Below are 114,614 nucleotides of genomic sequence, written 5' to 3'. Positions count from 1 at the left end.
GCAATGACCTGTGTTGAATGTCTCATTCGGCTGCATTTCCCCTGAACTAAAGCAGCAGGAAACGAAAATGTAAGGCGTGTCTCAAAGTGAATGAAATAGGTAACCGATACAACACTCTTTCTGAAAGAGTAAAGAGATCACTCACCTTTTTTCTCAAAAAAAAAAAAAACTTCTTAAAGCTATATGATATCTTCATCAGTGAGACAGTAAGTTGAACTCGAGAATCAGTCAGATTTGTGAGAATCACTCAGACTGCTTTTGTGAACTGAATCAACTGATTCATTGACAAGACAAGCTCAAAAAACAATTTAAAATAGTTTTTAGAAGAACTAGATGTTTTGTGAATACTTAAATTAAGCTATTCAATTGCTTCAGAAGACTTAAAATATCGTTTTTTCACCCCACACCAAAAAGAGTCCAACTGGGGAGGAAGGACGGGCACCCTGGAGTGATGGAAGGTAACAGGCAGGTGTCCAGGTTGGTGCCGGCAGGCTAGGAAGCCTCCAGGGTGATACCGGCGATACAGGAGCCAGAGATGTGACTGTAGCTCAAGGAGCCAGAGGGGGCGCCCCCTCCAAAATTTTCTTGGGAGGATCTATGGGGGTTGTGAACCAGAGCGGACTCTGGAGCAGGCTCTGGACTTTCAGTCTCTGGAACGGACTCAGGGATTTCCTTCATTGAAACCATCTCTAAGATTTCACTCACTGGAACGGACTCAGGAATTTCACTAACTGGAACGGACCTGGGAATTTCTCTCACTGGAACGGACTCAGGAATTTCACTAACTGGAACGGACCTGGGAATTTCTCTCACTGGAACGGACTCAGGAATTTCACTAACTGGAACGGACCTGGGAATTTCCCTCACTGGAACGGACTCGGGAATTTATTATTTATAAATTGTTATGCTCTCAGGATGGGACTGGATTGAGCGTGTGTAGTGTCATCTTTAACTTAATCACGAAATCAGAACCATTTTGCCCAAGGATGTAGTTAATATAATTACCTAAATAACATTTAGCTGGAGCAAGAAACTGAAATAAATCATCCAGTTCCATCCAAAAGCAAGCATTGAGCGTAGAATTGCTCCAGCTCACCAGATGGGAATACTCCAAAAAGTCCTCCACATACCGCTCTAGAGGCTGACCGTTCTGGCAGATGGTGTACAGGAGATGGTTCTCAGCCCTCTTTCTAGCCTCAGTAAGATCCATGCTTGAGTTTTTAGCCCTATTCAGACAGGACTTGTTTTCCAGGGGGTTGTTAGAGAAATTCATGTTTCACAGACGTACTTTGCGATTTTAATCCCATCTGAATCTGCCAACTCTGTGTTTTTCCTCACACAACCTCTGTAAAAATTCCAGAGCAAATTACCTACTGTTTTTTGGCAAACTCAACGGTCCTCTGAGAAATCTAATCCCGTCCGAATGCGAATGTCTGTGATTGCTGATGTTGTATTATTCTAACGCTTCTCCTCATGCGTTTTTGACCTACCGTTTGTGCACCAATCTTCCGCATGCTATCAGATGAAAAAAACAACAACATTATAAAATTAATAACTAGAGTCAAATCGTGGAAACTGCAAAGACTACCCATTTTAATATCAGTGTCAGGTAAGAGTAAGAGACTTCTCTAGATTTCTCTGCTTGCTTATGTGGGTTTATTATAAACAGCCTCTTCTATGAACTCGAGAAATGTACTTAAATAGGCCTATACGAAGGAGCAGTTGAATGCTTGAATTGGATTGGTTGACACACATGCAATTATTTGCAGGGAAATGTTATATGAACAAATAATAAATGAAAAGACATATGTCATATTCACACAAGCACAGCAGATGACCTTCTGTAACACCCATATATATAGAAAACATTCACCTCTGTAATAAGCACGGAGATGTCAGTCCTGCCTGAATCAGTACATGAAATGTCACAGACGTCGAGTGATATTTGTAACTCAAACGTCCTTTAAAAAAACTAGTCTCGTCCGAATAAGGTATTTGTTGGGTCCTGGATTCTGTCACGGTGGGTGGCTGTAATGAAGGTGCATGACAATGTAGTAAATTAAAAGTGAACACAATGAAAACAAAGACAAAACAAAACCCTGACAAGTAATACCCCCTTGTGATTTTTTTTTAAAAGATTTTTGCTTGTGTTGAAAAGGGCGTTTGCTAACAAGTGGCTAAATGGGACTACAGTAGTCTGGCTATCACCAGACCAAGCTCAATCTTTTAAGATTGAGCATTAGTCTAGGAAGTCTGCTCTGTATTTTCTACTGCACAAGAGGCATGATCAAGGGGCATAGTTCAAATTACTCTATACGCAATTGGATAGTCCTTCAACCAATCAGACCAACGATACAGGTGGCATACTATGGAATTGGATTGGATTGTGTCATGCGACCGTGGTGTTCGTTTAGCTTTTTACTTCTGCCGATTGTATTTAGGCGTCAAAATTCATAAAAGTTGTGTTCATTTGTGATTATTGATTAATAAAATGTCTAAGAATCATAATCTTTTGTTGGTCACAGAGCTTATTTTCTGCAATAATCCAAAAGCCAATGTGAAATTATATTGGGTTTTTTGTCAAAGGAGCCAGGGTGATATTAACTTCCAGGTTGACCTATACACTGCAGCACTCTATTGGAAATTCGCCTTTTGTGTTCCGCAGTGGAAATAAAGTCATAAAGGTTTGGAATGGCGTGAAGGTAAAAAGAAAATGAAAAAAATTACCGAATTAAAATTTTTTGGGTGAACCATTGCTTTAAATGTTAAAACTTGGCTGTGTCCTAAATCGCATACTCTCTTGATTAGGTACTTATTTTGATTAACTAATTACTTCATGACCACTAAAAAAGTATGTTCTATATAGTATGAATGTGTATAGTATGAATGTAATCTGGACGTACTACATTCGCTATGCTGTCATTATCAGATGACCTACCAGAATCAGTTCAAATCCTCTCCCGTGGCCTCATGGGATAGTAAAGTGTCCATCGCATGCACACTTCAGAATCTCTCTGGACGTAGTAGGTCATCCGGGTACTTTTGCCTACTCTTTTACGGGTACCGTGAATTCGGACATACTTCTTTCGTCACATACTGGTTTTTGCCTATATATAGTAGGGAAGTGTGCGATTTTGGGGGCAGCCCTTATCATTTAAAAAAAAAGATACACTGCCATCTACAGGACGACATGAGAAGTTATTGTGCATCGCTAGCCAATGGACAGCATAATCGTGGGACAGCTGGAAGTCCATTTGCTTTTTGTCAGAGAGGTGAGGAGAGCTTGACCAGAACTCAAGATTGCTCTTGTAGCAGGTGGCTTTGAGTAATTGACCATGCTTTGACCCAGTGAATAGAGATTTGGTCCATTTGGCAGACTCTAAATTGTGTGGTTTAAACCTGGTTCTTTATATTATTCTCAAGGTCTTTTGAACTGATCTTGACATGGTCTTAAAAGTGAATGATGTTTCATTCCTTCTAGCGTGTAAAATTATACATGGGATTGTCAGCATGACTTACACATTTTATAAAAGGGCAAAGATGGACCTCCAAGAGGTGACTGCCCTTCTACAATAACAAGTGATCAATACGGTAATGGAGGGTTAAATAAAAAAAAGTCAGTGGATGTTAAGGTTATTTGAAATTGTTGTTATTTGTAGGCAATGATGTGAAACAATTGAGTGTGTTTAAGGATGATTTAATATTGAAAAAAGATAAACGAGAAAAAGCAGACAATGCTTAATCGGTATCCATCAAGTGATGATGCTGTCTTATAAATAAATAAATAAGCATTTAAAATACATATAATTTTTAGCTCTTCTTGTAGGTTAAATATTGTGAGCTCATATAGATGAACAGTTATAAATAGTTTTGAGGTCTACAGCACCACTGCCGCTTTAAATTGTCATGGTAACAGCTAAATTTTATGTTGAGCAGAATGAACACAGTCAGAAATGCTGTTTGTCTCAGAGAAAGACTAAATATCCTGTTCATTCACAATTAGTAATTGTAATTTTTTAGTCGGAAACCTGAGAAAAAGGGGAGATTTAAAGCAATGTTTCTCAAACCAGTGGTCTGGGCCATCCAAAGAGGGCCGAAAGATGACTTAAATATTGAATTATTAAAATATTACAATAATTGAATGTAATTCAAATAGCTAAACACCGAAGTGTACAAAATGTAGATACCATATTACTTATTTTAATTAAAAACATGCAGTTTTTGAACCTTCTGGTTACACCATATTAGGTATAATTATTTGAATTGATTGATACGTCTAGTATTACAAAAGTTTGAAAACCAATTTTAGAGATTTAATATTTACCAGTGCTTTGATAACTGCACAAATAACTGGTAAATAATAAAATTAATTGAGGTACATGTGGCTTGTTTAATATGATAAAAAAAAAAAAAAAAATCTATTATTTAAATGAAGATGGGCATGATTCATTAGAAGTAAATTGCAAATCACAAGCAATTGTTATATAAATGCATACAATTTAGTTGTTTTTTATAGATCTGTTTATGTTTGACTTGTCAAAGGACAGTAATCACAGGGTCATTTATTCAGAAAATTGCTAAGCGCAGGGAACAAGGGGAATATGTTTTGTGTAGTGAACCATCAGAGTGCATTTTCAAACACATCCGTCACACTATCACTTAATTACAAGGATGCAGAGTTGACTTTGTATCGGAACAGATGGGGATGTATTTAGTTTGCTTCTCATAAAAACCTTTATAGCCCTCATATTCACATGGGAACTTTGTCACACTGACACTTTGCAAGCATTCACAATTCACATCAAGCTATACTTATTTCATCCAGGGTAAGATTCATTGTCGCTTTAATTTGGTTATTTTGAGATGACTTGTTTGCTGAAAGCACTGAATGTTCTCTTTGGTCTGAAGTTCACGTAGTCAATTTATAACTTGTATAACTACAACTAACTTATATAATAATACCAAAATCTGATTCACATTTTTTGCTGGTGAACTGTACAATGGAAGGTGAACAGAACTTGTGGAGCAACAAGGGAACAAGCACAATTTAATATTAGAAAAAAACAACAAGAAGACCAAACACTGACTGCTCGAATAAAGCAGCATTCAGAAATTTTGAGGAAAGAGTGTTGTGCCAATATTGCATTGTGTTGTATTTAACGAACACAGGCATCATGTGGTGCAATGTGAGATAAGTGTTGCTCATTATTATTAATTGGCTCAGATATCATGCTGACACAGCGTGAGGAGGAGCAATTGGCATCTGAGTGAGATTTCCTACATGTCACAGTTGGCCTGTATGAAGACATACAAATTTATTGCCCCTCTTATAGTTTAAATGTCAATAGTCAGTTATCTTAAACTTACACCATTTATCTTTCTCAGTGTGTAAATGTTGTTTGCTGAAATATATGAGATTACATGGTTGTTTGCCTCGAGTCATAGTGGTGAAGTTTAAATTAGTACCTTTGGCACCAAATATGAGCTTCAGTAATTCTCACAGCCATCATCAAGCAATCAAAGGAAATGGACTATTACCTGATATACATATTACAGTTTTTAATTATTTGTGGACTGGATAGTGAAAGTTGAAATCTTACGTTGGAAAAATGGAATCAAGAATCGCTCATAAAGACGGCGATCATCTTTTCCTCCTGCACTGATCAGTGTTTTGAACCATGATGCAAATATTCACTCATTCACTGGTTTTGTTCCTGAATAAATCAGGATTTTTTATCTAATTAAAATTGACTAATAATTGAGTGATTGACTCATAAAGACAGTGGTCAATAGTTTTCTTCTTGAATGAATCAGCGTTTTGTATGAATCGTTTGAACAATTTTTTAAAGATTTTAATGAGTCGTTCAAAGAATGGGTGTTTCTCAAACGGAAGTCTGCGTCCTTCCTAGTGCAGTCCTTCGGAAGCTTGTAGGCTCGTGTCCTCAATATTAAATGCTAGAATGAGACGTTCTAGTAAGTGGTCACGACGCAAAAATATTATTAAAATGATTAATGAAACTACTATTAAAATGATTGGAGGATGTGAAGGATACACTTAATATATAATTCAATGGGATCATCGGATGCCCATTTTCCACAAATTGGTATGATTCTTTAGGGTCTTCATGTAAAGTTTGTAACTTAAAATTCCCTCCATCACTATGAGACCCTCCATCCCTCCACTGGCCCTTATTGTCTCAGATTGTGAAGCAAAGCGTAGCAAGCAACAACCTCAGGCACAAAGGCATGACTCACCTCTGGCCATGAAGAAAATAGAACACCAGCTTGTTTTCAGCATGTTAAAGGAGAACTCCGGTCAATTTTAACATTGAGCTCATTTTTTTTGTGCATTTGGAGTGCTGTCAATACAGAGAACAACGACAAAAATCGGTGTTGCCTACACCGAGTTTTTCTATTTTTTAAATTTGCACCCTGTTGACTTCAATGGGGCAATGTTTAAACCTGCTTTTAGCCTCTTAACATCCTTGATGTGTCATTACAAGTGCACAGAAAATGTGAGTGATTCCTTCAGAGTGAACACGGTGAATCTGACTGCAGTAGATGTGAAAGATATTAATAAAAATTAAGTTAATTCAGCCAGCGCTCATACCTGTATTTACTTCCTGTTTTTGGTCAAAGTCCATATAGTCGATTGTCGAGTTCACGCGCGTGATCATAGGTAACTAAGCAACAGTGGAGAACTCGACAATCGACTAATTAAGACTTTAAATTGGGCTTTACGGGTTTGGATTTACATGAAGGTGAGTAATTAATGACAGAAATTTCATTTTTGGGTGAACTAACCCTTTAAATTTTAAGGCCTATATTTCTGATAAGTATAAAAAGTAGACTGAAAATACTTGCTTATTTTTAGTTTAAAAGAAGTATACAAATAGCACACTATTTTTGTGAGGGTTGCCATCTTTGTGGGGACATTTTGTCAGGCCTATACCTGAACCACACACACACTGAAAGCCCACACAGTGCCCAAGGATGTGCAAAGATAGATATAAAATCACATGGAGCAAGTAGAAGAAAGCAATGTGCTGTGGTCTATGGTGACCACCCGTCCCGCGTAGCGCGTGCGCGCACAGCGTTTGAAGCCCAATTCACGCGTCACGCAAATTGAGACCGTGTCACGCATAATCTATGCTTGCTCAAAAAAAAGTTGGTCGCTCTATATACTCGAGCCCCAAGCAGACAAACGAACATTACTTGACATTTCAGCACGCTATTGTTGCCACACAAACCCCTCAGTTGAACTGCTGACTAGGTTGTCAACTTTTTCGTTGTTGTCATGACAGCGCACGCACGCGCATACCAGACACACTGGGAAGGAAGGAACTTTTAGATGCGCGCTTTCCAATTCGAAAAATTCGAGAAAGAGACTGTCTGAGAGGCAATTGACGCCATCATCAATTAAAAAGAGAAGGTGTGAGTAAAAGAAACAAGAATGGGGAAATGAATATTTGTGGCTGAAAGGTGTTGAGGGGGATACGAAGAGGGCTTTTTGTGACCTTTGCAAAACGTCCTTCTCAATCGGACATGGAGGGAGGGGAATACGAGGTCAATCGTATTTATTTTTTGAAATACTTTTTTTTAATTGTTCCTGTGGTGTTGAGCAACTACAATTCCTGTTAATCCTATACATTTATATTATAATTTATTAATTTATTTAAAGTAAATAAATTGTAATGAAAAATAAATAAAATTAAATAGTAAATCTTAAGTGGAAGTACATCTGTCAATTCATTGAATGTTCAAAATATTATGAGTCTTTATTTAGAAAAAAAAAACACACATTGGTTGGCCTATTCATGAGCATACATCAAAAATTACACGTTTAGGAGAATAGGGCATTATTAATACTATGCAAGGTGGTATGTGCTAGAAATGGGTAAACCACTATCAGTGAGTCTGCCAGTGGGGCACCGCCGTGCCAGGCAGTGTCCCACATTGTCCCTCAGAAACATACCCATTGTCCCCCCTTGGGCTTATTAGCAGGTGGTCACCCTAGCTGTGGTCACTAATTCCCATGGGCCACTAAGCACTCACTGACCCAACAACCCACATCTATCAGGCATTATTGTATTGTAACCTCACCAGAAAATGAACATTCTCTCCAGCATCCTCACAAATGCTTTGATCTCAGCTCTGTAGGTGCAAATACTAATTATCCTGTTGATGGAAGAGAGAAAAGGAAGGATCTTTTAGTTCAATATGGATGTGTGGGGGTGATGTGTGTTTCTAAAGGTTACATGGATGTTGTCTCTTTTCTTCATTCTAACCTATTTCAAACACATTTGTCTTTTTGTCTAGAATGGATGATGAATTCTTCCCTACAGATCAAAGGCAGTGGTTTATTCACCATCCTAACCCCTGCTGAACCTGAAGCTCACTTGGATGTAAATAACAGTAGGGAAGATGTTCCCTAACAAGACTCTCAATAGTCATTTTTATTGTTGTCTTTCATTTTTAACAAGCTTTCTTTTAACAAAACTTCTTATCTCCTCCAACCAGGATAAATACATGAAATATTTTTTTAAATACTGCACTGCATTTGTCCAGGTTCTTTCATGTTATTATTTGATTTTATGTTGCTTTTATATGCGCTGCTCACCCCCGTCGATGCACAGATAGAACATTATGCAGCAGTATCACTAAAGCTGAAATGTGTTCAGTAAGACAGAGGCAGTGTGATCTGAATTTTAAGCATTTTTTTTAATTTAAAACTTTTTTTTTTTCTTGTAATGTGACAAGCATTTAAAGTAATCAGGTGCTGTTTAAAATGTCTTCAGTGGTCTACACTGACCCATTGAACTGTCCTTTGTTGGCTGGGTCACATAAGCACCGACCCAACAGACACCAGTAAACACTATTGTATTGTGTTTTTGGTGTTTGCTGGGGTATAGTGTCAAAACAGACTGAATTTTTCTCCAATAATGATAACAAAAATCTTTAAAAGATAGTGAATTTACATTATTTATACAAATTTATGAACCACATTTACATTTTCCACCCCCCTTTTCAAAAACTTTCTTAATTAGAAAACCATATTCAAAGCAAATTCTATAGAAACACTTAAAATAAAGGACTGAAATAAATTGAAATCAAGAGCGGGACTGTGAATTGGCACAATCTTTGATCCCTGCGTAATGTCTTGTTAACTGTACAGACAAGATCTTGAAGAATATTAAACACTCTTGCATAATTTCTGAACAGTGGACTGCATGAAACATCACAAATGCCAAACTCACTTGAACATTTGCCTTACATTCGGCGGAAAGAATGATATTGATGTTGGCATCTCTTTGAACCTGGGGAGAATGTAATGACAGGCGGGTCAATCTCAAATTAAGCTATGCATAAAACACCATCCTATCTTCATATGCAAATTGATAAAAACAGCATGAGTGTATACTTAATCTTAATGTTGCATGAAAATTCAAACAAATGATAAAAACTTGCAGATAGTTGTTCAATGATACGAATGTGACTTGAAATAATTATACAGTTTACGGTTATATATTTTCATATATTACAGCATATTCATTAAATTTGCATTTTATTCACACCAAATTTGTCCATTTTAAGGCATCATGTTGCTGTTAAGTAGTTATGAATTGTTATAGTGACTCATTGTCTCAACATGCTTCCACTTTATTCTTTATAAAGTAAGTACAGTATTACAAATCAAACGGCAGGTGCACAACGTGAGTGAATGAATTCATCAAAGCCTAAATAATATTCTGTGGCATTTTCTCTTAAGCCACTAATGTAAATTTCTTTCATACTCAAGCAAAGTAAGATCTCCTGCGACTTTAAAATCAATCGAAGGAACTGCGCAACTTTTGATGGAAAATACATAAATGAGAAAGGCCAGAGGTTATTTATACAGCAGACTTCCAGAATAGTTGCTGAAATCTTGCTGCTGGGAGGAAGTTCTATCATGCAGCATATTTTCAGCTAAAAGCTCTCTGATATTTGAGCATGATCTGGGAAGATAAAACGAACATAAAGCCTCAAGGGCCCTCTGTTCAAATAAAGTTTCTTTTGAGTAAATTATACAGCTCAATAAAAATGTTCAGATTCCTTATCAGGGAATGGTTACGGTTTATGAAAGTAGCTGACCCCTCCTCACAGGTCTTCTGGAGCGTCTGCTTTACCGATTACACATGAACTCAAGACAACCAGACTGAATTTATAAATGTCAGCTACACACTGTTTCTGAATTACAACACTGGCAGATTCCGATCTCCAGATGATTGCAAAATGTTCTTATTTCAATTGTGTTCATATTGTAATTTTAACTGTAAAAAGACTGTAAATATGCAACAGTAAATTTCCAGGCTATAGGTGGTTAAACTGTACCCTAATTGATCCAACCTTAAAGGCCCACTTAAAGGTTGTATCAGTGATTTCAGGCCCCCCCCAAAAAAAGATCACATTCATCTAATCTTTCCTAACGATCCGCTAGCTGCCCACCCCATAAGCATGCCGTCAAAAACACGTCTCTGTAGGCAGCCTAGGCTCTGAGATCTACACACAAAAACAATTGGTTTCACCAACACTCAAAACCAAAACAAATAGTGTTCCAACCAATCACCGACAGGGGGTGGGTGTTGTGAGGTTTTGTGCTCCTGCACGGCTGCACGCGAAGTCAGAGCTGAAGAAGAAGCTGGCTCAAAACCTCACAACACCCTCCCCCTGTCAGTGATTGGTTGGAACACTATTTGTTTTGGTTTTGAGTGGTTGGTGAAACCAATTGTATTTGTGTGCAGATTTCAGAGCCTAGGCTGCCTACAGAGACACGTTTTTTTGACGGCATACTTATGGCGCGGGCAGCTAGCAGATCGTTAGGAAAGATTAGATGAATGTGATAAAAAAAAAAAAAATTGTGCATGAAATCACTGATACAACCTTTAAGTGCCTAACACGTAGATTTGTATGATGCGTGACGTAATTTCTACTGAAACAGGATGCTAAGGCGGGACATTTTGAATGGCTCCTCCGCCTTTTCAAATAACCAGTATATATAGCGTTTAGTTTACCTCACAGACTACAGGCTTGTTCGACTTGGACAGGTGTCGTGCCGTGACAAATTTAGTGACAACGGTAGTGATGTCTGTGAACAAATCGTTCTTTTGAACCGGTTCTTTTTTTGTGAACCGGTCGAACCAGTTCACCAAATCGAAATGAATTGTTCAAAACAGAATCAGCACTGATCTAGATTTCTGAAGTTAGCCTACTCGCTTTCGGACGTGCCTGACAGTCACTCCGACTCGAAATAAACAATATCTCGACAGTTAACTGATGGAACTGATGAGCACGAGCTGCTGACACTGAGCATGTGTTTTACTGCCGAACGTAGGCCTACAGTCAGGGTCACCTTGGCCAGGTGGTATTTACCATAGATATCATATAATAAAGGCCTTTATTATATGATATCTATGGTATTTACTGCATAGGGGGCGGAACGCTTCAGATTCTAGAGTGCATTTGATTGGACAGAATATGTGACGAGAAGCTGGATTCAGAGCAAACATACCTATAGATTTAAATGTCAAACTTAATAAACTGAAGATGGGCGATGCAGTATTTGAATGTTAATGGATTACATTGAAAATGTCACTCCTTGTTGTGGAAAAGAACACTTTTTATTGTTTTTCTTTATCCTTGCTGTATTACGTGACCAAGTGCTCTGTTCCAAAAAAAACTATAAACCTTATTCACAGCAGTGCCATCTTTAATTTTTAATGGGAATGAAAGCGATGCTGTGAATAGACATGCATCTCTTAATAGGTTATACTGTTATTTAATGTTTTTTGGGTTGGTCTGCTGATGAAACACACATATTTAACGTTTCAGTTAACTATAGACCCGATATAGTCCGGCTATGAGTAACCCTCTTCTACATTTACATTTACATTTATTCATTTTAGCTGACGCTTTTATCCAAAGCGACTTACAATTGCTATATATGTCAGAGGTCGCACGCCTCTGGAGCAACTAGGGGTTAAGTGTCTTGCTCAGGGACACATTGGTGTCTCACAGTGGATTCGAACCCGGGTCTCTCACACCAAAGGCATGTGTCTTATCCATTGCGCCCCCCCCCCTTCTAGCCAAAATAACCTTGAATGTCGTTTTTGCCAAAATAACTTGCGAGATGTATTATATTCCATCATGTAAGCAATGTCAACAGTGATTACAAGGTGTTTGGTTTCATTTCTTTGACATGTTATCTAAATGATGACTAGTCTATGTTTTGGGCTATGGTTTAGACGACTATTACATTTTCACTGACAGCCCACATTTTTCCTTGTTTTAGCTAGACATCTTTTAAATACAAAATTGCTTGCCGGGAATTCATTCTGTCCATGAAACATCAGAAATGTCACACATAAACAGATGCGTTTTGCGCCAAGCTGAAGCCATTGAATTTACCAACTCAAATAAGATTTACATCTGTAAAATGACTGCTGGAGTCTCTTCTGTCCTCAAAGAGAGGGCACTTCCCGCTTTCATCAGTTGATTAGGCAGCGTCAAGTCATGTCAGCTCCCTTTCATCTGAAGCGCAATCAAATTTCTTCTTTCATGAACCGGCAAGAAATTATAAGCAAAACTATAGACTTCTCAGTGAGAAGAAGATTTTAATTGCCTTGACACTGTTGGGAGTCTGACAATGAATTCAAAATGACTCTGCAAAGTTACTATCATGTTGCTTTGGCTGTGTTGATTTGAAACTTTATGCATGAAGACGGGAGGTGTTAATTGAGACAATGCCGAATCATGATGATATCATTCAAGTGCAGAAACACTTCAGACAGGATGATCCAAATAACATCTCTAATTTGATATATGAATGGCAAACACACTAAATGCCAATATGCCATATCACTATATGAAAGTGTCATGACTACATTTGGACTGTTTAGCTGAGAGACAAAGCCAAGTGTTTTCATGTTTGTAGGTTTTGTACAGGGCTTTTAATCACAGAATAAGCCCTGTAAATCTATTTCATATATTAGACCAATAATATTTTCCAAATGTTTTCCAACTAGCATTACAGAGTTGTCTGGACGTGGCATTTCACTGTATGCTGCCGATTGACTCTCTAATTGATAACTATAAGGAAAAGAAAAGGAAAGCAGTCCTAAACTAAGTCAAAGGGATTTATGTATCTCAAGGTCTTCTAAATGAACATTGAGGAAAGTGCCACTGAGCGTGTCAGTTGAGACTGACCTTGCTGCTGAGTGCATGTTTACCCACAATACAGCAGTCACATCTTTACAATTGTAATCCTTGAACTAAAGCTTATTATTCAATAATATTGGAAATACAGGAAATTTACTAAATATCTTCATGGAACATGATCTTTACTTAATATCCTAATGATTTTTGACATAAAAGAAAAATCAATAATTTTTACCCATACAATGTTTTGTTGGCTATTGCCACAAATATACCTGTGCTACTTGTGACTGGTTTTGTGATCCAGGGTCACATATGTGCTGCATGTGTTCCTGATTTCCTACATACTTGAATTGATACTGAATGCATAAATGTAGCAGTGTTGAGACACAAATTTGCAGTGATATCTCCAAACATTTTTCTGTCTTACAAGTATCGTTTATATATAAAATATTGAATGTGTCTTAAATCTGATCCCATTTGTTACTTATTTAGCCAATTTGAATTATTCATCCTTGACTGCACTAGAATATTTGGGAAGGCACAAGCGTGACATATTTTTGAGGGATCAATCCTTCATTTTCAGAGTCAAATTAAAGCATTCTGTACCCCTATGTATACTGCCCAATTGTGGCGTCGCTATAGCAGCACGCAGAAATTCAATGTATATAATGATGGAATGAATGAGGCTGCTGCTTAAGGTACCACGATGGAGCAGTGCAAGCCAAATGTTTATCAGTGTTGGCATGCCCACCTGCTCTGCTGTGCTGTGCAATAGCATGTGTGTATGTATACATGGATGTATGTGTGGGTTATCTGACTCTGTAAATGGTATAATTTTAACACTGACGAACATGCCTTCATATTCCTCTAGTAGTGTAGCCTAACCAAATTTCACAATGGTATATATATATATTTTTTAATTGTATTGAATGATTTATTTTGAACCTATATTTATCAGTATATTACGCCATCCCTTACACTCTAAAAACTGCTGGGTTGTGTTAACCCAATTTTGGGTCAAATATGGTCTCACCCAACGTTGGTTTAAAAAATGCAATTTAAAAATGGACAAATTGCATTTTGGACAAAATCAAAAATGGACAAAAATGCAATTTAAAAATGGACAAATTGCATTGGTTACATTAAAAATGTAAACCAACGGCTGGGTTTGTCCATTTTTAAATTGAATTTTTAACCCAACGTTGGGTGAGACCATATTTGACCCAAAATTGGGTTAACACAACCCAGCAGTTTTTAGAGTGTATGCTACTTTGTCAGTTATACAGGCCTACAGTATATATTTGAGAGAGAGAGAGAGAGAGAGAGAGAGAGAGAGAGAGAGAGAGAGAGAGAGAGAGAGAGAGAGAGAGAGAGAGAGAGAGAGAGAGAGAGAGAGAGAGAGAGAGAGAGAGACATTGTGATACACAGTCATGCTAATAAAGCTCATTTGAAAAATTGAAATTGAGAGACTTCAACAACTACAACGTCCATAATCCTATGCGCACGCACACGTCATAAAGACGCGCCGGGCAGTTTGGTTCGAAGTGCAAATTTTAAACGGTATGTTGTATGCAGTTTATTTCAAAGTCATAATTACTAGTGTTTTGTCTGATGCTTTTTACGAAAAGGTGGTTTGAACAGAAAACACACATAACGAAATGTTGTTATTTAGCGCTATTGCCAGTTTAGCAGTTTGATAATAAGTTGGGAATAGACAACTGGAGTGAACTGTGACCCAAATAACAACTGTCATTTGCACGGTGCTTTTTGATATGATTTCTTTTTTCGTACATGGTATATTGTGCATTACATTGTACATATATATATTTTAGAGTGTTTCAACAACTCCCAGACTGCATAATTATGTGAATATATTTATTTCACGTGTAACATTATTATTATTATTTATATATATAAACAGGATCCATTATGGCTCTGACAGGACTGCGTGTAATTGAGCTGGCAGGACTAGCCCCTGCACCCTTTTGCGGGATGATACTTGCGGACTTCGGCGCAAGGGTGATCCGGGTAGATCGGACAAAGGTGTCAATGACTGTAGATACTCAAGCTCGAGGCAAACAATCAGTGGCCTTGAATCTGAAGAGTCCCAAAGCTGTCGCTGTTTTGAAAAGACTGTGTGTCCAGTCAGATGTGGTTCTGGAGCCTTACCGTAAAGGTCAGTGCCTTAATTAAAAGAAGCAAACATGGTTCCACATTTCTTGACACTGTCTGTGATATTTATTTATTTATTTATTTATTTATTTTTGTGCCAATTGATCCTTTTCTAGCGAGATGACCGTGTGTATTTTATTTCTTGAATGTAGTATCTTCCTGATCCTGACACAACAAGATGTATAATAGCACAGAGAGCATGTATAGCATAGAGCATGTCTTTACCTATATTCCTATAATGTAATATAACAAATGAAAAAAAAAAAAAATATATATATATATATATAGGCCCATTTGTTTTTATTTAGGTTTCTTTCTTTTTTATAATTTAGCAGCTTTTTATTTTTTGTAAATTTTGTAATCTTAATTATTATGACAGCTCTGATAAACTGTAATTACACAAATAAACGTAATAATAATGGTTAAACACATCTACAAATAAATTCTAAAAATAAACTTTGTGTAAATAATTACAGCTGTTTTAAAGAAAGAATTGTTGAAAAAATATGTTCTTGATTTAAATGCGTGATTGCCATTTCTTTCCTGATTTTAAATCCAAACTAGAATAGTTTGCTCTCTAAATCCACATTTATTTACCTTCAAGGTTTTTTCCTTCCGTGCCTCATTATTAAATCTCTCTGGTATAATTAAGGAGTTATGGAGAAGATGGGATTAGGTCCTGAAGACTTGCTAAAAGAGAATCCGCGCCTGATCTACGCTCGACTCACCGGCTATGGTCAGAGCGGATCCTACGCCAAGGCTGCTGGGCATGATATCAACTACCTGGCCTTGTCAGGTAAAGATCACTGTTTAACAGGTGCAAAGGAGTCTGGCTAATAAGCATTCCCAGAATGCCCTAGGCACAGTGGTTTTGAAGTTGAGGAGATTAGAGAGATGGAGCTTTGTGTAGTCCAAAATGTCTTAGTTGGAAACTTGTACAAGAAGAGTTTAACTTTTGTTTCCTCCACATTCTGGTTGCAGACTGAAGCCATGGAACAGTTTGGGTAGAGCTGCCATACTATGGAATCACAATTGTTTTTGATCACTATTGTAATCGATATAATTTAACACAATTAGGAGTGGGTGATATGATCAAAATCTTATGTAATTGTTTTATTACCAATTTCAATACCATGACAAAAACTCATACTAGGCTAATAAAGTCCTCAAACAATTATTGAAGACAAGTAAACAGTCAGTAATACAATATAAACAAAGAATAAAAGTATAACCAATTGGAAAAATGTAGTCACAAGCGGCAATTATCCGGGTCTAAGCACCAATGGCCCATTAGCGATCCAATTCGAAACTATTTTATGATTGGGGTTTTATAGCAAAGTCCATCTTGAATAGGGTTTGATTAAATGGGTTACAGCAACACAGGTGTCAAAAGGGGCAACTGCCTTTCAAAAGAAATCTTATTGTTACATTGAAGTGCCCCAATTATGCTATTTTAAAGGTTCCTAATTTTGTTTTGGAGGTTTCCTACAATGGAGTCAAAGGTCAAAAAACGCTTTAATCTTTTCTAAATATACACGTCACATCACCTCATTTCTCAAAGAGTCTAAAAATGGTTCATTTGAAGATTTAGTCTCTGAAAAACCCTCCCTTTCGCGAGCCTACTCTGCTCTGATTGGTCAGATGATCCAGTCTGTTGTGATTTACAGTGTTTGTGGGCGGGTCAAAAAAGTAGACGATGATCGCGGGCGGCCAGTGAAGACCATAGGGTTTGGGTCATTGTCAAAAGAATGACAATGGCAATTATGCTGTTAATCCTTTTAAAGATTTTTTTAATATGAATTCTCCCTTTCAATATTTTACCATTTACTTATCTCCTTATTTTAAAAAGGAATATTTTATATAAAATGTTTATATTTTATATTATTTTATTTATGATTTTTACCTATTCACAGCTTTTATTCTTTTAACATTTAAATAAGACAGTAGAATTTAAAGTTCTAAAAGTTCCCCGTTATTACAGGACTTATTTCTTGTGAATTGTTCATGCTATCTTTCTTTAAATAAAGGACACTTGAATTGGTATATTATTACTGTAGACTAGAGCATGGCGCTAGCAACACCAAAGGCATGGATTTGTTTCACAGGGAATGCATGAACTGATAAAATGTAATTGAATTTAATTCGTCACTTTGTATCAAAGTGTCTGCCAAATGCATAAAATGTTACATTAAAGCATTAATGTAATATCATCCTGGCAGCTGCATTTCAATGTTGCGTCTTTGTCATGCAAAACAACAGTGCCAGATTTAGATGGTGTCTTGAACCATTGATGTATCAAACAACTTTTTTTTTTACATCTGAGCATTGCCACACAGTAATTAGAAACATATTATGCATTTATATTGTGTTGTTTTATTTAAATTTTTTTTATCAACACCAAACACTGTACATTGCCATGGCACAGCTGTGTTCTTTTCATTCAGGTGCTGTTAATAGGTTGTGAAAGTCGAGAATGATGCAATTGACAGAAAGCACAAAGACCAATTTACTGCATAATGCACATGCTTGATTACATTTTTACAGGCCTCGGCTGTCTGTGCTGTGACCTTAACTATGCTAACAGACAGTACAATACACATTTGTAAGCTATCTGTAATTACAATGCTTTTCTTGGAAACTGGCCTTCGGTAAGTGTATGCGTGTTAAAAACATGCTATTACTTAATGCCTATAAAGAACAATAATGCCTAATGTTCTTTAAAGCAAAGAATGTCATAGAAGTGCTGCACAGGGTGTAACATCTCGGTGCTCTTTGGTTGTTTGGGATAATTAAGCTCTAAGAACATAGGAACTCCAAGGCATTCGAATTATGTTGAAAAAAGTTAAAAAGCCTTTATTTTAATCATGGCTTAAACATTAAAATTGGTGACAAGTACACCTACGCGTTGCCGCTTTACATGCCTTCGTCAGGGTGTGTGTAACAAACACGTCTCAGGTTCATTTTTAACAGCAGTTAATTAGTCAAATTACAAACACCTGGTCGCTCTGTGTAAGGAGACCTAGAGAGAGAAAAAAAAAAAAAAAAAATTGATTTGTGCATTTTGACCTGTATACTTTTACTAATATTTATGATATTGGTTTAGTTTTTTTTTGTGTGTATTGTTTGACTCAACTATATATCGTGTTAGATATGCTATTTGTATTTTTTTTCTCTCTCTCTTTAGGTCTCCTTACAGGGAGCGACCAGGTGTTTGTAATTTGACTAATTAACATGACATAAAAATGAACCTGAGACGTTGTTACACACACCCTGACGAAGGCATGTAAAGCCGCAACGCGTAGGTGTGCTTGTCACCAATTTTAATGTTTAAGCCATGATTAAAATAAAGGCTTTTTAACTTTTTTCAACATAATTCGAGTGCCTTGGAGTTCCTATGTTCTTAATGCCTAATGTTCTTTTATTATATAACAATTTTCTTAACAACACTGTACAGGCTTAAATAATAAATCTAGTTTGAAAGCTCATGGGGCAGAAACAAATGCTTTCTTGTGATGCAAGAGGCTTAATTGGTGACATTTTAGCTGACCTTCAACTGTGATTTAAAAATAACTTTTACAGTAAGTATTTAGCCATTCTTCTATTCTCAGCATGTCTCTGTCCTTCTCTCTCTGTAATAGGGTTACTGTCCATGCTGGGCCGTAGCTCAGAGAAACCATACGCTCCATTGAATTTAGTCGCAGACTTTGCTGGAGGAGGTCTCATGTGTGCATTTGGGATTGTGCTGGCTCTCCTGGAGAGGAGCCGGTCGGGACAAGGCCAGATCATTGATGCCAGCATGGTGAGATACTGCACTTCATCTTAAAATTGGTTTCTACTGATTTTTTTTAAATGAACTTCTCTTAAAAAAAAACAGTAGAACAATTTCCTGTTTCCTACAATCTCTTTTGAATGTGATTGTTTCCAGGGCCGGCTTGATAAGATGTGTGATACTCATTTTAAAGCTAACTAACTATTGGAAAAAGAAGCACTTGTGCTGGCTTGCTTTCATTTCAGTCGTGTATTGTTTTTTCCTTTACCTTTTCCTCTACCTGTTTTGACCAATCACTACATGGAATGAGGCAATTTCTAAACCTTGCTTATCTTAGCACGATCAACCCATTTTCTGACCAGCCTGTCAATAGTTTTCTGCAATCTGGAATTTCCAATAATTGCTTGGTTTTCTTTTCAAGTTGCTTATACTGGCACTATCTGTTTTCATTAACACAGCTATGTGTGAATACTGTAAACACCGGGTAACTTTTTGAGCAATGTTGCTGGGCAATCTTTCTGAGCGATTGTTGCTCGGGCACTTTCCCATTGAAAATGGGCTATACATTTCTATCTGGATAATTTAGATCGGTCGTCGGCCCTGTGTCTCATCTGGTTGCCCATTGATGGCAACATTACCCAGCAACATTGCTCAAAAAGTTGCCCTGTATCATCACCTTAAGAGTGGTTATTTTCCAAGTAAGGACCCAGTAAGTAAGGATATCATGGTCTTACCCATTCTCCATTGGGTAAGACCACTTTAGAGCCTAAATGTTCCTCCAAATCTGTGTACTGTAAATAAATATAATTTTCTAGCTACTTATTCACTGATAATGCTAAAAAACATTTATTGGGTCAATATAAACTTAGGTGGTTTGTTAATATCATGTATCAGTTTAGCAGACACAATGAATGTGTTCGGCAGCAATTACAAATTGTGCTCTTATGAATACAATATATTCATAATATTACAATATAAGACTGTTTTGTTTGTCAATCCAAAGTTGGTTCTGAATCCTTTGCAGAATCACTTCGCAAGCAAAATAATAAAGGAGTATTGTAATATTTATTACATTCCACTTTACGTTTACATTTTATTAGCAGACATTTTTATCCAAAGTGACTTATTGCATTCAAGGTATACAATTGAATCAATTTTATCGAACCCATGAACTTGGTGTTGCTACCGCCATGCTCTACTGTTTTATCAGAAGGGCTGTAATACTACAATATTTTATTAATATTTATTAATAGTTACTCTATAACAATAATAATATATTAATAATAATAATAAAGGTGTGTTCTCATATTATCACCTGTCTTGGTTTTTCGTGTTGAATAGACTAGTACAAATTAAATTTGGACCAGTTGGTGTTAGTTGGAGCAGTTGGACCAAAAATATTTTAAGGTTTGCTGCACATTGTTCATTAAAGTGCCCTGTTTTGTTCACACTGTACTAGGTTTTCTCTGCTGGAAGATAATGACAATTAGCAACTGCTACTCTTCTTGTTAATTAAATATGACATTTCACTTAGCCCTGAGTACATTTTTATGCATTAGAAGACCTCAACTAGACAATGGGGCTCTGATTCGACTGAGGTTATGTTATTTGCTCTGACAGTCTGATCTCTGCCACTTTAAGCCCTTAAGGAAATAAACAGTGTAAATATAAAGCTTAATATCTGACAATCCAATATTAAAGAACATTTCGCATTAGACATTCAGACCTGGAGCAAAGCTGCAGAGCTAGTGAAGAGGTTCTCATGGTAGCCGTGTGTGCGGCGTGTATGTCAATGTGGGAGCTGTGGTAATGATGATTAGATGTTTGCCTGTTAGGCAGTAAAGATATCTCATGCTCCTGAGTGTCACCTTGCCACTCTTTGATAAGACCTGCCGTTTGATACTGACAGCAGCTTTTGGCAACGTTAGTGTAATTAACCTGTAAGGCAGGCAAATAGTGTTTCTTAGAGACTTAATTGCCAGTTTGGATGTATTATACCCTGCAAACTTTCAACGTTTTTTTTATTTAAATACTTATTGGAAATTTAAGAGTGTGTTTCATTAGCACTTCAGAATTGTGGTATGCATTTGGTTTGGGGCTATGAACTGTACGCTGTCGTTTAAAATCCCAAATAGTGTTTGACCACTATAATCTTTTCATTGACATCCAGTAAACAAGTGAGTCGAAGAATGAGAACGCATTAACTCATTATTGTTTTACAAAACCAGAGCTACATATTCCACATGAATATTTCTCTGAACCATATGAAAGGAAGAGGTGTGAAGAAATCCCTTTTTGAGTCATAACATCAGTACTAGGCCATGCGGCAGTGATCTTCTGGGAGTGTGACTTCTTGCTGGTCAGGCCAATAATGTGCTCAAATAGAAACCCAGATTGTCAACATCTCTTTGAAGGCTGGGTTCACTGGGAAATATATGAAGTATATCCATTGAAGTAAATCTTGCAAGGTCACAGTCTTTGAAATGCATGTATGTATATTTTATGCATCATTTGGGAGGATTTGACCTATAAAAACGTTCCTTTTCATCTGTAAAAATGTTTTTTTTTTAGAATACTTGCTACACACCCTTTAACTTCAGCCTGGATGCCAACTTTTGTCGATCAGAAGTAATTTATTTTAAGATCTGAGTGCTATAATTCTTTAAAGGGGTCATATCATACATATTTAACTTATTATTATTTGTCAGACAGCCATATTCTAGTTTTTCATGGCCATTTTCACCCTTTCTCTTGGAGTAAACAGCCTGCTTTTTTTTTACTGCTGCCCCTTGAGAAAGGTCACCATTGCATGTGAAATTATTAACAGCATGATTTGCTTTCTTTGCCATTGTTCGCACAACCCTTTTTTGTTGTCAGATATGTTTACCTGCTCCATCCTTTAATAACAGCCTTTGTGAAGACTGTACTACATTGTAACTGCTTCACAAATTCAGTGCTGAAATGTGCCACACTAACTCTTTAAATCAGACTGAAAAGCTCAGGGACCTTGTTAAAAATATTTTTTTTTTCTCTCCCTAATCGTTAAGAGTCGTGTTTGATGAATTCTGTATAGTGTCACAAAATTAACTACATTTTTGTAAATGCTTTTTTTGAACTGAGAAGGAAATATCTGAATGTTAAATTATGTTTTAATTGGACGTCAAGCTTTATTATGCATAAAAGGTCAAATACCATTTTATTACTGATGATATGGCCCCTTTAGACCCCTGCTGTGCAATAATGTGGAACTCTACTGAAAACCTCTATAGAATGGTAGGCTGTTTCACTGTGGCGTGCTTGTTACCAAGCTGTTTAAATCTTCCCCTGTCGAATCATATTTCCATCTTGCATTCATGCATGTAAATATGTGATTATCTACACAGATTTCTGCATATCAATTTATTGTAAACTAAATTACGCAACCTAATGAATATGAATAACTCCTGCATCTCAGCATTCTGTAGCCCTTTGTAATGTGTCCTACTCAAGGACCTATTTGCTTTATGCCAAACATTCTGTTCAGTATGAAAGAATTATGACAAATAATTATGAAAACACCTCTGTGTGCAGGTGGAAGGTGCAGCATATGTCGGCTCCTTCATGTGGAAGTCCCGTAGCCTTGGCCTGTGGAATCGTCCTCGTGGGGAAAACATGCTGGATAGTGGCGCTCCGTTCTATGATACGTACCGTACTTCTGACGGAAAGTTCGTGGCAGTGGGGGCGATTGAGCCTCAGTTCTATGAACAGCTTATTCTGGGTTAGTGTCTTATATTTCCTCTCAGTATGGTCCTATAGTAGCCTGGTAATACCAGACTCTGCTACTTCACTTTGCTTCGTAGAAAGAGTCTGGAAGGGCATAATTGAAAAGTGTTTTCTTTCTCGCGGGGGGGCACTTGTCTGAAGTTTAAAATCATTGGTTACCCGTAAGCCAATCACATAACGTTTGGTTATGGCGTGTGTTATGCGCATGCTCAGCCGCATCTAACTTCCACCAGAGAATGTCTACTTCCACTGTAAACGCATGTATGATGCAAAAACTAAACCATCGAGCGAAATACCGGAGTGAACATGGCTGTGAACGACTTTTGCAGATTATGTGAAGTAAATCTACGCATCCACCACGGTACAATCAGCGTCTACGTCACGGCTCTCAGCCCGCCCTCTGTTCGTTGATTGGCCGGCCGTCTGAAGGCCGGTGGAAAACTGAAAGATAGGCTGCTATCTCAGACTGACTACAGGAGCGAAATGAAATTAGCGGAAGTAGGAAGTCTGACGTAGTCAGGCTAGTCCTATAGGCCTACCAGAGAATGTCTAATAAGGCGAGAAGTTTCACTCTCAGTACACTTCCGGCTTCTGAACTGGTTGCAGTTCCACTCTGATTCCATATGAGGGCGCTCACAGGACGAGTGCAGAATGAATGGAGGTCTATGGCGCTATATAGTAATTAGTAACTATATAGTAATTTGAATGTTGTATTCGAAAGGAGATGCAAAGAAATTACACACTGCTGGGTGTTAGATTTTTTAGAGTCACTTATTTGCTTTAAAAAGTATTTTAAAGTGTCAATGACGTCATACGACCAGAGATACTGCTTTACGGCAATCCTTCAGTCACTCTGGTGCTTTCGCGCTCTGCACTTTGTTTTCTCTCGAGGCATCGACAACACAGCTGACACAGGTAAATACACGTGCTAGACGAGTTTTTGTTTTGTTTGTTTCTGGTCCCGCTTCGGATGCCACGATGCCATCAAGCGGTATCTCTGGTCGTAATCAGTCCTTCACTGACCCATCAGCGTTCATTAGCAGAATGCTAGCGTGTTATGGGCAACAACAACTCAACCTGTAAGAAATCGAAAGGACATAAGTACTCGTTCATTCAACTTTCGACCTATAACCCATGTTGAACTTGCAAAATCTACACTCAAATGTGAGATTTCTCAACGGCAATCGGGTGAAAGAGACACATTTAGCCGTCTAGCCCCATAGACTCCCATTCATTTTGCACTCATGGCGAGCGCCCCCAGTGGACCTCTGGTGGAACTACAACCAAAATTCGGTACAATAGGACTTAATAGGGAGTGGGCAGGCTCTCTGTAGACGGGCTCTGGGCCTACTGTCATTTTCTGGATATGATTGTTCTGATGCTCTGAAATGCGATGTAAATGCATGCTGTCTAATTCAGAATAGATGATGTAATTTTAGTAGTTTTGTTCATTGAAAAATCTAAGTATTAACCATGTAAGCCTGCTGGCATCTAAACTTGCTAAATAATCTAGCGCTCTTTTTTTTTTTTTTTTTTTTTTTTTTTTTTCATTCGGAAATGTATTTTGGGTAGAGCCATTGACTGTAAAAAAAGAGCTGCACGATTAATCGTTAAAAGATCGCGATCTCGATTCAACCACCCACGCGATCTTAATCCTGCATTTCTATGATTCAGCCAATGATATTCAACGAGATAAGGCACTAGGGGTGGAACCGATCGATCGATTCGGTTCGGCACGCATGTGATTCTCGGATTAACTGCTAAATTTAACCATCATGGAGTGAAAGTTTATAATTTGGACGTGTATTTTGTCTTACCAATTTACATATTCAAACACACATTACACTCGCTGTGCCCACAGCCCCCAGCAGCCACACACACTCGAAGCAGAGAGAGAGAGAGAGAGAGAGAGACAGACGCCTGTCAGACAGCGCTCGAATGCAGAATCGTTTCCTTGCCGTTGAACGGACACATAAACACACAATTGTCTAAATGACCGTATCGACAAGTATTCTCTCGTTTATGTCATATGTGAACAGCTGAGAAAGAAACGGATGTTTGTCAGTTTTTTTTCGGTCCGTGCAGTCGGTCTTAAAGTGACAGCACACACTTAATATTATATAGGTACTGTATATAGTAGGCTATATACTGTTTTCTGTCATTTATATAAATAAAACAATAAAATACAGCTTTAACAAAGATTAAACTATATTTAATTTACAGTGAACAAATAGTGTTATTTTACATTTAGGCTTAATTAACCTGAATATACTGTTAGACTTTGTAAACTTTATTTAGTATTCATCTCTGCTTGTAATTTGTCTATTTGTTCTTATTTTATTACTGACTGTTCACTTGTTTTAAATAATGTGTGAACTTTATCAGTTAGGCTAGTAGTTTTTAATATAGTAGCTATCGAAAAACTTCAAGTGAGCTTTAAGTAATAAATGAAAAGCAAAGTTATTATAAAACTTCTCAATTAAAAACTTATCTTAAACTACAGTATGAGATGGTTAAAAACAAAACTGCTCAACCACAAAGCACCAGCGGCCAGACGAAACAAACTTCTAAGCAACGCTATTCAACGCAACACCATACCCAAAAATGTTGATAGGCTAGTGTTTATTGCTAAGAATCTTTAATAGGTCAGCCTGGCATAATACCTTTGAATGTTGTCAATGTTTAATTGTCATTTTTTATTTATTTAAATATTACTTTCTTTTTGTTTACTGCATTTATTTAAATTGGACTAAAGCAAGAGTATTATGTCTTATTTTGTTTCTATCTTGTTTGGTAACATAATGTTCAGGATTTGTAGATCTTTAAAATAATAAAAAGCTTTACAATCGTGAGAGAATCGTGAATCATTTTAGCCAGAATCGTGCAGCTCTACTTTTGGGTCACCACAGATGTCTTAATAGCGACTGGCATATTTGTAGACAACCTTAGGAAGAGCTTTTGACATCTTATTGGATATTGTGCCATGTGGTGTTTAATTCATGCTGCCTGACATGCACCTGGCCACTTTAGTGGCTGGAGTGCAAAACACACTTAAAATTTCCAAAAGAACTGCACATTATATGTTCATCATAACAATTATGTGCAAATAGATCTAATTAAGATCTTTTCCCCAGGCATTAGTTTAGTTTTTACTACTTATTCTACTTATTTTTATTAATTATTTTTTAATTTGAAAAATTATTATTATTATTTTAGATTTTTTCATCTTCTTTTAAATTTTATTTATTATCTTTTCATTTAATACTTATATTGTCTTGTCTTGTTTTTGCATTTTATTTTCAATTAGAAATATTCTGTTATTTTTGCATTTTATGGTCTTATTTCTATTATCTCTGTATATCTCTATTGCATTTTATGCATTTTTTAATTTGTATATATTCTTTTATTTTCCTATTTCTGTTCTTTATTTTTTGCATTTGATCATTTTCTTTTTTTTCTTTTTTCTTTTTTTCCTCTAGCTGCTTTCAATTCACCTGAAATAAATCTGTAACCTGAAGGATGTCTGAGTACAATTGACACATGTTTAACCACAAGATTCCCAGGGTCACATTGGTCTGGCTACATGGTTGTCAATTTTGCCCAGGCATACAAAGGTTAGGGAGAAGCCACAGGAGGCTTTATTAGTATGTGCACAGGGATTCACCCCACATCTTGATGACCCAAGTGCAAACGTAGCGTACTCAATCTTGCTTTGAAACCACATGACTCTTGCTATTCATGTTGACCCTCAAAAGAAGAACATTTCTTTAAAAGTCACCTCCTGTGGCCATTGTTGTGTTTAATGGATTCTGGATTCATAGTCCTTCATGATGTCTTTGGACCTTGTCCTTTATTGATTTCTTTCCTCTTTTTTTAATCTCCTTTTTATCTCCTTAATTCTTTCACTGCAGGTTTGGGCTTGGACGATGCTGACCTGCCCTCACAAATGAGTGTATCTGATTGGCCGCAGCTCAGGCAGACGTTCACCCAGGTGTTTGCCACCAAAACGCAGGCTGAGTGGGGTCGGATCTTCGATGGGACAGATGCCTGTGTCACCCCTGTGCTGTCACTGGATGAGGTACTCTCTCACCCCCACAACCAGGCAAGGGGATCGTTCTTCAAGGATTCTCAGGGGGAAATTAGCCCCCGACCTGCACCCGTTCTGTCCCGCTCCCCTGCGGAGGCCTGCCGCACCCGTGACCCCTTTATTGGAGAGCACACTCGCACTGTGCTGAAGGAGTACGGGTTTGAGCAAGCGCAAATAGAACAGCTCCTGTCTGGCGGTATCATAGAGTGTAACGAAGCTAAAGCACGCTTATAAACCAAAGAGTCTGACTGGAGAATCATTAAACTTTGTGGCCAATGATGCAGCACGGGAATCTGAGCACTTGAACTCCATTTCTGTCTTACTGAGTGAGTGTGGGGGGCTTTTCAGGAAAAAAATTACCCTCTCCCTTGTGAATCACTGGGTGCTTCAGTCGAGGTGGACTAATTGATTCTGGGTTTTTAAGTTGATATGTCCAACGCATTCAACTCTCATTTGTAATTGCTGCAGGGAAAGTCAAGTGGGATTTAATTAACGTCTATTGCATTAAAGACTTATTTTTTAAGACTGTTTTGACTTATTAACTCAAGTATTGGTGAGGGCATTTTAGTTGTAGTTGATTAAAGTGTACCACTTTTGTTTGTGAATTGAAATCCTTGACTAATAAGTGCCTTTAGTAAGAATAGCTGAGTGTTTCATAGACTACTTAACTGACTGAAATATTTGCCTTTGAATCTTCCGTTATCAAAATGTTAGGCATTGTTGGTGACCTAAGAATAGATAATGGTATTGAGAAAAAAACAATTAATGACTTGGTTTAAGATGAAAATGATCTGTTGTCATTATTACATTACTACTATTATGTTACTTGTATAAAAATTTGGGATAGATAAGATATTTAAAATGTTTTTGAAATAAATATTATAGACTGTAAAAACAGTAATATTGTGAAATATTATTACAATTTAAAATAACTGTATTCTATTGTAGTACATTTTACAGTGTAATTAATTTCTGCGATGGTAAAGCTGAATTTTCAGCAACATTACTCCAGTCTTCAATGATTCTTCAGAAATTATGCTAATATGATGATTTTGGTGCTCCAGAAACATTTCTGATTGTTATCAATGCTGAAAACAATTGTGCTGCTTAATGTGTTTGTGGAAACCATGATGCATTTTTTTTTCAGGATTCTTTGATGAATAGAAAGTTCAAAACAACAGCATTTATTTGAAATAGAAGTCTTTTGTACAATTATAAAAGTCTTTACTCTCACTTTCGATCCATTTAATGCATCCTTGCTGAATAAAAGTATTGATTTATTTAAAAAAAAAATCTTCCTGACCCCAAACTTTTGAATGGTTGTGTATTTTCAAAACCAGAACAGAAATCTTACAGATTAAGGAATGTTTTCTTATGCTTGAAGATTGTAATGAAATCATAATCAATGTGTAAAACAATTATTAAGGCGAGACACCCCAAAAAAACTAATAAATATCACCATACTTAACCAGTTGATTGATTACATTAATAATAGCAAACATTTGTTGTAACTTGTATTACAAGTTTTCTGAAATTTTATGTTTAAATATGCTAAAGAGGCGTTGTCTAATTAAATATGCACTAATTTGAATACATTTCTAGAATAAAAATCTGAACCATGGATGAAGTCAGGTTAAAAAATATTGTTTCATTTATTTGATATATTAGAGCCAAAGGTTTTTACAGAGGGGATTTTGGATATCTCAACAGCCAAAATAATTACATTTTCACCATTTTTTTTTTTTTAGGAATAAAATGTTGTATAAAATCTGGAAAATGATATATGAACAAACCCCTTCGTAAAAACCTTCAAAATATAGATGTTTGGTGTATGTAAATGTTACTGAAGTGGAGATTTCTGGCTCAATGTAGGAGGAAAAACTCATTTTGAGAAAACGGCCACTTTAATTGAAATCTACAGATGCAAATAGATAAAGTGCTCTAAAATATACAGTTAAAAGTGTATTTTGGATGTTTTCTGTCCACTAATCTGAAAAAACACTTTATGAGAAGCCAAAAAGCCCAAAATCTCAAAATTAACAGATGCATGAAAAAACTGTTTTTGCCTGTAATGTCTCCCATTAAAACTTTAAAACAGTGTCTGGCTTCAAACAAAGCATATTCTCTTGATAACATTCTGCGTCATCTTTTCTCGAGGCAAATCCTATTAGTAAACCAGAGGAATGAGTTACATAAAAATCTTTCCTACCTACTCTAGCCTGAAATCGATTCTCATTCACATAGAGATATGTGTGGAATGTGGCATTTTATGCATGTGGCACCATCTGACCGGCTGCTTGTGATCCACAGCTCGACCTCTATAGATTAAGTCCAAGAGAGAATGGAGGATATTCCGTGAAAAGCTCACATGATTGTTGAACAGACTCTGTGAATGTCTCATGACAAATTTGAGTCAGCAACAGAGGTTAGTCGTGTGAATGGAGAGGGAACATTGCGTAGGGTGGTAAGCTTTGACTCGTTGACTATAAATACGCTGCCTTCTTTTTCCAACCCCATTGAAGCCGTCTGCAGAGCAATCACATGGTATGTCACTTGATTTACCTATGGGCAATCCCGGCATGCAATTTTTCATAACCTTTATATTTCCACAAACACTCTAATGTTCCCTTTATCTGATGTTACGTTAACTATGTTTTGTTGGTTCTGTCTTGCACTTAACTTCTAACCTCTTGTAACCCAGGAGGAAGAGAAGAACATGTACAGCTCATAATCTTTGTCACGTGCTTACAACCGACTCCACCAGTGGCCTTTGGCCACAAAGATTGGGGAAAAAAAGCAAGGCTTACTTCCTTCATCCCAACAAGACCACCACATTCTTTTCTTCTCCGCTCAACTCACGTTGTGAATACTAGTCTTGAGCTTTATCGCTCAGCTATGCAGTAGGAATTAAGATTTTCAACACCAAGAACCATGACTCTCCTAACCGAGGACCAGCCTTGCCGGTTCTCAGCACCGGAAAGCCCGTCCACATCAATGGAGCACTACCCGGTGGACTCGGGACAGAAAGAGGACTATTTGGACAGTATGGAACCGGCTGTGTTTGGAGCGGTGGAGCCTCCGAAGCGCACAAGAGGAAGGCTTATCATGCATGGCATGGTCATGTTCGGAAGGGAATTCTGTTACGCTGTTGAGGCGGCGTTTGTCACGCCTGTGTTGCTGAGCGTTGGACTTCCCAAACGCCTGTACAGCCTGGTGTGGTTCATCAGCCCTATTTTGGGTTTTATCCTACAGCCTGTAATTGGCTCGGCAAGCGACTACTGTAGGTCCCCGTGGGGCCGAAGGCGACCGTACATACTCTTAATGGGGATTATGATGTTAGTGGGCCTGACTTTATTTCTAAATGGAGATGCTGTTACATCAGGTAGGTGTTGCTGAAGTAAAAGTGATGGATCTGTCTAGATGATCAAATCGGGAGCTACTTGTGTCTAGGCTGGTAGTTACAATTTGCTGTAATATTATACAAAGTGGCAATGTAATTTTAAAAACGGTAAGCAAAGTTTATCTGTTTTCGCTTGTTTCGAACCGTTGAATATGTTGTTAGGTTGGGATTTAAAAAGATGAGAATGAACAAGGACAGAAGAGAAGCAGATACAGGAACTGCAAATGATTACAAAATTAAAGTGATTAAAGTGATTGAAGTTAAGATTAAAGTGCACTTGTTAATATTACCAAGCACACACATTTAAAACGATGAAGAAAACACCCGTTTTCATTACTGCAATTGGGTGTCCTTTAGCTATATATGAAATTTTTAAAAATTTTATGCATTAATTCATGCACTGCAAAAGACTAAAAGAATAGGAACATGACTGGAAAAAATCAGTTCTTTTTTATTGATTTCTTAAGCGTCATAATTTTTTAATTATACGTTAACTCGTTTTTACCTTCTGATCTATGTCCTGTTTCAAAATGTATAAGAAGTCATATTCAATTCATTACCATTGAATGTATAATGAGCTTTTGATAAAACTAAGATTGATGTTTTTTTCTCTCCTCCAGCTGTACTGGATAGAAATGTTAAAAGGACATGGGCCATCGTGGTGGTTATGTTTGGAGTGGTGATGTTTGACTTTGCTGCGGACTTCATTGACGGACCCATTAAAGCCTATTTGTTTGATGTGTGTTCTCATCGGGATAAGGAGCGAGGTCTTCATTATCATGCTTTACTCACAGGTAAAGAGTTACAATAAATGGTTTGCTTGGCCTTGCTTTGTATGATAAAAATATATATAAAACTTAATTGAAGTTTTTTTTTTTTTTTTTGCACAAGAAAAATACATTTGTCTCATTAAAAGCTGATGACATAAAAAAAACACACTGTAAAAAAAAATTACATCCCCAAGTCAAAATTTTGTAGTGACTGGTCACATCTAAATTTTTCAATTAGTCTGACGTATTATTTCTCATTGAGCCAATGTTAACAGACTATTGTTACAAGAATTGCACTTGGGCCAATTAAAAAATTTAGATGTGATCAGTCACTAGAAAATTTTGACTTGGAGAGGCTAGAAATTTTTTTACGGTGCATGACAATTCCATAAAAAACATTGCAATATACCTTACTCTTCTGTTGAGATGTTCTGAAGCATTATGAATCATGACATTATGCCAGTTTGAAGTATTATAGCACTTTTTTTAATTAAGCGAGTGCTGTTGTGAAGGACTACTGTGTTTATTTGTAGGTTGACTTTCATTTGTGACTTCCCTTGGTGCCATGGTTATTTTCATTATAGATTGCAGTAATATGGTGTCATCCACTGTAATGGAATTCATACATTTTTAAGTACTTTTTATGGCCACTGTGCATCTGAAACATATTTTTGCTTTATACCATTTTGATCCCGTCACTTCTTCAAGAAAAATGTTATTTTCTTGATGAGAAATTAAGATGTGCGTGCTTTTCTGCAAATTACGCTGCAGAAACTGATACATTACGGATCGTTCTATAACATGAAGCTGACTGAAAGCATTTTTAATAGGAGCATTCTTGAAAGCAGATACTTGTGTGAAATTGGCTAGCACTGTATGGCAACAGCCTGTTTCCTCTTTCGTCATCTTCAACATGGTCGATTGGGTGCTTTGGTGCCGCTTTACTGATGTAACTAGACAACTTGTTTACTGTTTGGCAGCAGTATGCATGTGTCTTCTAAACTTTCAGTAAAATCTGTTGTTTACTGGTCGAAATCTTAAAATCTTTGGAGGAATTTGTTTCTGCGCGTTTCTTTGCTGCATGAACTTGCACAATCTGAAAAGGAAAAAGCCTTTGATAACACTACATATCTCTTAAGAAAAAAAAGGGAAACAACATATTAGTCAGGCTACTAAAGACACGTGTGCTTTTAGTCTTGTGTGGAGTACATCTACAAGACAAAAGATATTTTCACTCACTGATTTTTTAGGAAGTGTGGAATGTAGTGCACACTAAATAATGAATCAAACCATGTTATTTAATTACCCAGTTGCTGTTGTCTGTATAATCGATTTTATGTTTTCTTATACACTAAACCATCACAGAAAAATTGCACAGCAAAAATAAATCAAATGCTCAAACGTCATGAGGTCTGTTATCCAGTTATAGTAAAGCCTGGTTGTGTCGGTCAGGCTCCGAGGGGTCTGTGCGCACTCAGGGTATCCTAATCCAAACAGGCTCAGTCATGTGCTGAGATCATGGGTTGGAGCTGAGAGCTTCAGAGCCACATGACTGGGTCGTTTCTTGGGCTCGAGTGTTTGTAATTGCACATAACCCTGGGTGTTTTTTTTCTTTTCTTTTTTTTCTTTGTGATCTGCTTTTACTGATTTTGGAGACAAAATGGCACAAAATATGACCTGCAATGTAACATGACTTTGATTACAAAATGGAACTTTGCTATTGTTTTAAATAACTAGAATGCTCTTTTAAATGCAATAGATAATTAGCTTTTCTCTGTATTTTACTAAAATTGTGTCATTTCATTATCACTCATTACCACTAAAACCACCTGCCTTTAGTCTATAACTCAATACTTCACGTTAATTTGAAATATCTAATATAATATCTATTTATATTTTTGTTACAGTAGTGTAAAAATCTATTATACTGTTATGTAAAAATCCAAATACTGTAAATGCTGTCCTTTTGAACTTTATATTCATCAGAGATTTATGTTAAGTTGAATTATCTATTATAATATCTGTTTATATTTTTGTTATTGTAAGGCTCCAGTTTGTAATGACTCCCCCTGCCTCTAGTGGCACTGAGCTGCAACGACTCTCCCAGCCACTAGATGGCCCCAACTTCTGTAAAATTCATTGTTGCCATTAGTATTTGATTTCTCCCACCTGTGGGGTTCATTAGCTTGTTTGTGTTGGCCTGTTTAAGCATAGACATAATAAATACATAGACGCCCTATTGGCCGCTTGGATCATACGTCAACGGCACCGCCATATTGCGGAGGGCAACTTACCCATAACTTTCATAATGGGAATTGAGAAAAATGCCTGCGTTTTCTGCCTGGATTTCATTCACATTTCATTTTATGTGAAAATTTCACATAATCTCAGTATGGGGGGCTTCACAATTCTTATCCAAGAATAAAAAGCCAAATACATGACAAGCATGAGCTATCGATATAACTATCGAGATTTTAAATAACTAGAAATGGAACTTTTTGTACACCACGTACAAACCACTGAAATCGGTTGATAAATGTAAACGTTTTTTTTTGTTTTTATCCAGAAAAACCACAGCTCACCCGTTTACTTGCGTTTGTTTACAGCGCAGTCTTGCCCTCAGCAATATGGCGGACGCGTTGACGTATCGCAGCAACGTTCCAAAGCGCCCAATAGGGCGTCTATGTATTTATTATGTCTATGTGTTTAAGCATGCCTCTTTCTTTCAGTTGTGTTCAGTCTTGAGCCTACTATGCTTGTATTTTCCTTGCCAAGAAAGCTAAGTCTGTTGTATTTTTGGATTTGCCTTTTGCTCACCTTTTGATTTTTTTTCTCTGGAAGCACGGCTTCCTTTTTGTTGTACTTTTAAAGGGATAGTTCACCCAAAAATGAAAATTCTGTGATCATTTACTCTCCCTCAAGTTGTTCCAAACCTGTATGACTTTCTTTCTTCTGCTATACACAAAAGAAGATATTTTGAAGAAAGTCGGTAACCAAATGTCTGATGGACCCCATTGACTTCCATAGTAGGAAAAAAAAATACTATGGAAGTCAATGGGGACCAGCAACTGTTTAATTACCAACCTTCTTTAAAATATCTTCTTTTGTGTATAGCAGAAGAAAGAAAGTCATACAGGTTTGGAACAACTTGAGGGAGAGTAAATTATCACAGAATTTTCATTTTTGGGTGAACTATCCCTTTAAACTTGGAGTCTTCAGTAAAAACAGCTTTTGTTCAGTCACCTAAGTCTGCAAGTTATTCTTCTGCCCTTGGGTCCATCTGCTGTTTGTCATCCACAATAGCTCAGTGGTAAAGACGCAGTTCAGTTGATTTGAAGACCAGAGTTCAATCCCAGCCTCAGACACCCATCACAGTTATATAGTACATAAAAATTCAAATACTGTAAACGGTGCCCTTTTGAACTTTCTATTCATCAGAGAATCCTGAAAAAAAAAAAGTCATGCTTTCCTCAAAAACATCAAGCAGCACAATCATTTTTAACATTGATAATAGAAATGTTTCTTGAGCAGCAAATTAGAATGATCTCTGAAGGATCATGTGACTGGAGATTGGAGTAACGATGCTAAAAATTAAGCTTTGCCATCACATGCATTAAACTCTAAAAGTATTGCACAATATTACTGTTTTTACTGTATTTCTGATCAAATAAATGCAGCCATGGTGAGCATAAGAGACCCCCAAAATTTGAGTAACCAGTGTAACTTTTGGTAGTGTATCTTTTAAAAGAAAATGCCTGCTACGTCCTGGCACAAGGAAGAGGTTAATTTTGAAAAATAAACATACTTTAAACGGTTTACAGCTGTGTATTTTTTGTTAGTATCGTCAGATATTTCTAAAATATTTCTAAAATAAGGACATTTCAAAGTCAGTCTTTATTGTGATGGTTTTCCTTGCATGTTTACCTGCTAAACAACGTCTCATAGGTTCAGATAAATATATATATTTTTTTTTTAAATGGCACAGTCATGTCATATCAACCCTGTCACCCCATAGATGCTACTAGCAGCCCCCCCAGAACAACACAATGGCTCTTGTTTGTGCAAATGGTTATATTAGTAACAGGGGTCAGATTCCCTGTTGATTGAAAACGAAGCTTTTTGTTGCTTACTTGCTCAGAAAATCAATTGTGATTTTTTTTCAATGTAATATGCTCTGCTTCCTTGCAGGTCTAGGTGGAGCCTTTGGATACCTGATTGGAGCCATGGACTGGGGTCACTCTGCTCTTGGATTTGCACTGGGTTCAGAGTACCAAGTTATCTATTTTTTCTCATCTCTAACCTGGGGCATTTTTCTCACCATGCACCTTTTCAGCATCCCAGAGAAACCATTGATTAAAGATCACAGTTTGGACTCTTGTCCAACCACCTCACTAGTCCTGGAAGGCCCGCGTCATAATGGCTATGGCGCGGTCTCCAAAGAACTGCCACCTCTGCCTGAAATGAGGCAGCGCTCGTTCTCTGCCCTGAGTGAAGCCAATGCAGTCACTCCTAGTGCCAAGCAGCCTAACAGTGAGGTTGGTGATTTGTTTTACTTTGAATCCTTTTCATGTGGCTTTTTATTCTTGGCTTGAGTCTGCACCCGATTTCCCCTCACATTTTAATGACCTGTTTCAAACCTCGGAGCAACAGCCTATGTGAGCTGTAATTAGGTTGGGTATTGTTCATGCGCCTCACAGAAACAGTTCCTTGTTTAGTTGATAATGAAAATCAGCACATGCTGATTTATTAAAAATACAACTAATAATGGCTTATTCAGAGGTCTTTGTAGTGATGTTTTGTATTCATTATGGCCATATGTGTGACTTGATTGTGAAGGTCAAAGATTCCCCAGTGGAAAAAAAATTACACACTTTTCAAAGTTCTCACTATATTTTATTAGTTCATTAAGTGTTTAAACCATTAAACCAGTCTCAGGTTTACCATTTAAAATTGTTACATAATATAGCAGGGATTTTAAACATCTGAGTCTCATTATACGGTGAGGTCCAAAATCATGAGACCACTATAATGCTAATACAAGTAAAAGATGATACTTCTTTTTTGCATTTGTATTAGTAAAAAATATATATATATTTTCAGCATAATAATTTCAGCAAAATGTTGAACATTGATTAATCATCTAAAATAGTGCAGAATCTTACATATTTCTTGTTTATTTGATCTAATGACGCTTGTCTCTTTACATTTATTTTTATCCGTAAACTTTAGTTATGGATGGTAAACCACATATTTTTTGTTTGGTCTCAGGGTTTTGGACACAGATTTCGGATGATCATTAAAGTGTCTTAAATCCTGTTTCAGATCGTCATTAGCATGCTCATTCTGAATCATAAAAATTGGGCATGCTCTTTGTACAACCTCCGCATGTGAAACTTAACCTCGACTGAAATTTGTCATGCCAGTGAGTCACACTCACATCAAGTGATGCTTTAATGCAGCTTATTTTTACATCTGTAAAATGCTTCCCCAGATTTCTACTATGCACTTTACCACCCAAATGCTTTACTAATGGTATATGTCTGTATAATCAGAATAGGGTAAAAAATATTTACACTGTGTTGTAGTTTTATTCCCATAACAGCAAAACTCTTTACTTTACTTTTAAAACACCTCAGACCCTAGAGGGTTAATGTTCATATCAAATTATTAATGACACTAAGGTAAAAGGAACTGTAAATCTCACTAAGACTCTAACTCAGAGTCTTGCAATCATTAACCTGCTACAAACCTCACATAATGTCCATGCCTAAAAATGTCCTGTAAATTAAATATGTTAAAATATACACGTGTGTGTGTTCATAATAATAATAATAATAATGTATTCCATGCATGTGAATAGTGATGAGTTGCTGATTTTAGCTGATTTTAGCCCCTCAGTCTTCATATTCATTACAAGACCAAATCAACAACTCTATTCATATGAGGAATCATATAGTTGTTTCACCCCATTGCCCAACCAATATATTTTTCCATCAGCAATTGAGTTTTGGCATCAAAAGGAATATGTCATGACTAGAGATATCACATTAATGAGCAACCCTTTGTGGTTATGGAAATCTTTACTACATTCTTAATAACATTGTCTTGAGCAAGTCACACTGATATAAGGGTTTCTTCAGCCCATGTTGTCAAATAATTGGTTAGATTATCTTTCGAAGTGTGTCAATTGAATTATTTTAGTAAAGTACATTCTCATCCCAGTATAATGTGCAGAAATGAATATAAGATCTTCGTACTGCATAAAGTTGATATGTTTCTGAAATGTTGTCTGCATGGTAAGTGTTCATGGCTTTGAGCTTTTGAACCTTTCAGAAGACATTATTGACCTGTGTGCATAACTGTGTTTCAGGGACAGAAGAGGTTGAGCCTGAAATCTCTGCTGTCAGCTATGATCAGCATGCCCAGCCATTACCGCTGTTTATGTGTGACTCATCTGTTGGGATGGACAGCCTTCCTGTGCAACATGCTTTTCTTCACTGACTTTATGGGGCAGGTGAGGGGATTTTTTTTTTTGATGGAATTTGACTTTAATTTTGCACATCCCTATCTTTAAAGAGCGGAATCAGAACAGCCATAAAATACATATGCTGACACTCCTAATGTTAGTGGATTACAGTCAAGCTTTCGAATGAAATCCCTGACCTACTGAATGCAGTAAAGCATAAAACTGCTAGACAGTAGACACATAGGTGGAGTTTCACTTTTGTGCTTGGTGGGGCACCTACCGGCAGACGGGGGGTTATTACTTAATAAATAATAATAATAAAGGAATTAAATAATTAAAGGATTAAAAGGGATTTAAGGGAATAAATAAATAAGAATGGTAAAAGAAGTTCTTTGTCTAATTGTGGTTATGCAATTTAATCTATTTGCAAATAATATTTTATTTTAAAATGTGCACACATTCACTTTTATGCGAAGGCTATGTCTAATATGTCGAAACCGCAAACGTTTCTTGTCTCGTCACATTTATTTATGAATTACATGCATGTTTTCAATAAAAAAAACAGCAACATTTCATATAAAGTTTAATTTGCATCACTATTACTGTAGGCCGCTTGATATTTCTATCATAAAACAGTTGTTTGCTACTTGCATCCACTTACATCTTTCCACGAACTCTCGTTGCGTTGTGACAGTAAGGCTTTGATTCTTTGATTTGAATGGCCATCTTGATCTCGATTTTGACATTGACGAGTGCTGTTAGACTACTGAGGTAGAGCAGCCTAAAATGTACTCAGCCTAAAAATTGTATAAAAAAAAAAGAGAAAAAAATTTGTCCTCCTAAAAACAAACAGCTTTACTCATTCTACGCCTAAATGCTAATGTGAAAAATGAGAAAATATGAATTGTATTATAAAAAAAAAAGAGTAGCCTATTCATAGCTCAGACAAAATCATTGGCTCTGGTAAAACTACCACTGCTTGATACATTCTTGGATGTCAAGTTATTTTGGTTTTGTTTTAAAATCACTGATATTCTTGAATTTTTTGTTTGATTTTTGTTTGTTTTCACAATTTAAAGAGTAGCTATATACTAGTTCAAAAGTTTGGGGTTGGTAAGATGTAATGTTTTTAAAATAAGTATCTTATGCTCACCAAGACTGCATTTATTTGAGTAAAAATACAGTAAAAACAGTAATATTGTGAAATATTACAACTTAATAAATCTGGTTATGTAATGTATTCGTGATGTGATGGACAAAGCTGAATTTTCAGCATCATTTCTCCAGTCTTCAGTGTCACATGATTATTCAGAAATCATTTTAATACGCTGATCTGCCACTCAAGACACATTTCTAATCATTATCAATGTTGAAAACTGTTGTTTCAAATGTTTGTGGAAACCATGATACATTTTTCTTCAGGATTCTTTGTTAAATAACTAAAAGAACAGCATTCTTTTACAAAAGAAATCTTTTGTAATGTTTTACAGCTGAGTGTGCTGACCAAAAATGTGTTGGAATGTGTGTCCGAATGAATTAATTCACTAAAACGATTCAGTTTATGAAAAGAAATGCTGGAAATAATCGGACAGTTATTTTATTAATAGATATTAGTTCTTTTAAATTGTTTTGCCGTATAGGACTATATTAAATGCTACAAAAATTAAGTAGCTAAGTAGGTTGTCAAAAGTATAGCTTAGCAAAAAAACAACAACAACAACAAACTCATATTTCCTGAGCGTTATCATCAAATCTCTAACCAAGTGCATAGCCATCATTTCAGGTGTTAGGGGGACAGAAATGTCAAGTGTAATACCAGTTTGACCTTTGTCTAATTGACAGGTTTTATTTAACTGGATAAGAAATCAAGATACATGGCTGAACAATAACCAATATCTTTTATTCTATAATATATATTTTTTGTTCCTATATTGTCCTAATGACAATTTTATGATTGGTCTGTGTACTACAAACACTTATGCATTAAGTCATCATGGATTTTATGTAAAATAATAATATAATAAGGCAGAAAATATATTTTATAGTTTATGTACCGTAATAAACATTGTGTTTATTGTCTTCACGTTTCATCAGTCAAAACGTGTCTGGGTTTTATTCAGCGATAGCTGGATACCTTTGTCCATATAAGGGATTGCCTGGAACGTCATAAATACCGTCCGTCTTGGACTTTCTGTGCATGCGAGGAAATTTAAGGTTGAATAAAAAAACATTACATGAGAGTATTTAACGCTCCATAATGTTCACAACGCCTTTTGGATAAGAATAAAACTTCAGGTCATGCATAGACTATCTTGTCTCTTTGAATTTAAACCACCTAGATTTCACATTGGCCCATGTGAACGCACTTTCCCGGACAAAGTGTTCTACGGCCTCTAACATTCATCTTTATTTATTTACCAAGCCATTTGATTTCAATTTAGCACTCCTGGAAGAGTAGCGCCCCACACTAAAAAATAGATCAATGATGCTTTGAATTGTGGTTAAAAGGTAGCAGTTTATTTTTCTTATTTTCCCTCGCTCAGCCAGCTTTATCAGTGTTGAATTGAGATAAATGAGTAAATCTCCTTGTAGGCGGCTGAAGTGTACAGAAAGCTGTTGACCTCAACAAAGTGGATAATGTTCAGGGTAATTACCTCTGATGCAGTGAATAGACATATTCTTAACAGGTATTGCATTGCACAGGTAACAGTATTGTTTAAGTGTTTAAGGTGAGCATTAGAACTCTTTCAGTAGCATTAACTAACCCACACAGATCTCAACAGAGCAGAGGATGATGTTCCCTTTTTTTTTGCCATGTCATGTCTAAATGGAAAAAGCCTTGTTGGTGTGCTTGTTCACTTAGGTATCATTATGAAAAAAGAGACACCTGTGGAAAGGTTCTCTAGCTCTGTATTTAAGTGTTTTTGCATTTGACCAATGGCTGATGGATCGCTTAAAATGTGATGGTGTCACATGCTTTATCTTATGTAACATCCCCGGGATCTGTGTATCCATCTTTAGATTGTATATAAGGGGAACCCATATGCCGAACACAATTCCACCTCTTATGCGACGTATGAGAGAGGGGTAGAAGTGGGCTGCTGGGGCCTGTGCATCAACGCTGTCTCCTCTGCACTCTATTCATGTGAGTAATATTAAACCATATCTCAACTGTTCATTCTTCTTGACTTTATTAGACCTGCAGTCTCTTAATGCATCCAGACAAAAGAAGACTGTTCAATTACATTCAAATAATACATGGCCCTACCAAGTCAGTCTGGGATTGAAATTGTACAATACACTTTTTCAGAGTGTATGAGAGAATATTTGATGAGAGAATCACAGTCTCTTTCAACATCCGGTCATTCTAATTAGTGCTGGAAGTCATGCTATTGAAAAGGCCATTTCAGAGGGATTTATCAGTCAAGACAATTTATCAGTGATATGAAAGAGTTAATCTGTCTTTGCTATTCATCCGATTCACCATTTGTTCTATATTAAAGGCAATTGTTGCAGCCTTTTTAAAAAGATTTCCATATGTGTCCATCCAGATGTGCAGAGGCTGCTCCTGCCATATATTGGCCTGAAGGGACTGTACTTCCTAGGCTACTTTGTGTTTGGTTTGGGAACCGGTTTGATCGGCCTATTTCCAAACATTGTAGCCACGCTGACGCTGTGTAGTGTGTTTGGAGTCATGTCCAGCACTCTCTACACCATCCCATTCAACCTCATCTCAGAGTACCACAAGGCGGAAGAGGTCAGTTTCAGAGTGTTACATCAGGTCAAAAACGAACAAATCAGCAGTTTTATAAATTCATAAACAAGAAAATATACACTCCGGGGGAAAACAAAATGGGCCCAAGCCAAAAATCCCCAAATATTTGGTGGTCTTTTAATGGTCTTAGATCACTAAAATAACATTATATTTGAAAAAAAAATCCTGTGAAAATAATTATTCATGCTTTATTTAGTATACGCGCATCCATGAATATGCATATTAGTTCATATTAGAGTGAATTATACAGGCTTGTCTTCAAGTCGATTTATTGGAATGTTAATGAGTTTTATGTTTTGCTCTCTGTCTGACAGTAATTGATATTATTAGCCTTTTGCTTGACTATGTAATCAAAAAGCTAACGTGTTGCTAATGTTACACAAACCATGTTCCCGTTCCCCACCTCAGAGTCGGACAGCTGCCTTATAAAAATCAGTATCTTTAGAAACGCTTTGGACAACTTAGAACAAGAAAGTCATATTCTCCGTCATAACATTGTAATATACATTATATACATAATTCTCCTGCTATATTGCTAAATGTACCCAATTTTTCATATCAGCAGAATAATATTTCTAAAGGATCAAATGTGACACTGAAGAATGGAGTAATGGCTGCTGGAAAGCTATTACAGGGATAGATTACTGTACAGTTTAAAATATATTTAAATAGACAATAGTTATTTTACATTGTAATACATTTGTGGTTGTGTCTTTTAAATTATAAAGTAATTTTTTATTTATTTTTTTATTCCATCTAATGCAAAGGCCTGTCAGTAAGGGCTAGTGTAAACTCAGACAGTCATGATCCCAAAATAAACCTGATTGTAATCAGGACACTTATGTGAAGAGGGTGGGTAATTTATTATCCTCAAGTGGTTTAGTTTGTGATTAAAAACCATCTTACTGGACATTATTCTCCTTATTACATGGCTACAAACAAGTAAATACATAAAACTGTAATGACTTAATTGATATTGATAAATATTGACTCAAATTGGAATTATTTTATTAGATTAAACATAAGATGAGCAGTCAGTTACTATACACAGCCTTGCCATAGACAACAAATGCTGCGATTTGACCAATAAGAATCAATACATTGTTCAGTAAATGTTAACGTAAGGCAGACTTTATCTGTCACTAGCACACACCAAACTGTGTTTTGTATCTAAAAAATGAAATGAAATAATTCAAGATCGAGTTCTTAGTTTAAAACATTGATTTTCACTTTCCAAATCATATATGGATTTGTTTAGCCTCTATCTAAAATCCCTGACATGTCTGAAGCATTAATGAAGCCACAAGGAAAATCAAATCCCTTCCTGGAACTCAGACTGAATTATAATCAAGATAATGATTAAACCCTGCTAAAATGCAACTTTGATTTTGTTTCTTGGATGTATCTTTCACTTGAATTGTTCTGTGTTTGTTCACAGAGCTCGGAATTGTGCATATGAACATGCTTTCTTAGAACCGTCAAAAAGCAAACACAATGCTCTCTGCAAGGCTTCATGATCTGAAGATCCACAGTGTTCTGCTCATTAAAATGACTTCAGATCTTTATGATCTTCATCCTTTTTGGAATGCTGTATAGACATTTTCTGATCTTTAATTAATGTCCGTGTGTAATATTTTGTTAACAATAGCCCTTCTCTCATGCAAAGCCTCTCTCTTGTCATAGGAGCGAAGAAAATTGATCAGTGATGAACCAGCTCTCGAGAGCCGTGGGACTGGCATGGACTGCGCAGCTCTTACCTGCATGGTGCAGCTGGCTCAGGTCATAGTGGGAGCTGGACTGGGAGCCCTGGTCAATCTAGCAGGCAGTGTGATTGTGGTGGTGATCTCTGCCTCAACGGTATCCCTAATTGGCTGCCTCTTTATTGCGCTCTTTATGTGATGTATAAGCCTCAAATAAATTACCTTTCTCTATGTCATGGTCCGTCTCCTCTAATCACTGAGAATGAGCAGGATACTGGGTACTGAGCCAGACTCAAGTCAAGTCTTTCTCTTTGCACTCCAATCTACATGCCACACTCTCAAATAACAGCCTTCATCAGTGAAGTTGAAGGAAAGATTAGATGTACTTGAATAAGAGTTGACAAAATTGTAAGATTTTGATGTCTTATGCAATTTCATTATTCGTTTAAGGTGAAATGTTTTCACCTTTAAAAACAAATGAGCATTATCATGTCCATTGTCAAACCCCATTAAATATTCACGTTTTATGCAAAACAATAACTGGTTTAAGAAATGCTAACATTTTAGATTATCAATTGACTTTATTTCTGCGATAATCAATTTACTGTTGGCAGAGAGTTTAACTATTTCAGCTTGTAATTATTTTATGTTTCCCTTTTTATATAGATTTAATTAGGACAAACATCTTTATGCATGTGGTGTCATTTTTTTTTTAATCTGAAGACAAAGTTGGACAAATCAATAAAATCAAATGCAAATAACTGACCAGATTTACACAGTCACAGTTATAATGATAACACAGCATTCACTGGATCTTTACTTTGCAAAAAAAAAACCCCATCAACCAGCCTAAGATAGTTAGCTGGTCTCAGCAGTCTTCTAACCTGGTCAGGCTAGTATATTGGCTGGTTATGGATGTTTGTTCAGAGGATTTTTTTTTCTTACCAGCAAACTCAACACATTACTGGTGTGGATGTAAGATGATTATCAGCAGGGTAATGGTTTGCTTGTTGTCCAAAAGTACATATTGTGCCATACTGTTAGGTAAATATAATTGTTGACACATTCATGGTGAAAAACAATGCAAATTCATATTTCTTTGTAAACCAACTGATACATTATTAAAGTATATGGATGCACATAGTGTGATCTGTAGATAGACTCATTCTTTTTAACAACACTTTTGCTCTCTAATTTGATTGTTTTCACAGTTCCAGAATAAATCCTTTAAAGGGGAAGTTAAAAATGAAAGGAAAGGTTTTCTCTTCTCTTAATAGTGAGAGGGGAGTGTGAAAACTCGAATTAAGGACCATTCAGGTCCTTTAATTAAGGACCATTCAAAATGGTCCTTAATTACAGGCTCTAAATCCAATCCGAATTTTAATCCAATCCGAGTAACTTCTCCTTATGTGCTGTTAGGCAGAAGGTCGTTTCTGCCGGTATAGATGGCCGTTCCCGGGGGATAGAAAATAAGCGCGGGCTCCGCGGGACTGCGAGGAACCAGCGCGGGACCATGTTCATCCTGCTCGGGCTTTGTGGTGGCGGTAAACGGTCTCATGTTCGTCACTGAAGGCGATGTAATTTGCCAAAACAGCTTTTTCAAAGCCTTTCTGAATTCCCTTCTCATCAAACAGTACAGAATAGGATTGAGACAGCTGTTTGAATGTGCCAAACAGACTGTGACTGGAAAGATATACACCTGTGTGGTGTAATACTCGTAACTGAAGTGCACTACATTGAGTTTTATTAAGATACCCCACGCGGTTAACGCCTGATTCGGCAGCCAGCACAGGAAAAAAGACAAAACGACAATAGTCACAGATTTGGTCACTTTGGATCGCCTCTTAGCGCTGGAGGTGTTCACATTTTTGTTAGTTATGAAGCGCAAGAGGAGCAGGTAACATATAGAGATTATTCCGAGCGGAATGAGGAACCCCAGAAGTACTTTTTGCGCGTGGTATAAACCTAGCCAAAATTGCGCGTCTCCGCTCCTGTCGGGAAATTTCACCAGACACAGTTCCTCGTTGGATACCGTGGCGGTCGTTGAAAATATCGCGTTTGGCAGAGCGGCACCGACCGCTGCTATCCAGATGATGATAGTCATCCATTGCGCGGAGAAACGCAACCGGCGCCTCCTACTTTTTAACGCCGAAGCCACGGAGCAATATCTCGCGACGCTCATAGCCGTGAGGAAAAACACGCTGGCGTACATGTTCGTAGCCGTGACATAAGACACTATCTTACACATAGCCTTCCCAAACAGCCAAGTGAAATCCATGGCGTTCTCCACAGCCCAAAAGGGAAGCGTCAAAACAAACTGAAAGTCAGTGACCGCCAAACTGGTCACAAAGAGGTTGATGCAGGACTTCTTCCATGCTTGTTTTGATTTCATGAGATAGAGGACAAGGATGTTTCCGATTAAACCCAGTGCGCACACAACCGAGTAAATGACAGAGATCATTATTCTAAGGACCGCGGATCCATCTCCCATATAGTCGGGTTTATCCAAATCGGTGAGATCCTGAAAGTCACTCCACGAAAGATTAGTCCTGTTGACCACGAAGGTCGCGTTGTATTCACTTAACGGGAGACTTCCAGACGCGTACTCTGTGCGCTCGTCTTGCATCTCGAGAGTCTTCTGCATTGCTGTTGTTTAGTGTACTTTTTCCATCCTTTTCGAGTTACTGATCCCTGAATCTTACCATTCCAACTTCTCCTCTCTCCACTGTCTTATGATTTTCCGTAGACAACGTCTTTGCGCACACATTGCAGCGGTGATATTTAAGACCACGGGGATCTAAAATCGATGTAAATAAATCGATCTTAGAGGGGGCATTTAACCGCATTTTAGAGATGTTTATCGGACAATTATGTTGTCTGTTCGTAGCTTCACGCGCACTGACAGCTCTCTGCGTTTTTATAGAGCCTAGTGTCAATGGATTGGATGGCGTGCGCTTTTACGCAGCACAGACAGTGGTGATCCCTGTGATGCGGTTCTCTGGATGGTTATAGTGAATAGCTAAATTGTCTTTTGAGAAAAAAAATCTGTTACACAAATGCTTGCTTCTCTAGCAGTTGTTTTGTGTGCTGGTTCAAATTCGTATTATTTGCCAGTTGCATAAACGTAGCCATTTTTTTGAGACTGTGTTTTAGTCTGATCAACTGGCAGCAAATTATACCAATCTACTTTGTTAATGTAAGTGACATAAAAAGTTATAACCAGTATGAAATATATTAGATGGCTAAGTCTAAGCAGTGTATACAGCAGCCACTGTTTTTGAAATTTTCAATACCATTTTTTATTATTTTTTTAAACAGCAGTTAGTAAAACAAGTGAATATCATTTGTTAAAACCACACTGGCATAAGTTCAGGAAAGTGTAAAGAGGGATTGTATAGGACAAAATTAGGACAAAGGTATTTTTTTCATAATTGTCATCATAATTTCATAATTTGTTTGGTGTAAGTTGTAATTTTTTGACATTGTAAATACAATTATTTAAATATATATATATATATTTATTTATGACTGTATCTAAATATCTGTTGCCCAAAACAATGCTTTTTATATTTGTGATTATTTGTGAATTGTGTTGTTTTACAAATTTCTATTTTAACAATTCAAATTTTGACAGTTGGAGAGGCTCATCAGACTTCATTAGCTTCCGCTCTATGTACTATTTCTAATCCATCCAGACTCATTTTCCATTCTATCTAATATTTCTAATCTATATATCTCATAACAACCACCCAGAACACAATGGCAACCACCTAGCAACCACCCAGAACACAATGGCAACCACCCAGAACACAATGGCAACCACCTAGCATCCACCCAGAACAATTATTTGATAATTTGATCGTTTTTCATGTGACGGCAAAATATTTTTAATTGTTATAAAAGGATCGAGAAAGACAAAATCAAGTAATAATGTAATACTTCAAACTTCTCGTCCAAACTTTTCCAAGCCAACTTAAAGTTTGTCTCTACGAACTTTCGCATCTAGTTTAATAATAGAATATGCCAGGTTCCCACTGTGACAGCCCCACTATGACAAAAAAAAAGTGTGTTGAACAAACTTGCATTCCCCTGGTGAATATTGTGAAAATATGTAATTTTTTTAAACCAAAAATTAAATGTATACATAAATTGACTTTCAAAAAAAATATTTACCCAGAGATATGTATATTTACTAAAATGTTACAGTTTACCACTAGCCCCTGTTTTTGTTTTTGAAATGATACCTTTTTTAGTGTGATATATAGAGGTCAGTTATCTTTTGATTGACAGGCTGAAAGTTCTTACTCATTTTCACACCTTTTTTTTTCTGGTGTAATTTATTTGATTAAACACAATTTTTATATTCTTCATTAATGGCATATTGATCATATTTGCATTGACAGATGAGAGCCCAGGCTAGCCAAATCATACCACGTTGACATCTGTGACAGTTCTAGTTTATTAGCATCAGGCTCCTTTAAACGTTTTATCATGTTGCCTTCTGCTATTAATGCTGGAGGGATGTTTCAGGTCAGCTGCTGTATCAGGTCAAATCTAATGAAGTCACCTCTGCTCCTCTCCAAATCCTCATTATCGGCTTGTGATGGTGCACGAAAACAGTTTAATGAAGCTCTGAGGTGCCTATGGGATTTATGATTTGATCTTGGAATAAATGCAGTAAATGTGTTTGGTTTTGGTTTTTACTTCCAGAAGTAAAATAATCTGTTTGAAGCTGCATATATACCAAGGTCTAGATTGTAAAATGCTGACCTGAGATGTTCCACTGCAGGGTTTTTTGTAATCTCTCATTGCTTATCAGAGTCACTGTCTTTAGACATTTTGTGCTCTAGTAATGGGACTCCAACAGCTTTCTAACGGCAGCTTACCTAGCAAAACAGTTTCTTGGCAACCATGTTACGTCAACTATTGTCACAACTTCAAAGGTCAGTTTGAACCAGTCTCTTCCTAACATAGAAGAGGCTCAATTTCTCGCTTTGGTTGCCAGTGGCAGAGCTTGCCTTTTCAGGGTGTAGTTGCAAGTGAGAAGTGTTTCTCCAGAAATTTGATAAAAGAAATTAAATTGGAACATGGCCCAATATTCTTCATTATATATTTATTTATCATAATAATATAATTAATAATATAATATAATATAATATAATTTGTTATATTTTTCATTAGTATTTGGGTATGGGACACTTATGGCACCAATTAAAGCTCCACTGTCGTAGGCATTCACATTTTTTTTCAGGCAGGTGCTGTAGTTTAGCAGCAAGGATTACTGGTATTTCAGTTATGCATTTGAAATAGTCTTGTACTAGAGGTTTGTAGGTTCAGTCGTTGTCCTGCTTCTACCCTCAAACAAGGTCAGCTAAAACATTTCTTTTTCTACCCTGAATCTGGAAACTATATATCTGGAAATAAGCGAAAGGTGGAAATAATATCTGACATTTCTAATTCTTCTGACATTCTAAAATCAATTCAAAATTGAGTCAAATGCTTATTATTAGGGGGGTTATTGACTCGAGCAGTACACAAACATTGCACTTGACTGGAATTCTATTAATCTGAGTGCATATCTAGAATGTAGATGGCCAGCGATCAATCAATTAAGTCTCCACAGCAGCTGGTTGTTTTGTTTTTTTTGTGCTCATGTAAATAATTAATCAGACCTCCAGACAATGGAACATGGACATCTAAGGGAGGAGCACAACATTCTTGCTCCCTCAGAGCATTCCCTCTGTCCTTTTACTGTACACACGGTCCCAGTTCATGTTTTCAAAGTGGAACAAGCCTATTTCTGTTGTGCTGTGGGTTCAAACCTAGGCCAGACATTTCAGGTGTGAGTCTTGGGAAGATTTCCTGATGTGACAGTTCAAGAAAGACCAAAACAAACATCTATTGATGAATATTTCATTAAACATGACACGCTCAGATGGAGTGAGAAGGAAACGAAATTTCATGCTGCATGAATGACAGAGTGTTATGCTTCAAAATGCTTCAAATGCAATATCATGTTCAGTTTTTTTTTTAATTAGCAGACTGTATATGGAGGAAAAGATGCATTAAATTAATTTTATGCATACAATTTTAGCTACCATATGTCAAACCGGCTGGTTCCAAGCAAAGTGTTGAAACTTATAAATACTGTTTCTCAGGTAGTCATGCACCTATTTTTTTCTTTTTCTCTCTCTTCTGGGGGGCAACAGTGATGGTCCTCTTAGTGCCCTAGGCAAGATAAGACATGACCAAACAAAAAGATCTCAAAAGTTTCAAGTGATTTGACGATTTTAGACACTTTTTATATACATGCACATTTAAAAAAAATCACGTTATGTTTTTGTCACATACAATTGTTCTGAATATTCCCTGTTCCACCTACAACAAAAAAAAACTTGCCGTTTTCAGTTCGACTTAACTTTAATCTTGTGCATTGTCTTAAGGAGTAGTTGGCTTTGTTTTTTTGATTCAGGCTGAGTGATGGATAAGTCACAAACTTGTAGCTGCTCCAGTCTGTGCCCCATGTACTTTTTCATTTAGTCGATTGATTCACCATTCTGCAATTTTATTTCCCAAAGGAAATCTATTCCCAGTTAAAGCAAACACGGTTTCTACTGGATCTACAGTGGTGGGTACATATTAGCACTCAGATTAGATCTCAGAATCTTTCCTTATCCAGATTTTATCCATATTGTTTTTTGAAAGTCTGCACAGCAAAAAAAAAAAATCCTCATGAAATCATATTTTTTTCAAATTCGATTCAAAACCCATTTGGAGGTGGTTAGAAATTTAATTCCAATCAGATTTTTACAAACACGTCTCAGTCTGGACACTCTGCCTGCTCAAATCGGATTTCAAATTGCCTTTTGCGTCACTCTTAATGCCACACACAATGATAACATCCAAACCTGTTACAGGAAATGCCGGAAGTATTCATACATATATACATATATACCAGTGTCTCTTCTATCGCTGAGTTTTTCTTGTGCGACTCGACAGGGCGCTTATTTGGAGAGCAATATGATGCACTTCCATTTTCCCTGCATCCATTTTGAAAGCCTTGTCACATGGGTGCTCCTATTGTTGCCAAAGCAACCCATGCATATAGGTTGGTTAGCCTATGTCTGGAGGACACACAAATCTTATTTGATCACTTGTGATTTATAATGTGGACAGTCTGCCTGAAAAGATCAGATTTGCCAGCAGTCTGAACATAGCCTAACTATTTGTTCAACAGGTGAGTAAATCAGATGAAACTCAGAATTTCTATGAAAATGTTTGCAGGTTAGACTGAAATTTATAAAAGAAGAAGTAATACATGCATAAAGAACTGTGAAAAATAAAAGTTAATGGAGGTGTTGTGTAAGTTATTGCTGTGTCATTGTGACATTAGCATTTCTTTCTTTCATTGCTAGAACAAAAAACAACTAATTCACTCTTCTTTCCCATACTGTTTTATTTCTGAGTAAACATGTCAGAAATCTAATCTATTCCCACATAGACAGAAATACTTAAAAAATGTCTCAGTGTTTTTTGTCCAGACATTCAAATCAACATTCGGTGCCTTTGACTTTCTTTGTGCGGATACAAAAAAATGATGAAACATTCAGTAAAATATTTTATTCTGTGTTCCACAGAAGGAAGAAAATCATGGAGGTTTGGAACGACATGAGGGTAACAGTCTTTTTATTTTTGTCTCAGGAGCCATGAAATGAAAACCTTTTTTTCTCTCTACTAAGGTCAGATCACTGTCACTATAGGCCATTTTCTCAAGCATCCTTTTAAAAAATCACTTTAGGTTCAGTAAATAATTATATAAACAAGTTATTTTTGAGAGATCTCATGGAATAAATAAAGGCTGTCATGCCAAAGACATGAATTAGATAAAGCCTCTCGGATTTTCACACCCATGAATAAATACGCTGAAGGTGCTTGGACTCTGTAATTATGCCTTCAAGCACAAGAAATCCTTGATGAAAATGACACATGGTTTGCATCAAGGGCATTTATTTGAAGCTGCCTGTTATGCAGACTTACTCTGCCAAGACGAGTTTGTCCATTCATATAGATATGAACAAGGAATCATGTTAACAACAGATCTTCCATTCTCAAGGATCTCTTTATGACTTCACGAGAGTTTATGAATGGAGAACTCACACAGACACATTTAAAAATAATGTTATATCTACTCAATAAAATTGTGGCAACAGATTACAAGCAATATTATTAATTAAATTCAACAACACGTAAGAATTTAGTCATTTATCCAATGAGCTCCTTACAAATCAACCATTCAAAATGAGTAACTGCAAATAGCACACATAGACTACAGCGTTTGACAGCTTTGAAGCATCAAGCTCCAAGAGAGTTTTTAATACCTCAAACGTATACTTTGGAGGCCCGGATAATGGAGATTCAGTGCATACAGTAAGTCAAACCAAAGAGGAGACAACACCATTTTGCCCTATAAGAACTTTCACCCCCTCTACAACTCTATTCCAGTGTCCAATGGGCTGTCACTTGTAAAGCTCCTTTCTTTGTTGTTGAAGCTCCGGTGCTACTCACAATTACTGCCATCACAAGCCATTCAATTCCTGTCTGTTCTTCATTGTCCTGCAACATTAAACAGCAGTGAGATTCAAAACCTAAGAAATATCGATCAAAAGAGAAAATATGAAACCCAGTTTGTTTGAGCAGTGTTACAGAGACATATAAAGTCAACGAAATGATGGCCTCTTGGGGGAGTAACCAACAATAATTTTGATTTAAATTCACACATTTGGTATATTGAAATTAAGATTGCATACGTTGAATTCTTTGATGAGGTCTCCTGCATGCGCCACAAGGAATTCTATTTGTCATTAAACACAGCTCATAATAAAATAAATACAACATGAATTAATTATATCTCCTCCTCGTAGAGGTTTCTTTAATTTAGTGGGGTAATATAGTGATACCTTGACGTGTGCAGGAGAGCAGTCCACGTTTTAAAGGAACATGGACAATCCAAATTAAGACATGCCACTGAGGTTCCAGTGTTGTAATCTGTAATGTTGTAAGAGGTCACCCCTCGTTGCGTTATACTTGCATACTTTAAAGCTCCACTTCATTGCAACTATTAAATAAGACACATGAGTACATATCACATTTTAACTGATATCAGAAAATATAATAGCTACATTATATACACATTTTAGAGTGGCCTTTTATTGTGGCCAGCCTAAGGCACACCTGTGCAATAATCATGCTGTCTAATCAGCATCTTGATATGCCACACCTGTGAGGTGGATGGATCATCTCAGCAAAGGAGAAGTGCTCACTAACACAGATTTAGACAGATTTGTGAACAGTATTTGAGAGAAATAGGCCTTTTGTGTACATAGAAAAAGTCTTAGATCTTTGAGTTCAGCTCATGAAAAATGGGGGCAAAAACAAAAGTGTTGTGTTTATAATTTTGTTCGGTGTATATATATATATATATATTTTTTTTAATATATATATATATATTATGTAAATCGTTTTACAATGCTTAAATTTACTTCTAGTTTAAAGTATTGAATATTTTTTTAATATCCACTTCAGCCATTAATCGGTGTAAAACACGATTTCCCATACTTTATGAACAACACCCAAGTTCAAATGAACGGAGCCAACACAACATGTGGATATACAGTAGGACACAAATTAAGAATCCATTAAAGAATAAGCCATTCATTTATCAGTCAAAAATTCACCAAAAAAATGGTTTTGTGGCACTGTTCTTTTTACCCAAATATTTTTTGTTAAAGTAACACACATATATTTCTTTTACCACCAAAACACTATTGTATTGCATTTAATTAACTTTACCTGTATAATTTTCCACTATACTTAATTGTCAATCGTTAAACTAATGTAAAGGGTTTGATTTTGCGATAAAAAAACCAAACGTATGCGACGATTTCCAACCTATTGGATGAAGACGGCGTGCGAAGAAGGTGGCAAGGTGCATGGCGTCAGAGAAAATATAAAGTTAATCTAAAGGCAAAGTCTTTTATTTCTGTTAGTATTTCGGAAAGTCTGTTCTGGAATGCTTTTAATATATCATCTGGGCAACACACTTTAGAAATCTGAAAGGCATTCATTGATTGTTAGCTTTCTCAACACGTAACCACATGGGAATTCTAGGAAAATCAAGTTCAAAACAATTAACAGTCAAAGGTCTATAGCGGGTGTTAATCAAGATCAATTCTGTTTCCATGAGATCAGAGTCCTATCGTTTGGCTCTAATAACCTTTCATCAGTGATGAAAGTTTTTGCAGCTTTTGAAATCCATCCCATCCGATGATGCCTTTGTAATAACTGTTGCCAGCAGAAACTTTATGACAGATGGGTAATGTGGCCTGAATAAAGTTTACAGCCCCTGAGGATCTCCTGTTAGTTTGGAGTTTTAATCATATCCACTATTGCTAGGAGCTTGTTAAATGAACAGTCTTATTCCTGTGTTGATAGGATTGGGGCAGGTGTTGCCTAATGGTTTGAGAGTCAGACTGGTAACCTGAAGGTTGTGAGTTCTATACCGGCAAGAAATGACTGAGGTGCCCTTGAGCAAGGCACCAATCACAAATGGCTGCCCACTCCTCCGTGTGTGTGTCCACAGTTTGCAGTGAGTGTGTGTTCTCTACTCACTCCTCCTATTGTGTGTGCACTATCTTGGATGGGTTAATGCAGAGGACAAATTCCAATTATGGGTTACCATACTTGGCCTTCACAAACACTTTCACTTTTCACTTGATATACAACATGCCCGAAAATAATGATAAACTCTAATTAAAATGTATTGATGTTTACATGTCTGTGTAATGTCACACATCTACTGAATTAACTGAAATTGACTCTTTTTTTGTACAATAATTTTTTTTTTTTTTTATAATTTATTGCAGTCTAACAATCTGTAGTTTGATTCCAAACCTTTTTAGTGCAACCCAAATACAGCTTACATGAAAAAAGAAAATGGGAAAATGTAAACCTCAAATTCTTTTCCATGGTCTTTTTGCTTGTCATGGTGGTATTTTGATGCATATTTTGCTCTTTATTGTGATCATCAGCAGATGTTCAAAAGGTATTCATAAATGGTCGCACATCTGGCCAGCATCGTCCAGAAGAATGTACCAGTGTGTGTTTGTTCCCAAGACCACAACATTTTAATATGTCAACAATATGTGCTTCGTTTCCTGTGCTAAAAAAAAGCTTAAATTTCCCAAAGTTCCACTTCAGGAGTTATGTATTGTTTTTTCTTCTTCCATATGAATGTATCTGTATTATAATCTAAATTATTGCATTATGATATTATAATGATAATGTGAACATCAATGAGAGTTAACCACAGCACAGTTTGTTTCTGTTTCAGTCGTCTTGAAATTCTTCACAACGTCAGTTTTTCCAAAAGCTCTGTCAAGTTAAAATATTCTCACTTGCAAGTAGAAGCCTATCTCATTTTATAAAACAGTTTCATTTTCCCTCCCAAGATCTGTTATATTCTCTCCTTGACATGAGGTTAAATAAAAACCTCTGTGTCTTCATTTGAATCTCCAGCTGTGATTCACACTTCTACAAGGTTGGCGCATCAGGAGACTGCAGCCGTGTGTTTTACTTTGAAGCTTCTGCTTTGCTGCTAAAGGTGTGAAAAAACGTTAGTCATTTTAGCTTCACATCAATCTTTCAGTGAGGACCACATGTACCCTGATGAGACTTTTACTTTCAAGACTCATGTCTGACAAAGAGCCCCCTCAGACGTATTTTAATAGGGGGAGGAATACAAAAGAATGTAAAAATGCTGTATCTGTTAACTTCAAATGGTGCCATAGTTGGACTCTTACAGACTTAAAGCACTGATTAATGCAGAAAATACAAGCTTGTGTTATAGTTTGTAAAATACAATATCTTAGTAAATAAGTCTTTAGGGATCCAAACAGTTGCTGTTCGTTGATTGTCCCATAGAGTTTTGTAAAGGCCTTTCTGTCAATGTAAATACTATAGGGTATGGGTTCAAATTATGTTCTGTTTTTTATTTTTATTTTTATTTTTATTTACAGTCGGGAGAGCTTTACTCTCTTTAAAGAGCTTTTACAACTCGCTCTTAGCTTTAACGCACTTTTTATTATTTTTTAAGTTCTGCTCTCTCATATAACAGCATTTACAGAAAGTGTTGACAGTAGATTATAAGGTATTGTTCAATAAGTGCATTTTTCTGTTGGTTTTGGATTCTTCAAACAGAGATGAACTAAAAGTCAACTTGTTAAAATTTGCAAAAACAGATGCATCACATTGCATGCAAACACTCCCACGTATACACACCTTTTGATTCTGCTCTGACCACAAAGCAACCAAACCGTGCATTGAAAAACAGTTATTTCCTCATTGCTCTCACACTTGACATTGTTGGATGTCTGAGGCAACACATTGACTTTTGGCTGAGAGAACGGTCGGCAAGATGGATGTTTGCAGATATTTGATTGTGTATCACTTCCTGGCGTTCACCTTTTTCAAAGTGGCAGGTAATGGTTATTTATCTGTCACAGAGTTTGATTAGAAAGTTTACCAAACTTGGTTGGTTTTTGTTAAATCTGTAAATGCCTTTAAAATTTCCATTCCAGCTTGTTCTGAGGGGTCCATTATTGGAGGCGAAGATGTCAAAAAACTTCCGCCGTGGATGGTGTCCATTCAGAAGGACGAGACCCATGTGTGTGGGGGAATCCTCATTAAAAACCAATGGGTTTTAACTGCAGCACAGTGCGAAGAGTAAGGCAACCACTTTGAGCATACAAATCAACTTGCAAAATCTATGTGAAGCTTAATATAATCTTTCTTTTTTCCTCATTTTTATAATAAAATAATTGTCCAAACCAAAGATACAATTATTATTTAATGAATGTGTATTTATTTATATTTATCGTTTTAAATTTGTAATTTTTTTTATTTATTGATCTATTTGGTCACTCTTAAAGTACACTTACATAAAAAAAAATGTTAGGTACAATGTACTTATTGTGTTCCTGTTGTAGTTCAAAACACTTTTGCTGCTATTGAAGTTGGATACAGGAATAGGGACAAGTTTCATGATATTGTTAGGTTTAAGGGTGAGTTAATAAGTAAGGAAATAATAAATTAATTGTAGCTGTAATTAAATGCAGGTGTAACCTTTGGCTGGGCCAAACTAGGGGATATTATCACCCAGGAAAAATAAGTATCGATACCAAATGAATGTGTACAAAATGGTCACAATAATATGAAGGACCCTGCCGATTCATTTTTGGATTGAAAGATAGAGATATGACTTCTTAAAACAATATAAAGATTTATTTCACAAAATCATCTTTGTTCCAGTAGAAAAAATCTAAAATAAATCACTTAAGAGTTTAAATACCCACAGTAAATAGACACCATTATAAATCCAGCTTTAACAGGAGGGAATGTTTTTACTTTATTTTGATGCATGGTCTCTTTAACACATTCTGTTGACTATAAGTAATGTTGCGCCTACATGTCTACTAACTCTCATTGGAGTGTGACTGGTAGGGTTAGAATAAGTTGACATGTAGTTGCAAAGTTAGCCTACTTATAGTTAGTAGAATGTCTGGGACCATCACAATAAAGAGTTAGCTTGACTTTCTTCTTGCGGACTACACAATCGGAATGCCGGAGAAATAAAGTTCTATAAAAAAATTTATTTGCTCTTAAAAAAGAAATATTAGGGACATTTGACCAGTCACAGTTATTATTATTTTTTAAATCTAAGTAAATGTAAAAGCAGGAATAAGCACAATAAGTGCATTGTATCAAATTATTAATATAAATGTTAGTACATAGTAAAGGCATAGTACATAGACAAAGACATAGTAAAGTGGGACCATTTATTTAATGCATGCATACATATACTACATAGTAGCAGGGCTTGGGGGAAAAAGGAAACCAAACACACAAGTTGTTAAACCCAGAGGGTGCGCTTTATTTCTTGTGCAATAGTGAGGATTGAAGGAGTATTAGTGCTCTTGTGCTTCAGTTGTGAGAGTGCTGGAGAAAGTGGAGTGAAGAACTTCATCCAGACAGCAGGGAGTTAGCTTGACCAGCAGAGAGTTCTATCAGGGCTTCCAGATTCCTTCTCATTAATCCCTCTCTGTAAGAGAAAAGGATAAACAGACATTAGTGAATGTGGGGAAGATCAAAACCGCAACTGGTCTTTCTTCACTGGTGTTTATATGGCCACAGTGATCAGTTGGTCGATGGCCGTCATGTGTGTGCGTTGATTGCTGGTCAGCTGCTCTGTGTGTGTTGCCAGGGGCGACTGATGTTTTTTTTTTTGCTAATTCACTTGACCAGGACACATACCCCAGTTTTGTATGCCAATCAAGCCAGCATCCCTCAATTTCTTAACTCAAGGTTCTCACTGTAAAGTATCTGCACCTATGCACATCTAAGTCAGTTTTCTATTTCAGATATCCCATTCAATCTGTGACAGTTCTCATAGGATCTCTGTCTCTGCGTACTCTGAGTAAAGGCGCTCAGCGTGTTGACATCGACAGTTATGAAAAACCTGAAACATATAATAAAAGGACTCTAAAAGATGATATCATGCTGATTAAGGTAAGGATGAATTGAAAGTGGTTGTTGTTTAGACACGATGACCGTATGATGTTTATCACAGTATGCATTTGAGTATTGATTTTTCTTTTGCAGCTAAAAAAAAAAGTGAAAGCAAAGCCCCAAAAAATCCCTACAAATGTAAAAGATGTTAAAAATGAAACAAAATGTGTTGTGAGAGGTTGGGGAAGTACTCATTTTAATCGCCGGAAACCTTCCGATAAACTGCAAAAGTTAGAGGTGACAGTTGTGGACAGAGAAAAGTGTAACCGCTTATACAAGAACGATCCTGTGATCACCAAAGATATGATGTGTGCAGGAAACAAGAAGATAGACAAATGTGCCTGTTCGGTATGTCATATTGTTGTCTTTGATTTATGGCTGTTGCAGGCTCTTTGAAATCATCCCTTTACCTGTCTAAAGGAAAAATAACCTTTTTTTTTTCTTTTTCAGGGAGATATCGGTGGACCTCTGGAATGTAAGAAAAACATAGTTGGATTGGTATTATGGTCGGAAGGATGCGGTAATCCCAATAAACCAACTGTGTACACATTTCTCTCCGAAAGACATATCTCCTGGATCAATAGCATACTGAAAAAGCAACTCAACAGCACGACTTTTTAAGAACAATTTCCAGCATATATACTATTGTTTGTTCAGGTTACTGTAACTTCAAAATGTTATGCTTTTGGAATTGGGGTTAATACTGTATATATTCACAAAGCAATATCAAACTTTCTTTTCATTTTTTTTGTTTATTATTTTTTTAACAAGTAAAACAGAGCTAAGTTAAAATCCTGTAAATGTATCTGATATGCATTAATACATGAAGAATTCCCACTGTACTTTGTTACTGATGGACACAAACATGGTTAAACAAACATTGGAAGATTATTCTATTGTCTGGTGAAATATGAAATGCATCATATTCCTTTTTGTGATTTGTTTGCAAAACTAAGCTAAAATAAATGTTATCCTCAATTTAATGATTACATTTTCTAAACTCCACTAGTTAATGACTGCGGATTTGTTTAATTATAATGGATTCTGTCTTGTTTTTCTTCCGTTACATTGAACGCATTTCACATTAACACCAAAGTGCATCAAGTAAACTCCCATTGCTTTATGATATTCTTTGTATTCAAAACACATTCAGACACTTCTTCTAAATAATTTAAAGTCTCAAACTAATTGATACATACTGGTGAGTACACAACAAATCTCATTCAAAATACTCTGAGTAGGTATTATTTTGAATAAGTACTAAAAAAAAGTACATTATATGCATGAATGTGTGTAGTATGAATGCAATTCAGATGTACAATATAAGAGGTGAAATGTATTCTGATGGATGGATAATTTGTTTGTCATCAGAGAGATGACACACCGTAGAAAGCCACAACACCTTTACATATTAAAACAATCATAGACATATTGAGAAAAGAAAAACAGATCATACAACAAATGCGAGAGCATGGATGACAAATCAATGGCTCATTTCTATACAAAACTAATACAGTAGGCACTTTCTGCCTACTATGGGTACTGTGAATTATGACATACTACTTTTGTCAAATACTGTTTTTCGCCTAGAAGGGAAATATGCGATTTTGGATGCAGCCAAGCTTTGAAAGTGCATCTGAAAATTTGTGCAACAGATATTAGATAGCCTATTTAAATTTAGATATTAAAAATATTTAAATGCAATGTTGTGTTTAGTTGCAGCTAAACCCCATGGAAATCAGTAAAAATATAGATTCACTGGCTAATATGAAATTCTTATGTCCTTCCATTAAACATAATGTAAAAAGACACCGTCTTTATGTAATTATGCAACAGCCTATATTTCTTGGGTTGCTAAAATTGTTTTGCTGTGGATGCTGTATTGTAAGGACTTTAATCAGTAGAAGTGGAGACACAAGTCACCTGTCAATATATTTAGAGTGCGTCGTGATATGTGCTTATGTGCCTGTGCTCACTGCCAGGTATGAGCTTAAAGTGGATAGCATTCAAAGGTCTTTCGTTGAAAGCGTATGATGAAAGACCCTCTTCAAATCTGCTCTTACCAGAATGATGAGCGGAGAGAGGATGCCAGAAGGTTTGAGTGAAATTGAGTGGTAGTTATAACAGAACAGTACTACCCCCTCCTGGACAGAGAACTTCAATTATCAAGCATGTACTTTAACTCGTTTTAGAGAAGATTCACTCTGAGAGATGAGTTTATTTAAATGCAGTGATCTTGCCTGACACCTATGATTTCTTTACACCTTTAATTCAGTACAGGAATCATCCACCAAACGTAATCCAAGCCGAGTGTGTTACTGATGACCTCATTTGTCTTTCAATGTTGTTGTCTTAACATCTCTCATTACAGTTATAATTCATTTTTAATTCTAAACTGTAATCAATGTAGGAGTGGTGCATGTACTTGAGTTTTTGGCATGCATCTAAAAATACTGATTTGCATATGTGTGCAATATATTATTCATGATGGGGGAAAGCATCGAGATTCATCATTACTGACATATTTACTACAACTAACTGCGTAACCAGTGGACACGTTGTCACCACCAATGGAAATCATAAGCCCATTGAAAGTAGTGGGACCCTTCATGAGATATTTTGAGCCGGAGAAATTTTATGATGAAAAGCTGAGCTTTATCCTATTTGGTTTGTGACATATAGCTGTTCCCGTACATTGCCAGCTCAGTGGAATCTTCCGTTATTGAAGTGAGGTTACGGGTGTCACCTCTAAGCCTACCTCCAATCCAAACCTTTATTTAGCCACTAAATGAGGAGATAAACCAGTATATTGGCCACAGGGATGAGTGTGGGGGAAACATGATAAACAGCCCTCTGCAGATTCTTGTTTCAATGAATATGCAGAAACACATGGCTTTGGTAAATGTTCCAATTATGCTGTACTGTGTTCCAATTATTCTACATTTGGTATCATTCTGTGTAAGGCTGTACAAATGTTCTTGTCCTTGGTTGTAGGTGACAATAAAGATAAATAAGCAGGAAATGCTGCACCTTTCAATATGTACTTAAAACCATCTTTATTATAATTCCATTTGCACTACTGTATACTGTACTGCACTGCTAACCACAAACTGTATATTACTTCTGCGAATTGTTTACTAATTCTCCGAAGAGGTGAATGCACTGTGGTTATTGCACTTTCTTTTTACCTAGAAGTCCTCATACTCTGTGTATAGTAGGTTGTATATTGTTTACTGCCTGTATACTGCAGTATTTGTGTCTCTACCTGTGTCTATTGTGTAGGTTATCCTATACTTGTTATCCATACTGTCATGTTGTGGAGATTGCACCAAAGAATTGTGAATAAAGTGATTTGATTTTATTGTAGGGCAAGTTGTCATGTCTTTTAAATGTTATTAAATTATAAAATGTAGTTACATTGTTTGTTGGATGAAAAAATGGTTTGATCTTTTTGTATGTTATAACATACTAATTTTTTTCATCAATTTCTGTTTCAGTGTGTTTTATATATATGTTTAGGTGTTATATATGTACCTTTCAAACAGGTTGGTAAGATGTTTTGTTTTTTGAAAGAAGTCTCTAATGCAGTAAAAAAAAAAAAAAAAACGGTAATATTATGAAATATACAATTTTACAATTTGGTGCACAAGAAATATTTCTTATTAGCACTGTTAAAAACAGTTGTGTTGCTTAATATTTTTGTGGAACCCATGATATATATTTTTCAGTATTATTTGAAATTTTAATAGACAGTTAAAAAAACTGAATTTATTTGAAACAGAAACCTTTTGCAACATTATACATTTTTTTTACTGTCACTTTTGAGCAATTTAATGGATCCTTGCTGAAAAATAAATAAATTAGCCTACTTTAAAAAAAAATCATTCTGATCCTAAACATGTGAACAATAGTGTAGCCTATATATTTAACTTGTATTTTATTTATTTTTTTCCCGAAAGGAAAATAAGCTAAACTTGTGTTGCAACTTTGTCTGTTTGCTGGGGCTGTGTTGCTTTTAATATGATCTTTTCATATTCTCATAATGAATGTTTTTTTCATGATATCATTTTTAGGTAACCTAAATAACCTGTTGTTTAAATGTACTGTTGTGTTTATTACTGTCACTTGTGGCAATGGACCACCAAGGCACAGACCCACCACTAACCAAAGAGACAAGCGTGGGATTGGTGTAATTTTTTTTGTTCTGGTGCTGCATTACCACAGATATATTGCAGTAGCTCTGAGGAAATTAAAGGGCGGGCTTCTTGTCAGTCTATTAGTCCTAGTGTCAACTTATATTCTACAGTGAAAGTCAAAACTACGCAATGAAGCATGAATGTGCTTGATGTTACAGCAGTGATTCTAATACAAGCTCTTTATTTGTACCAAGAGGTTTATTTGGAAAGAATCAAAAGCTCAATCTGTCAGCAGCAAATTCTCTTCCCCAATATGAGTCGACGGGCCACACAGTTCGGTTTGATGCCATGTTCTATAGGCTACTATAAACTATTATCTAACCACGATTTTGCATGGACTTGGTCTGATTTAGTATACGGTACAATGGTAGCATAGGTAGGTCTACTAAAATCGTTGGACGTGTCCACCTCGTGGCGCCCTTCCCCAGTTTAGCTGCTCCGGATAGGTCACTATCGAATCAGCACGTTTGGCTTCAGAGTTCAGACCCCGAGGACACTTTCATGGTCCCAGTGGAAAGTAGGCTATTGCATATCGCTCACAACTTCTAGCTTATTTATAGCCTATACATCATCATAAAGATATCTTACTGACGCTGGTTAAATTCTTTCCCCGCATAGAATAAAATTCTATTTGGCAATTGCTAGTTTGTTACAAAAATAAATAAATAAATAAATAAAATTCTTATACAAATGACCGTAGTTTATAGCTTTAAAAATTAGGAATAGCTATTTGGCCTATGCCCTTATCGATTTGAATTCACTCATACGCGTTAAATGTGTAATGGTAGGCTAGCCTACTAATGACCTTTGATGACATTTTTTTCAGTAGTTTAGGCTACTGAAGGATTTCCTAACGCAACAAATTTGTTTTGAATTAAAATGTTCAAATGCTGGCTGGTTTGATACTGACAATAAAGATAGGCTACTCAGAACATGATGTAAAAAAAAAATGTAAATTTAAAATGTAATTAGTTACATTAATTATAGAAACAATCTTTAATTAATACAATTAACCTTATTTTTTTATTTTTTTTTGTAAAACAAAAATTACATTTATTATAGAGAGAAATTGTAAAAGTCTGGGGACATCCTAGGGGACATATTTTTTATCTTATTAAACATTCACACATTTCTAGCATGGTAAACATTTTGTGAGGGGAATAAAACATGTCTCATGTAGTTACTGTAAGCATAGAGTCAAGCGCGGTAGTCACGAGGACACATCGGTGGTGACGTCACTCTATCTGCCCGGGGAACAATCAGAGGCAGCGCGAGCGCCACTTGAATGGATTGTTGTCGGTGAATAACTTTGCTCCTGGGTTTCTCCCCTTTAGCCCACCGCTCGTATTTTCCGCATTTTCCCCCTAATATTTACGAGTTCAAATTGCACTAAATGGTATATGAAGCACTTAACGCCACTCGGAAAAGTGTGTTAGCAACAAACCCCTGAGGTCTGTGTGTGCGGCTTAACTTTTGCAAAGTGGGTAAGTGCAGAAATCTAAACACTCTTTTCCCGTGTATTTTTTCCTTCCAATTTTATGCTATTCCAAATGGAACTCTGCTGAGATTTAGAACGAAACATTTCAGACTTCACGCTGCCGAATAAAATAGTTGTAATTTCGCTTCAATGTTACATGTACATGCCCGTGTTTACAATCATCATTCCTGTCAGCTATAGTGTTGAACACAATGTTGCCATTGTTCTTCAGTGAAGCGCGCGACCATTCCTGTTTGCTTTTCTTATCTTCTTGGAGTCTTTCTGAACACTCCATCTAAACTTTTCACTTTCCCGTGGAGACTCCTCAGGAAGATCCAAGAATATCAGTGACCCCAGTTTATGTGTATTTATGGAGTTTATAGAGTGTCTGGACGGAAGTGTCTGGAAGGAACTACAAAATTCTCTGACATTTTAAAATGTGCACAGTGAACATGCATTAGATTGAGTACTAATGCCACTGGAGCCACTGTAACTTGATCCACCCTGTTTTGCCTCCAAAAGCTTGGTCCTAGTTTTGCCATTAATAACAGAGCTGCTGCTGACCTGATCCTTAGTTTCCGCCGTATTAAGCAACACATTGCTTTGGAGTATGTGTGTATGACTAACTAAAGTCTGATTTTATTCAGGTGTCTTGGGATCTGTTAAAATCTGAATGGACTAATATGAAGAGCCTGAAGGCAAAGTTTAGGAAGAGTGATGTAAGTATGACCTAGTGTACTTTCAGCTGGTTTGGGAACTGAATGGTGTTGTGCTGGTCTTGAACGCTTGTATTGAGAACCATATAAACAGTCCCTCCATGAAATAAAAAGAAAATGTAACACCATATTCTCATGCACAACATTCATAGTTGTCTATATTTTCATTCATTTGGATTCTCAGAGGTAAAGTCAGCCTCTGTGAATGTTCTAGACTGCATGATGAGTGAATGACTCAGAATCAGACATGTCTGCAGCTTTATTATGATGACTGAGTCATAACTGGGAGTATAATTTTAAGGCAGAGAACTTATGCACTCCCGAAGAAAGAATGAAAAAACACTCCTCGGAGGAGCTTCCTGCCACCAGATGTGATTCAGCAATCATTTCTAAGCCTATAATAGAACAAAATCAGTCTCAGGCTGAAGTATAGGAATGTGCACGAATGAAACGCTATTGCTTATAATTTCATGTTTTGGCTTGCCAAACCATTGCCACTTGGGCTGAGTCAGCGGATAGAGATTACTGTGAAATTCTATGTGATCATCAAACCACAGAACTAAGCTGAGTTTTAATATACTTTCTGCCAGCACATGGTCACAGTGGCATTTTGAACATTTGCACGGAATGTTGTTAAGAGCAAGCTCGCCATAGCCACATTCACAGCTCATTATTGATTTTCTCCTTGTATGGAGGCTAAGTCACGCATTACTGTTTTTATCTTTTGTAATTGGTGGGTGTTTGCTTGCACAACAATGTGGTTGCCCAGAAACAATGCTTCGACATAATTTTATAGAGAAATCTACTCACTCAATTCATAGGTAGAACTTTGCATGTCTGTCTTTGTGCAAGATGCGGCATTGGAAATCATAGTATGGCATTATATAGTCTAGCCAGTTGGTTGTTACTCAATTTTTTATATAGAAAAATATTTTTATTAATAAAAAAGAAAAAGGGAACTTCCTCTTCAAGTTTTTGGTTTTGATTCCTTTCAGTTTTATTTTGTCATCACTTCTGCTTGTATCAGTTGTAACCTGTACATTCACCAATCAAAAGTCTTGTTTCAGTACTTTGCCATACAGGGTGTTTTCTGGAAAAAGAGGTAATCCAGAAAGAACAAGAGAAACAAAATATCCTCCTGGTTCTATTTGGGGTTTTGTGTGTCAGTCCAGAACTGTACAGGAATGTTCATGTAAGGCCAGGCTTTCATTCTTGTGCAAAACAGGAGACCAGAACTGCCAGGATAAATACTTTTACAAGAGTGTCTGATTGCCAAGTTCTTGTAATATGTGATGTTACTTTACCAGCACTTCATGTGTTTGTAGTCCCATTTGAACTATTCTGGTGTACCCATAACATTGCATAACAAAGAGCGAGAGATAGTGCTATTATTACATTTGTTGGTATTTGTGGCATGTTTGAGAGAATCATAAAAAGTTTTTTCTTGCTTCTTGCTCAGAGTTGCATGAAATTCCCCAGTCCTTATGTGCAAGGCACATGGCATTAAAAACGGCTTGTTGCAGACCAGGTTTATTGCATCTCAGTAGGATAGCGGCACTATTGACTTTTGTCGTTCACTTGCAAGAATAGACCTTTTGTGCACACAAATCAATAGCAGGCACATATCTAAATTTGCTATGTTTACATGATGAGAGTTGTCTTTTATCTGCTCATGGATTGCAGATTGCAGATGGATTGGGTCTGCTTAAGTCATTGAGAATTTGGAAAACTTCCACTCCTGCTTGGGGTTCTTTTCCCTTTTAAACATCTAGATGTAAGTTGATGTTTTGTAGGCTGCTGTGATAGTACTGTATAATCTCTTTATTTATTAGCTTGTCTCTAACAAGTATTTTAATCAATTAACATTATTATGCAATGTAGTTCATATGGTTCCTGGTTTTCTTATTTAATCTCATTTAGTTGTTAACTTTATTTCAGTGATGCAATGGAAAAATTGTATCCCAAATTGTTGGATAACATTTAAGCGCACATTGTGGGCTGAATGCCCTTTTAATTGCTTAACAGACAGTTTTGCAGATTGAAAATTGCAATCTGTTGATGTTTTATGGGCATTTATCTAGATTTAGGCCTATCTAGTTATCCAGAGTATTTTAGGTTAAGTTGACACATGAATAAACAGGAAATGGAAATGAAAATTGCCCAGATTATCCTTATTTAGCACGATTGTGTCATTTTCACTTTAGATCAGATGAACTTTCAAGTGTGGTTTTTCAACCCAGTCTCATGAAAAGTCATGATAATTTGTAGGAGACTGCAAAAGCATAAGAAATCAGAAAGAAACCGTACAAAAAGAAACTGCCCAAACCTAAACCAAACTCCACAACCCAGCCTTAAATATGTTCTGTGGATCTTTAAATTGAATATTTGGAGAGAGACAATATTAGTCACCAAAACTGGTTACTAACAATCTTCAAAACATCATATTTTGTGAAGAAAATACTGTGCGACAAGTAATAGGAGTTTCGGTTCATTTTTGTGACACGCTCCACAAAAAGTTCACAGAAAGGAAACCGAGACAGCAGAAAGCGCCATCTTGTTTGTTTTCTTTCTTTATAGTAAAACCCCTCTTTTAACTAAGTGTTAAAAGGACTAGATATCGCTGTGGACATTCAAACAGATTTTTAATTATGAATATAGGACTGACCTGAAGGAAAATGCTATATCTACTATAAATGCAGGTACACTCGCAAACTCAGTCTCTCGCAATACTCTACTCTATAAGCGTCAATGAACAATATCAGTGAGAACGTGTTTAAGTTGCTAAGAGTGGTTTCTAGGGGTGTTGTGTAGTGATACATAGAACCTTTGGGTGAAGCGGTCATAGCCGCTTTTCCACCTTGCTTTTAAATTGCTTATGAAAGCCCTGTGGCTATGTGCATTTTATATCGAATTAACAGCAATTCAGGGGCAGCAATTGCTTGAATGCTGGGTTCATTATTATTCTTATTGAAAACAACAACAAAAGAGTACAATGACAAACTCGCTTGTATTAAACAGAACTTTTATTAACAAAAAGAAGAAGACTGCTTTATTAACAAAACGAATAAGCATGGCATACACCATGCTATGCAGGGAACTGTTAGCATTGGGTTTAAATCCCAAATATTGCCAAATAGGCACTTTTACATTTTGCTTTGAAACCAAATCTTACGCCGGCATCTTGTCAGTGAGCTCTCCTCACTCTCGTCACGTGATAAATGAAATCTGACTCCTGCTGCTGATCTGTGTTGCGACTCTCGTTCAGCTCACGCTGAATTAAGCTGACGCGTTTTTAATTGTAATGTATGCTCTCTAACTTAAGTATAAAATCAAAACGACAGTGGGCAGGGGTGGGCAAGTGATTTAATCGGTGTGTGGCTAAACACTGTGTAACACCGACTATTGCAGCATGCCTAGTCACAAGACTGTATTGGGTTTTCTCTATGGTTAACGTTATGCTGGTTTAACTTCATCGACTCTATCTTTTTACTAAACATTATGTGTGGCTCACAATAACGATCAGGTCAAAATGTTAATTTAAAGCTAAACGTGTTTAGAAACATAATAGTTGTGTTAATTTATTTTTCTCTTCCAAGTCTTTTCCCTTAAGAATGTCAGTTCAAGACAAGACTCCTAGCAGACTGGATTTATCTCATCTGGAACATAGTCATGTCCACGGCTCTTAATTAGTGTCCTTACCCTTTTCCCCATTAACTACAACCTTCAACAGGATGAAACCCTCAGTAAAATCTATCCTGAACTGTCTGAGGAGATAAGAACTCATTTTACTCTTCCCATAAAGTCAACAGAAAAATGTGGATTAATGGCATCATAATGTTGTTAATGGTATTTTGGTTTCACCTTAGGTCAAAGCGTCCATTCTGAGAAGAATCCGATGTGTCCAGTGCCGAGGTTAAAGTGGTTGAGGAGGGAGGCAGGATTGTGATAAGGCTAGCTGTGCTTTTGTGGAATTACCTCATCAGTAAGATATGGCTGCCAGGGATTTAGAAACAGGGTCTCTGCCATGTGAGGGTAAAACACACAACCCTTCATTACATTGTATAACCTCAAATGGCAAAGACAAACGTCTCCTGTGCAATATTTATTTTGTGGGTTGAATGGGAGTCTACAATATTTCACAGGCCCTGTAAAAGTATTCGCAGTGAACACGCATGTAGCATCCCTTCCCCCTCTCTTCTCTGTGTTTAACTGTATTCGCTTGGCCGTAGCAGACTGCCCAGACGCTAATTCCTTTCTATCCTTTGTCATAGACCGACACCTTTCATACACGCAGTCGTTGCTGCTTAATTCCAACCTTAAAGGGAGTGGATCACGCTCTAGGCTGACCGAGTAACCATCCTGTAGCCTTTCCAAAAGTAGTTTGCCTTATAAATAGCACCTTCTATTGACAGTGCCAGGTGTGTATTAATTTCATATCTTTAGTCGTGCCAGCCAAACATTAAAATGGCTGCTAAAAACAACATCAGTAAAGGTGAGGTCTAGTCAAACAACTGACCCCCATACCATCTCTGTTTTCAGTTCAGATTTCAATGACCAATCAAATGTTTACAGATCTCATCCATTTGGTCCAGGACCAATCAGATAACCTCAGAAAAAGCCCCAGATGACCAATCTGGCAGCAGTGCTGTAAAGCGGATGAGAATGGGCACAGCAGGTATCCGCACTAAGAAGAGGGTTTCTGTATTAGCCCAGACCCAGCTGCCCGGCTCTCAGAGATTAACAAATCTAGCCCCAACACCCCCCTTCCCTTTAACCTCAGCCCCTTTAGTTCACATCCCTTCTGGTATACATATTACATCCTCCGGCCTAATGCATTTATCCCAGACTCCAATTTTCATTTGCCTTGTTTTCCCTGCATGTAATTGTGGTTTGATTAAGTGCAGTCCTGATAGTATAAGATGGCCCATCTGTATCTCCTCAGTGACTTAAGACATTCTGTGAGCTTCTGTAGGCATGAGTTATCTCAGTAACAGTTGTTGTGGTGAAGTAATGACAGGCTGTACAGGTTGAGAAATAAGCTGTCAGGATGAATCAAACATGCCTGGCTCCCTAAGGTGATTCTTATGGGGGGGAGTTACATTTTTTTTAGACATTTAAAAAAAAAAATACATTTACCTAAATGTTTGCTCACTTATTTATTGTTTTTCAATGGGGTAATTTTTTAAAAAGAGTTTACGCAACAAAAGGAAGCTTAATTTCAGTTTCTACAGTAGCACAAATAAATACATGAAATAAAGAAGACGCGGCAACGCTGAATCACTCATGCGGTTTGTGAAATTGCGTCTCACATAAAGTTTTAAAATGACTGATTTGATTTTATAATCTGTGTGAATCAATTTACAACCTATGTTAGAGTGAATGAATCTGTGTGGGAATTTCACACATTATAAACGCAAGACCTGCGGGAATTATTAAAATGATGCGCAATATCCGCAATCCCGCGACCAAAATTCGAGCCCTGCTACTAACTGTTAGTATTACTGCTTCAGGAAGCTCATCCCAGATAACGGTTTGTTTGTGTTGATTGCTTGCAGCCATGCCATTTATTTCAGATATGTTTTTATTTTATTTTTATATTATCTTAATAAGAATAGAATGTGGGTGTCACCTGGTGGAGAAAAAAAGTAGTGCTGATATTGTAATGTCATTAATTATTTAAAAACATCAATGCAATAAAACATTTGTGCAATTAATCATATCCACTGAACCATAAATTCGTAATGAAGAGTTATCCTACAACGGTATAACCTTCATGTTTTTCATCAGGACAGATTCCAGTGGCATTACTATAGGATGCCAGACTTGTAGGGAACTAAAGTCAAGAAGATAAAATGAAATTCAAATACAATTATGCTAGAAACATTTACCATTTTAAAATTGACAAAACACTACCTTCACCATGCAAAATTAATCACTCAAAATTGAAATCCAATTCACTCAAATACATACATAACTTGGAAAATGGATCTAGGGCTAGAGTTGCCCTCCCTTAGTCTAGAAGTTAACGTGCTGGGTTTGAATTCGATATAATGTGAAGTAACTTGTATAATATAAAAACTTTTATAATATAAATACTGCAGCTGTATGCCAGTCCAGACTTTCTGAACTTTTCAGAGTCCTCATGCCCTCTAAACTTTCACTTTCTGCAACATCTTCCAACCCATTGTTTAAGCTCTTTTCAAAGGCAAATTATCTAGAGTTCCTCCAAGAGATTTGGCACGGGACCCAATTCAAGTTCAAGGGATTAAAGCACATTCTTTTTGAGCAGATGAGTTTGGTGGAATGTGAAAATGAGTGTTCAAAGTTAGGTACAGAAGGTCTATTTTAAGTCTTGTTCGCAGAGTCTCAAACAAGTCATGTGGTTTCTGTCTTTTTAATCCTCATATCTATTCAGACTAATATAAACCCCACATTCTGCAATTGATTAAGCAGTTGCAGATGTAGTTTAGTAGAAAAGGTACATTGTTTTTCGGAAAAGGTTCATATGGTTGGCGTTAGAAAGTACTGGAAGTCATAACATCGCAATTATTTCACCGAGCTATAGATACTTGCCCCCCATATTACTCAGGTCTGCTTTAGATTGCACCTAGACAACATATCTGGGATTTATTTAGAGGTTAGTCCATAGATGGACCCCTTCTATAACAGTTTCTGGCAAAATAGATGCAGTTATTACTGAAATCTCTGGACTTCCATAGTACGTTCACTTCTGAACTTTGTTAAACAAAAGGAGGCATTTGTACACAGTGTAAAAGTTTCCCACAAAAAGACTCTTTGCTCTTTATGGAAGAGGCACTTGGTTACATGAGTAGACTATGCATGCTTTTAGTGAGTGGGGGGTTGGGGAACGGTTCAAAAAACCATATCTCAATATGTGTGAAAACAAGCTTTAGGGAATAACATTAACAGCTGTTGTTTATCTGCACAGACCATTTGCATGAATCTAAACCAAGGGGTTTCTCTCAGAGATCTCAGCTGTTCTATCTGGATGTCTTTTGTACAGATTTGCACTCAGACCATGCTAATGGTTAAGCCCTGAATGGATATCCAGAGCCTTCCGTTTCAACCCCTCAAGCTCTTCCTTATTCACTGGGGTTTTATCAATATGCCACATGGCTGAAAATCTAATAATGAGATTAAGAGGGAGATTATGTCTTTAGTGTACTTTCACCCTCCTGAACTGGTATCGCTGGTGCAGGCTGGCTGACTGGACAAATATTAAAAGCGTCATGTTTCATTCACATCATCTTTCAGATTTTAGATCAAGCAGCTTTAATGGTCTTTTTGGACTGTATAGGTAGTTTTGAGAAGAGACTTTTTTTTCCCCACCATATGACCTCTGTAGAAAAGGTGCTTTTTGTTCAGTCATTGATTAATATCTCAATATTCTAATAATGTTTTTTTTTTTTTTTTTTTTTTTTTTTTTGCAGCAAGTCAATAATATAATTTTTTATTGTCTCTGTACTTTTAAATGCAATCAATTTTATAATACCTTACAAAATTTGATTGTACAGTTTCAGTATGTAAAATAGATTTTCATTTCAAGAGTCAACAGATTTCATTAAATTATTAGTGCTTTTAATGATTAACTTTTGTTAACATACACTAACATGTACATTAGTAATTTACACTACCGTTTAAAAATTTGAGGTAAGTAAAAATCTCATAAGAAATAAACAGCCTACTTTTTATTCAGCAAGGATGTATTAAATTGATCAAAAGTGATATGACATTTATAATTTGATTTCCATTTCAAATAAATGCTGTTCTTTTGAACTTTCTATTCATCAATGAATCCTGAAAAAATGTATCATGGTTTCCACAAAAATATTAAGCAGCACAAATGTTTTCAACACTGATAATAAGAAATGTTTGAGCAGCAATTCTGCAAATTAGAATGATTTCTGAAGGATCATGTGACACTAAAGAGGAATGTCTGCTGAAAAATAAATTAAAACATTCAAATAGAAAGCAGTTATTTTGAATTGTAATAATATTTCACAATATTACTGTTTGAACTTTACTGTATTTTTGATCAAATAAATGCAGCCTTGGTGAGTATATGAGACTTCTTATCTTAAAACTTGGTACTGACCCCAGATGTTCCAACGGTAGTGTGTTGTGAGTCCCTAGACCTTTTCGGTGTCTGGGTGTGTAAGCCTGGGATAAGTGCAAACCTGCAACAAAGTGCAACAAACCCCTGCAAATAGGAAAATTGCCATATTGTATGACATTTATTTAGCTTTTTATTAAGTATTTGTGGACATTGAAGCTTTTTTGGATCATGTGATTATCCACAATGTAACAATAATAGTAAGTAATAGAGTGATTCTGAGGTTTAAACATTCTCACGCAGGAATGTGCTTTTCCGAGCATTCACCAAACCGCTCTGAGCTTATCATCTCAGGAATCCTAGAAAGAGAAGATGTCCAAATTTTAGCAGTGTGAGTGTAATCGGTCAAACTGAGAACACGCCTAGTGCCAGGCTTGAACAGAGACGAGTTTGATAAGAGGTCATAGTCCAGCCTGTTCTCAAGGTGCTCTGCTGCCGCATTTAAGAAACCATTAGTTTGAAAGTCTATGTCTGGTTCACATGGACTTGGTTTGTAGTGGTTGATCCATTTGACTTATGTACAGGCAGTATAGGCTGCAGTGCAGTATAAGTTCAAGTTTATATAGCACATTTAAAAACAACCATAGTTGACCAAAGTGCTTAACAATGTCAGGATAGATAAACAAAACAAACACAGTAAAAAACCCATTTAACACCAGGCCCGTTTTCTATTAATATTGTTGCGCTTCTTTTGCATGCAAACCAAAGTTTTGTCTCTAAAGTTTGATTTAGTATGAGTGCCCAGTGTGCTGAAAATATTCTGCATGACATGTCAAGTACAATAGTCACAACTTGGCCACACGCCTACATTGTTCTGCCAGTGGGAAAGAAAGTAAAATTATCTATATTGTTTATTTAACTTTCGGGAGGTATATCAGTGTATGAGATTATACAATGTGCTATAGAAATATGCTCTATGTCCATTGATTCTCAACGTCTGATTAATGAAATTGCCATGTTCTGTCCTACTTAGTTAGTTTATGAACAGATTACACAAATTCAACATGAAAACCGTTTGATCTGAACCACTTGTCTTGCCTCTGGTTCTAAATATTGCACGACTTAAGAGGACCTTTATCAGATAAAAGTTTAATGCTTACACTGAACGATGGGTGGAGGTAATGTTTGTGCTATGTGTCCCCGTTTTCCACTGGTTATTTAGTCCAACAGGCCCTTTTGAGATAATGTTAAGTGTTTCCTGTTTTTGCAAAGGCCCACCATGACAAAAAGGAGATCTCCAGCCTGGTTGCTGGATGTTTAAAGTTTATTTTGGAAGTTTGTGTAGATTTTCACATCTTTTTATAGCTGGAAAACCTTATGTTTGTTCTTTCATTCACAGTGTATTAAAAGCCTATTTATCATATTGGTTCTGGCATCAGACTGGCAGTGATGTTTGTTTTGTGCGGTCCTTTGCAATATTGGTAAAATGCCAGTCATGTAACATCCCTTTTTTGTTTTTTTTTGTGTTTGCTATTTTATTCTGCGTTATATTCTGATACATGCTATGCATTCTGTTCAAGCATTGGATTATTTATTTTTAAATTGTGCACCATTCTATTCTTCTCTCTCTCCAGAAGCTATTTTGTTCTCAGATTAAGGATATTAATCCAAAACATACAAATCATGTAGTCTCTCTACAATATCTCAGTAAGATTCTTACAGAAATATCATAGCCATATATAGCACACTGGTTGAGACCTGTAATATTTAACATTGTCGTGTGCTGCTTTTAGCTTATTTTTAACTTTATTTCAAAAAGCTTTACAACAAAAAGACACACACACACACACACACACACACACACACACACACACACACACACACACACACACACACACACACACACACACACACACACACAAAACAGTTTGTTCTGGTTGTTGAATCTGATTGGCTGAGAGCCTTTTCCAGCCATGCAATGTTCTACCACTATCACCACGTTTCACCGTTTGTATCACTCATTGTATTTCTCACAGCGAGTATCATGGCAGATGAGCAAACCCACCATCATTTTAGTTGTTGTGTCACGGAATGTAGTTTTCAGAGTTTTTTAGGTTAGAATGTAGTTATTTAGACCTCCAATATGCGACTTGTATATAAAAATAGCGCCTATTTGACAATTTGTTCAGACGTTTTCAGAGATGTGAGCTCTAGGCTGTCAGCGGCCGTTCAGCGATCATGTAGGCTACCCACCAAGAACAGCTTTATCTCAACCAGTCCTTTGGGAATTTGCCGCTGACTCTGATGTATGGTGTCATTCATATTCGGTATATCAAACGGGCAATCTTTGGTCTTATTAATCTTTTACTTGTTCCAGAGCAAATCGATTTGGCTAAGGGCAAAGTTAAGTTTAATAACTTGTACAGACGACTTATACTTTTATAATGGCTAATATTGTTTATTTAAATATTATTGTTCAATAAATAATATTTTATATAAATAACAATCGTGTAAGAGGAATTACGAGCCGAGCAGAGTGCATTACGAGCACCTCCCGATAATTTTCAAACATTTACAAAAATTCAGGGAGTCGGCTTGATTTTGACCAGTTTACAGGCTGTCCCCTATTGCAAAATCATACACAACCACGTCACATAGGCTAGGTCTATGAATATTATTATAGCCCAGTGGCTGCAACCCTTCAGAGTGCTCATACACTGAGACACACGCAAATACACTCTCTAGTTGTTTTGTTTTTCTAGTTGTACACTTCTATCTGAAGCTATAGCAGCAACATTGAAAGCTCCAGTCTCAGCATAAAAACTAGGGATTGCCGCAGACTCACCGTGCAGTACAGTTGTGCCGTGTACCAGGTGCTTTGGATCCGATTATCAGGTTAACTGACTCGTAACGTTTGCAATGGCGCACGACCTCCCGAGTGTCCGAACTCGCGCAGTGTACGTCCGGCTTTAGTGATTTTAAATTTAGTGAAAGAAAGTTAAATTATTGAGCCATTAGATTGCAGCAAAGACTGTCTTTATGAGTGAGTCAGTAGCAAAGACTTTCATAGGCTCCTGAGACCCGGCCATTCATTTTGGCAATATGCTCCACTGTCATATCGTCAGCCTGTGAGATAGGCATTACAAGATATTATCGTGTGTGAGCGGGGGGTGTGGGTCACGTCGCATAGAAATATTTCACCCAAAAGGTGAGCCCGTGGATATCACACAGGCAATTTGCAAATTTTGCGCAAGAGTTACGCCGGTGAAGTAGTCTCAAACCACGGTCAATGCACGTTTACATGCACACTAGTACGCTGAAAACTCACAAAAATTTGCTTATTGAAATAACCCATTGTCCCGGTTTACATGCAAACCAATAACCCGGCAACGCAAGTAAACCACGTTTACAAGACTTTATTAATAAATCAGGTTATTTCCCGGTAGTGAGGTCAACACATAGCATTTGTGCATTTGACTCCCAGTATTCCATTTATGATGGCTGTTGTGATGTTAAATAAAGCATTAAAAACCGATGAGTATTTCTGTCAGAGGGAAACTTACAGACATATAATATCCTCTCATGTCGTTACAGATGCAGCATTTTGACTGTACTCCTGCACAAGATGAGATTTTATCATTTGTTGGGTCAAGAAATGGCTCGCTCTGTCTGGATGTGCTTAAATGCACAGTAAGGACGCTTTACAGTCATATAGCATATGCGCACTCCAATAAGCCCAAAGAAAGCAGGTTAATGTGTTTACATTCCAGGAGGAATTGGGGTAAGGGGCAAAAATCTATTAGTTTATGACTTTACTTCATTTACATGTGAAAGTGAAAGCAAAAACTAGCTGAGCTTTTGGCATCTGATGCTGCATTAATAGTGCATTCTCTCAGAGACGAGAGATGAATCTACCTCAGCATAAAATAACGGTAGCCTATATCAGCTATCTTAATTTACTGGCTTAATATTTATTTTCTGGACCATACATTAATCGCAGTGGTTCCCAATTCCAGTCCTCGTGACCCACTGCTCTGCACATTTTGTAGGTCTCTCTTATCTGACACACTCAGTTCAGTTCATGGAGTCTCTCCTAATGAGCTGATGATCTGGTTCAGGTGTGTTAAATAAGGGAGACATACAAAATGTGCAGAGCAGTGGGTCACGAGGACTGGAATTGGGAACCACTGCATTAATGAGAATAATCAATATTTCTTGTTAAACTAGTTCTTTTTTAAGTTGGTGTTTGAAGCCGCTTTTGATTTTCACAGATGACTTATTTGTACTGTGTTCGGACCTAAAGACTGTTATTAGGCCTATATGATTTTGTGATATTATTATTAATAATAATAATAATTTGTAATTGTATTGTTATTAGTGTCATTAAATGTTTGTTAATGTGCTATGGAAAAAACAACAAAATGCTGACGAACACCGATGCCATTTCCATTTTGGTTTAAACAACAGCTGTATAAGAATGATGGGTCTCTTTTATAACAACCGCTCTTGACAGTTTGTAAATAGAATAGATCATCTTGAAATTCAATTTTGATGTGGGATGTAGTTTTGTAGTCCATGCTACAATCTCATACAGAGTGCTCAATCATCATACACGTGTGTTGGTGTCGCAAATGTGGTGATGTCATTATGAAATTAGGGAAGGCAAATTAATTGTAGGTCCTAATAATAATAATTTAATACATTAATGGGAAAATGAGCCAGTTATCATCTTGATATCTTCAAAGGCATCAGCCATCGGTGATATGCCTGACTATTGTCTACACACTATACCCCATTTACATACTTCATATACTCAGAGGTTGACCATGATCGAGAGCCTCCTCTGTGCCATCATCCTTTCTGGGCCAAAACCAACATGTAGGGTTTTTTAATCGGTGCAAAAATGATTAACTACAGAGAAAAGTTCCAGGAAATATCTTCTTTTTATTAATTTTTTTTTTTTTTTTTTACAAAATTAAACCATAAATAATTAAACACACATTCCCAGGATGAGCCAATGCAATTAGGTTCAGGCATTTTACAGCATAGCTTCAGCATTTTACAGCACTGACTGTGTGCTTTGTCTTTCTCCTAAGGTTCATGCCTGTATTGGAAGCGTGTGTGATTACACAAGATGAATCTGTATTGAGCCATAGAGACTGGAGCCAGTACTCCAGTACTTCCAGCAGTACATTGATGACAAGGTCATTCAGAATATATCAATGTAAAATTGTTCCCAATTCAGAACATTGAAGTCCAGTTGTCCGCTAGAGTGGACATGTTATAAAATTTTAATAATTTTAGATAGAAGATATTTCCTGGAACTTTTCTCTTAATCATTTTTGCACTGATTAAAAAACCCTACATGTTTTTTTTAAGTTATTTTATCATTATTATTCTTTGCAATGTGTTTGTTACCACCCCAACACAGTTGTTTGGGGTCAGTACTTCTATTTTTTTAAAGAAATTTTATTCAGCAAGGAAGGATGCTTTAAATGGATCATATAAAGACTTTTACATTCTGACAAAAAAATATCTTTCAAATAAATGCTGTTCTTGTGAACTTTCTATTTGTCAAAGATTCCTGAAAAAAATTCTAGGAAGGATCATGTGACACTGAAGGCTGGAGTAACAGTTCAAATTGCTCACTGTTCGGTTTGTATCATGGTTTTAGGGGCATGGGTTTCCGATACGGTTTGGTATGTGCTATGTTAAGGGGAAAAAATAACTACTGTTATAATACAGGAAAGGTACAAAGAAAAAAAAATGTTCAGGTAGGTCTTACTATAGTTTTCAGGTACAGAAATTGATCAAGGAATCAAATATAAAATAACACTGCATTTAATCTTCACTATATAAATTAAATAAAGATTAATTCTTATTCAAGTTACAAACATTACTCAGTCAGGAGCGGTGAGGGATTTCTTTGTTTTTAATTAGGGATGCACGGATACTTTTTTTTTTTTAGAACCGACCCGATACCAAAAATTCTGAGTATGACCGATATTGAACTGATAATCACTCTTTTGTGTGTTAAACACAATCTTCTTAATACAGACAACTTCATTTATAAAGAAAAACAACAAATCAAAAAAATATATGTTCATAATCTGACTATTATAACTGACTATTAAAATTCTCTTAAAAATTAGATAAATTGATAATTCAGCTGTAAAATTTAGTCTAGAAAAATCACGAGTGCACAATAATTGTATAAAATCTGACCATTTAGTGAAAAAAAAAATTTTTTTAGTGGGGAACAAATAAGAGACAATAAGTGTAGCACTAAATCTGGTAAAAAGTTACACATTGCTCTTTGAATTGTTGAGAAATACATTCATGAAAAACAAGATAACAAAAATCAAAAAGATTCATTATTTTATATATATTTCCTGACTGACCGGAAAGTCTCTTATGTTGGTTCTGACAAATATAAATGCTTGTGCTTCGTAATGTGTTAAGCCTACTATAAAATTAAGACATTTTTTAAATGTATAGCACAGCTGTTTAATGAGGCAGCAACAAATGATAGATAGGACAGAACAAGAAAGGCAGAATGATGCGCTTGAAGCAACATGGAGTCACAGCACGCAGCGCTTCGAGTCCGCATTGAAAAGTTCAAAGCACAAAGGAAAGACATATCGATGTATAGTGTATTATAAAGTATCTATCTATGCAATAGTTTATTGAGCCTTTTCTTTTAACAGTTTTACATTTCAGTTACTGTGCATATGAAGAACAATTATAGTGCTCTCCTGTGTTGTGATCTAACGGACACCCGGTAGAAAGTAACATGATTAAGGTACAGCAATACAGTCCAGCAAGATAGTCATTTTATGCGAAACCATAGACCTTTATCTACAGATCAAGTATAATAATAGTAACATTGAATCATCTTGGAGAGAGTGTCATTGTGTTGACTGTCGTAACCGAACGCGACATGCTGTTTGAATGCTGAATGGAGAATGATTGACAGCCGCAGCGGAGGGAAGAGATTACGTGAACTTGAATTTAATGACTTAAATATTCATTTCTGTCTCACATTATACTATATAATGGCTTCAGAACACTTATAATATAGTGCATGAAAACTTTATGGTGCTTTATAATGCTTTTGTGGGGCTTAACAACACAGAATAGTATACGCACAATATCGGATTTGGATCGGCCTCGTCTGACCGATACCCGATCCGGCCAAGAATGGCAGTATCGGATCGACGCATCCCTATTTTTAATGTTGATCAAACAACAAAAGACACAGACAGCAGCAGGAATATTAGGCTGCTGTCACTTAGACATAATGCTCTTTTTTGACTGTTTAAGTTCAATTAAGGCAACCGGCTATGTTTGCTGGATATACTCCATATCAGGAGTAGACAGGCAGGTTGACATATTTTTTGTGTAAATTTGTCTGTTTAAGCGCAAGAAGACTTGAAAGCAAACTCAATTTAGTGTTGTCTCGCTGTCTGAGAAGACTTTCCATGTGCGTGCTTCAGATGAGTGCGCACAGAAAACTTCTCACACAGCACGCACAAGTTCTCTTTCGGGTCTTCTTGTGCTTGAATATTTAAATTGGCAAGGCTTAACCACACGCAGATTATAAACTTTTATGACAAGATCAGGACACAGTGACCCTTTCGTCAACTGTTCCGAGCGTCCCGGGCCATTGGGCAGTCCTTATTGTCGGGCCCTGCCCAGCGCTTTCATTATTGTTTTGAGCCTGTCAGAATTCTCACTGAGTGCCTGTTTAAACGCAGAAGGCAGTGTGTGCTGTTCTGTGTGTTCGTTCTCACCTGCGCTCGCCGCTATCAACACCTGGGTGATGGCGGCGTAAATGACTGGTCATATCAGAACATGCGGCACTCGCATCGAACAAAGTTTACACATCGTTTTGTCCAACACATGAGGAACAATGATGTCAGCAACAGAATTACAAAATAACAGTTGATTGATTATAACTACTCACGTGAAACGCATTTCATCGATAGAAACATGCATTAGCGGAACTCTGTCTGTTTTACGCATTGTTTTTTCTTTTCTTCTACAAACCATATTATAGATGCAACATCAGATTTTAGATTAAGTGTGTGCCGAACTGTGGGAGGAGAACAGTACGGTTCGGTTAATGTTGTTTATTTTTTGTTTGTTTATAACCAAGAATTGTTACACCCCTAGTGTATATACATTACTTTTTTTTTGGTTAATTCAGTTTTAACTGAAAATGTCATGTGGTTCGACTCCCCAAAAACTTTGATTTGATTTGATAAACATTTTTTCAAAGCCATTTGAGACCAATATGAATACAAATAGTACATTATTAAGAACCCCACACATTTTTAACTAGATGTTCCTTTTTTTTTATTGTGAAAACACTCTTATATGACATTGAGTAACCCAGTAATCCAATACTCTGCATTGGTGTGGCAGTATAGATGCGATGTGTCATGTACACAGTTTTTTTTTTTTTTAATTGTTCGTTTATTTCTTTATTGTAAAAAACTGTTTGTTATTCAACTTTTTTCTGTTCACTTTGTTTTCAACTGCAGTGTCTGGTCTGGTTTTTCTGTAATTGTTCTTACTAAATAGAAAATAGAAGGACATGAACCTCAGAGTAAAATTATCCTGATTTTTCTCCAGCATCAGAGGGAATATTAAAGACCCATATTTTATTTTTATTTTTATGTAATATCAGTCAATGTGTTCTGGAGTACCTCTTTGTTAATGATGTTTGAGCACCCTGGGAAGGCCAGGAGGCTAATTCTTTCCAAATGTCTATTTCTTTTACAAAAGATGTTCATTTGTTTCATGGGTTGACTTTAAATAGCATCAGCTGATTGCAGATAGTAGGCCAAAGTCAAACAGCTCCCAAAATAGTGATGAGTTTACTGTGGCTCGTGTAATATTACACTGCGTTTTAAAAATAGTGACAGACTTAAGTAGTGGCCTCTGTGTTTCCCCGGCTGACCTCTGCGGTCTGCTTTCAGCTCACTGCCTAGATTACATTTAGAGCAATTGAATTTTGGTTTGTTCAGAACTCAACTTTTTAGTATCTGTGGACTTCTAAGATTGATTTATTTTCTTGCATTGATAATTTCAAAGGGGTCTTCAAACAATTGCTCTGTTTTGCAATGTTCAGCAATTGGGCATTTTTTCACTGTTATGCACAGTTGCAAAGACACATTTGAATCTCAGTTGTGAGTAAGCCCTTGTTAGGAAATCAGTTCCTGTGGTTTCTGAGCGGTTTCAGAAGAACTGGAGGGAAATAATGTGATTCATGCCACAGGCGGTTCATTTTTCCTTGAGATGCCTCTAAATTGCAGGTGAAATTCAAGTGACTTCATCCATTGTTTCATATGATTGCTTTACTTTTGCCTCGACTGATTTTGATGGAAATTGTTCCTTTGTATAGATCTGCAATTGTCAGCATATATAATAGGGAGAGGAAAAAAATAACAATCAGCACAACAATTCCACAATGCAATGAAATATAGAGTAAATGTCTGGTGCAAATTATTTCCAATGCATTTTTCTTGTTAGATTTTATGCATTGCCAGTCCTCATATGAATCAGATCTTCATTCAGGCACAAATACTGATCCTGTAGCTTGTGGTATCATTGCATCATTCATTTTTTTCATGTTCGCAGCAGGCGTTTCTTTTAGTCCTTTTAGTCCTTTTAGTTATTTTAGTTTCTTTTTCTTTTACTCCCCTTTTAGTCATACTAAGAGCAGCTTCTGTGATTGATCCAAAACCTCTTTTGACTTTCTCCGCTCAACCTCTCTTTGCATGCACTCTCATTTGTCCAAAGGCTAGTAACTCATGTTCTTTGAGTTTGAATTATAAGTATGCATTTTTCAAAGGTCATGGGTGAAGACAAATGGGGAAAGCTGATTGATTGCCATTATGGTATTCTAAGGAGAGAGAAAAATATGTTGTTAGCTGATATTAAAGGACAAGTTCGGTATTTTACACTTAAAGCCCTGTTTACAGATCGTTTCTGATGAAATAGAACGGTTAAGATAAAAATTTGGACACATGCTGCTGTCCCGAGAATTTTAGGTTTATTTCGCTTCGCCGATCTGTAAACAGGGCTTTAAGTGTAAAATACCGAACTTACCCTTTAATCCTGACCTTGGAATATTTGCTCTTATAAAAAATTCACAGTTACAATATTTGCTTCATCTATTAAAGTGAAAAAACAGTGGTGTTTTAACAGCTGTCATAAATCTTATTTGTGGTGTAAAGATATGGCTTTGTGAGAACGCTTACAAAGATGCAAATTTTAATTTTTTATTATTGTAAGTCCCTTGTTACCGTCATAGTTCGTCTTTATCATACAGGCTACATACAGTGGAGCCCAAAAGTCTGAGACCACCAGAAAAATGTTTGTTTTTAAAATGTCATCACATTTAATTTAGTTTTTTTCTCATTACAAATTATCAGGGCTGGGCTGACAATATCGATCTCTCCGTTTGAATGGATCTCTTAGAAGAACCGATACCATTTCTTAAGTCCCAAAAATGATCTTTTAGTCTGTGCTGTTTTGTGATCAACAATTTAGTAACTATAGAAATGAGAACTGAACTGAGTTGAAAGGAAACATAGGAACGTAAACAAAAACGCAACGAAACATAACATAACCCTGTATCGTTTACATTTGAGAAAAAATTTTTCCTTAAGAAAAATGTACATGTACTATAACTGATATATATATCCAAATGAATTGATATTGGAATCGAATCCAATCGAATCAAGAGCGAGTGAATCCGAATAAATGCCCAGCCCTACAAATTATTTTATTAGCAATCAAACATGTCTCAATAATAATTTATAATTTAAAAGTCTCCCTTTAATAGCAGACCTTGAGCTCAAGTTTGTTATTAAATTTGATTTAGTGACCTAGAAATAGTGAAAATAGTGTTAAATATTTTTTTCTTTGTTTGCAATTTTTCAAAATCCTAAAACTTTATATAGATAATATCATATGTGTAATAATAATATCTGTTTAGTTTCATTTTCATGGACTTTTAGTTTGTTTCTCTTCAGTCACATGTTTCCATTTCTTCTATTTTCCGTCACAATTTGTGACCAAGGACATTCGCTAACAATCACACTCGTTTGTATTCTGTTCATCATTAACCTCTGTATTTAAGTTCCTTTTAAGTTCTCATTCATTGTTCGGTTTTGTTATTGTATGCGTGTTACACACGCTGGTAAGTTGCTTTTGCTATCTTAGAGTTTCCTATTTGCTTTGTTTAACGAATTGAACTTTGATTTATATCTACCTTCGTCATCCTTTGGACATACATTACACACTTATTCTCAAAAGATTCAATAGTCTTTGTCAAGCTGATCTTGCAGTGCTTTATCTGTGAGCTGTTATTAAATGTTTTCAAATTTCTTTAGGCCCATGAATGGAACAAGAACGATGAGCGTCTCCTCAGTGCAGTGGAGCATGGAGAGGCAGATAAAGTCACCACCCTCCTGTCGAAGAAAGGAGCCTGTCCCACCAAGCTTGACAGTGAGGGCAAGTCTGCGTGAGTACTGGACACTGAGGTTGCTCTCATTCCAATTTGATTTAGACATTGACTGCTCTAATTGTGACTTCAGAAGTGTTTCTATAGAATTTCTAGACTCTTTTCTGCAATCCACTTGAGATGTGCATATAAAATAGTTTGCATGAGGGTGTTTATACTCCATCTGAGGGAGAGATTTGAGTTGTGTGTTTTTTTGCATCCATTCTTCAGGGTGTTTATTTAACAGTAGAAATTATAATCTAACCCCCACTCAAACAAATTTAGTCCATCATTTATCCCATCAGCATTTTGTTTCATAGTATTTACATCAGTCTTCATTTTCCCGTATTTACCATAGGCACACAGATCTTCAGATGTGAATGCTTGATTTGTTTATGCTAGTCATCCATTTTTAAAATGATGTGTGAGGCACATTTGAACCAACAATGACTGTAAAACCTCCTGTATACAACTACTGTCAGAGCTCAGCTTTTCTGACTTTTCCATTTAGCAAATTTGTGTTGTTATGCTTTAGAAGTTATATAAAGAACACTTAAATATATGTTATACTAGTTCAAAGAAGTTTGAATGCTTTGTTTCGTTTTCTTGGCAGAGATATTGTAAATATATATATTTTTTAATTGGAGCCTGAACCTGAATAATTACATGCTTGTGTCTACATTTTCGGGGGGGAAATATACATGTTTTGAAATGATGTGGACAGATTTGTTGTGTTTGTAGGAATAACAGGAAGTTTAAATCCACCATAAAGGATTTAAAAATCTTAACAAAATATTTTAACTACGGTCGTGGGCAAAAGTTTTGCCAGTGAAATAATTTTGGTGTTTCGCAAAGTTGTTGTGGTGTTGAGTCACGTTGTCTCTAGATTATTTGTATTTGGTCCTGGCACAAAATGACCAGCTAACCTTATTTCACTAATTATATCATCGGCACATGGCAAGGTGTGAACAAGTACTATTCATTACTCATTATTCTATCATTCTTATTGGCTTATAAGAGTAGACTGATTGCTATAAAAGGAGGGAAGAAGTGCTTCCAATTATTGTGTTCTTTCTTGTGTTAGCAATGTTTTACTCTATAGGAAAGTAGGGATGTTAACGATTAATCGCCTGTCGACTAATTGTTGATAATACATTTAATTGATAAAACTTATCGATCATCGATTAAGCAGGTTCATGCGTGCTGCTCAACCGTGAAACATGTAAAGCGAGCACGCCAGAGTTATGTTTGGGACCATTTTACACCTTCATCATGACTATAAGTTTGCGTGTGCATTCGCAGCCTTTTGTTATGTGCAAATGTAAGTTGTAATATTGTGTTTATTTTGTGTAGGCCTATCTATTTCTGATTTATCTCATATAGGATGCATTTGGTTAAGAATTAACACTGCAGTAAAGCGAACAGTGATCATCTTCAGCTTCAGCACGTGCAGATCAAACTGCAATGCACGACTAATAATGACTATGATTGGGACTATGATTAATCATTATATTTGATTATTAAATAAGTTGTTTAATTAAATGATCAATCACATAGAAACATTTTACAATCCTACTAGCCCTTTATTTAGATTAAAAACCATTCTCATTAATTTGGTGAGGAACATGGTATTTTGAGCAGCATTTGCACTCACGCTGTTGGCCATATGCATATGCACTGCAGCAGACGCATATTGCAGTATTATGGCTAACGATTAATCGATTAATTGGTTGTTAATTAAAACGACGATCATGGGAATTTGTGACAGTTGACATCCCTAAAGGAAAGTAAATGTAAGAAAGACGTGCAGATTCGTCACTTTGCATCAAAATGGCCTCAAATGCAAGGAAATTGCTGCAAAGAATATTGTGCCTGAAAGGACCATTTACAGAATCATCAAGAACTTCAAGAAGAGAGGTTCAACTGCAGTGAAGAAGGCTTCAGGACGTCCCAGAGTGTCCAGCAAACGCCAAGACTGTCTCCTCCTGAGGAGTGCAGAGCTTGCTCAGTATTGGCAATAGCACGCATAGTTAGGCGAAGACTTTTGAACAACCAGCTGGTGTCAAGAAGGGCAACCAAAGTGGCCACTTCTCCCCAAGAAAAACATCAAAGACAGACTGAAATTCTGCAGGAAGTACGTGGATTGGACAGCTGAAGACTGGTGCAAAGTTGTTAGACTGTTAGATTAGACTGTTTGGTATACAGTGCGTGCAGAATTATTAGGCACGTTGATTTTCTGATCATATTTTATTTCCAGGAACATTTTGCCAATTCCAAACCATATTAATCTTAATAACTACTATTAATTTAATCATTTATAAGTGATATATAATTGTTCATGAAGGCTGGAAATTAAAAATGTCTTATTTTCAGGTGTGCAGAATTATTAGGCAAGTTTTCTATTACAGATAAAATAAGCCAAAAAAGAGATTTAACAAAGACTGAACAGTCAAAAATTATTAAATGCCCATGAGAAGGATACAATACTAATGTAATACTAGAGATTGCAGTTAAGGCATGACCATTGGACAGTGAAATGCTCATTGAGTCAGCAGGGTCAGACAAAACAGGTGGAGAAGAAAAGACACATGTTAACTGCAAAAGAATGAAGAATTAAGGTGAAGAATTAAGTGTGAGACCACCAGGAACCCTTTAGTCTTCAGCGCCACCATTTTCCAGAACTGCAACCTACCTGGAGTCTCCAGAAGTGCAAGGTGTCAGGGTCTCAGAGACTTAGGTTAGGTAAAGAATCCTAAAAAATGACCCCCTCTTAATAAGAATCATAAGCTGAAGTGTTGTGAAATACATGAAGACATGCAGTCCATCTCCTACCCTGAAGTCCGTTTTGCAGAGATGGACTAAAAATGAACTCCCAAAACTTATTAAAATGTATTCTAGAAGATGAATTCTTCAAACAGTGGTAGAAGAGGATGTGGTGCTGGTCCTTCAAGAGTCACTCTCAATCTGTCTGTCTATAAAGCCTATAAAAAAACAGTCTTCATGTATTTCACAACACTTCAGCTTGTGATTCTTATTAAGAGGGGGGCATTTTTTAGGATTCTTTACCTAACCTAAGTCTCTGAGACCCTGACAACTTGCACTTCTGGAGACTCCAGGTAGGTTGCAGTTCTGGAAAATGGTGGCGCTGAAGACAAAATTAATAGTAGTTATTAAGATTAATATGGTTTGTAATTGGCAAAATATTCCTGGGAATAAAATATGATCAGAAAATCAACGTGCCTAATAATTCTGCATGCCCTGTATCTGGAAAATTGATTGTCCAGAGAAAAAAAGGTGAATGCTACCATGAGACCATCCATGTGTGGGGTTGCTATTCATCCAAGGGAGTGAGCTCTCTCACAATTCTTCCCCAAAACGTCCTGCAAGAGCAACTTCCCCAATGATCCTGGAACAATTTGGTGATAAAGCTGCATGTCACAAGGCAAGAGTGATAATGAAGTGGCTTGGAGATCAGCGAGGCCCTGATATACTCACAGTGAGGTTCTTTTTCATTCTTCGGTCAGGGGTAAAACGAAGTTTGACATATGTGTGCAGGCTGCAGCGATATACTGCAAGCAAACATCTTATGCCGACCACACTGCTAAGAGCAGCTTTTGGATGAATATATAAACATGTGCTGTGCGCTTTCCTCTCAGTAACAAAATAAACACAACAAAATTGATAAAACCGCAAGCCCGTTTTTAACAAAGCATAAGGACAGCAGCAACATGGATATGTTTGCACGAGCTCTGCAATTCAGTACTCTAGTAAAGTCATGTCACATTTATTTATAAAGCACTTTATTTAATAGATTGCTTAAAATCAAGCAGCTTTACCATATTAAACTTGAAGTGTCAGTGTCTCATTTCATGAGTAGTACAACTTCATTTTCTACTATAAAGTAGCTCCTCCATTGTGGTCATGTTTTCACTCGTGGACATCTGACCTCGACAGACTGAACAGGAGAAATGAACCGGAAAAGATTTCCACGTGAAAGAAGATGGAGCCTCCGCACCTATTACGTAATCGCCACGGATCAATGGTAGTACAAAGGTGTTGACTAGCCGTAGCAAACTTTTCTGGAAAGTTCACTTTGGCAAGCAGTTTCGAACTCCCAAAATGAACTCCAAACGAAGTTCGTTTTGGCCTGATTTTGTTCGAGATAACGTCACATCAGTTCGTTCTTCGAATACGCTTGAAGTATATGGGGACCTTTACATTGAAATTTTGGATCCATGGCCAAGTGGATCTTAATCCCATAGAGAACCTGTGGTCAATCCTTAAAAGGCAAGTGGACTAGCAGAAGCTAACAAATTGTGATCAACTCCAAGCACTAATAAGGCAAGAATGGATCGCCATCAGTCAGGATTTGGCTCAGAAGCTGATATCCAGCATGCCAGAGCAAATTACTGAGGTTATGAAGAAGGATCAATGCTGCAGTGCAACTCTTTGCATGTATTGAATGTTTTTGGTTGGCCATGACTGTAGGTTTGCTTGGCGGTTGCTAGTGTTTTCTGGGTGATTTCTCGCTGGTCTTAGATTTTCTAGACTGTAATACTTTCTAACAGAATGTGTCATGAAAGGCATGAAAAGAATACTCTCTCTCAGGTTAGATGCAGGTAAATGTAATTATAACATATACACAACCTTAAAAACATCAGCTATAAAGAAAGTATAGTAAAATTCCTTTGAGCAGCACAGCAGAGACAGACAAGTGATGAATGATGAGATGGATGAATGAGCTCCAGTGAATGCAGAGAGATGAGCTTACTCTCTTCACTCTGCAATTAATGAACTCAGACACTGCCGACCTGAATGAGTCTCTAGTGTCCTGCATTAGGGCGGCTTGAGCCGAAGTGCTCTCATAGGCTCACAATAAATCCTTATCTTATTTGAGAAGTTCATTGTGTTTGAGTGCTTGCGCTCCAGAGGGTTCCCGGGCCAGAGAGGCACATGTAGAACACAAAGCCTCGCTGTATCTCCAAACCGTCACAGTTGCCATGGAGATATAATTTCCTTATGAAGGAGTCGGACATGAGTCCAGTGCGATTTGGTAATCATGCTCGGTAACACTTTACTTGAAGGGGTGTGCATAAGACTGACATGACAGCTTCATAATCATGACATGACACGTCATTAATATGAAGGAGGTTTTATGCATGTTAATGACATTTGTCATTAAGTGTCATTCGCTCAATTATGTCATTTTTAATGCAAAGATGACATTGTTTGAGATGTCTTTGTTATGACAACTTGACATAAGGGTCAATGACGTATAAGGATTTTCGACAGGTCAATTTTAAAATACAAAAAAAATAATATCTGTTGCAATTGTTCAAACATTAAGGATGTTGTGTACACCTAAATTCATTAAAAAAATTCAATTTAAGTGATTTGTGTTTTTTCATCTAGATGAATTGTCCGTAGCCTTAAAAAATGTCATGTGGTGCGACTGTGATTTATCTTAAAATTAATTAATTTCCTTAACATGCTTAAACATTTTTTTTACAAATTCTTAGTAATTAAAGTGTTTAGAAACCAAGTTTTGCATTTCTTTTGAGTTTTTGTAAATAATGATCTCGTTTTTTGGTCTATAATTTCTGAGTTGCCTTCTTAAATCTAGTTAACAGACTTACTTTTCCTGTAAATCACATAAAACTGATATAAATGTTTTAAAAATATAATTTACTAAAGCATACTGTATCAGTGATTCATATTTCAGCCACAGAAATAAGATATTTTATTTTACATTTAATACAGTGATTGCTTTTATTGGTCGCACCACATGATAAGTGGTCGCTCCAAATGACACGAAGACCTTATATAGTTAAAAATCTATTTAAAGAGATCAATGAACAATACATTTTATACAAAAAAAATTGTATTAAACCAGATTTCATACAAATTTCACAGAATTTTCCTGAACATAAACTTTTTTTGTAAATAAAAATCACATCAAAAACACAAGTGCACCATTTCTTTTAACTTGACTTAGAATTTCTTTCTAACAAATAATAATGTTATAGATATAAATTATTTCATAAAATTATTGTATACAGGTAACATTTGGGGTCAATAGTTTTTTAAGTAATTAATACTTTTATTAATCAAGGACACATTCAGTTGATAAAAAGTGACCGTAAAGATATTTAGGCTATAATGTTACGAAAGATTCTATTTCAAATAAATGCTGTTCTTTTGAACGTTCTATTCATCAAATAATCCTGACATATAAAATGTATCACAGTTTCCACAAAAATATGATAATAATCAGAAGTGTTTCTTGAGCAGCAAATCATTAGTGACCCTGGATCACAAAAACAGTCACAAGTGGCACAGGATATATTTGTGGCAATAGCCAACAATACATTGTATGGGTGAAAATTATCGATTTTTCTTTTATTCCAAAAATCATTAGGATATTAAATAAAGATCAAGTTTCATATTTTGTAAATGTCCTACCATAAATATATAAAATATTTATTTTTGATGAGTGAATATAGCAATATCGCAAACATAAATGGACAACTTTAAAGGTGATTTTCTCAATGTTTCGATTTTTTTGCACCCTCAGATTCCAGATTTTCAGTTGTATCGGCCAAATATTGTTCTATTTTAACAAACCATACATCAATGGAAAGCTTATTTTTTCAGCTTTCATATGATGTATAAATCTCAATTTTAAAAAATTTACCCATGTGACTGGTTTTGTGGTCCAGGGTTACATATTAGAATGATTTCTGAAGGATCATGTGACACTGAAGACTGGATTAAAGATGCTGAAGATTAAATTTAGCTTTGATCACAGAAATAAATTACAGTTTACTATATATTCACATAGAAAACAGATATTTTATACTGTAATATTTCACTCTTCTCCTATCAAGGTACTCTGCTCTTGCTGCAGGGTCAGAATTTTTTCGCTTGGCAGTGGCATCTGGTAAAATAGATTCAAATAGTTTTAAACAAATAAATAGGCAATAATAAATACAAAATAATTACATAATTACTAAACTGAAATGACATGCTCTAATTTTTTATTGTTGCATTTTTCTCATATTGTACAAAGAGTAAACAAACTTGAAATATATGAAGAAAATATCCCAAATACCATAAAAATCTATTCCAAATTATACTAAATTAAAGTATTTTTTGTATATAAACTGTCAATTGAATATTAAAGCATAAAACTGCCAATCTAGGACATATATCTATCATGGAAAACAGTCTGCAGTGGTCGCACCACATGATATTTGGTCGCACCACATGATGTTTTCAAATTCATTCAAAATTTACAGGCACAGAATTGGCCACCTATACAAAACAAGCTAGCTTCCCAAAAAAAGGTCACTATGAAATGTATAATACAAATATATATTTGTAGAAATAACTTTAATATAATTTTTTTTTTGAGGTCATACCACATGACATCCAAATTTGGCAACTACATACCAACCATTACAGAGGTTTATTTTTTTCCAATTTGAGAGAATTACAAACCTACTTGCTGCTTCCATGGGTCCTTGGTAAATTGGTTTATGATGTAACTTCCTGTGTTTGAATAGTTTTCAACATTAAAGTCCCAAAATGGTAGTTCCTTGATGGTCACACCACATGATATTTCATAAAATGGACATCATCGGACAAAGTTTGTTTGTATATTATGATGGAAATATAAATACAAATGCTTTGAATTTTTTTAAAGGATTACAAAACATTTTGGAAATCATGGCAAATAGTGCAGAAAATAAATTTGAATAAATTCAGAGTAATTTCAAAGACGTTTTCAAAACAGAAGTTATGGCCGGACGGTCGCACCACATGATGTTTTGACACTTTAAATAAATAAAAAAATAAAAAAAATAAGTAAAGGTTTTTGATGAGTTACAGTGAGTACATACATGGGAGAGGTACTTCAAATATGCAGTATCTTTTTATGCATTTAAACCCGTTTTTGCCTGAAAAAATGCAATCGGACAGAAAATGTAGGCGTCACGTCATTGACCCATAAACCAATACATCATAACCTGTCATAAATGTGTCATAAACATGACATAGCAGATGAATCATCAAACTTAAGAAACTACTTGGCTTTATGGGATAACATTACATTAAACTGTCATGTGGTTGGTTTTGACATTGGCTGTCATGAGGCCGTTATAACTGTGTCATGAATATATTTCTGACCACTTTTTTTTTTCCCAGTATTCCAGTATTAGTTATAAAATACTTTACAGAATAATAATACAGAGTATTAACACTTAATGACATTTTAATGACAAATTCAATTTGTACCACTGGGGGAAAAAAGTGGTCAGAAACATAATGTAATGTTAACCCATAAAGCTAAGTAGTTTCTCAAGTTTGATGATTAATCTGCTATGTCATGTTTATGACATATTTATGACAGGTTATGTTGTCTTGGTAATGTCAAGTTGTCATGACAAAGACACTGACAGGTTATGATGTATTAGTTTTAGTTTATGTCAAGTTGTCATAATAAAGACATCTCAAACAATGTCATCTTTGCATTAAAAATGACATTATTGAGCGAATGACACTTAATGACAATTGTCTTTAACATGCATAAAACCTCCTTCATATTCATGGCATGTGTTATGTCATGATTATGAAGCTGTCATGTCAGTCTTATGCACACCCCTTCAAATAAAGTGTTACAGGACAGGCCCCATGCTCTGGTGACCATGTCATTTATCTTGAAAAGCACTGCGAGAGAGCACTTGATAATATTTATTACAAAACACGGGAGAAATGCTGCAGAAAATGTTACTTCTTTCAGGGTTAAAAGAAACAGAATCTCCCGTCTTGTGGAGAATGCAGAGTGACTGAACATTTAATTGACTTTAATTAAATATAAGGACACCATGTGATTAGGCATCATAATTACCTATAATTTAAAACTTTCTTTAGCAGAAAGGGTTTCATATTTTTTGAAGTTTTTTTTTAAAGTTCACTCAAAAATGCAAATTCTGTCATCATTTACCCATCTTTTGTTTTTTCAAATCTGTAAGACTTTTTTTGTGTGTCAATACAATAGAAGTCAATGGTAAACAAATTTTTACCAACATTCTTCAAAATATCATCTTTTGTGTTCCAGAGAAGAAAGTTATATAGCCTAGGAGGTGATGACTTACTTTCTTCTGTGCACAAAAAATAGTGACAGAATTGTCATTTTAGTGTTAACCATCCCTTTAAATGATGTGTTTCGGACCAATTAAAAAAATACTATGTGTGTTTTAATTCTACCGAAAACAGTGTAGTTTTTTTGTGAACTGACCTTTAATAGCATTAGAGTGATATTTATTGTGCTTAAATTGCCATATTTAAAGTTCTTGGTTTGTTCATTTAAAGGTCAGAACCATGTAGCTGTCACAAGTAACATAATCATCAAAGTTATTATCTGGGCATCTTGCATAGCTTTAGTTGTTAGCTTTATTATTGCCCAAAAGAGAGATCCCAGTGCATCTTGATCCTTATCCTCCAGAAGGGTTTAATCAATTTCATATATATTAGTTTGTGTTTTTGCTGAAGTTTGTCCTCTAAAGAGCCAATTAATAATGAGATGGTAGATATCAAACCAGTGGGTTTCAATGGAAGCTATTTATTAAGGGATAGAGAGCACTGAACTTTTTAATCACATGAAAAACCTTTTCTCCATTATTCTGTCCCCTTAGGTCAGAGATTTCATGACTAATAAAGGATTTAAAGGAATAGTTCACCAAAACATAAGCAATCATTAGCTGGGTTTCCATTTCCAACCATGTATTTTAATGTGAATTTTGGGATATAATAATAAAAATATATTAAATTTGGGTCAATATTGGATGGAAACACCAAGATACAAATAACATCTCCTAAATATGCATTAAAACATACACTTCTGTTCAAAATTGTGGGGTCTTTTTTTTGGGGGGGGGGTCATCGGATGCCCATTTTCCACAAGTTGAGATGATTCTTTAGGGTCTTCATGTAAAGTTTGTTACATACTTTGGTTAAAATTCCTCAATGGTTGTGTAAAACGACACCCTTTTTACCTCCTTAAAAACAGCTCTGTTCACAGCGACCCGTTTCGGTGCATGTCTCTTTAAATGATAATGAGCAACTGCTCACCCCACCCCTCTCTTCCGTGGGGGTGTTGACACAAGCCACATAAACTGCTGCCTTGGCAAACTTCTATTAAAGATTTTTTTTTTTTTATTCATCAAAGTTTTAAGATGTTTCCAGATTAGCATATTAGAATGATTTCTGAAGGATCACGTGACCTAAGACTGGAGTAATGGCTGTTGAAAATTCAGCTTTGCCATCACAGGAATAAATTACTTTTTAAAATATATTACAATAAAAACAGCTATTTTAAATGGTAATATTTTTAAAATGTAATATTCACAATATTACGGTTCATGTATTTTTGATCAAATAAATGCGGTCTTGGTGAGCATTAGAGACATCTTTCTGAAACAGTAAAAAAAAAAATGCGTGCTTGTGTGATTTATGCTTGACTTGCTACACAGAATGAAAAGGATTGATCTAGTGTCACTCATTTGCACTAGAGTGCTTTACAATTGCCTTAGGACAAGCATATATGCAGAGCATGCCATTGACCTACCTTTTAAATTAAAAAGCCCTCTATTTACTGCATATAGGTTACAGGCAAGTTATACATGACATAAAAACTGGCCAAGTGTGAGTGGCATGGCTAATCTGTAACTAAAATGACTTAATGACACGTTTTTTTTTTCTTTCTTTTTTCTCAGTCTGCATGTAGCAGCCACACAAGGTCAAGCTGAGTGCCTTGCTGTCATCCTGGCTCACGGGGCTGATGTTTCTCTGCAGGACGCTTCAGGTTGTTTACAACTAGATCAACATGTTTGCTTGCATTACTTTTATGTTATGGAAGTGTAAATATGTAAAAATGTAAATAACAAGCCTTGTTTCCTTCTCTTCACATCAGGGTTTACTGCTTTACACCTTGCTGCCAAAAACAACCATCCTGAGTGTGCCAAAAAGTTGCTTCAGGTAATATTTTCAAATGATTGTGTATTACAGACTGAGAGTTTGATGTACACACAGAGATGGAGTGGATGCTAATGGGAACAACAGCCATGTCTGTTGCCATGCTGTGTGCCAGCTAAACAAAGGGAGCAGATTTTGTTCCTTCAGTTTTGTAAACTAGCAAATCCCACGGCCTCCCTCTGTGAGCTTGGAAAGGGTTGCCTGTTTGGATTTGTGTGTGGGCAGGTCGGCATGTTCCAAGACTCCCCTCGGTCTGCTGAGGCACCTTCTCTAGCGTCTCTTTTATCATCATGGGCGACTCAATCTCCACTCCATGTGATTCTACTAGAGCTGCACAGATCTGAAATATCCAGAGCCTTCCAGCTGTGTTCACTAATAGCTGTCAGCATTGGCTTTGCCAGTATGGGTTAAGGGTGTACTAACACTAGGCAATCTGAACCATGCTGGAGCACGCTTGACCCCAAAGTCTGGTTCATTTGACTAGTGTGATCGCTCTGTACCATGCCCAGGCGCGGTACGCTCAAGCGTGCCTTGGCCTGCTTGAAGATTTGGGCATGGGTGCTACTACCTTTGTGTGCAGTGCACTACTGTCATCATTACGACAACAAACATCTTTGATTACTACTAGGATGTTACACTTTTTAATTAATTTGAGTATATATTGGTTTATAAAGGGTCTAGTTCTCACCTTATTGATGAACATGAATTGTAGTTTGCGAGTAAAGCTGCAAATTCCTCCATCAACTTCAGCTGCCTCCGTAATAATCTTGTAAAAATTGATAAAAAATGACCTTTTCAAAATGTTCTGATATTGTTTCATTAAAGTTCATTATTATTCTATAAATGTTACTTTAACAGCTGCACAAAATACCCACTGTGGTTTGTGATTTATTTTCGAGAATAAAAAAACGTTTCAAAAACACCCCCTCTCTGCTTTTTCATCTAATGCAATGACATCTTAAACACCTTAAGAGTCTAGATACATTTTGGGGCCACCATACTTCTCCACTGTTTAAAATGCTTAAATATACGACCATTTAAAATTTTGTGTCAGTCATTTTTTATTTAATCATTTTATTTAGCAAATATGCATAAATAAATTAATCAAGAGTAAGCACATTTATAATATACAATAATTTACTAAATATTTCTGTTTCTGATAAATGCTGTTCTTTTGAACTTCTTATTCATTATAAAATATATCATGGTTTCCACAAAAATATTAAGTAATATTGATAATAATTAGAAATGTTTCTTAAGCAATGTTTCATTTCTGAATGACCATATGACACAAAATTACATTTTACAAAATATTAAAATAGGATGTACTTTTGAATTGTAATTCAATTCAATTGTAATTTATTTTTATCAAATAAATGTAGCATTGATGTGCATAAGACGGTGTGCATATTTCTTTCAAAAGCATTTTAAATATTGTACCAACCCATTTTTTCAGGGGTGTACAATACTGAAGTTTTGAATGAGGTTGTTTCACTGTTGAAAGCCTTGCAAATATATGCATTATATATTTATCAAATATATTGATATATTCCCCTTCACACAGCCAGGCCGGTGTTGAATTAATTGGCCTTTCCTCCTGAAGATCATGTGAAACAGAAAATTAACTGCTACACAAATGAAAGTGCCTGACAGTAGTAATTTAGTTTCATCCATAAGTCCTAAACCAAAACCCCTTGCCTGGCTTCCCAAACACAACAAATGCTCTAATGTACCCAGTGCCTTGAGATTCTGATGAAATGTTCCCTAAAAATAAAATCAACTTTCTTAGCTAATTTTCTTGTTGATTGAATGTCTAGTCATTTCTAATGACAAAAAAAGTCATTGGCCTCTACTAATTCAAATAAGCTTTGGAGGTTTATGTACGCATACAAGACAAGTTATTGAAGGATTTAAAATGGACATATGGAATCTCATTTACATAATAGTAGCACAATGAACTTGAGGGGTTAATGCAGTCAGTAATCACATTGAATGGGACATCCACATTAGGCACATTTTTAGGTCTGATTGGCTACTGCAGTCAGGTTTAATATATTACACCTCTCCTCGGATGATGCCTGTCAAATAAATGCCTTGTGCCTGTTCGTCCATGAACACTGGCCTGACATGCTGCTAAATGTTTAATAGGGGCGCAAATCATTAACTTGCACCAAAAAAATCGTAGCTGTTTTGATTGAAAGGTTGTAATTGGTGTCTAGCAGTGCCTTCTGGGAAGAACATGTCATGGTGGTTTTAGATAATGCGTTTGAAGCAATAATCGAATGCGTTTTATTCTACAGACTAAGTGTGTGGTGGATGCACCTGACAGCTCAGGGAAGATGGCTCTGCATCACGCAGGTAAGGTGCAAAATGTCCTTGTTTTAAAGATTAATCTGTTTACTTAAATTCTTTTCAACTCAGGAGCCCTTCAAGGACAAGCAACAGGCTTTATCTTCAGTATATCTTGTTTTCTTTCACTACTTTTTGCTTCGTAATAGTTTGTTCTAAAGGTTTTTTGGTGCAAATGTTTTTCAACATGAACCCCACGGCACCGGTATTCCACTCCCAAGCACAGAATGACATGTTATTGTGTACCATTTGCTCCAAATTGCCAGGTAGTGAGGGCAAACCCAAAGAAAAGCATGTTTTTATTTGTGGAAAGACTTTGTTCACAAAATTGCTCCCTAGCAAATAAAAAATAAAATGCTCCCTTGCCCATTTCAGTCTGTATAGAAGACAGTGAGGAAATAAATGACAGTGTTGGCTGTTAATTGAGCCTTTTTGCCAGCTGTGAGGGATTGAACCGGGGTGGGATCGGCCTCGAAGAGCAAGGAGCTTTCAGCCATCCGGAGGTCAGAATCTGCTGGCAGGATGTTTTAAGCAAAACATGGTTTCATGCGGACTACAAAGCAGAGAAACTGCATTTATGCCAGTCCGCTCGCTTGAGAATAATGGCCGTGATTGGTTTAGAAACAGGAGACGGTGTGATTTTTAAATGGGACGCTAATATTTGTTGGGAAATAAATGGTGTCACACACTGTGAGCCGGGTTTTGGTCTCTGTGAGAAAGCTTGAAGTGTTCATTGTAATTACTCTTTAAAGAGTTTGTTGACATGCTGTTAAACCCTTGTTTGTGTCTCTGTGGGGATAAAGAACTGCTTCTTATTATCCGTTCTCTCTTTCTCTCTCCTATAGCTGCCAGCGGAAACAATGTGATAGTTCAGCTTCTGTGCGAGCACAAGTGTCACGTCAATCTTGAGGACTCGGTATGTATGAGTCTTATACGAAATATTTTAACTGCTGTGAAAATGTTCTTTCTCTACATGTATCTCAGAGCTACCTGTGGTCTACCTCAAACATGTGCATTGTCAAGGACAACTTCCCAAAGACTCTTTTCTCTGTGGGTTTGAATCCGTGTTCAGCTGCATTGATTTAAATCCTCATGGCACACTTGAGGTCACTGTTACTGGGAGATTGCTTGTCCAAAGTTGTTTTTTTTTTACTTTCTATTCTACAATGAGTTTTCTTTTGTTCCTTCAGTCTCTGTTCCAGAGTCTCACAATGCTTCTTTTAAATAGCTTCTGTCTGGTTGATGACAAGAGCACTGACTAGCAGTACAAAAATAATTTGTATTCTGCACTTACAGGTAGTAAGGGATTATTTATTTATCTATTTTCTTAACTCCAACTACTACAAATATCTCTGGCATGTTTTGGTATAAGAAACATTTAGATTACCATAAAACATTTATATTGAGGCAGTTTCAATCTATTACAAAAGATCAAAGTGTTTAATAATATTTTTTAAATGATTTATAAATATTAATCAATATTTAATATATTATATATTCCTATTTGTAAACTAAATTACCTCTGGCTCATATTAAATTCAAATTCAAAGTGTGTGAGTCTATGTACATAAATAATTATGGTTGGCTAGTGTTAGCATCTGCCTAGCATCATGTTAACGTTTAACCATCATCCTAGAGATAAATTAGATATAGTGTTAAATAAATAAAAAAAAATGCTTCAAAACTTTAGACAACAGAAGAAAAATATTGGCACATCCAAAACAATAATGTTTTGTTTAAAATGTTTTTGTAAATGATGACTCTACTAATACTCAAGGTTCTTATCCATTGGCCATCACACTGACCTTACTTACTCCTCTGTGTCAGAAATTCATTAATATGCATCTGCATTATCTGGGCATCTTTAAGAAGTAAACAAATTATTCTTATTCCGCATTCATTGGATGGATTTAGCTGTCCCTGCAGTGTTTGTTCTAATTAATCCACATTTATTCACAAAGATATAAATCCACAATTATTCACAGTTATCCTTTAATAGTAGTGTTATCTGTTAAGACCCACAGCGCTATTATCCCAGAGATTAGACTGACTGTGGTGAAGGATGAACGACCCTGATGCATCTCAAGAGAAACGTTTCATTCTAATAATGCATCAAATATGTTCTGTCAGGGGAGACCGCTGGAAAAGAGGCAACGGCTAAACAACCTGTATTAGGTAGGGCTGTCAAGCGATTACATTTTTAATATCTAATTAATAACATGATGTGCCAATAAATTCATCTAATTAATCGCTAATTAATCACACATCAAATTTGGCTGTGAAATGACCCCCAAAAGATTATTTAAAGTCATTATTGTGTTAAATGAGGAAAGCATTAAATAGACATTCCAAAAAGTAGATTTAGAAGTAAATATTTGATTTGATTCAACATATAATTTATTACACATAAACTTTTAGGCTACAAGGGCCATGGTTTTTTGTTTCAGAAGCTGCATCTGAACTGGTATTTTAGTTTGGTTACCAACATTCTTCAAAATGTCGTTTTAAACCTGTATCACTTTTTCATTTATGAAACATTAAAGAATATATAAGTAAATATAGTCACTGAATTATTAATTCATTCAAACAGCTGATTCTTTCAGGAATTAGATAAATGTGACCCTGGACCACAAAACCAGTCACATGGGTAAATTCAATTGAGAATTATACAACAAAGCTGAAGAGATACAACTATTTGAAAATCTGGAATCTGAGGGTGCAAAAAAAATTGAACATTGAGAAATTCGCCTTTAAAGTTGTCCATTTATGTTCGCGATTGTGCTGCATTCACTCACAAAAATAAATGTTTTGTTTATTTACGGTAGGAAATTTACAAAATATCTTCATGGAGCATGATCTTTACTTAATAGCCTTATGATTTTTGGCAGAAAAGAAAAATCGACAATTTTGACCCATACAATGTATTGTTGCTATTGCCACAATATACCCGTGCGACTTGTGACTGGTTTTGTGATCCAGGGTCACAAATGGTTCTCTTTATGAATAGGCCATTGAATCATTGGTTCACCCGATTGATTCGCTCAATACATTAATTCAATCAGAAAAGAAACGCTGACTTGAAGTGGCGCTGCGCAGACCGATTGGTGTATGACATCAAAGTACGGAGCCGCCTGCTCTCTAATCGCTTTCGCGGTACTTACTGTGGTTCTTGGAGATGCACAACAGGTCTGCTGTGGCTAATGATTTATAATGAGCTGCTTTGTTATCAAGACAACAGATGCATAACTTGTTTTAAAGTAAAGTGTTTTTATCCGTTTTTGCATGTAGCAGAACAGAATTAATATTTTTGCATTTTGCATAAAAAGATCCCAAACCTCTTTTACGTATATCGAAAGCATGTCTTTTTCGTAAACTTTGACTTAACCACTGAGCCTGCATGTCTGCTGGATAAACAGCCTTTGTCTACCATGCGACATTATCACCTATTCTCTAATTCACACTCTCAATTGTCATAATGTTAGCATGCAGCTCCAATGAAATGAACCGTTTTTCTCTTTTCAAGCTATATGTTACTGAGAGACAGATGGCCGGTGTGGGAGGCAACGAACCCTCAAGCTGTGGCTCTCTCATTTAAACAACCATGACTAAAGAGCTTCAGCAGTCAGAAAGGAGAACGAGAGAGAGTCAAAAGTAGATGTGAATCAGAGGCTGCTTCTGCTTACGGTCACTGATTATCCACCGTCGTCATCTTCTGAGGCAAGCTTGGCACATTCAGGCACATTCATGCCCACTCAGCCCATTGCTTTGAACATGCGGAAATACCTGCTCTCTCTGCTAAATTATTAAGCGCAGGCCAACTAATGTCGCAATAGCATTCTGGGCTCAAGCACAAATTATTGAGCTTTGATGCACACTCAGAAAACACTGGGCGTAATTTTTGGAAAACTAGGTTGTTAGTAATGAACGAGTCCAGTGACGTGTGCCTTTTTTCATTTTTTTCATTTAAACTCATCTTGGAGTTTGCCTTTGAGCTGATAAATTGATGGAAATCCTTCATCCACCAACAGCTTAGCAAAAGCCACTCTGTCTAATTTAGAAAGCTCACGCCTGGTTATTTCCCTCTTATTTTCCCTTGCAGCATATGGGATGCTCATATCCTCAGGAGCATATGGAATGCAGTTTGTTTAAAACTTTATTTTAGTTCAACCATCATTTACTCTTGCTCATGTCATGCAAGCTCATATGACTTCATTTTGAGGGCTCTTTTTCATGTGGTGTTAATGAACAGGAACTGACGCACAAAATCACCTCAAAACACATTGTGTGAAAAATTGCCTTGCTTGTTTTGTGTTTCACAGAGGAAAGAAAGTCTTACGGGTTTTACCTTCAGTTTTTTTTCTTTAAATGTCCGTTTAAGTGACAAACTGTTGTACCTCTAAAGGTATAGTTTTTGCATATTTCCTTTTGTGAATGCAACAGCTTAAGATCTCCTAGCTTGAAGAAATCAATATTGAGGACATTTACAGGCTTTCTTTGAGCAACACCTTATAAAATGGTTTGTTAGATACAATGTTTTCTCAAAACCTGTTTTATGTTAAGACTGATGAATGTATATTCCTCGTTATGTAAACAAACCAATCAATTCTGCTATAATCATTCTAATGTTTCTATTACAGTGACCCAGCCATTGCAAAATTGGCTCAGTTGTGAATGCCCATGAGGTATATGTTGTAAACAGACTTTCTCCACAGCAGCCTTGTGATGTGTTTATCAGTGCTGAATGCAGTTATAAACTAATTAATTGGGATTGTTGTGGTTTGCTATGTGAAGATAAATTATTTTTCTGAACTTAAAGGCCATGTGAAATTATGTTTTGAACAATTATGTTTTCGTCATAATTTGTCTAGAAAATGTAATTTAACTTAAAGGTCACTCCCAGAATGTAAAAAAAAAAAAATCGTCTTGATGGGATGTGTAATAGCTAAACAAAATATGCAATTATTTCATCATTCATATATCGTGTTTAAAGATGTTCCTATTAGTATAAACTATAGTTATAACATTCCCTGACCTTCCAGATGTCTTAAATGTTAGCTTGTTAAATTTAATCTTGTCTTGGCTCTTCAATGCATGCCAGGGAAGAAACCAGCCCGAGCATACAGTAGGATTGTATTTAATCATTTCATATTCTCTGCTTGATGCCATATGAGCTCAAATCACCTCCTGGACTGCTATGACTAAGCTTTTGCAAGTTAAGATGCAAATTGAAAAACATCTAAAAAGGAATTTAAACCTTTTTTATACCACAAACATGCACAAGCTTTAAGATCTTATGCATAAAGGTTGTGTCTGTACCATAAATTAGCATCAACACAGTCTCAGATTCCTCACACTTCCCAGGGAAAAACCGCACCATGTTGTGAGCTTCCACAGAAAGTCTAGATCTGCACTTCTTGCTTCCTGAAGAAAAAGAAGAAGAAAAAAAACTTTTATGCTTTTCTCTATAAATAATTCAAATATATCATAACGTCAGCAGAATTAAAAACACAACTGTGTAGTTCACAATGTTTTGCATGCACAGGCTCTTTTTTGTTTTGTTTTTGTAGTAGTAGTTTTAACTGAGAAAGCCTAAATGCATTGAAGTGCTGTACAGAGTTGTGGTGTAATTTTCAGGTTGCAGCTCAAATTCAGCCTCGTCATCCTAAATGTGCTTTTGATGAGGTGTCAGGTTCTTTCGCTCTGGAATAATTGGCCGAACCCCCTGTGACCTCTGGGGTCGCTTGCAGGAGGCGTTGAGCTCTGTGAGAAGATTGTTTGCCCAAGGAGATTAGGAAAAGAAGGAAGAAATGTTCACCTATGTACTTTAATATCATGTAGATTTTAATGCATCAGGTTTCACTTCTGTTGATATTAGATGTCTAAAGCTCTATTACATTTTGATGATAATTCAGTGTCTTCACTGTCTCGCTGTTTGGTGCCAGTTCTGTCTAATGTATTGTCTATATTCCAATAACGTAGCCTCTTAACATGCAGAGGATGGTATTTGAAGGAAAATGATGTTGATTTTAAAGCTCTTTTTCCATTTAGGACGGCTTGACGCCCCTGCTTTTGTCAGCTAGACATGCACACGCAGAGGTCTGCCGGAGCTTATTGGACTGGGGTGCTGACATCAATGCTAGAGACAAAAATGGCAGGTATGTTTCTGGTTATCAGTCATAATATAGAGAGACTGCTAAAAGAAAAGTTTTTCAGTTTGTGGTTGTGAGCTCAAAAGTGAGCTGAGTACACTAAATTGGAATGCTAACAGTGGAACTAAACTGTGCATAACATAATCCATTTTTATACAGAACACACTACTGTTCACAAGTTTGGGATCAATATGATTTTTGTTTTGTTTTTGAAAAGTGTTTTATGGTCACCAAGACTGAAAATGTTCCTGTGATGGCAAAGCTGAATTTTCAGCAGCCATCACTCCAGTCTTTCAGAATCTGTCAGAAATCATTCTAATAAGCTGCTTTGGCGCTCAAGAAACATTTCTTACATTTTTTTTAGGATTCTTTGATGAATGGAATGTCCAATTTGTATGTGAAATAGAAATCTTTTGTCTTTCCTCTAAATGTCTTTACTGACGCTTTTGATCAATTTAATGTGTACTTTAATGCACAGTTTAGCTAAATAAAAGTATTAATTAAAAAAAAACATCTATTATCCAATCAGAACCGCAGTGATGTTGGCCAGTGAGAGCAGCTGTCCGGCCGCTGTCGAGTTTCTGGTGCAGAGGGGAGCTGACCTGCACATGGTGGACTCGCTCGGCCACAACGTGCTACATTACGCCAAACTGTCTGGCAGCAGCGAGGTCCGAACCGTTCTCAACAATGCCCTCCACAGACAGCAGTCGGAATCAGGTAATTTAAAAGTGAAAATCAGTGTGATGTCATTTTAAACAATTTAGCTTTGAAGTTGACATTTCAGATTATGATTAAAATACCAATGGTCATACTTTACAGGTACATTCCTCTCCATGATGCTTAAAGTCACCATGAAATAAAAATGGACAATATTTTGGGGAATATTGCAGTATTTACTATAAATAATTGATCTGTGCACATCATTTTGTTTTAAATCATGTGCCCTCATAATCTTTAATCAAAATACCTTCTCCCTCTTGCAACGACACCTCTTCTCTGCTGGTGACATGTTTACTGGTGCGATCAACCCTACATTTTTTTCTTGTTTAAACAGCCGTTTCACTCGAATATACATCGCAATAGGGAATAAAAGACTAACGCAACTTCCATTTCATGACGACTTTAATTAGTGCTGAAAAATACTAATGAAATACATGTATTTGACATCTATTAGTTTTCTGGAGCTGCGTATAATTCCGCATAGTTATTGCTATTACGATTACTAGCGTGTAGTTATGTGTATCATGGGCAGTATAATGTAAAGTGTTCCTGTTCTATAATAACCAAAAGACCTTCTACTCAAAACTGAAGAACATTAATGGATTTCTTCACATACTGTTGCAAGAACCGAAGCTAGAGTGCTGCTGTGATTTGGCTGTAAGCACAAGGCAGCTGTTGTTGAATGTAAAATATACACTGGGATACACTGAGGAAAGCTCAATCGAAAGCCGAAATGTCAGTTTTTCCCCCCAATGGCATTTAATAAAAGAAACCAGTTGATAATATTTGTGCGTGTATCATCACCTTAAATGTTAAATTCTGTTTTCTTTTCTGTCCTCAATTTACACACAGCTTACTGGCTCAACATTGCCATCTAGTGGCATTTTCTTTTCTTTTTTAAACCATGCTTTCACACATCCAACGTTTTGCAAAATTTCTCAGATCTGCTCGTGAAATAATGAAAAATGGAAAGATTAAGACAGAATAACAAATTTCAGCACCAGGCAGTGACATGCCATTTTCATTTTCCCCTCATAACCACACTCCATGTTTTCCCCTCCTGTATCTTTGCATGAGCAGATAAGAATTCGACGAGAACCCCTCAGGTAAGCAAGTTAATTTTCATTTCATTCATTTTCATCCCCTCAGACTTTGATGGTTTTCCTCATTTTTTGATTGACAGAACCTGCAAGTTTCTCCATAGACAATTTAAATTCACATTTTAACTGAATGCTTAGCTCACTTGGAACAGTAGTGTCAGCCTCAACAAGCCAGGAGTTTTGATTGAATATTCCTTTATTTTTACATTTAACAAACATTCCCACAATGCACTTTTAGAAACCTGCACTGGCATTTGCCTCACCCTGTAGTGATAGTCTTCTTTTCCCAAACTAAGTGTGCAGTGTTTATTTCACTAACCACTTAAACACTTTACTTCGTCTTTCTCTTTCTCTCTCTTTTTGCCACTCTCCTTATCACGCACACAATCTCAGCATGGTCAAAAGTTAAATGAGGACAGAAGCTCCACTCCCAAAAAGAGAAAAGCACCTCCTCCTCCCATTAGCCCAATCCAGGTAAAGGCACACAGTGCTGAATCTGTAATCGGTAATGATCTCTGCACTTTCTAAAAGCTTTAGACGCAAATCTTTATGTAATTACTTCTGAATATTCATCTGATAACAATTTTTCTGTATCCATATTGGCTCTTACTGTCTCTAAGCTTAGCCTCACTTTTACGCTATCCTTTGTCTTATTTTTCAGTCGGCTGGTATCATCTCACCACCTTATTTTACTCCAACTGATACTCCTTTGTCCAGCAAAAGTGATTCTTCCAAAAGATTCAATTACAAGGTAAAATATGGAAAGAGCATTAAGGGGTATTAGTATAAATAAAATATATAAAGTATGTATGTATAAATCAAGAAAATATTTATTATAATATTGATTGTAATCATTTATGCCTTATTATTTTTTTATAATATTGATAACAATAAAAAATATAAATAAAAATATCCTAAAAATTAATTTTGTAAGTAGTTAACACTAGAAAACACTTTTCACATTGCTTATTGGCTGTCTCAAAGCTTAGTTACTGCCTACCAAATTTTACCAAATAGCATTTGAACATGCCTATAATGCCCAAAATGCTGTCTAGGTATACAGCTTATTAGGTTTTGAAATATTGTCTGTGGTGAAATCACACCTGTGTTAGATAGCTAATCCATAGGCATGTTGCGGTTATATTTTGTTCATTATTTAATGACCTGAATAACTGGGAGTTCTTCACTTCCTGTTTGTTGAGGAGGAGGAGCTGAAAAGTACTGTACTGAAGGATGAGATCGAGAAATTGCATGAGGAAAAGAGCATGCTGCTCGAGACCATTGAAGATCTGAAGCAGATTGTGGAGCAGACTGAGCCCAAGGCGAGTACCGCACAACCCTTTAATATTCCTTCATGTGGCAGCTGCTTTGATCTTCAGCCACTTTTGCTCTCTGGAACCCATTTTAACAGCTGCATTTTTACTGGCCCTGGCCAGGTGAAGGACCTTGCTTTAGGGGACACAAAAGCAGACTTCTCATCCACACCACCAGTCTTGGCCTCGAACGTTTTGTTTAAGTTTGTGCACTCTGTTTGAATTTCGACTAGTGACGTAAACCCGTGGGTCTTTAGTAAGCATTGAAAACCTAAAAATCCAGAGACACTGTGTTTTGTGTACAGTAATGATGTTCTTCAAAACAGCCTCTTATGTTATGGAAATTTTGTGGTGGCCTGCATGACTTCTCTTAGTGTAGTATCAGATCGTAAGGAATCAGTTTGTCGCTCTCAAGTGAGATTTTGATGTCTAAAGCCCAATAAAAAGGATATTGTAAAATAATCTCTTGATGTCCTCCTGTTTTGAAACAGATGGAGCAGTCTGAGAATGCAAATTTGTCGTTGATTGCAGCCCTGCAAGCAAAGATAGCCTCTCTCTCCCTGGAAAACCAGCAGCTTGCCCAAATAATAAAGGTAACTCACTGTAAAAAAAAGTCACCTTAAAGCTGAAATGTGAATTATCATTTTTTTCGTAAAAAAAACGTTGTTGGTTACCTTCTTTTTGAGCAAGTATTGCCATGTCGTGCCAGTCATTGCCATGTATTGCCATGTCAAACAGTCAGTGGCCTGAGTTTGGGGCAGTACTGCCTGTATACATTTTTACAAATCTGTTTGATGGTTGGAAATTGCACAAAGCACTTTTAAGTAATGAGTATTTGGAAATAAAGATGTGCATTGCAAGTCATTATCTTGATTTTCAAGAACATTTATCTTTTCTCACCGAGCAGAAACGTCCAGCTCCTCAAGGAGAGGAAGGCCATGGAAATTCCCGTCCAAACAGCATCGAATCCAATGCCTCGTACCACTCCACCCGTGCTGATTTTGAGCTCTCCAGTGACGTGCACATCCACACCGGTGATGAAGAGGATCTTTTGGAGATGTCTGGTCTGGACATTAGCAGTTCCTCAATCAAACATGAGATGGAGGAGGATGTGAGGTTGAGTACAGATAAAGAAATCGGACTGCTACGGGATGCGCTGGAGAATCTGCAGGCTAAACTTCTAGAGTCCAGAATGGAAAACCACTCCCTTCAGGCCAGACTCAACACTGACTTTGAGAAAATTGAAGTTGCATCTAAAAGCATGGACGAAGATACTCAAAAATACCAAGAATCTTTGCAAGAGTTACAGCTGAGGGGAGATTCTGTGAGTCCACAAGAGGACAATGTGGTGCAGAAGTTTCAGTATTTGAAAAGCTGCCTGGAGCAGGAGGTCAAAGAACTGAAGGGAAAGTTGGCCAGGTCACAGGAGGAGCAAAAGCAAGATGCTTGTTTGATAAGGGATCTTCAGGCTCAGCTCAAAAGTGTCAGCCTATCCGAAGTTGAGCGTCAAGAACTAAAGAACACCTACAACGCTTTGGTGGAGAACATCAACCAGGAGAAGACTCTGTTGATTGAGAAGTACAAAGAGTCTCAAGAGGAAATCAAGATGCTCCAGGAGGCCCTTCGTGGCACTGTGCCAGTGGAGGCTGCTGCCAAAGACTTTGAGGAGATGAAGGCAGAGCTCGGCGAGATTATCGATGGGCTGCAGCGGCGGCTTTTGGAGCTCTCAAAGTCATACAGTGAGGCCAAAAGCGAGCTTAGCGCTGCCCGCAACCAGCTGCAGGCCAAAGAATCAGAGCCTAAGGACAAGGCAGACGTGGTCTGTGTCACCAAGGAGGAGCATGAGCAGAGAATTCAAGAGCTGACGTTCAAGATGAACGACATGCAGAATGTTGTGAAGGACACTGAGGCTAAGCATCAAGCAGCGCTAAAAGAAATAGCCCAGGTTAAACAAGATGCCGAAAACCAGGCTCAATCGTCTGTAGCCATTGCAGACCACACACAGGTCGTGGCATCCTTGGGGAACGCTATCAAGAACCTAGAGTTGGAAGTTGAAGTTCTTAAGGAGCAGCTCGCCCAGAAGACCTTGCAGGTGGACGCTTTGCAGAACAGACTGACAGTTGAGAAGGATGTAACTCCAGATGATTCATTATCCCGGCTGGAATATGAGCAGATGAGGGAGACTCTGGAGAATGAGATAAGTCACCTGAACCACCTACTGAAGGATGCTCTCAGGAAACAGGATGAGATGGCCCTGGAGGTGACCGCTGCTTGGCAGGAGGTGAGGGACGGCAGGAATGAGAGAGAAGCGGCGCAGGAGCTGGCGGTTTGCAGGGAGCAAGAGTGCAGTGCATTGAATACCAGGTACAAGGAGGCTCAGGATATCATTGTCCAGCTGAAGAAGCAGGTTGAGAACCATGTTATCTCAGAGAGAGAGAAGAATAAAAAGGTGCTGATGGTTCAGGTCTGTCTAAATTGATGCAGATGTGTCATATTAAAACTTAATGTGTCATGTTTGTTTATTATCTACAGATTGATGATCTCTCAAAGGAAATCATGAAGTTGAAGGATGCTCTGAACAGCCTGTCACAGCTGTCGTACACCACTAGCACCCCTAAGAGACAACAGAGCCAGCAGGTGGACTCGCTCCAGCAGCAGATCAAACAACTGCAATATCAGCTTTCTGTATGTTACTAATCTTGTTCTTCCATAAATTAGCAAGGAATCTAATGCTCTGTTTCATTAAAGATAGCAACTCAAAGGTTCAAAGGTTTGGGGTCGGTAGTTTCCCATGCTCACCAAGATTGCATTTATCTGACCAAAAATACAGTAAAACTGTAATATTATAAAATATCATTACAATTTAAAACAACTGTTCTCTATTGTGAACATATATTTTAAAATGTGATTTATTCCTGTGATGGCAAAAATGATTTTTTTAGCATGTCACATGAGCCTTCAGAAATCATTCTAACATGTTGATTTGGTGCTCAAGAAACATTTCTTATTATTATTAGTGTTGAAAACAGTTGTGCTGCTTAATATTTTTGTGGGAGCTATAATAATTTTTTTCAGGATTGTTTGATAAATAGAGAGTTCAAAAGAACAGCATTATGTGAAATAGAATATTTTTAAACATTATAAATGTCTTTGTCACTGTTGATCAATTTAGATATAAAAGTTTTTTATTTATTTGTATTCATTTCTGGCCCCAAACATTTGAACGATAGTGTGTAATATATAGCAGCATAGAAAATGGTGTTTGCTGTTTTTTATGAGCATGACAGATGCATCATAAATTCAATTTAGGACTCAAAATAGCAAATAACAGTATTTGCTTTTTTTGTGCTGTAGGAGTCCAAGAAACGCCATCATGAAATTGTCTCAGTCTACCGGATGCACCTTCTTTATGCTGTCCAGGTCCGTATTGATTTCTGATCAGTTTTTTATTACAGTGTGTACACATGATATATTGACATTTAAATGTTTCCTCTGTTAAAGATACTGCAATGTCATAGTACCACTGTTATAACAATATTTTATATATTTATTTAATAATATTGCACTTATTCCCATCCATATACTGTATTATCTTGTTAGTAAATTATTTCAGTTTTTTTTTTTTTCTCACAGTTCAGAATGTAACTTTTAAACACTGAAACCTTTCCTTTCAGGGGCAGATGGATGAAGATGTGCAAAAGGCTTTGAAACAGATACTTGTAATGTGCAAAATGCCAACCGAGGCCAAGTGAAGGAGCCAGTACTGCAGTTGTTCATGATTTGCCAAAAAACATTGATCAAAGGAAATTCATCTGAGAACTAAAGCCCAGGATCCATCAATCAGAATGACACAGGTTGTCAAGCATTGCAATTGAAATCGTCATTGGCTTTCCCCAGATATTTTGGAAACTTACAGCGAACTTGAGTGATTTACGAAAACAGGAAGACCATTGATGTGCGCACAATGTCTCAGCTCATGCAGTGCCAGACAAAAACACAATCTACAGTCAATGATTTTCTGAAATCTATTTTGAAAACAGTTCGTATTTTTGTATATTGTCAAAGAATTTGATCAGTATTTGATCCTGTTGCAAGGTAATTTTGTCAGTTTGCATTGAGGTAGAATGCAAAAACAAAGCACAATGTTCTAGTATGTTTGCCTGCAGAGCAGTTCATCACAGTGCACCTTTTACAATCATATTTTCTTTCTTTTTCAGTTGTAGGATGTGGACTTTCTCAAATTGCAACTACCTGTAGTATCTACGTGCTGTGAAAGGGAAGTGGCTCAGTGTTGTTGGATATTGTGACCCTTTTCAGTAGTTTTTCAGAATTCTCCACTTTTTCAGAGTATGTGCTTTACAAAATGTCTATCCGCCAAATGCACTTTCTTCAGTCAGTAGTCAGTCTTTCTTTGATACCAGTATTTACCTGCCATTTTCAGGACACCTGATGGGCTGTGTCCATGTGCCTCTGCTCATTTGTACGCCCATGGTAATGTTTTGGAGACCATAACATTTGAAGCTGCACTATATTTCTTTTGCATTCTGCTTGGTTCAACCAGCCTGCTGCACTAAAACATTTGAGTTTTACAGTTGAATTTGCCTGCACATCCTAAATATGTACTGTAGTCTGTTATGGTAATGAAGTCATCACACCTTAAACAATTACTGTAGTTAGTTATAAACTAAAGGCTTCAGTGACACAGTGAGGGGTGAGTTAGCCCTAGCACTTCAGTGTAGTTGTGGTTTTTACAACAAATAAGGTTTGGAAAAGATGAGATTGTAGTTTGTCAGTTTAAGGATAAACACACTTCCCCAATTAAGGAGTTACTTAAATGTGGGTCGTATGAAGGATTTTTTGACACCTAAAGAGTAAACACGCTTTATTAGTGATAAGAAATATACAGTAGCACTTGAAAACATGCTATTCACCTGTAGAGCATGGTTTAGATGTTATTTTGTCCATGCACTAAAGCCTTGCTCATTACCTGGTTTAGTATAATTTTTTAGCTTTTTGAATGTAATTTGAGGAAAGCATATAAACCTGTTTATAAGGAGTAATTGCTTTCATAGAAAATATAGCGGAGTTTTGTATGACGTGTATTAGGTGTCCACTACCTATAGAAATTGCCATCTTTGCTTTTTGTTTATCCGTTACCTTTCCTGAGAACCATTGCATTACTAAACGAGTTCATAATATACAAAACCACATTTGTCAGAGATCATATAGCCCCAGTTACATCAGAAAATATTTCACAAGTATCTGATACTGTCAGTTTCTGAAGTGAAGAGTTTGCATGCAAAAAAAAAAAAAAAAAAAACCTGCCTTGTTGAATACCTATGATATTGTCATTGAGCTCTTATCTATCATATTTCATGATCGGTTCATTGTCAGTTTTTTTTTTGTCTATTGTATTTGTTATTGACTCAGACAAAAAGTATTTTTGCTTAGTAATTAAACGTATGAATTGGTTCTTTTTTTGTTGTCAAAGTTTTTGTTGTCAAAGTAAAAAAAAAAAAAAAAAAAAAAAAAGATTGCTCCAGGCTTATGTAAGACCTTTTTGTGCACCAAAATTCTTTCCAAGTATTAATTCTTAATTTGTATTCTACAAATGTGAATACAGCTTGAAATACAGATTGACAGCTGCAGGAAGAGCACAGACCTGGTTTCAATTTTATGGCAAATGCTGATTCTGCATTGAGTTTTTATTGTTATTGTTTGGTTTTATTGTATATCAGCTGGAACATTGTACCTTGATGCTCATGTGCTTCTTGTGCGTCATCAACAAACTTGCTGTGAATTCAACTAGCTCTTAGACCTTAGGAGTAACAGTTTTGTTGTAACACTTTACAATAAGATTTATTATGTTAGCAGTTAATAACATTAACCAACATTAAGACACAATTACAGTACTTCTATAGCATTTATTAATCATATGAATCATTTGCATTAACAAAAATTAATAAACACTGTTAAAAATATATTGCTCGGTGTTAATGTTTGCTAATGTTTTTGCTAATGTTGACAAAAGAGACGTTATTGTAAAGTGTTCACAATTCGGTAAAGCTAAGGAATGGCATTGCTGTCATATTTAGAAAGTTGTATAACAATTTGAAAACATTTCCTTGAGCTGCCAAAATAATACTGTACAAATTGAGGATTTTCATATTTTACATGCCTCTATTTTGCAAAGGTCTCAAAGAGAAACTACACAGGCCAGCATGTGAGTTCTATTTCCTGTTGGTAATTTCATGAAATTGCTGCTTTGGTGAAGAAGGTCACTGTCAATGTTTTTTAGATGCCATTTTGGCAAGAAGAGAGGCTGTCAGCGCCTGAAGGCCGAACCAGGGACAATAGACCATCTCACTCTGAGCACACAGCATCAGAATGTTCTTAGATGTCATGCCAACTGAATTCTGGGTAATGTCACCATGGTACCCTGTGGTATGACTCCTTTAAAATGTTCCTTTATAGCTTTGTCCTTAGACAGTACCATCTTACTCAAACAAGTGGACACCATTAGAGCACAAGTGCCTGTCATGGCAGAAACACAGTAGCTTTACTTGGACACAGATTAGTGTTAAGATTTTAAGCTATATTATTCTTCTCCTGTCCCAAGAAATGGACTCAAGAGCATCCCGCCTGTGCTATAGCTTAGTGTAGTACACCAAAAGTAATTGTCTCAGCTAGATGGTGCTGTTGACCAATATCACTTAGAGAAGCACTTCAGGCTACATTAAGGATAAAGCATTGAAGTCAAATATGCAGCCATTCAAATCATATTCAGAGGATAACGGAGTTAGGAGTAAATTTTTTTTTAGATGTGCCTGCAACCCCTTCAGCCGTGACTTACAGCACTAGCATTGAGTACCTTATTTCTTTTAGAAAACGGTTAAGTTACCACACAATACAAATATCAAAGCCAAAATATATTTATCAATGCAACTTTCATGAAGTAAAATAACTAAGCCTTCCTTCGGCTGAAAAAAAAAAAGTCCCTATAACCATTCAGCAAATGCAGGTAAACTCATTTACTCGATCTCTCGCAATATTAAGCTTCAATGAACAAAATCAATGAGAACAAACATTTGTTTACTTTGTTAAGAAGAGTGGTTGCTAGTGGTGTTGTGTAGTGAGACACAGAACCATTGGGTGAAGCGGTCATCATAGCCGTGTTTTATCATGAATAAAACACAGCTATGATGACCGCTTCACCCAACGGGACTAACCTCGGCACAGATTTTTTAAGACTGTTCTGAAGTTTCTAGCTATATATTTTCTTATAAGTGTTACTGATCGGACTTCGAGAAAGATCTCATAGACTTAAGGTTACATTGGCTGTAATACTAATGCTGTCCTACAGAGGGGGGCACAGGATAAGAAATCTTTTATGGCTAGTCTTTTACTCCATTTCAATCAGTTTAAATGGCAAATAAATTCATTCTCCGATAGAGAGCGCTCCAAGTTATTTTTGTTTATACCTGGATACTCAAAATGTTTCGATGGAAAACCCGTTTAAAACAGTTTATTGTACAGGAAAGTTAGTCACCAATCCAAACTATTGTGCTGCTAGCCTGCTATGTAGCACACAGACAGTAGCTCCTGAAGTGCAGATCAGGCTTGCAGAAACTTACTCTCTGCGCAGTCAGGAGAGCAGAAACTTACTCTTAGCCCTGTCCTGTGAATTATCAATAAAATCTACAGTGCTTGAAGTGGAAAAAAATTAAGTGCCGGTACTTCCCCTTGGGGAAAAGTGTGGCAGGGGGTATGATTAAAAAACATTTAATATATTTATTGTATAGACCTTATGTAGCCCCGCCCATTTTCAGCGCTGCGCTCGTTTTCTTTTGACTTCCGGTCTGTATTTTCACAGTGATCTTAAGTGTTTATGAATGAATGGCTCGTTTTAAAATCTTCCCGGCCTACTGACATTTGTTAAGACATTTGCTTTAAACATTACAATCCTCATGATAACTTTCGTTAACTTTACATTAAGTAAATCAACTTCAAAAGTTAATTAGCCTACTCCTGGACAGCAATGCCATAGAAATATACAGAGCGACCGAAAAAACGGAAGTTCAAAGACAATATTCTAAATGGTGCATAAGGTCTATACTAGGGTGGGCAGGAACAAAGCATATAATAGGTTCTACATCAAGTCAATCCCTGAATCATTTTAACTAACCAGATCATATTCATTAATATTCATTTAGAATATAGACAAACCTTGGGAGTGTTGTCTGCCACTGCACTG

At 36.5% G+C, this 114,614-nt stretch overlaps 5 protein-coding genes across 7 annotated transcripts; 4 read left to right on the top strand and 1 right to left on the bottom strand.

Annotated features, from left to right (window-relative positions):
* Positions 1-14,659: 14,659 nt before the first annotated feature.
* amacr (alpha-methylacyl-CoA racemase) lies at positions 14,660-28,277 on the top strand. The gene is made up of 6 exons (XM_084388192.1): positions 14,660-14,754; positions 15,116-15,370; positions 16,019-16,162; positions 19,005-19,165; positions 22,706-22,892; positions 26,809-28,277. The coding sequence occupies exons 2-6, from the start codon at positions 15,124-15,126 to the stop codon at positions 27,216-27,218; spliced, it is 1,149 nt and encodes a 382-aa protein (XP_084244318.1). The 5' UTR covers positions 14,660-14,754; positions 15,116-15,123; the 3' UTR covers positions 27,219-28,277.
* An 892-nt stretch (positions 28,278-29,169) lies between these two features.
* On the top strand, positions 29,170-43,330 carry slc45a2 (solute carrier family 45 member 2). The gene is made up of 8 exons (XM_084387317.1): positions 29,170-29,528; positions 29,686-30,366; positions 31,005-31,178; positions 35,343-35,689; positions 37,525-37,668; positions 40,642-40,765; positions 41,172-41,377; positions 43,079-43,330. The coding sequence occupies exons 2-8, from the start codon at positions 29,916-29,918 to the stop codon at positions 43,292-43,294; spliced, it is 1,662 nt and encodes a 553-aa protein (XP_084243443.1). The 5' UTR covers positions 29,170-29,528; positions 29,686-29,915; the 3' UTR covers positions 43,295-43,330.
* Positions 43,331-43,783: 453 nt separating this feature from the next.
* On the bottom strand, positions 43,784-46,005 carry rxfp3 (relaxin family peptide receptor 3). The gene has a single exon (XM_084386410.1). The coding sequence runs from the start codon at positions 45,737-45,739 to the stop codon at positions 44,501-44,503; it is 1,239 nt and encodes a 412-aa protein (XP_084242536.1). The 5' UTR covers positions 45,740-46,005; the 3' UTR covers positions 43,784-44,500.
* A 9,486-nt stretch (positions 46,006-55,491) lies between these two features.
* On the top strand, positions 55,492-58,695 carry LOC311276990 (granzyme K-like). The gene is made up of 5 exons (XM_084387075.1): positions 55,492-55,631; positions 55,731-55,875; positions 57,570-57,717; positions 57,811-58,065; positions 58,168-58,695. Exons 1-5 carry the CDS (start codon positions 55,568-55,570, stop codon positions 58,336-58,338), a joined length of 783 nt encoding a protein of 260 aa, XP_084243201.1. The 5' UTR covers positions 55,492-55,567; the 3' UTR covers positions 58,339-58,695.
* A 4,434-nt stretch (positions 58,696-63,129) lies between these two features.
* rai14 (retinoic acid induced 14) lies at positions 63,130-111,867 on the top strand. Of its 3 annotated transcripts, none has more exons than XM_084387001.1 (18): positions 63,130-63,397; positions 64,038-64,109; positions 83,586-83,716; positions 94,471-94,559; positions 94,668-94,732; positions 97,030-97,087; positions 97,924-97,994; positions 103,127-103,233; positions 103,757-103,944; positions 105,028-105,053; positions 105,441-105,521; positions 105,709-105,798; positions 106,250-106,369; positions 106,852-106,953; positions 107,268-108,809; positions 108,893-109,045; positions 109,715-109,780; positions 110,035-111,867. In XM_084387001.1, the coding sequence occupies exons 2-18, from the start codon at positions 64,074-64,076 to the stop codon at positions 110,110-110,112; spliced, it is 3,003 nt and encodes a 1,000-aa protein (XP_084243127.1). In that variant the 5' UTR covers positions 63,130-63,397; positions 64,038-64,073; the 3' UTR covers positions 110,113-111,867. The 3 variants fall into 3 exon arrangements, with proteins under 3 accessions (XP_084243127.1, XP_084243129.1, XP_084243128.1); XM_084387002.1 differs by having other exon boundaries at positions 63,285-63,393; XM_084387003.1 differs by lacking the exon at positions 105,441-105,521 and having other exon boundaries at positions 63,132-63,397.
* The last annotated feature ends 2,747 nt before the right edge of the window (positions 111,868-114,614 follow it).

This window comes from Rutilus rutilus (genome assembly GCF_951802725.1).
Source record: "Rutilus rutilus genome assembly, chromosome: 18".
NCBI classification, from domain to species: Eukaryota; Metazoa; Chordata; class Actinopteri; order Cypriniformes; family Leuciscidae; genus Rutilus; species Rutilus rutilus.
Note: the sequence above shows the minus strand (reverse complement) of the source record. Positions and strands in the feature narration are given on the sequence as shown.

Bases quoted from the DNA above. Each gene is read 5' to 3' on its own strand.
- rxfp3 (XM_084386410.1), bottom strand. From the start codon at position 45,739: ATGCAGAAGACTCTCGAGATGCAAGACGAGCGCACAGAGTACGCGTCT.
- slc45a2 (XM_084387317.1), top strand. From the start codon at position 29,916: ATGACTCTCCTAACCGAGGACCAGCCTTGCCGGTTCTCAGCACCGGAA. The intron at 35,690-37,524 runs GTTGGTGATTTG...ACTGTGTTTCAG, and splicing joins CCAAGCAGCCTAACAGTGAG to GGACAGAAGAGGTTGAGCCT. The intron at 37,669-40,641 runs GTGAGGGGATTT...ATCCATCTTTAG, and splicing joins TCACTGACTTTATGGGGCAG to ATTGTATATAAGGGGAACCC.
- LOC311276990 (XM_084387075.1), top strand. From the start codon at position 55,568: ATGGATGTTTGCAGATATTTGATTGTGTATCACTTCCTGGCGTTCACC. The intron at 55,876-57,569 runs GTAAGGCAACCA...TTTCTATTTCAG, and splicing joins ACTGCAGCACAGTGCGAAGA to ATATCCCATTCAATCTGTGA. The intron at 58,066-58,167 runs GTATGTCATATT...TTTCTTTTTCAG, and splicing joins TAGACAAATGTGCCTGTTCG to GGAGATATCGGTGGACCTCT.
- rai14 (XM_084387001.1), top strand. From the start codon at position 64,074: ATGAAGAGCCTGAAGGCAAAGTTTAGGAAGAGTGAT. The intron at 106,370-106,851 runs GCGAGTACCGCA...GTTTTGAAACAG, and splicing joins TGGAGCAGACTGAGCCCAAG to ATGGAGCAGTCTGAGAATGC. The intron at 109,046-109,714 runs GTATGTTACTAA...TTTGTGCTGTAG, and splicing joins AACTGCAATATCAGCTTTCT to GAGTCCAAGAAACGCCATCA.
- amacr (XM_084388192.1), top strand. From the start codon at position 15,124: ATGGCTCTGACAGGACTGCGTGTAATTGAGCTGGCAGGACTAGCCCCT. The intron at 16,163-19,004 runs GTAAAGATCACT...TCTCTGTAATAG, and splicing joins CAACTACCTGGCCTTGTCAG to GGTTACTGTCCATGCTGGGC. The intron at 22,893-26,808 runs GTTAGTGTCTTA...CTTTCACTGCAG, and splicing joins CTATGAACAGCTTATTCTGG to GTTTGGGCTTGGACGATGCT.